Here is a 121,896-nt window from a genome sequence, read left to right as displayed (position 1 = left end):
TTCGCATAGAGATCCACCAGGGCATTCTGGGGATGGATCTCCCACCTCTGATTCGTGGGCTCCCTCTGGCGGGTAACATCCGGCGCGCCTGGGGTTGTTTCCCAGAGCGTGCTGTTACGGGGCGAATCGAGAATTCGGATGGCCCGGTTCGAGATAAAAAAAAAACGCTGGCTGGGCTCTCCTACGCCGTGGCATGCCCAGAGAGGCAGCTCGCCCCTATTTTTCGTGGTTCTCTATATCCCCATTCTATTCCTGTCTCTCTCCTACTTCGTTACCCATGCTCGCCCTCAATCAGTTGCCGCATCCCAGAGAAAGGGTAACAGATCGTGCGCTGTGTGACACAGCATCGGGAGCCCGTTCCAGGCCCTCTGCCGGGATTTATTGTTGTCCACTTTCAAGGCTGCTCCCTGTAATCTAATCCGGTCCCATCGACTGCCACTTTTGCGCCTATTTGCAACCTTAGGTACCTCTAGGCAGTAGAGGCAGGAGCTCAGATCTAGAATACCTCGGCGTGCTCACATCTAGGCTATATCAAATAGGTTGAGCCGATGTGCTGGCATTCGGTGTAGGTGTGAGGCCGCATTTCGGGGTAACGCAATGTTGTGTCTGTCCAGATCCGATGTAGGTACGTACCTCAAGCAACCGGCCGGATCTCCTTTTGCCTGCTGTAACGGCCGTTGGAGGTACATCGATACATAGCGGCCGTTGACTTCGACCCCATGGCCATGTGGGGATGAGCCTTCCGCCCCCACACGGTCACGAAGGTGAATGCCGTTGTGTTGTCTACTAGAATCGCCTCAGGGCGTTATACTGGCGCGATGTGGCTTTTTAGTTGGGTAGGTACATCGGCCGCGGGATATTGATAGGTACCTACCTAGTGTGACTTGGGTGTTCTCAGCCTGCGGCGATATTGTCGTCAATTTGTGGGCACCACGCTTTCTTCTATGGCCATTCCCAACATCGTGCTCGGCTCTGTATACCCATATATGGGCACCTGCCTGGGTAGGTATAGAGAGCGAGGGCGCTTCCCTCCCAATCATTCAGCCCTACCCCTACTCATATGTAGTATTACGTACTCGACACCGAGCTAAGCTCGTTCCTCCTCTTTGGACCCTCTCGAGTTCGCTCGACGAGATGCGGGCAACAGAATCACCGATCATCTTGACGGATTTCGGAGAACAGCGCAGCGAGTCTTACCGTTCCGTGCGCCCTTCCGATCAACCCGGTCGGCGTCAAGCCTCCGATGTCTCCAATCTCACCCCCCATCCTCCCTGCGGTTGAGAGAATCCCGACCCAGCCCCATTACCAAAGAAGGCTAGAATACAGGGAGTAGGTATGTACTACGGAGTGTGTATGCCTGGTGTGTGTCTATATAGGTAACCTCTCGTCAATTGAAACTATGCGGTCATTCCCCATTTTCTCTAAGACTCAGTAAATACATGTACCTCTTAATAAGGCCTACCACCTATAAAAATAGATCCTAACAAACGGAGTAGGTACAATGTATGTACCTACCTCATATCCACCCACGTCGTAGGAGGTACCTAGGTACCTAGGCAGGAGGCCAGACCCCATCCATCCCTGACCCCGCCCATCTCATCCCCGCTCCTATCACGTAATCTCGTCAGGTACCTAACATCTTTCTTCCCCCACTTCACCTTGACGCCACGGGACAAAAATCCATCATCGCCATCATCACCTTAAAGTACCTACCTAGAGGTGCCTACCTACCTAGGTAGGTAGGCATGTTTAAATGTTAGCAACAATTGTGTACCTCCTGGTAATAGCACATGTATCGAGTAGATGGAGGTGCCGATATAAAAGTAGGGGGTACCTAAGGTATTAGGCGCTCTGCGTGGGGAGCAAGACGCTTCGCCGGTAAGAGTAGGTACCTAGGTACCTTGGATATCTGCCTTAGGTATCTGCCTTTAGGTATCTCCGACATTTCGTGGATGCCACTTATCCTCTCTCTCCCCGCATTGCGCGTCGGAGGCGTCGGCTAGATGATCTCCCACCCGGCGCTCCCAAGCCATTCATTCATTGCTTACCATCGTAGATGCAACCCCATTCTGCCCTCTCCAATCCCGTCCTCGTGGACCGAGACCGCTCCCGTCCAAGGTACCGCGTGCAATCGACACGGAGGGGCTGCCTTCGGCAAGAGACTGGCTTGCCATGACCCAGCCAATGGAAGCCGCCTGGTTCGTGAACCCGCCCTCTACGCGCTGATCGACTCGGAGTAGTGCGCAAGTCGGCTAGCACTATGGATCGGCGTCGTATAATAGACCCGTTCCCGTGATCGCGAGACCAAGTTTTGCGAAGCCCCCTACCCAATCTTTGCACCAGCTAGAGCATACAGTAATTCGGATAGAGGTCGAGGGTCGATTCCCATCCTCGTCGAGAGAGACCGAGAAAGAAGCAAGAATAGAGAGTCGCCGTCTCGCAAAGACCGACCGGCCACCGCCTATCCCCGATTCTCCAACCCTACAGGATCGCCAAAATGTACACGGCGTCGTTCGGCTTCTTCGAGGCCTTGTGGGAGGCTGGCGTCTCTCACTGCTTCGTCAATCTGGGTTCGGATCATCCCAGCATCATCGAGGCCATGGTGAAGGGCCAGAGGGAGAGCAAGGGGAATTTCCCGCGTGTCATCACTTGTCCTAACGAGGTATGGGAGGGGTCAGCTGTGCAGATGGAACGCGCTGCTCGTCTTTTTTTATTATTTTTTTTATTTAATTAAGGGCAGAATTGGCTGACATCGGGCGGATAAACCGCAGATGGTTGCTATGTCGATGGCCGACGGCTACGCGCGTCTGACCGGAAAGCCGCAGTGCGTCATCGTGCACGTCGATGTCGGTACGCAAGGCCTCGGCGCCGCCGTCCACAATGCGAGCACTGGCCGCGCCCCTGTTCTCGTGTTTGCTGGCCTGAGCCCCTACACGATCGAGGGAGAGATGCGCGGCTCGCGGACCGAGTACATCCACTGGATCCAGGATGTGCCCGACCAGAAGCAGATCATCGGCCAGTACTGCCGGTATGCCGCCGAGCTTAAGACGGGCAAAAATGTAAAGCAGATGGTCAACCGAGCCCTGCAGTTCGCCACGAGCGCCCCCCAGGGCCCCGTGTACCTGGTTGGCGCGAGAGAGGTCATGGAGGAGGAGATCGAGCCCTACTCGCTCGAGCAGGGGGTTTGGGATCCGGTTGTGCTGGGCGGACTGACGCCCAAGGCTTCCAAGGAGATCGCCGAGGCTTTACTCGGAGCAGAGCGTCCCCTGCTCATCACCGGCTTCTCCGGCCGAAACCAGAAGATTCCAAGCGCCCTCGTCGAGTTGGCCGATACCGTTAAGGGGTTACGCGTGCTCGATACCGGCGGCAGCGACATGTGCTTCCCCGCGTCGCATCCCGGTTGGCTCGGTCTCCGATTCGGCCTTGATCCTGCCATCGAGGAATCAGACGTCATCGTACTACTAGATTGCGATGTGCCCTGGATTACCTCGCGCAACAGGCCCAAGGAGGGTATCAAGATCTTCCATATCGACGTCGACCCGCTCAAACAGATGATGCCCGTCTTCTACGTACCGGCCCAGCGCCGATATCGCGCCGATGCCCTCATCAGCATCGAGCAGATTACCTCGGACGCCAAGGGCCTGGCCCCAAGCCTCGATGCTGCTGTCGTTGCCAAAAAGTGGGATGCGCTCAAGGCGTCCTATGAGGAGCGTCTCGCCGACATCCTGACCCTCACAAAACCAGCGGAGGACGGCTCATTCGGCTCGGGTCACCTGTCCAGAACCCTCCGCTCGCTGTGCCCGCAAGACACGATATGGGCTATCGAGGCGGTTACGAACACACAATTCGTTCACGATAACATACGGCCCGAGCTTCCCGGCTCGTGGATCAACTGCGGCGGAGGCGGTCTCGGGTGGTCGGGGGGCGGCGCGCTCGGTATCAAACTCGCGTCCGACGCCCTGAACGGCGGCAAGGGCAAGTTTGTCGTGCAGATCGTTGGCGATGGGACGTTCCTGTTCTCGGTTCCCGGGAGCGTATACTGGATTTCTCGGCGCTACAACATCCCCGTCCTGACCGTCGTGCTCAATAACAAGGGTGAGTTGGCCCACATGCTTCTTTCACTAATCATCACCGGGGGTTACAATAGATTTATATATCGCTCCATCGCGTGGTTGTTGCTACAACCCCTTCTCAATGAGTGAAAAGGGATACCTACTGACAAGCGTCAACTATAGGCTGGAACGCGCCCCGGAAGTCGATGCTCCTGGTGCACCCGGACGGACTGGGCTCCAAGGCAACCAACGAGGAGATCAACATCTCGTTCGACCCCGTGCCGGACTACGGCGGTATCGCCAAAGCGGCGGCTGGTGGAGAGATATTCACCGCACGCGTCGACAAGGCGCAAGACCTGGAGCGCACCATCCGCGAGGCGATCAAGGTCGTCCAGGGCGGGCGGACGGCCGTGCTGGACTGCAAGGTCACGCTCGGCTGCTAATCGGTTCAAGGCGGGACGGTAGCGCGAGGGCAGGGCAGACTTGTCCGATGAGACGCCGACAGGGACGGCGACGGCGGCTGAGAGAGTGGGGGGAGGTGAATCTCTGAAGTTCCTGGCCCCAGCTGTTTGAAGGTATGATAGCGGGGCTTGCTGTGAGCAGGTTGGCTGGTAGGTATGTAGAGGCTTGTGGAGGTATCCCTGTATACGAGATTATCCTCTTTGCGTAACCCAAGGATAGGAAGTCGAATCAGACAGCATAGATAACTACCTGTTAGGCTTCATCATATATAGGTATCTACGGACTGCCAAAAGGCCTGGACAACCCCCACCTCGCCACTCTTTTCTACGACAAATATTTTATTATTTTCGTCGTTGCTCTGCCTGGGTGGTATTATGGGCGTCACATTCAATGCCGGCTCGTTGCGTCGCGAGGTGCTGGCGAGTTCGAGACCTATCCTATTCGATTTACAAGGCCTGCGACGAAGATTGGGTTCACGTCTGCCTACCTCCTACTTACTGCCTCCTACTACCTAGGTACCTACATAGTACATTTCTGGGTAGCTGGGCGGTAGTATCAACCTATTTGTCTCGTCTCCCCTCCATCTTTCCACCGTTTTTTCTTCCTATTTCTTTCCCCTGTTCGGCCAACTCGCTTCTTATTCGCATCGGCCCTGATAGGGCATCTTATCTAGGTGCGCTGTCGTAGCGTCTCTTCAGAGCAACGGTCCGTCGTCACCAATGCACCCGAGGTCTTCCCCGCTTCTCTCCGTGGCGGATCGCCGATACTTGTCGGTTTTTTCTTTTTTTACTTTTTATAAAAAATGAAACAACTAAATTCGGAGAATCAGGCCGCCAATAACACAACATCGTCCACTACTACACTGCGCCATCTACGACGCTAGATCGATCATGTTGGCAACGCTTGGCCGATCTCTCTTTACCCCGTTTAGACACGCAGGACTGATCGCGGGATACCCAAACCCGGGCTCTCTGCCCTTTTCCTTCTCGAGGGCATTGTTCGATAGCCTAAGGTCGGTATTCTTGGGGGCGCCTGACGGGCACGCGAGCGAGCCGAGGCCAACCGGTGCTTAACTCACCCCCCCCCGCCTTTCCCCCGCCTTTCCCCTTGTCTGAGCGATAAAAGGCGCGCGCTCTAGTGCTAAGCTCGCTTCCTCATCTTCCCCCACCTCCTCCCCCTCAGGTCGGCGGCGAGGGGCCTGCGGTCTAGCGCTTCCCGCTGCGCGCGCGACGAGAGCGAGCTAAGGAGCTTCGGTCGAGAGGTTGCGGCTGCGACCGCGGCGCTCGTGATCGTCTTCTGCTAACGGGGCCTATGAGCGCGCGGCCATAGCTCGCTGCGGGCGATGCATGGAGTAGTAGCGCCGACGGTGCGCCTCCGGTCCGGGTATAGGCTCGCTGGGCAATGGGCAGGTTCTGCAGGATGCGTCGCACTACCACTGCGCACTTACTCACTGAGAGCTGCCCTCCGCGGGGGTTATCCATCAATTCCCTATACCTACTTACATAAGAGCAACGAACCTGATGGAGGTGGGTATGTGCGTAGTAGGACTGCGCCGATCACTACGAGTGCTGGCGTATCGCGGGGACGAGAAGTGCCGCTGCCGCGTGCTGACTGCGATCGTCTCTGCCGGCCGGTCGCACTCGTCAAGCGGACGTTATTTGCCTAGGGTGGTGAAGCGACTTGTCTGTAGAGAATGGGGAAAGAGGCGAGGAGGATCCCTCTGGTTTCGCTACCTGCTTTTGCGAGTCTTCGTCAGTTAATATTGGGTGGGTTGGGTTGGTTGGTCGGGATGACATGGGCGAGTGGATATGCTGCTTCTTCTGGCCGACGTCGAGCAAGTAGTCTCTCGCTGATAGACAACTCCTCGACGATGCCGTACCAAAAGCGACTTGAGCTTCCCCTTCTCGTTGGCGCAGCGTCTGCCGATCCAACTCTTTCGAACGGAACAGGCTCGGCGACGATATGATAGGTATACCTGCCCACATATGCGAGTACTGTGCGTACATACAGGTAGGTACACGGATGAGTGTGCATGTGTGTGGCGTGGAGTGTACATACTGCGTCGCATGATAGCGGAGCACTTGCGGGCTTTCGATCGGGTCTGGGCTGGTTTTGGCTGTTCTGAAGACCTGCAAACGCGTTGTTCCCCTGAGGGTCAGATGTACATGACCAACCGTAGACAGGCTTGAATAAGGCATTGCTGGAGAGACCCCTTCGGACGCAACCTACGGGACGCCGAAGCATTGGAGGGGGCAACCCGGTCCACCGGGGCGGCACCGCTTGGAGTTCGAGTTCACGATGTTGATCGTTCGCATTGGCGGCTCTTTGTCTGAGTCTTTGCCCAACCTACAGGCATGCGTAGTACCTATACACCTCCCTGGCTACGTTTTCTTTCCCTTTTGGATCCCAAATCTACGGCACCATGTGGACGCCCCAACAACGTTACAGGCCAAGGTGCCTAGCCCAGGGTCCGAGTCGCCCGAGTTTGGGCATCGGGCCAGAACCTCTTTCGCGGCGGCCGGGACTCAACAAGCTCGCGGAGGCAACGTACGTGCCTACGTGAGCGGTGCCTGACCCCGAACACTCCCCCGACGGTAAACTGGGTAGCACACGGCCACGCGTTGGGACGGCATGGATGGAACCTTGCAGATACTACTACTCACAAGTCCGCCACCTTAACTGTGCGCATTTGCCAATTGTAATCGTATAGCGCGAGGATCATGACAATGCATGCATGCGCGTGTCGACGGGCGCGAGCATGAGAGGTAGGGTAGATGCATAAAGCCGCCTAGGGTAGGGCAGGGAGGCAGCTTAGCCTCCTGGGCGGCGTGCACCCATACGTGGGCAATGTAGGGACCGAGCACGTCCCTGGATCAGGCACCCAACCCTTTCTACCTGCGATAATTGGCGCCTTCGACTCGGCGGCGGTGGCATGTGTCGAGCTGCCTCTGCTCCCCTGCGCGCGGGGTCAGCGCATCCATCACCTGCCGCCGGCTCCCCTTGGGCAACCCAGGCCGCGACAGGCCAATGGAAACAACAAAGACGGGAGGAGAGCACTGAAACCCTCTTCAAGTCGGGCTGCCACTCGTCCGACGTTTCTCCCTTGGTGTCTTGGCTGCCTAGGCTCTCCCGGCTTTCTTCTATGTAGGTACGTAGGTACTGTCTAGGTACCTACCTCGCAATGCTACCTACATAACCGAGCTGGTATTCCCTGCCCACCTGCCCACCTACCTACCACATAGGGTACCTACCTGCCTTACCACCTTGTCTGCCTGTCAACTCCTCGTCTGCCCGCGCCCGCCTCCACCTCTTGCTCCCTCTTCTCTCTCCTCCTCTGCCATCTCGACTTCGCCCGCCTCTCCCTCTCCGCCCTTCGCGCCCCCGATCCAGGTCGTCGTCTTCCTCTTCCGTGTCGACGGTCTTTGGTAGCAATATACGTTGCGACGATACCACCACTACCCCCCCTTCAAAACACGTGCTCATCATCAATATGGTTCCACTGCCCTTATCCACATCAGGTGGATTAGACAGATCTGTTGATTGATGTCGAGCAGCAGCAGCGAGAGCAGAACTACATAGCTGCAGAGCTATCCTATCGACCATCAAATCGCCGCGCCGCCACTACCCGCCCCTTCGACGTGTTGGTCGCCCGCACGAGACGACCCCGGCACTTGCGCTCGTGTGATACCGAAGCCTGATCCCCCGAATGTTCCTCGTCGACTGAGGTAAGAACATCCAGTGGCGCAGGAAATTCGTGACGCGTCTGCGAGGCCAGATTTTGTTGGCCACCGGCGGCAAGGCGATCGAAACCGGGGCAGACGCTGTGTTTTGCGAGACGAGCGCTCCGTTGCACCTCTCTAGGTGTCATTTCTATCGATCCGCTCTTCTCTTAGACTCGGAAAATTTTTGGGGGGAGGGAACCACAGGCGATCAGGTCTATGGCGGACAACCCCGATGGATCGGGCGCTCAGGCGTCGCAAGCGACCGAGAAGGAGGGAGACGGCACAAGTCCAACCTCGCCCCCTCCGCCCCCCAATCCTTCGGCGGACCCGCGACTGGCTTCGCAAGCCCGAACGCCGCCTCCGCTCCACTCCGCTCCCAGTCCGTCCTCCCACGACCTCTTCAAGTTGACGCCGATCGCTGCCCTCAAATTACTAGGCGCCGGTATCGAAGCTCTCGTGCGAGCGACGGGAGACATCCCCCCGACACCTCCCCCAACGAGCCCCACCATTCCCAACATACGCGATATACAGAGGGAGAAGGCGGAGATCGTCCGGTCCCATTCCGAAAAGAATCTGGCCCGCCTGCGAGAGCAGGCTCAGGCTCAAGCGCAGGCTCAAGCGCAGGCTCAAGCGCAGGCGCAGGCGCAGGCGCAGGCCGAGACTCGGGCTGCATCCAACCAGCCCATCGACGGAGTTCGCCTCCGACAAACCCCACTATCGCGCGGGACCCCAGAGCCTTACATAGTCATCGGCGCCAACTCGCAACCGCTCAACCTGCAGCATAGTGCCATCACGCGCAAGTTCTTCAGCAAAGCGCCTCCGCGGATTAGCATCGAAGACTACCTCCTCCGCATACACCGGTTTTGCCCCATGTCGACCGCGGTATACCTCGCTACGTCGTACTATATATTCAAGCTCGCCGTCGTAGAACGAGCGATACCAGTGACGCGGCGGAACTGCCACCGTCTGTTGCTGGCCGGCTTGAGGGTGGCGATGAAGGCGCTCGAGGATCTAAGTTATCCCCACGCCAAGATTGCGCGGGTCGGCGGCGTGAGCGAGGTCGAACTGGCGAGACTGGAGATCAGCTTCTGCTTCCTAACCGGATTCGAATTGGTCATTGGGGAGGACGCTCTGCGCAGCCATTGGGAGGACTTGAGGCAAGGCAATAGCCTCGCCGGCTTTAGCGGCATATCAGGGGACGAGGAGATACCGACGTTGGATCTAGGTGCTTCGGCGAGGGAACCAACACAGGTCGGATCGGCATGACGGCTTTCTACGGCGGTCTAACGAGAGAAATATTGATGCAAGAGGCGAGGTTGCGAGGTTGTTGGGTATAAATCGAACTGCCGGGGAGGCTTGGAAGAGTACAGACCGCGAGCATGGCGGGGGCGGGGCGGACACAAAAGTATGACAAGCGCTGATGAAAGATACTGACGGGTGAGCGAGAAGGGGGGGCAGATATTGGGATTATCTACGCATATGGACGGACGGGCGGGCTGGCACAGCACGTAGGGCCTTGTATTATACTAGTTACGGGTTCTTGGTTGAAGCGATCGTTCATGGGAGAAGGGACGCATACATCTACGGCCTCATTAATATATGATACCCGGATACCCCCATCTGCCTTGTTCTCAGGTGCCAGATGTCGCATGCGAAGCTGGAAGAGGCTGGAAAGCAGCATCATCGTAGAAAGGAATCGAACCTATCCGTCGTTAAGTAACCCACTGATCTGGTGCTTCCTCCCGGTACCTACGTTATCGGCCCCGCACTGGCACCGATAAGAGGTCCCGGCCAAAGCCGACGCCCATCCCCACTGCGCAGGCGAGGAAGGAAGCAACGAGGGGAAGGGACGAGGCACGTCGCACCGCCAAAAGACCCGATCCGTCGACCTTTTAAAAGCGTGGGAGCCGTCGCAGGGGATCTCCATGCTATCGGCCTTCTTCGCCATCCGGCCTCGCATCGTCGCAGCATTCAAGCCATTATTGCCCAAACCATCGTCGCCTTCGCCACCTCGCGCCTGCGTCCATCTCGTCTCGTGCACCCGCCCCAGCACGCCCGCGCGACCTACCCCGCATCCGCATCGCGTAGTCGCCCCCCGCCATCGTGCGATTAGACTCACGGCCAGCGGCCTAGCGACAGACCGACGGGCGCGCGCAATGTCGACGGCTAATATCGACGTCGAGACGATCCTGAGGGGCAAGTACCCGGCCAAGGCGCATGCGAAGCGCGTCGTCGAGTACATCCGCTCCAAGATCCCCGATGCCACCGGCGTGCTCTATCTCGAGGGCCGCTCCGACCGGTTGCTGGAGGACAGCGACGAGCCCATCCCCTTCCGGCAGCGCAGGGCCTTCATGTACTTGACCGGCGTCGACGTCGCCGACTGCTTCCTCGTCTACGACATCGCGAGTGCGCGCTCCACCCTCTTCATCCCTCCCGTCGACCCGGACTCTGTCATCTGGTCCGGACTGCCGCTCTCGCCCGAGGAGGCCCTGGCCAAGTACGACGTCGATGCCGTCCTCCCTTCCACCGAGCTCAACCCGACGCTAGTCCGGCTCGGAGCCGCCCCCAACTCCACCGTCTTCGCCATCGCCGACCGCGTGTCGGACGCGGTAACGTTTCTAGAGTTCAATAACAAAGACTTCACCGTCCTCGGCGAGGCTATAGACGAGTGCCGGGTCATCAAGGACGAGTACGAGATCTCCCTCATCAGGAAGGCCAGTCAGATCAGCGGCGCCGCCCACAAAGCCGTCCTCGAGGGCGTGAGGGAGGCCAAGAACGAATACGAACTCGAGGGCATATTCTTGGGTTCTTGCGCCCGCCAGGGCGCCAAGAAGCAAGCCTACCCCAGCATTGTCGCCAGCGGACGAGCAGCCGCCACGCTCCATTATGTGCATAACGACAAGGAGTTGGCCGGCAAGGATCTGCTGTTGCTGGATGCGGGTGCCGAGTGGAATTGCTACGCCGCCGACATCGTGAGTTGGTTCATCGCCCTTACACGCTGAAGTCGGCGATCGCCCGGAGGGTCCAGACGAGCTAACGGGGCGCAGACGAGGACCTTCCCCATCTCCGGCAGGTTCACCGAGGAATCCCGCGCCGTCTACGAGATCGTCCTCCAGATGCAGACAGACTGCATAGCCATGCTGAAGGAGGGCGTGTCCTGGGATGAGGTGCACGTACAAGCCCACAGAGTCGCCATCGACGGGCTGCTGTCTCTAGGCGTGCTGAAGGGCAACCGGAACGAGATCCTGGCTGCCCGTACCAGTGCCGCCTTCTTGCCGCACGGTCTTGGCCATTACCTCGGGCTCGATACCCACGATACCGGCGGCCACCCCAACTACTCGGATCCCGACCCGATATTTCGGTACTTAAGAGTCAGGTTGAACCTGCCTGCCGGCAGCGTTATCACCGTCGAGCCCGGCGTAAGCTACCCGTTTCTATGCCGTTACGTGGGGACTAATATGAGAAACGGATATAGCTGTACTTCTGCGAGTTCATTATCAGGCCCTACCTCAACGACCCGAAGCACTCTAAGTATATCGACGAGAAGGTGCTGGACAAATATTGGGACGTCGGCGGCGTACGGTGAGCGCAATCTGATCCTGGCCCTGGCTGTATACGTACGGCGCCGGTGAGTTGCTAACGTATGCGTAGGATTGAGGATAACCTCCTCATCACGAAGGACGGTTCTATTAACCTGACAGACGCGATCAAGGACCCTGACGAGTTGGAAAGGATCATACTAGGTAGCTAACTAATGGTAGGATAGGCAAGGCGGCCGTACGTACGACGCTGGCTCAAGGAGAAGGTGAATTGTAGTCGGTGCAGCCAGTGCGCCCTTCCTCTTTGATACCCTCCAGGAGCCGGGCTACGGTTTCAAGTAAAACGCATAGAGAATGCCGCGCAAACATAAACCTATGCTGCTCGCGCCCCCAGGGCCGTGATATTCCTCGCCAGCCGGCTCGCCTCTAGCTTCCCAATCAAGCTCCTATAGGCATTCCTATCTTAAGGAACGTTGTGAGACAACTCTCTATTGCCGTACCCATTCCGTCCACCCTCCTCTCTATAGACTACATTCCCTAAGTACATACCTGATCAGGGGTAAATGAGCTTTGTGTACCTACATAAACCGAATTCTTCACATTAATCGCGGCGTTCAGCCCACATACCCTGCTGTGGTAGGAGACGTAAATCCATTCTTCAGTGGCGGCCACCCGGTGGCACTGTTACAGTGGCGCCGGCACAGCGTCGCCGTGTGGCCGCCACAAGAGCGTCATCTATCCTCTTCACCCGCGGGGTATTATCCAGAGGACTCGTTCGCGTCATCGAAAACGCCATCGACGCCCCCGCGTGTGACTACACGTATATACCTACCCCGCGGCCCTCGCCCCCTTCCCGTGCTACGGCTTACGGTGTATGTGCAAGTAGGTAGATATCGGCAATCCGCTTATAACGAGAAGCAGGCGATCTATCCAGACAATGAGGAGAGAACCCGGGCCGCAGGGGGGCGGCGAGCTTTGCTTGTATTTCTCTCCCCTATCCATGTTCTCCTTTTCGCCATCCATCGCGACTGGCACGCCATGTGCCGATCCCCTGGTCCTGAGTGGTCGCCCGCGCCGATTGACTTGCCGGCGCCTGCAGTCCCTACAGCGTGGCTCTGTCGGCGCCCCATATTCCAGCGCCATCCTGCGCCTCGACGGCGTGATAGTCGCTGCGGAGAGCTGACACGCAGCACTCTTTGAGGGGGTGGACCCTGCGGGGGAGGGGGGAGGAGCGGGACGCGCCCCGGGGCGCCTCCGGATGCGAAGCGGGGAGCGAGATAGGCGGCATACTTGCTGTCTCCATATCCTAAGAACGAGACCGCAGCGCGCTTGATACTAGATAATAGGGCCTCGAACAGCCAGTGCTTGAGCTCGTAAGAGGAATTGCCCCTTGATATACGTCACGCACCTAATTACACCTTTTTGGTAAAGAAAGTAGACAAGAAAAAAAAAAAGATCGTCGGTACGACTACTTCTGACGCCACCGAGCATGTCGCAGCTCTCCCTCGGCGTCGCGGGGGTGAATCTGGTGCCGCAGGCGACGGGCTACGGCCTGCTCGTCGGGCTCGGCGTCGCGTTCTGCGGCGTGATCCTGGTCGCGCTCAAGGTGCAGAAGGCGTACCTGGCCGAGGACGCGGGCACGTCCGAGATGTTCATGGTGGCGAACCGGTCCGTCGGCGTCGGGCTCACCGCCTCCGCCGTCTTCTCCTCCTGGATGTGGATCAACGAGACCGTCTTCGCCTCCGTCATGTGCTACCGCTTCGGGCTCGCCGTGCCCTTCGTAAGTTGCCGCAGCCCCCACCCCTCCCCCTCTCCTCCTTTTCTTTCCCGGGTCCTCGAACGGATCCCCTTCTTCACCACCCGCGGCGCCCCACCGAAAGGGGGACGGGATTCGGGAGAAGAAAAAGAATCTCGAAAATTAGGTCGTACCTAGGTAGGTATGCAAAGACGAGGAGTCGCTGGCTGACCCGACCGGCTGCGCAGTGGTGGGCGTCGGGCCTCTGCTTCCAGATCTCGCTGATGGCGGCGCTCGGCGTGCTGGCCAAGATCCGGGTCCCGCATGCCCACACGTCGCTCGAGATCGTCAGGATGCGCTACGGCCGCGCCGGCCACGCCGTCTTCATCGCGCTGAACCTGTCCAACAACGTGTTCGGCTGCGCCTCCATGATCCTGACCGGCTCCCAGCTCGTCTATGGCATCTCCGGCATGCACTTCGCCGCCGCGACCGTGCTGATCCCCCTCGGCGGTGAGTTTGGTTTACCTACCTACCGTCGTCGTCCGCGTCGCTTTGCTTGGCTTTTTTTTTTTTCGCGGCGGATTCTCTTTCGCACGGGCAGCTAACGAGGCGCCGCCGGCTTCGAGCGCAGTTGTCCTCTACACGGCCGTCGGGGGGCTCAAGGCCACCTTCCTCACTGACTACCTGCACACGGCCGTCGCCTTGGTGCTCATCATATACTTCACCTTCAGCGTTCTGACCCACGACGCCATCGGCGGGCTCTACGGCCTCTACGACAAGATCGCGGCCGCCGCGGCTGACAACTACGTCCCCGGGAACTACCAGGGCTCCCTCCTCACCATGAAGTCCCAGGAGGCTATCATCTGGGGCCTGATCCTCAAGTTCGGCAATCTCGCCCTCGTCGTCATGGTAAGTTTCTCACCTCCCGGTTGCCCTGCTTTGCCTGCTTTCCATCCCCCCCCCCCCCCCCCCCCCCCAATCACGGGTAGCTAGTCGGAACGGCGGATCCGATATCCCCTCTCCTTTTTTTTTCTCACCTCACCCCCCGTGGCAAATAGGACACCGCATTCTGGCAGAAATCGTTCGCCAGCGAGGTCAGCGCCACGGTGCCGGGGTACAACCTTGCCGCCTTCGCCATCTTCGGGATCCCGTGGGGGCTCGGCACCGTCGTCGGGCTGGCCGCGCGCGCGATCCGCGACACGCCCGTGTTCCCGTCGTACCCGGGCCCGTTCGCCAGCGCCGAGGTCAACGCCGGGCTCGTCATGCCGTACACGGTCAAGGCCCTCGTCGGCGACCGCGGCATCGTCGCCTTCTTCGTCCTGCTCTTCATGGCCCTCACCAGCACCGTCTCCTCGTCCATGATCGCCGTCAGCAGCATCCTCGCCTTCGACGTGTACAGGACCTACGTCGACCCCCGCGCCTCCGACCGCCGGCTCATGCGCGTCAGCCACCTCGCCGTCGTCGCCCACGCCGTCTTCATCACCGGCGTCTCCCTCGCCCTCAACTACGGCGGCGCCGACATGACCTGGATCGGCTACTTCCGCCCCATCCTCTCCTGCCCCGGCATCATCCCTCTCGCCTTGACCCTGTGCTGGTCCGGGCAGACGCGCCTCGCCGCCGTCCTCTCCCCCGTCCTCGGCTTCCTCACCGGCCTCGCCGTCTGGCTCGGCACCGCCCGGGCTCTCTACGGCACCGTTGACCTCGTCACCACCGAGGCCGGCCTGCCCGCCCTCTACGGCGCCTGCGGCTCGCTCTTCTCGCCCGCCCTCTACTCCGTCCTCATCTCCCGCTGCTATCGCCCCTACACCTTCGACTGGCGCGAGTTCCTGCGCATCGAGCTCGCCGACGAGCACCGTCCCAGCCCTGCCGCCGAGACCCCGCCGCCGTCCGAGTTTGCGCCCGTCGCCGCCGCCACCGACGAGAAAAACAGCGCCTCGAACAGCGAAGTAATACGCCCCGCAACCCCCGAGCCCGCGCACCTATCGTCTCGCCCCTCCTTCTCCCCGTCATCTATCCGTGCCGAAGGCACTGCCATCGAGAAAATGCCTCCTCCACCCCCACCGCGACCCCGCCGCGCCAACTCCTCCTCCTCCGACCAGCAGCCCGTCCCGCTCGACCAACTGCGCCACCCCCTCGGCGCCGCGACGCTCGCCCGTCTCCGACGCTGGCACCGCGTCGCGTGGTGGATCTTCGGCGGGGTCGTGCTGGTGACCTTCGTGGCGTGGCCGCTGCCGCTGTACCGCGACTACGTCTTCGGGCGGTCCTTCTTCGCGTCCTGGACCGCCGTCGCCGTCGCCTGGCAGTTCCTCGCCTTCGCTGCCGTCGTCGTCTACCCCCTCTACGACGGCCGCCGCGACATCGCCGTCGCCGCCCGCGGCGTCTTCCGGGCGGCGCGCGCGCGCGTGCTGCCGCCGTCGACGCCGCCGCCGCCGACCGCGCCGATCTGAGCCTGCGAACAGACGACGACCAGTGCGGCGTGCAAAGGACTACCTGCCTACCCGCCTCGGCGTGGTGCGAGATCGGCGATCCCCGTGACTTCGGCCGGGTGGAATGGAGAGTAGTAGTACCGGGGATAACTATAGATCCATAGATCTCTCGACAGCTGCAGTTGCTCCCTACCTGGACTGCGTCCTCCCAAGTGGCCGGTGGTCCTAAACACCGAAGGCTAAGGTAATGGAGCACCATCGAATTTTAATTAGAGGTACCTTAATTAGAGGTACCATCTTATGACAACCGTTGATACTGGAAGCGTGATATGGTGTTGTCTTGCGAAATCGCCGTATATCAATCACGTATTAGTTCTAGGCCTAGTCAGCACATATTAAGTATCCACACGCTTGGGTATGTGTGTATGTTGATGTGAGTTCCTTGCGGAACGGTATTCCCCACGATCCCATAATGATATACCGGCAAAACATATTCGGCTTAGGGACTAGTACGCATCGCCGCCTTCTCTCCGACCATGCACAGCTCACGGTCCGGGCCTGTTTGGTAGCGGTCTGGGTCCGACGATCTGCCTTCGCCCAGCGCCGATGCCCGCCGATCCCTTGTTCTGACTATCTCCTCCGGTATATCCGCTCCATTGGCTCACGTCCCATCGACCGCCGACCCCGCCTCCGATGCCGTCAACGCCATCGCTCGTCCTAGCAGCTTTCGCCGTCTCCTTCTGCGCTTCTTCCCATTCGCGCTGTCTCTGCCTTTCCATTTCCATCTCGCGTTCAAGCAAGGACTTGCTGGCCCAGCCACCAGCTTTAGTCTTTGCTTGAGACTCGGCCCGGCGTCTGTCCTCTGCATCACGCTCCGCGGTGGCTCCAAGTTCAGGAGCGTAGGTCTGCTGCGGAGGTGTCGGTGCTGGTGCCGGATTGGCAGCGAGGAAGCGGTCCGTGCGGGTGCCATTCTGAATTGGAGAAGGGACGGGGAGAGGCCGCGACGAGCTCGGGGCGGGGCCGCCGCTTGCCTGGTTTCGAAGCCGATCCGGAATGGGAAGGGGCCTACGCTCGCCAGTTCTCTGTGGTTTCACCGGCGCTGTCCCCCCAGTCCGCTGCGCCGCTATAGGTATCGTTCCCGGCGCCGTTGCTCCGGGTATGGGGAGCGGGCGCGGCGGGGGCGGGGGCGCGGTCTCCAGGTCCGGCTCCGGCGTCAGCTCCTGTTCCGGACGCCGATTGCGTTGTGTATGGAGGAACTCGCGCTCGTTTCGCGACCACGAATCTTGTCGACTAGGCGGCCGCTCTGGCCTTTTGGGTCGGCTACGGGACCGCGCCCGGTTATGTGATCGTCTCCGCCGGTCTTCCTCGTATTCTTGCTCTCGCTTCCTAGCTAGCTCTAGTTCGCGTTCTAGTTGCTTGACGCGGTCACTGTATCCGCCGCCGTCGCCGCTCTTCTGTGGCGCTATCCCGTGTTCGGCCTGGTACTGGCTGAGAAGTTGTCCCTGAAGCCGGGTGTCGTTTTTCACTTTGCTGCGACGGCGCTCCTCGGCCAGTCTCGCCTCGGCTTCTTCTTCTTCTCTGCGTCGCCTTTCCTCCGTCATCTTCCACTGGCGTTCCTCCTCCTCCCACCGCCGTCTCTCCTCCTCCGCCCTACGTTTTTCCTCATCTCGCTGCCGCGTTGTCTCTTCCTCCCACCTACGTTCCTCTTCCAGTCGCGCTCGGTTCTCCTCAGCCTCAAGCTCCTCCTTACGAGCGCGTTCCGCTTCCTCAGCTTGCTTTCTCTGGCGCTCGGCCTCGGCCTCCTGCTCTTTTCGCTTGCGCTCCTTCTCGGCCAAACTAGGGATGTGAGGCCCAGCAGTGGTGATCTGGCGCCGGCCTCCGAACGAGATTCCGAGGTTTCCCTGGCTCGCACCACCCATGTAACCGTACTGTGCGATGTTCCACGCCGGGCTGGTGACCCCTTCGTGGTCCCTCTTGCTCCAGCTCGACACGCTCGGGGACCCTACCCGGTCGCTCGCTGAGGTTGGGCTCTTGGTGGGACTCCAACGTCCGGAACTTGAATCTCCGGTCATCACAGGCGTCACATTAGGCCGCGCGCCGTATCCCGATGACGTGTTACTAACATTAGACATGGCGCGGTTCCTCGGCGTCGTCGGGCCGGTGCTCTGTGGGCTCACAACAGAGCCCTTGGCCCTAGGCCCGATGGGCGCGGGGAATGCAGAGGGGTTGACGGAGTTGGCAGCGCGCGAGAAGGCACCGAGGCATTGGAGCACTTGGGCGGGGTCTTTTCGCTCGTAGAGATCGACGGTGAGGAATACGTCGTGCTCCTGGAGGTTGAGAGGCGGTGAGCGGCAGGCGCGGAGGAAGTGGGATACGTTCTCCATCTGGACGAAAGGCATCGCGGATTGCTTGAACTTGACTCCCGGCGAGCCGATGGCCAGGTTGACCAGTCTAGAGGGGATTGCAAATTAGCACGGCCGCAAGATCTAATATGCGCAGGCGCACAGACACGAGACACAAGCACCGACCGGGAACCTACTTGCAGAGCGCTACGCCATCCTTGAGGCTGTCGAGGAGATCGCTGAACGGGAGCCTATCTCCCAAGACGCCTTCAATCCACGACCGAGCTTCGTTGGCTGCGACTGGCGTGTACTTTTCCAAGCGCAACCTGCGCAAGTCCTTGTCTAAGGACGTGACGGAAGCCATGCCGGCGCAATGCTTATTCGCAGGCGGCGGGCGCTTTCCGAGAGGACACGTGGGACAATGAATAAACGCGGGATGGATCCAAGCTGCGTCGCGACTTGACACCGTTTGTCAGGGTGGCTCGGCCGGTAAAGTATTCAAACCGCTGACCAGGCGATGCTTCGCGAAGCAACTGGAATGAAGGGATGGGAGTACGCGCGTGCGTGGGAGATGTGAGACGACGTCACCGACCGCCGACGGTGGTGTGTTTGAGTTAGTGCAGTGTGGGTGGTACCGCAAGAAGATATGGCCGAGAAATGGCGACGATCCGATGCTTCGGTTCTGTGCCGCGTAGGCGGATACGAAGACGGATATTATTCAGTCGAGGGCCGACTGGAGGAAGTGAGCAAGCCGTAAGATAGGCGAGAAGCACGGAAGGGGGGACAGCAGACGAGAAAAGAGAGGAGCGGCGCCGGCACGGTCGAGGGATAGGGTTAAGAAGTGATTTGGACGTGGAATTGGGAGAGAACCTGGCTCAGGTCGCCTTACCTTGCCTTGCCTAGGAAGAGGACGGGGAATAGGATAGAACAAGGACCAGACACACAGGGGTCGTCGACCGGGAGGTGACCAGCGAGCCCACCACTACCATCGCACAATTGAAGGGAGGGGTGGGGAGGAGACGGAGATGGAGTGGACCTGGATGGGAGAGCGGGCTTTGGCTTGGGGACGGTGACGTTTCCCGATCCGCCGGCGTCGATTGGCTGCCCTCGCGGAAAACGGGTCTGGTGAGGCTTGACGCAGTTGTTCGGGGGCTTAGCGGTGGTTAAGCAGGTTGAGAGATTCGGGTTGTTGGCGGGCCAAAGCTAGGAAGAAGAGGAGGGAAGATGGAGGAAGAAGAAGAAGAAGAAGAAGAAGAAGAAGAAGAAGAGCAAGGGTGGGCGGTGCGGGTGATACAGGTACATACTTGGGAGGATACCTACCTCCTAAGGTACCTAAGATAGGCAGGTACCTAGAGCGTGGCAAATATACCTATGAAAAGGTACCTCCTAGGGCGTTGTGCAATGTAGCGAGGTAGTACCTCTATGCATGTACTCCCCAACCCTGGTTCAAATCGTACCTACAGTATACCGTAGCGTACCGCATCTGTCCTCCCGTAGGTACCGGCCTACCTACCCATGCCTCCAGCCGTGCCTCCAGGTATTAAACCCGGCCTAGGTAGGGTGACAGCTTTTTTTTTTAGGGGGAGGGGGGCACACCATAGCATCCTTCTGTCTCCTTCCCCTTATCCCCAACTCACGTAAGGCAATACAACCCACGCCCCCCCCTCCTACACCGCACATGTCGATGAAAATAGGGCCTATACGAAGGGCCTGGTACCAGTGGAAGACCTTACGCCTCCCCTGGAGGAAACGCTTCCTCGTAGGTAAGTTTTGTCGAGCTTTCCCCTACTCGGTCACGTCCACTCGATCATCTACTTACACGTGTCTCCCAACCTTGCCCCCTCTCCCACCCTTGGCAGGCCTCGATCTTCAAGGAAACACGTATTGGGAATTCAGGCTTGGGGGCGGTGGCGCCGATGCCGCCACTGCCTCGGGGCACAGATATAGGCGTATCGTCGAGTATCCCCAGTCAACCCACTATAGCGACGTCGTCGTTTCGCCCCCGTGGCATCAGTGGCTTCGGTACCAGCGCGAGAAGCCGCCGACCCATAGCGAGCAAGCTGCCGAAGTGGCTCGCCAGGAGCGCATCAAGGTGCTGGCTGCCGAGGCCGACGCCCGTTGGGCCGCCAAGCCGAGCTATCTCTCCCCCCCGCATCTTTCCGGAAAACCGAATATCGGCCACGCCGCGTCGCCGCTAGACACCGGCGAGACCCACCCCTGGGGACGGAAGCAAGAGCCGATGGCGCCGGGGTCTCCGGCCCAGCACGATCTGGAAGCGGAGACCCAAGCGACACCGACGAGCGACGCGCCACCGAAGAGTGCCCACGACCCTTGGAAGCACGCACAAGGTGCTCCTGGGGAGACATGGCAGCCCGAAGCGTGGAGCCCGGCGTCGGCGAAGAAGCGGTGAAAGCGGTGTCGGGTTGCGGCGAGATGGGATACCCGATAGTACGGTTGTGCCTAGCAACTGTGAAGTCACCACGCCTCATTCTGGGGTGTAGCGTGTGTAATAGCGAATAGATGTGGCGATAACCACCATATCGGCCTATTTCTCCTTCCGTATTCGGGTGATGCGGCGGGATTACCAGGCGCGCATCTCGGCCCAACCTGTGAGGGCTTACTTGCGTTTCTTTCGCGATGAACGTGAACAATCCGGACATAACCATATGCCTCGTGGCTTTGACTTGAGACCGACGCAATTCCAATGAAACCATTGATAAGGACAGAAACGGCCATCGCAAAGAACCATACTCCCGAATGCCTTGCTCTGGCATGAGCAACATGTATTGGCGTCTCCGCCTTCCCCGTTCATGTCCCGATTTGCATCGTCAATTGTCGTGTCCATATCATCACCATCCCCTGCGCACTCTAGTCAGCAGGGATTATACTGACGCCGGCGCACCCGCACCCAAGGTAAGCCCCCTACGCCTGCCACTAACCTTGTTTCGGCCCCTCTTCATTGCCATCCTCGTCCATGGCATCTACTGCGACCAACCCGACATCCTCATCTGTCGTTTCGATGAGATCGACCAGCGTACGCAACCGCTGTTCCGACATCCCTAGCACGATACGAGCTTCCGCGTCAGGGTCTTCACCATTCGGCCGGCCTCTGACTGAGGTTTTCTTCTTCTTCACCTTGGTCTTCCTCGCGGCGATTCCTTTCTCGACGGCCGTCCTTAGGCTATTGCCGAATTGCCCGCCACCCTCGCACCACATGATCTGCAGCAAGTTTTCTAGTAGAAGAGACACCTTTGCATTGTCCTCCGCCGCGATAGTGTTGGCGGGATAAGGCAGGTAACAGCGTTCGAGGATTGCGACCGTGATCCCATCTGCTTCCTGCCACGAGCGGTCGACCTTAGCTGGCGATAGCGCAGATGAGGGCATCAAGAGCAGTAAGATGCCCTGGAGTGTCGATATCTGCGACTCCAGCTTCAAGGCGGATGTGTGGTTGTTTATGAATGCAGTAAATATCGGCAGCGGGAGTGACTTGACCGTCGTCTCGAACCTTTGGTACAGGTCCGAGAGATCTAACGGGGGATCAGGCAAATAATGGCAGAGGTAGGACAGCTGGTCCGGTGAGCTTACGGAATCAATGTGGTGTATTCGGGGAGGGAACCAACTCACCAGGGAAAAGAGGCGTTGCCGCAAGGGGATGGACTCTACATAAGCGGGTTCTAATGCTTGGAAATCCGGGTCTCCTAGCTCGCCCGAGCTTGTTCCTCGTTTCTGCGGGGTGGGGGGCTCGGAGGCCTGAGACGAATAGACCGACTCGTCGTCAAGCCATCCCCCGAAGTTGCCCTTCTCGATGTTGATGGCTTCGCGCTTCCTCTTTTTGGCGGCGCTCGCATGGTTCTCCTTGTGCTCCTTCACCCATATTTCCGGGAAGTGGGAGCTTGCGGCTACGCTGCCGTCAGCGAACATGGCATCCATGATCCATTTCAACCCTCCGGCCGAGCGACCGGAACGCTGGCCGATGTAGCTGGCGAGAATCGACTCCCGGAGCATAGGGTGCTCCTGCTGGCCGCTCTCGACGTCCAGATTGCGGCGCTCGGTCAAATCCTGCTCCAACACGTCTAACATGAACTTGAGCCAATTTTTCCAATGCCGCCAGCGGTTCGGGTATAGGACACTGCAATTGAAGGCCCAGCCGGCGACGTGAAAGAAGTCTTGTCCTCGCCGCCAGAGTCCATCTTGGTGATGTCTGTGTCTGATATGCGTGTAGGTCGCGTCGTCATCATCCTCGTTCCCGTAATCTAACTCGTCGTTGGAAAGTGAGTCGGGCGTCCCGTGGTGCGGGTTGCTCCAAAAGCGGAAGGCCTCTTTGAACCGTGTGTTTATAGGTCCCAGGCGTGAAAGAAGACTGCGCAAGTAGACGAGAGATTCGGCGGAGACCTCGGCCCAGCCATCTTCCCTGGGCCTAGTTGTGAATTTGGGATGGACGATGGCGGTGTTGAGCAGGGATAACTGGCTCGGAGGTGGGCAGTAGTTCGGGTCATTTGGCCCGTCGTGACTTGACGACAACAGGCTGTTGAGCAGGTTCAGAGTGATGAGATCTTGATGTAAACAAGCACAAAAATTAGCGGGCTGTCGCCGTTTCATGATATCAATGGTGCGGTGGGAGGAGACTCACATAGGTTCTCTTCTAGATAAATCTGGCAGTGCTGCCTAAGCTCAGGGGGGAGTTGGCTAGCCTTGCGATACGGCTCACCTACACCCAGGGTTGGATCGCTGCTGGCCGTGATGTCTGGCAGGCTCGGAGGGGACTCGGCGGCAGTTGCATATGAACCAGAGGACGATAGAGAAGTCGATTCAGGCACGGGGCGAGGTCGAGGCATCGTGGTTTGAAATCTTGGTCTAGAGCTTGACGCGTGACGAAGTTCAAGAACGCGACCAGAAAACCGAGGCGACCATTTCGGGGTTAAGGTCGATGGGGATGGATCGCCCCTGTATACCTAGGTACCTATGCAGCGGCGGGGTCAGCGTCAGTTGTGGTGGGGGCACTATATGGGTACTTACAGGTACATATCATGTACCTACGCCGTCAAAGATACCTAGGGTTTTATACCCATATGCATCCAGAGGATAGGTACCTGCCTTAGGTAAATTATGATACGTGGGGCCCTATCGAATTGTGGGGTCGTTCTTATCTATAAGTGTTCTTATTGGCTCTGAAAAAGCTATTTGTGCGACTTGATTGGCTGTCTTAATTCGCGTGTCGATTGGGTCTCTTTTGTGGCTTCTTCGACTTTATTCATGTGCCTATTGACTGACCTATGCGCACATCCCTCCGCGCTGTAAACGAGCTGCCGAGATCAGGAGGGAGGAAACCCCCCCGCAGAATAAGAACAGAGAAACGAGCTGGGAGCTTCTCTCGCAGGGAGGAGGCAGGATGCGGAATGAGCCGCATAATACGAAACGAAGAATAAAGATGCTAGATAGGGAACCAAAAGTTGTAAATAGCCTAGCCTAGCACGCCCCCAGTACTCACGGGAGGTCATGGGGTAGCCTCAGTAGGAGGTTGCGGCACGTCCTACCTCATTATCAACTTTAAGTAGGTACATGTGAGTATTTAAAATGCGAAGAATCAGGCACAGGTAGGTAGGTAGGCAGGTACTAGAAACCCGAACACATACTTAACAGGTACCTAAGGTAGGTACAGCAATAGTGCCGCAATCTCCGCCAAGGCCCTTTTCCGGTAGGTATTCCTTAGCTAATGCCATAGCCTTAAACGCCAAATTCAATCCCCTCCGCAACTATTACGCAGCAACGGCGACATCCTATAGCTCAAAATAGGAGCGTAGAGGAGTTAGAAGCCCGCCTTCAAGCAGTGCTGCAACGCGCCGAGAGTGAACGCCAGCGCGCCGAAGAATCAGAGGAACGAGTGCGACCCGCGACACTTGACGAATACCTCAGCGCTTGTCACGACTCAATCTTCTCAAAACTTGTTATTTATGGGCGCGCAAGCGCGGTCACGTGTAGCCATAGGGACGAGCCCCCACTGCCACAACCTAGATAAACGGCTCGAGCCACAATGCGCGAAAAACCTGAATAGCTGCAACTCAACAACAATTGAGCCACGTTTCCTGAAACCGCTTTTCCACATTATCGAAACAAATCCAGAACTAACCTCGAAAGACTCTATCCCCCCACCTCGTGGTAAGTGGTGTCCACGAAAATCTGATGCCCTGGCTTGACTTCCTTGATCAGCAGAACACTACCTTTGGCACGTTCTATGACGCGTTCCCAATCGAGAGCCGCGTTTTCGAGAGCCGAAGATTCCTTGTCGGCCTAGGAGCGAGGATTTGTGAGCGGCCGATAGCAGCCGATCCAAGGCGTCCACATCCCTGTGTTTCTAGGCGCCATCGACATCCGATCCATAGATAAGATTTACTATTATGTCACGTAGCAGTTGAACCAGCCCAGCCCTTATGAGCCTACGTACCGCACAGCGTAATGTAGGCGTCTAGGTTTTACGCGACATATTTTATCACCACCGGGTTGATGTGGCGTATGGCCATTCGGTCTCTGCGAGCCATGCGCAGATGGGGAGTCGTTCATAACGATGTGCGGTCTCAGGATATGTTGTTTAATCGTGAGACTAAGGGGATCATGATGATTGACTTTGAAGGGTCTTTGCTCCTGAAACTACCTTCGCTTCCGTTGGCCGAGTCGGTGGGAAACAAGCGTGGGTGGGAGCCAGAGACGATAGACCGCAAGGATAGGGCCAACGAGCCAAGCGGTCAAGGTAAGGCAAGTAGAGAGGTGTCGGAGGATATCTCCAGGGCGGAGATGGTATTTCACGAGCTAGCGACTCGACGAGATATTCGGTAGCCAACAGCAACAGGTCGTTCAGAAAAGGTCCTGGAGGGGAACAAGGTGGGCACGCCGTTGGAGACCGTATTCGGAACCCAGCTACCAACAAGTGACCCAAGTGCCAATCAACAGGATGGGACAGTTGAAAAGGCAGTACGAAAGCTAGATCTAGTGGTCAGCCAGCTGCGAATGCCAGCTAGGAGAAATCTGAAATAAAAAGATTTAAGATGGAGAGGGCGAAGGCATAGATGGCGATTAAAAGAGCGTATATCTATCTGGCTGTGTGGCTGTGATTTTGAATGATGAAGGATGGAATGTGAAAATATGTGTGCGAGACCTGTACAAAACTCCGCAATGACGTAGATACCTACCTAACCTACCAATCCTACGGCACCACTAGGTATACCTAGGTACCTAGGTAAGTGCCTAAACCTAGGTACATTCAAGCCAAGTTGACCTCATTGCCGTAATTGCGATGCCGCGCATGGCAGACAGCTAATTTTGATCGGTGCGTTCGATGGAAGCTCGAACGAACAAAATCCCCCGCGACGGACGGATGGCGCGGAATTTTGCGGTTTTCTCGGAGCCTCTTTTTGGATGCGTTCTGCGTCTTGCGCGCGCTTTATTCAGGTCATACCCATGGGTGCGTCGTGCAGCCCAACCCATTACCACCTGACCTGCGATGCAGCGTTGGATGGGACTACAATACCTACGAGGCACTTTTTTTCACAAGACGGCTGTGACCAAACCGGCAACCCGTAACCGACAGTCTAGAACCCGACAGGTCCCGGCAACTCGCAGACGGATCATTCGTAGGTAGGTAGGTAGGTCAATGCGACGACATGGCGCGCGGGGGAGAGGGGGGGAGGGTTACGGCGAGGTGGAAGGCGGAGCGGAGGGATGCCCATTGGCAGACGAGATGAGACAGGTGATGTACAAGATCGGTAGGGCGTTGCAGTTCTCCTCCTCCTCTTCCTCCTCCACGTTCCTCGCACGACATCACGCCGCCCCTCATCGCGTTGATTATTCATCAGGCACCCACCTGCACCGTTCCCGCCGTATCCCGGGCGCACCCGTCTCCTAATGACATCACTCCCTGTGGGAGGGGCTCGGCTTTCGCGTCTCCGCACTCACGGCGGATCTTCCCTTGCACCTTGGCTGCCGTTCGCCATAGCCTCTGTTAACGGCACCCGTAGCCATCCCGTCATCGGCTACGTGCAGGCACGTTGTCGTCGATGTGCGGCGAGGGTATATGTATCGACATCACGTAGGTACGTAGAGCTTACGTATTCCAGTAGTGAGCGTAAAGTGTGTCAGCTGTGTCTATCCTCGTTCCGCATCTGCGTGTATATGTATCTGTGCATACCCGGGCTCGTGCGCGTCGTCGGCGTCTGTGTCTGTGTATCTGCGAACCCCCTCTCCCCCCCTCCGAAGTGTATTGGCCGCTTTCGTTTCCCGTCTCTCCAACTGGCTCCCACAGCGGAACACCACAACGCAACAGAACAGCCAAACTGAGAGCGAGGGATTAAGACATTCCACTATTTCCCTCACTCCCCAAGTCGAAGAGTAAAATTCGAGAGCTCGCGTGCCGCCGGCCGTTGCATTTCCGTGGGGTCGCCTGACGACCGTCCTGCATCTGGTCAACCCCCCTAGGCGGAGCCCCCCCGCCCCCGGATCTGCCATGTCTCCGGCCGAGCAGCCCAATCGATGGAAAATGTCATCTCGTCCGGATTGAACCTGATTTTATCATGCCACGAGCGAGTCGAGATAGCCACTGACGGGCTCAGAAAAACCCGGCCCAACATGCAAGCCTACTGTTGTCATACCTACCTGTAAGCACGGGTCGAGATCCTGCCGGAACTGCCTTTTTCTTCCTAGAAGCTTCTTCGAACTCCAATGCCGGTTCGTCATCTCCGTTTTCCCTTGCAATCTCAAGTTGCCTGCCGTCGACCCGCGTGTTAGGCCTACTCAGCTCGCCCGATTCACTCTCCTAGAAGCGTGGTTGTCCCAATTTTGTCCCGTTTGGGTAGTCCCGGTAGAATGCATGCCTTACCTACGTGCCGAACTCAGACGGCGGGCGCGCATTGCATAGAAGAAGGCAGGATATGGAGAAGAGAAGGAGAGACGTCCGTAGAGTCCACACCGCATACGCCTATCGCCCGCTGCCTTTTCGTCGATAGCTGATACGACGGGCGGAGGCGGAGTGAACGCCGACTTCTAATACTGTTACCCTATATCCTGCCTTCTTCTACGCGCCGCGTGTCCGTCTATCTGTATTTCGTATGCATCGGCGTCTATCAAGAAGTAAACGGGTGGGTGGCCGGCTGATGGCCTGCTTGCCCTCCACCCAGAATGGCGATTCCGAATAATGTCTTGCCTTTGTTGCACCTCCCTTAGGCCCTCGAAAATTTCTTTTTCGTCCTCGATCGGTTGCCTTCTCTACGTTCCTCCGCGTCGAATCGCAGTCCCGACCTGGGTCCATCCCTACCTCGACGTTATTCTCTCCTTTCCACGATTTCCCCTGCGCTGATGGTAGTTTTGGCCAGATAGGGAAGTCTCGTCTATATATACGTGGACAGAATTCCCTGGTCAGCACCGAACCTTCTGACCGGGCTTTGTACTACTTTTTTGAATCATCGTCACTCTCTGTCTTACTAACATCATTGATCTAATCTCCGACGTCAGTATCCTATCCGTCCTAAAAACGCCCCTCACGTAATTCTGGTTTATACAAAGGGCCAACCCTCCCGTGTTTCCTGTTTCACTTTGCCTCCCCTCGTCGTTGTCCCTCGCCAACTCGGCTAGTCAGTAGAAAAATAGGGTGCTACACTCTACGCATCGAGCAGCAATACTCCTACGGTTAAAACTGTTTTCAAGAGCTTGTGTCCAGAACAGAGAGCGAGAGGGTTTCTCTCGTACGCTCACCGTCTACACCGCTCCGTGTGTAGCCTCCAGTCATGGAGAAGGCCGGCTCAAAACAATGGCCTGCCACGTTCGGCCCCGACGATGAACGCCCGACCCATAGCTCCGAGGAGACAGTTGGACATATCGATGACACCCGCACGGCCGTCGGCCCAACCGCCGGAAAGGTGGGGGGCGATGGGAACGTCGAGGGTCAAGTAGGCAAGCGTGAGCTTACGGAGAAGGACTGTGAGGGAGAGCTCGGATTTGCCTTTCCGACGTGGAAGAAGTGGTGGATTCTCACCGTCATCTTCCTCGTCCAGACCTCGATGAATTTCAATACCTCTTTATATTCGAACGGGCTCGAGGGAATCTCGGGGCATTTCAACGTCGGTGAGCAGGCCGCCCGCGTCGGAGCCGCCGTTTTCCTCATCACCTACGCCTTCGGCTGCGAGCTTTGGGCGCCTTGGTCGGAGGAAATCGGTCGTAAGCCGGTCTTGCAGGCATCTCTGTTCCTCGTCAACATCTTTACTCTGCCCGTCGCTTTAGCCCCCAACTTTGGCTGTCTCGTTGCCGGCCGAGCCCTCGGGGGGCTCGCTACAGCAGGGGGCAGCGTTACATTGGGGATGATAGCCGACATGTTCGAGAGCGACCGGCAGCAGTATGCCGTCGCTTATATGTGAGCCTCTTCTCTTCTCGGGCCTGCTTCAATACATCTCTGCCGGTCCTCCCCCTTCTTGCCCAAGGCATGGAGGATGCGAGAGAAAGTTTCCTGCTGACCCTGGGCCGTTGGCAGCGTCTTCTCGTCCGTCGGCGGATCGATTCTTGGCCCGATTGTTGGCGGGTTTGTTCAGATGCTCCCTCCGGCGCAAGCCTGGAGGTGGTGCATCTGGATTCAGCTAATATTTGGTGGTGCTGTGATGCTACTGCACCTATTCACGGTCCCGGAGACGCGTACGACGATAATGCTTGACCGGATCGCCAAGAAACGTCGACAGACGGGCCAGGACCCCGACGTCTACGGGCCGAACGAGCTCGTGTCATTCTGGGCCAGGTTTACCTTTAAGGAGCTGATGTATACCTGGCTACGGCCGTTCCGCATGTTCCTTACGGAACCCATTGTACTGACGCTGTCACTCCTCTCCGGATTTTCCGATGCTCTCATCTTCATGCAGATTCAATCTTTTGCGCTCGTATACAAGCAGTGGGACTTTGCCCCTTACCAAATTGGTCTGTCGTTCATCCCCATTGGCCTCGGCTACGTGATCGGTTGGCTTCTATTCCTACCAGCGTTCGAGCGGAACCAGAAGCTCCGTGAAAGGCATCCCGAAAATGAGCACGCGCAATACGAATCACGTCTATCCTTACTTCTCTGGCTTGCCCCTTGCCTCCCGATTGGCCTCATAATATTTGCATGGACAAGTAGTGGCCCGCCCCTCCATTGGATCGGCTCGATGTTCGGAACCTGCATCATCGGTATTGCGAACTACGCCATCTACATGGCCACAATCGATTACATGATCTGTGCCTACGGACCGTACTCTGCATCAGCTACGGGTGGCAACGGTTGGGCTCGTGATTTCCTGGCCGGTGTACTCACCATCCCGGCAACGCCCTTTTACACTAACATTGGATCCGAGAAGGGTATGAACTTGCCCTATGCGTCGACCATTCTCTTCTGCATCTCCTTCGCCCTAGTGGTCGCCGTGTATGTAATCTACTGGAAAGGCCCGACACTTCGGAAGCGGTCGCCCTTCGCCCAGAGCTTGGCCCAGGGCACTGCTTCGTTCGGGGGCCATCATCTTAGTGCCGTTCGTTCTCACCGGCCGTCGACAGCAGAAGGGGGATATCGGCCGCCGACAGCTCTGGGTCGTGGGCCGTCAACCGAACCAAGTGCTGAACTTATGCAGCAGCGTCCTGGTGACCGTATGTCGGCGTCGCGGCACAACTCGTACTACTCGAGCCAACAAGCGGCAAGTCGACGCCACAGCCGGCAAGCTAGTCGTAACGCAAGCAGAGGGAACAGTCTCGAACGCGAGCGACGATCTGACGAAGAGAATGGTGCAGTCTCTCATCACAGTCTGTCTCACACCCTCCAGAACCTGAACAGCGTCGTCTTGGCGCCGGCAGAACAGAAGCGCCCCTAGGAGAACTGAGGCGGTGCCGGTCGACATGTTACGCTCATGAGACTGATGAGGCCAACTTCGAGAGGGGGACGTAGCGGCCACCACTACTAGTAAAGTGTAAGAGAGAGGTAGCGAGTATATTTGACGCCAGGTACTGTACGGGAAAGTACAGGTGGAAGTCGTAGCGAGAATGAATACGTGGCCTTTAATATTCCCGCACAGGAGGGGGCGGGAGGTAGGGGGCAGTAGCATTAACGGGCACTTTCATTCATCCTATTCCCGCCAAGTTAGCAGCTTCTCATCGACGAAAATCTCGGGGCATTCTGCTCCCTAGGCTTTGGTATTGCTTTCCATCGGGGAAACGGGGAGTTACGTGCTGAGACTTGTAATTAGTCGAAATCGTGTAGAATTACCGAGTTTCACTTGGTCAAGCGGAGAGTTGTGTTGTACTCGTACCTGTACAACCACAGGCACACACATAGGAGGGTGCCCGATATGAATAGCCCTCCGCTGCTGTGCTGACGAACCTGAATCTCCGGCACTGGAAGGCCCTTCCCCCGAACATCTTTTTCCCAGGACTGATCTAGCTAATTACGTCTCGCCGTTCCTGTCTCCCGCTAACGGCCTGGTCCTGTTCGTCTTTCGCCTATCATTATCGACGCGCGCGGGAAGGTTCTTGTTTGAGAAGCGTAACGAACGTCTCGACTCGGTTCGGTCGCTGCTCGGTTCTACGGTTAAAAGTCCACGGCGCCTTGAAAAGTCCATCTTGGCGGCGATGGTAACCATGACGAGGGATATCTTCGAGAATCCGGCGTTCTCGTCCCCCTACCCCGCTTTCCACGGGGTAGTAAGTAAGGCTCTACTGGGTATTGGGTGCTAGGAAAGGGAAGAAGTAAGAACGGAGGTCTTACTGTTACCCGTCGTAGCGAAGCTTTCCTTCGGGTGCCTTAACTAACATGGTCCCTATCGCTGTAGGGAAAATATCGTTAGGGAGCGGAGGATACGGGTACGATATCGTGGACATCTAGCCGTGGGGGGTTCTCCCGACTGAACGGGCGATTATACGGCTATCTTTATCCTTCGTGCCGCCGTCATCGCGGGCCCGTCTTATTACCTGTACATAGGTAGAAAAGAGACGTAAAATACACTCCTCCTCCTCCTCCCCCTCCGGTACTGGAAGGTATCTTATGCCCCTCGGCAGTGTCACGTGAAAACGTAGATGTTCCTATCTCCCCCGTGGGCTGTGTAGGCTTAATATATGTGTGGGTGGCTAAGATTTCCTACCTACATGACAGGTGGTATAAGGAAGAAATCCCGAACGGAGAAAGATGCTATTCGCAGCAAGTAAACATCTACAACTTGCTCGCAACCTCGTGGTCAGCTGTTTTGTCCGCGCAGTTTAGAATGGTTCTTTTTCTCCAACCAGCGATCAGCAGTTAGGCTCGGCTTAAGTAGGCTCCATGGCAAGTGGCTAGATATGCACTTCGGGTTTCGTATCCCTACCAAACTCATCTGTTGAGTCGATCTTTGTTTTCTTAGGTACGAAAATCGGCGTCTTGGGCATTCAATGGCCACCTTAGGTACTCTATACAGGTACCTACGTTTCATGCATGCCGCCCTGATATGTACACATAGAATGAGTGGGAATATTGTGGTTCGTTGCGCAGTAGTTATTGTTAAAAGATTGCCTGAGGGATTGCTGGGCGGCCCGAGAGGTATGTTTGTATTCTTGGTGTTAAGATGCAGGCACCGGGGTTTGATTCAGCAAGAGGAGTAATGCTCGCGAGAGCCATGTGTTGGATAACTTAGATACCCAAGGTCATCCAGAGTATGTTTTCCTTATGAGACCCGGCATCGCGTGAATTCGGAATCCTGAGGATGCAGCTCGGGGTGCGTATTCCCCCATACCATGCTCTCACGGAGCCGTCGGTGAACACATGTCTACAGACCGCGGAATCAGATTAGCCATCAGTATATTTCGGTACCACGCTATTTATTATTCTTGTCTACCCAAACTCGGATGCACGGTTCTGATCATCGTGACATGGTATTGCGCATCCCTAAAGCCTGGTGCCACCCCTCCAACCAGAAGCTTTAGCGGCTGTTCCGCCGAAATTGTGAAGCCGTTCCCCCATTAGATACGCCTCGTCCCTGATGCGGACCTGCCAGCCTTCGAAAACACGTATTATGCTCCGTGCCATGAGAAGCCCAGCCCAAAAGAGGGCTGTGAGCGGGTATGCGAGACGGTAGACTAGTACTCGCATTTCGTGATTCACCTCGGCACCGGCGTCTAGGCCCCGACGGAGGACTGTCCAAGCCATAAGTGGAGGCGTAAATATCATGACGAGGGACGCAAAGACTCCCGGGATGACGAAAGCACGGGTCAAGATGCCGACATCTGGCTCTAGCCATCCGCGACGAAGTACAGCTCGCACTGCATGGGCGGGCCGACCACCGTATAGCACTAACGCTCGAGAGCCGAGCTTTAGGTAGAGAATGCCGAGGGTCCAAGCCTGTATCACACGGATGGTGTGCCCTCCCCGCAACACGTCCAGTCGTCTCGTGGCGTCTGTTCCGGCAGAGTACATGTACGTGTGCACCGGCACGAGCAGGTAGAGTTCCACTAGCAGCGTGATGAGGAGCGGGAAGACGACGAGAAGAGCGATGTAAGTATATAGAAGTCGACACACGTGAGCCACAAACTGGATGGTGCGCTGGATGGTGCGACGGTCCAGCGTCGATTCCACTGTGCCCATCGTCCAACTCCTCAGTCGTCCAAGCATTGCTCGCGAGTGAAAGGCGAGGTAGCCCAGAGAGCCAAGGATGTAGATGCCGATGCTAAACGCGTAGATGTCGTTGGTTCGTATGTGGGAAGGGATAAGTACCTTGAACATGCGACGGCCGAACACAAGGGGCACGATGGTGAAGCCAACCCCAGTGACGGCTGCAAATATCCATATGAAAAGGATAAATAAGAACACTCGGGCTCGGAACCAGGGGGGGACATAGACGAGCTGGTAGTGAGCACCGGCGTACAAGTCAGTGTCAGCTCGATCCGGCTTCCCATCACTTCTGTCGTTCTGCTCCGACACATCGAGAAACACGGACTGGCCCTTAGGAATCTTGACCTGGTCGGACGCCGGCGATCGCACGAAACGGCCATTGGGGATGAGCTGTCGAGATTCAACGAGCCTCTTCTTCTTGTCATTGTGGCTGTTCATATCCTCGGTGGATATTCTCGCATTGGGCCTAGCATTGCCGCCGTTGAATGTGTCTTGCCACATCTTCGGCACGACTTGATTTTCGCCATTCACTTCAAGAAACACCCGGCACCACCAGGGCATGTTTCGATGAGGTGAGTCTTTGGAAAGTTCCAAGATCCCCTCCTCATCCACCCGCCTTTCTCCAAACAGGAACCATGTTAGTCGCAGAGCTCTAGCGCACCTCCGGAACCACCAGGTATACATAGAGTGTAGGCCATCGCTCGGTTTGAAGAACCTGACGGCGAGGGGCATCAGGAAGTTGTAGAAAAGCAGGTCGATGGGGAACTCAAGAACCGGCTCGTTTGATGAGTAATGTATTGGGAGTACGTTGGGAAGCGCGAGGGACAAGCCCCACACAACACCTCCGAGACAGACTACGACGAGGGCCCCGTACACAAAAGCTGAGAATAGTATCTTTCGAAGCTGGGTCATGACGTTACGCTCGAGTACGTCACGTACAGGATGGAATTCCGGGTCGTCAGGATCGCGGATAAAGTCTGCGTTACTAGGTTAGCGAACCTATCCCAGACAGTTTTGTATCATTGCCTCTTTCGGCAGGTCTCTTACATAGGACACCCTTCCGCATGATCTTACGGCACATAGAGACGAACAACGCGAAGTGAAACATGTAGCCCGTGCCCACAAACCAATGCACGAAGATAGAGGTGAGAGGGTAGTTGTACGTGAAGAGTAGGCGAGACCTCACACTAGTACCCTCAAACAAGGGTAGTAGTGCCAAATCCAGGAGTAGGCCACAGTATAACGGGAAAATGAGCATTTCTATGCTGATAATCAAGATGACCTTCATGACACCGCTGGCTTGGTTCAACGCATCAATGATGGAAGCCTCCCATTCCTGTGCCGTTTGGCCGGTAGAGAACGGCGTCCCTCGGGCAAGGTACAATCCAGCAATGACCGAAAGGGAAACATATCCGAGGAGGATAGCCCACGTCCTATCGTTCGCATCCCAATAAGCGAGTACGGGATTCGCCGAAGAAGATGATTCGAGGGAGCTCAGGTTTAGTATCCAAGATCCGGGGTGCGTGGCAATGCTTGGCATTGATTTGAGGAAACCCAGTGCAGCCGGGCCCGCGACAGCAAAGAATGCTTTAGTCGCGGCTAATTTGGCTGAATAACTACCACCGAAGAGATAGGAGATGGCGTAACTGAGAACTGAGAGGGCGTACTGGATGTCGTTCTTCACAAAAAGGAGAGCCTCGTGGCTGACGGCAGAGAAATTCCGCATCTCGCTCATCGAAATGAGCGGCATCTCGGTCACGAAACTAGCCACGATCCGATCGAAGGCGCTGGCTGCAACGTGTTTGGCGTCGGTTCTCAAAGAGTGCATCAAGTTTTGCCCGCGTTCGACTCCAAGGATCAATCTGAACACTTCGAGTATGTTGAAGGCGATCGTGGAAGTGTAGCCGACGATCAGCAAAACACCATCCTGCACAAATTTGGAGAAGCTGAAAACAATACGGAGAAGACGAGCTGGGTTGGCAATAATCCAGACGGACACGCGGCCGACATTATACGGCACGAAGACACCCAGGAAGATGGAAATAGATACGAGAAACGCGCAGAAAATAGCGTTCTGAAATAAACCGGCGACGGGACCGCGCATTCCGATAAGCTCCATGATCCCTTCGAAGTCTTCGGCATCTTCAACAGCCTCTGGGTCCAAACCGGCAGCCACGGCGGCTTCGACGACATCAGGCGCCACCTCTGCCTCTCCTTCGTCATCTCCTTCATCCTCTCGATCGTCATCGCCGAAAAACGGCGCGTTATGGTTCTCGCCGAATATATCGACAGGTCCGTCGGGGTCGAGATCATCTAAGGGGCCGACCTCGACGTTGCCCCACATAAAATCAGCAACACGACCAACAATGCCCCCTGCATGACGCGCAGCGGGGGCGGCATGTTGGTTATGAGTCTGTTCGACGCCAGCAGCTGTGTCCACAGCATATCGGCCTTCCTCATCGCGGCGCTCGTTGCCGTTATTATCCGGCCTTTCTTCGGCACCGGGTCGGTCGCGCCTCTGGATAGCGCTTGAATCGGGAGTGTTGCTGTCCGGGGCGGGTAACCATGTTTCCCTAGCATCGAATTCTCCGTGTAGAGTAGGGCGAGTATAGGGAATGTCTTCACCTTCGCCTAGTGCTTCAGATGCCTCCTCCTGTGGCGTGTTCGCGGCGTCCGGAGGTCGGTCGGGAAAAGACCAATTGTTGTTAGCAAGTATGTTGATAGGCTTGGGAGCTTGGGGCCCGTCGGAAACCGCTCGGGATCGTGTTAATGCGGGTGAGAATGGCGACGGGTCCTCGTTGTGGTTCTCAGCGCTGATGCTATCTAGCTGTCGGGGGGGTTCGCCAAATTCGCCGTCCCAATGCGTCCATACGTTCCCTTTTGCGGACGCTTCGGGGGCCTTGCCTTTGCCACGGGAGCCCTGGCTCTCTGCGTCCGCGACGTCATCGGCGTCCGCCCATGTCCAACTCGAAGCATCGCTGCTTGTCCTGTCTACAGCGAGAGAGCCCGATCTCATCGGGGAACGGCTTAAGCGACTTATATGAGGTGTCGTGGTTAAATTAGCGAGGGCGTCACCTCTTAGATCGGCATTGTCACTGCTTCCGAGATTTCCACTGACGCTAGCCATTGTTTTAGTGACCTGGATCCAGTAGCCCATGCGATCTTCCAGTCCTTCGTTTCGAATAATGCGAAGGATTCTCTCGTGGTCTCCATCTGCTTCTCGATAAATGCGTAGATATTCCTTTACAGCACTCTGCGATGTGGCTTCGTTATCGTCTATGCTCGAGCCTGAACGCCCGGCCTCTTCGGCACCGGGACTGTTCACAGAGGGTTCGTTGGCAAACGATTGCCGCGAGGGGGCCGACTCCGTACCTTCGGTTTGCCCTTCGCCTTCGGGATCGTGTACGATGGAGCTAGGACGGCTGCGATCCATTCGTCGCCGAGGCTCAGCGATAGGTCTTGAACGAAGATTTTGTGGGCTATGTACATCTTGGGTACTGTCCGTTTGGATTGTCGTGTCCTGCTCGTCGTTTTCAGCATCTGCTGAGCCGCCGCGGGCAACTATGGATTCATCATCGGAAGCATCGTCGGAATCGTCCTCCAAACCTAGGTTGTGAGGGGCGCCATCGTTTACGGCTTCGGCCGGGAGTCCTTCGTTTTCCGCGGCGGCAAAGGCTGCACGCATGTTTATTTCCGGCTGTTGCTGTACGACGTAGTCTCTGACTAAGATTATGAGGATAAAGCATACGATGACGAGCAAGGTAATTATCTGCCCCTCGAACACAGCGATGATGGTCCTGTTGATGGCAGGGTGTCGCGTTAAATTTTTCAAGACAGTGACGTCACTTAATAGAGACCGGGGATGTAGGTTTAGCGAACTGGCAATCTGGTCGACGCGGGTCACGTTTAAGAATTCCTTAGGCTCTGGAATCGATTTCTCGGTGGCGGTGGAAAGGCCAAATAATGCAGCGAGCCAAGACGGAGGTGCACCGACAAGGGGCTTGGATATGACCTTCAACAAGTTGGAGACGGGGACCTGTTCGATGACGCGTCCAACGCTCGCAGCGGTTGTCGTGGCGGCCAACAGGGGGGACGAGGCACACGTAGTCGAAAACGTGACGGTGAGAGAGGAGAGGCCATCTCGACCTACTGAGGTATTCCGACCGTCGAAATTTGGCAAACTAGAACCAAACCCCTCATCGCTGACCCAGAATAGGCCGGACCAAACCCAGCGCATGAGATACGGTAGCCAACCTAGCCAAACGCTGATGACTAGAGCGGCTCTCAGCCAGACAAGCAGGTTGCGGAAGACATACTTGGCCATGTGGGTGATGAAGATGTAGAATGGCAACCGCTTCGGCATGTCCGGAGAGTATAGTTTGGTAAAGCGAAATGGTGTCTTGCACAACTCACAGTGCTTCTTCTGAGAGTGCGAAAGCCATTCCATCAAGCAGTCCTGGTGGACATACTTTATGCTCCCGCTGCATTTGCAAGGGTAGAAGAGCGGCTCCTCAGCGGTGCCCTCTCCTCGGCATATCCGACAAGTATCCGGGTCGACGAAGGCATCATTTCCAGAGGGCTTAGAACCTCCCGGCGCGGAATGTTCGGTCATGATGTCGGATTTAATTGTTGACTGTCGACGCCGCTCGTTGAAGTTGGGGGATTCGGAAGAAGGATTAGGCCGCCAGCCTTCCATGGCGATGACGAGGAGGCGATGTAGGGGCAAGATCAAAATCGCTGTCGAGTCCGGGTGACGACAGGCAGGTGGTCGAGGCTTGGGGATCTCGCCCTGCGGGCTTTCTGCTGGGGTTTAGACCATGGGTTGATAAACATAGGTTGATTCGTGGAGGGGAGTAGTTCTGGCTCCGATGCGCGCGTGGGATGAGCGATACGATGACGGAGGAGGTTATAGCTTGACGCCATGCAGCGGCTATGGCAGAAAGAGGACAGACAGGTCGTATGCCTATCCTAAGGCGGGGAGGATAGGGTAGTCTGCGTGGCCCGCGCGAGGTTAGCAGGGTCTCGGGGGCTGAGATGCGTACTGCAGGAGGTATTCAAGGAGGTGATCTTACCCGGGCTCGAGTCGGGTATGGCGATGGGTGGATACAAGAAGCAAGTATCCTCAAGATCTATGTAAAGTTAAGAATAGTAATGCCGTGAGGAAGTTTGTGGATGAGGTGTGTCCGCGGCGTCCACACTGGACAACGTCAATCGCAAATGGCATGCCGACTACAGGTAGCGGTGGCGATTACTCAGCGACCGGGACCGGCGGCGCGTACAGAGTACCTCATATTGACATTATTCCGTACCTACCTACCTACCTGTATCTCTACAGGCGGGTACCTTAGGTACCTACAGATCAGTAGGTTACTTAACGAAGGATAAGTTCGATTCCTAACAGCGCTACTTGGTAGTCTTCGTCATTTAGCTCCTCTGTACCTAAGACAGCTGATCTCTAGGGGCTATGAACTTGGAAATTGTCGGCATTGCCACCTTCCTCCGTATTGCCTTTACGCGTACGATGCAACTTAGGAAAGTCCTTCATCGATATGCTAACGAAAGATTCCAAGTGCGAAGATACCACACATCTACCTATTTTAAAACGACGTGCTCCGAATTTCCACTTACGGCGTCTTTACGTGTAGATAGGTGCCTACATGCCTTACGTTCGTAACCATAGCCACGTGCATGTTGTTGCGCACGCGTCGTGGCCCTCACTCTCTCCCCGAGGTACACCTCGTAGACGCTAGGTAAGGCAGGCATAACGACATCCACCGCATTCATACCTAGGTACCTAGGTACCTAGGTAGGTAGAGGTGGGTAGGTGGTGTAGTACACTAACGTATAGTGTTCCAGACTAACGCCGCCTTCGCAAATACACTGCAAATACCTCCCGCGACAAGGTACCTCCATGTAGCCAACCTCTCGTGTGAAGCGGCAAGGTAGCCGTCCCCACTCTCGGCCTCTTCACTTGACCCCGCGCAGACCTGTGTACATATATGCATGTATGCGCCTATGCGGCTTCTCTCCGTCTGCAAACTCGCCTATCAAGCTACCTAGTATTTGGGCACGACAGTACTCGATGCTTAACTACAAGAAGGAAGGCTGTTACATACGCCAAAACCGGGCGAGGGAAACACTAAGCAACACCTAGACCCCCCCTGCTCTGTCCCTGATCATCCCCTGGCAACAGGGAGCCGAAACGCCAGCTTTACTCTGGTGGTTGTCCCCGTCACAAACGATCTCCAAGGCTTCCAGAAAGGCGTACCCGCTTTCTGCAACTCCTACGACAACCTACATCATATCGCCCATCGAGTCAACTACACGAATTTGGCGCCTACAAGACACGTATGCATCTTTGTCTTAATTTTGCCGACTCGATGCTGATCGAGACGCGTAGCAGCTGACGGTTAAATTTCCGCATCTGTGCCCAGGCTCAACAGATTCGATCCCAGTCATCTCTTTACCACATCCTCTCCATTCTTCTCTCTCTTCTGCCGTGGGCCTTACCTCGGTTCTGTTTGTCCCAGACGGCCGCAGCCAGCATCTCATCCCTACGGGATCCGCCGTCCTCCCGCGTGAGGTATCGGAACTCTCCCATCCCCATGCGACCAGTATCGCCGTCTATTGTCAAGTCTACGGCATTTAGTGATAATGGCCCTTACCACAGACGGGAAATCGAAATCACCGAATGGGTCCCTCAAGCCGCCCAAGGGAATTAATGGGATTGGTGGCGTAAACGGCCTTGTCGTGCCCGCACGGAGGACTCGGGTACGGAAGAGGAGGAGTTTCTTCGCATGGAGCTTCGGCATCATTGCGAGGTAAGGAGGAATCACTGGCACCTCGCACGGCGTGCTCCCGAGACTCGAACACTGCGCTAATTCTCATTCTATCAATTTCTAGGTTATTTACCTGGTACTCCATTTTTTCCGTCGTCTTCCGTTGTCCCCCCACACTCGAAGCATGCACCGACGAGACACCGAAGATTTGCAGGCCATACTTCGAGGTGAAAGCAGCTGTGCTGCCGCGTATCCTACCGTATTACGATGCCTATGCTGCGCCCTACGTCGATTTTTCCAGACCTTACTACGACGCTATCGACCGCATTGTCATCGTCCCTGCCTACACCTATGCAGTCAAATACGGCGGCCCGAAGCTAATCCAGGCCCAGACGATGGGTCGCGCCAAATGGGAGAAAAACGTGCAACCTCAATTGGGCAAATATCAAGACCTAGCCAGGGCCCAGTACGAGCGGACAGTAGCACCGCACGTTGAGAGGGTTTTGACCGCTGTCTCTCCCTACTACGACATCGCTCGAACCAACGCGTTGCAGGGCTATCATGAATTCATTCTGCCAACTTATCTAGTTATTCAACCGTACGCCTCACAGGGCTACGACGCTGCTTACACGTTCACTGTCAACACTGCCATCCCCTCAGCTATACGGGCTTGGCATAAGACCTACGTCTTCCTCGATTCAACGGTCTGGCCTCATGTGCGGGATGTTTATGTCATGAAAGTTGAGCCCCAGCTCCTGCGTATCGGCGAACGCCTTGGTAGATACAAAGAGAGGAAGATCAAATCGCTTACCGAGGATGCGTACTCGTAAGTTCGTCATCAATTTGGTGTCCTGAAACCCATAGCCCCATACTCTATTCTCCGCTATCAGTCTATGCTACTCGCTGACTCTCTAGTAGCCTTACTCCTAAGTCTGCCTTTTCGAAGCCGACTGCTTCTGTCTCCTCACCTACGAACGTTGATGCTGAGAGTACTGCCAATCCCAGATCATCCTCAGAAAACGTGGATCACCCGGAGGACTACAAACCTGCCGCAGAAATCGATATTGAACAGACCGCGAGATCACTCACCTCGGAAGAAGCGCGTGAACAAGCCGCGAAGACTGTGACCGAGGACCTAGAGCTGTGGGAAGGAAAGTTCACGAAAGCAGCTGAAGACGGCGCTGCTGAGATCGAGGAGCGCATCGATGAGATTTCGGATCGCATGGTTCAGAGGCATGCGTACGGAATGGGCAAGTCGCTTGTGAAGCAGCTGGATGACACCGCTAGCATTGAGCTGGAGAATCTGCGGAAGTCTATCATCTCGATTCTAGAGACACGAGGTGATAGGACTGAGAAGATAGATGAGGCCCTCACAGCTGTCGTCCGTAATGCTGGCCTGAAGATCAGGGACAGAGCCCAGGATATTCGTACCTGGCGACAGGCGTACGACCAAGAGACGGAGATTGCGGTTACGAAGGCCGCCGAGGAACACTATAGCATCCTGCAGCAAACTCGTGACCTCGCCCTCCAGAAGATCGGTATGAAGTGGGCCTGGATGGATGGGGTTACCTACAAGGACTGGCAAAAGTACCACCAGCTTAGGGACCGATTTAATGAGTGGACGGAAGACTTCAAGCGGTTAATCACTACGCATCCAGGCCTTGAAGCCGCTCGGGCAGCCGGCGCCAGCATTGAGGAGGAGGGCATGGGCATCGCTCAGGCTGCCGCACAAGAGCTAGGGAGGTTGAAGCAGGTTGCCACGTGGAAGTCTATAGCTGGTGACTCAAGCGATGATTTCGACAGCGAGAAAGCGGAACTAGCAGCTATAGCCGTCGCTCGGAAAATGTCCCACGGTGTCGAGGATGCCACGTCGGTCGGGAACAACCCTACCAAGGACACAGAGAGCGACACCGAGTGGGCTGCCTCCGAACCAAATAACGATCCATTGTCCTCGCCGCCTCCGGGAAGCGCTGAGCCGGCCGAAACAGTCAAGATATCGCTCTCCCGTTATAGTTCAGAAGAGCCCGGCACCTCGATCCTTCCACCGACGGAAGGGCTCGAAGGCGAACCTAACGACGCCGCCGGTAACCTGGCGCCAAGCATACATACCGATATTAGCTCTTCTGAGGCCACACCAGCCACTACTCGAGACGTTCCCGGCGACTCGGGAGTCATTGACTTTCAGTCGCCTTTCACCGATGTGGAAGACGACGCAATTACTGAGATACCCGATGGGTCAATCATACCCGGGGAAGAAACCGTTTCTACCACCGTTCGGTCCGCCCTTTTCGGTGCCGCAGCGCAATCTGTACCCTCGCGACAGCCAATCCTCGATGAGGACATTGTTCTACCAGCGACCGATATTTCTGCTAGCATCACCTCAGCTGCTCAATCCGCTTACACCACTGCCATCGCAGGGGCAGCTGATCATTACTCTCGTGCCATGTCAGTTGTTTCGGCGCAAATCCAAGAGGGGCGGAAACCGATCCATGAAGAAATGTTGAGTTCGGTTTCGAGCGCGTATTTAGGCGCTGTGGCTGCCGCAAACTCGCGACTCAGCTCGGCGATGGAAGCAGCAGCGGAGCTTATGAGCGAAACCCTTATCGGCGGCGGGGTCCCGCCAACGTCAACTATTCCGCCTGTGGACTGCGAGTCCCAGTACACTGCTGTCAGTTCGCTAGTATCCGAGCTCCTCGTCGGAAAAGAGGCTCATGTCTCCGAATCCGTCTACTCCCGCCTCGCCGAGGCATACCCTACTGCCGCCCTACCAGCGTCTAGTTTAATCAGCGCCGCATACCCAACAGCTAGCTCTGCTAGGGAGACCGTTTCCGACAAGGCTCAAGAAGGCACGCGACGTGTCGTGGATGAGCTTTAAGAGATTAGCCCTAATTTATGAGTACTTCTTCAACGTTAGAAACGGGATGCCTCTGCGAGAGAAGTCCTGGCATCATGGGGATTGTGCGTTATATATGTACACAGGATCATTGGGGGCAGTGCGGGGCCAATTTCAAACTCATTTCCTTCTCTCCCAGTCTTTCGGATGACGGCATATACCCAAACGGCTTGGAATGATCGGCATTTTCTATTACTTCTCAATATATGTAAAATTTCCTGTTCGTCCCCTGTCCCGTGTGTGAGGCGCGTCACTCCAGATGCGTTGCATAGGCCTCTTAGTCCTCGTTGCTTCCGCGAGCGGATCTGCTTCACGATAAATTTGCTCGATTGTCTCGGAATATGCCCATATACCACCTGAGATGGCACGCTGGACGCTGTGCTGATGTATGCTGTATTGATATTTCTTGGGGATCCTCTGAGTATCCTTGAGCAACCACATTCTCCTAAAAGCTACAGGAGGCAATTAGTATACATCAGTAGGCGTACGGCGCGCAGCTCCGGTGAAGGATAATATATGGAAAGGGTCTTTAACAGTCCTCGTCCTAGCATCCCTGATCCGAATTGTTGCACCGCAGTAATGTTCCCAGGCACTAGGGGATCTCCGCTACCGTGATTCACCTCAAATTTACAACGACATGTCGCTGCGGCAATTATTCCCGACGCAATAATCCAATATCTGATAATACGGACCTTTTTCTGTTTCGTTACGAGAAACTTATATTAGCTTGCGGTGGAGAAACATGGGCAGGATTTTCTGGCTGTAGTCGGAACATCGCTCGACAAGACAAAGAGTGTATATTGTTGGACCATAACAGGTACATACTCACGAACTATACCAAGTATATGCCTACAGCTTTCAACGAGATTTTAGTATAGCCGTCCCCAGAACTCTAGATGAATCCTAAGCAGATTTGACATTACAGGTAGAGATACCTACGTATGGTGGTGTCTCGGCGGACCTTCTCACTGGTATTAAGACATTGGCGGACAAGGGATGGGGATCGAATAATGGCCAATGAGCGATTCAAAGATAATCACACCTTAGAAATCACCTGCAGCAACAATCCGCCTACCTATTACCTGTGACTTGATACCTTCAGTTCCATACATGAGCTTAACCTCCATCTCTAATTTCCAGGGTGTATAAAGGTGTTGTGTGAAATAAATTCGCGCGTCCATGCCGACGTCAGTGTTGTGGTTGCTATGAAGATACACATATGGCAAGTAATATACCTACTTTAGAAGCAATGGAGGGGCTAGGGAAAGGCACATCGTAGTATCGTGGGAAGACATCACTTGTGCGCTACTGCTGCTTGATGTCTCACCAATATCAGTCTCCAGAAATTCAACAAGCAGCCACTACCTAGAGGATAATATCACAGGCCATCACAAATAGTTTTTACTATATTTAAGTGCTTGAATACTGTCATGTCCGGGATGAGCCTTATTAAGCCTAGGCAGGTACGTGTTAAAATGTCAATCTTGACAGTTTAGGTAGGTATCTCGCATCACTCGCTGCCTTTGCTTAGGAGAATCCATGCTTGCTTCAGGAGTAGCTCACCTTTGCTAACGTTCCTTACCAATTTCTGAACGTGGTATCGGAATACGATGCCATAGGGTGCAGGTCTATCCGAGAGGCCATAAGAAGTTCTCCAGGATTCGACACTATGATCTTATCAGAATTGCAAAGCTTGGAGATGGGTGACAGTGTATCTTGCTCCTTCTATGTCTGCAAGGTCCACAAATGACCCCTAAGAACCAAATATGGATTTTTACAAATACCTTTAACCCATGAGGCCCTTTCTGACCAGAGGCGCAGTTCATTGAACATTCGAATGGTCTCTTATGCATCTGGTTGCTATCGTTTGAGATTTCGCTCTTTCGCTCTTTCGCTCTCCTATTCGAAGATCTTATCCCACATAGCTTTCTAACAGAAGATTCATGGCCAGCCGAAGGCAGATATTAATAAAGCAATAGAACCTGCTATTCAAAACGGTCTTTCAGAACGATCTATGATCGGCCCTCATGTTATGCGCAAAAAGCTTCAACCAAAAAGAACCTCTCATGTGATCGAGCCCCTCTGAACCTAGTAGCGATCGCCTGGTGTGCTGGAACACAAATCTCCTTAGTAGCCTGAATACCTCCACGAGGTTGATAAGGCCGTTACATGTAGGCAATCTGACCCTGCCTGCTCCGGGTTGATTCCACCATCAAATGTAACGATTTTTCGGACAAGACAAGAGCACATCTCATCTGAAAACTCTACATCCCCGCGGCTTACTCATTGCCAGACGCAATACCATTTTGTCCCAGAGTAGGCTTGGGCTGCTTCGGTTCTTCCATCCCCCAATCTGTCTCGACTCTCCACTCCTTCGCCAGCTCGCGACGTCCCACTCGTGTGTGCGTCCGTACATCCGCGCGGTGCACATCCGTCTCGTACAGATGCAGCCAGAAGTTGGACTTGCAAGACCAGGAGCTCCAGTACTTAGGGCACGCGGGGTCCTTGCAATACCATGCCCACCGACGGGCGCTGCGCAGTTCAGCGTTGTCCGCGTCGGTATCGCTGTTCGTCAGGTAGTCGAAGGGGGTGGCTAAGTCGACAGGGACGCCGACGATGTCAGCGATGTCAAGTGGCTCCGTCGTGAGCATCGCTTGGTATTTTTAGTCAGACATATTAAGCACGGTGCTTGATGGGGCCGGCATTGAAGGTTCTGAAGTTCTACAAACGGCCACAAATAAATATTAGGAAGAGCTACGTGAATGGGATGTAGCCTTGGGTAGATGTTGGCGCTGACCTGGTGCTCGCTCGCTGACAGTCAAGACCCCGCACGGCGCAATTTAGCCTGGTGTCACCCATCGGTTCTGAATACCTACCTCTTACTCATAGGTTAGCCAGCAAGGTTGCCAAATGGTGACATAAGCGAGCTTGCATCATGACCTACACGTAGGTAGATTAACGAATGATGACTTCTCAGCATCGTAGCGAGGCTCCAAGGCTCGAATAAGACTCTTTTCTGGGCATCGGGAGTGACGAGAGCTCGGTGGCGGGGCTGTAGTGGAGGAATGCTTGCTGCCACGCCATGAAATAAGGGCGGGTTAGGTACCTAATTAATCGACGAGGCGTTGACTGAGCTGTATGAGTAGTTGTGCTCGGCGAATATGAGCTTGCTTCTCGGGTTCTGGCTGGCATAACTGCAGGCTTTGGTGTATAAATATCGCTCGGATCGGCGAGCTTCTTCAGCGACACAAGGATAAGGTATTGTACCGCAGTGTCAAGGTACAGTAGGCACGTTATCGTCATATTAGCGTGCAAATAACTCCTTGCTTGCCTATATTGTAGCATATGCGTCTCAGCCCAATATTAACACTAGTCTCGGCTCTCATAGTACGAAAATAAGGAGCGAGCAGAATTGCCATTTTGTCACTTCAATGTCAACTATTTTTCAGTGTATGGGTCTATCTCAACTCTCTCCTTAATTATATTATATCTACCCACACGTGGAACCTGATCTCAATTAAGGTTTAACAGCCCAGATTCCTCACCAGCAAGATATGATAGTTGGGACGTAACCCAGTACATAACATGCCCAATGCATCGAAGATTATTGTAAAGCTAAGTTGGTTCATAACTCATACACCGTGATACAGCCATCCAGCCACCGTGTGTTCACACCGGAATTTCCAGTTCTCTTCTGTGGCGGGCGTGTCTCAGCAGTTCGCCTTCTGATGGGTCGGGCCTGCTCGGGCAGATCTCCCTGAAACGGCAGACATGTATATGAGTAGTTATAGGTAGTTTACGCTCTCATATTCTATTAATCTGCGTGTGTGGCTGGCAAAGCCTGTCCAATGCAGAAAAAGTAATCCCACCCTAGGCTTCTCAGAATATGCACCTGGATCATATATTTAAAGTAAAGAGGGGTGGTTGGGTATTACTGTGGTCGATATATGAGAGTTATTGTGCCCAGGGATAGTGGAATGTCTCTTGATATTTAAGCCATGGCGTCCGCCCTAGGGCGGTTCCGACAGGGATTTGAAGCTCTCTACTAGCTGACCCTCTTTCCCCTCTCCCAGATCTCCGAGGCACTCAGCTAATCCAAGAGCTGCTTCGACCTGCCTACATAATCGATCTAACTGTACTGATGTTGTGTACGCACCCTACCTCATCATACGTCGTTAAGTTGCTAACGTAACCCACCCGTCTGTCGACGTGTCGACGGAAACACATAGATGTGCCTAAGACTTCTTAGTTGTCTCCGGTATCACCGCCGTAAACTCACATCGCCGTCGATTTATTTTCTCGTCCCCCTAAAACTCCATCGTTCCCTTCATACGCTCCGAGGGACTCGGCGCTACGCATGAGCCTACTCCGTCAGATTCACTCTAATAAGCAACCTATTGCTACATCTACTGTATCTCACTGCCATGGCAACCCATCTGGCGGCGGATTGGCGTACGGACAGCACGGCGTTGACAGAGACTAATGCCATGCTAATCTACATCCCCGTGGGCGTCTTCCTGGTCATCTGTCCCTTGGTCGTCGGAACTCGAATCTGGTCGCGGGTAGTTAACGGGGGAAGGCTTGGTATAGATGACTATACTATCCTTGTGTCACTTGTGAGTGATTGAAGATGGCTGGGTAGGGATAAGAGATAACGAACCGTACGTGATTTTGAAGACGGATACTAATATTACGGATACTAGGCCTTTGCACTGGCATCGGACGGGATAATGCTCGCCGCATGTCGTTACGGTTATGGCAGACACGTTATAAGTCTGTCCACATCGGACAGATTTGAGGCGTTCAAAGTACGTTCACGGACATGTGGATGCCCCCCCCCCCCCGGCTCCTCAGTGTCCTCTCGTGTATAGACTCAAGTTGCCAACAAGGTCTCACAAGTCATAGTATTTCTACCTATGCCAGGTCACCTACAAAGCGTGCATCAACTTAACGAAAGCATCCATCCTACTACTGTACCTCAGGATATTTAGCGGCGTATTGTGGTTTAGGTGGATGTGCCGTTTCGTACTTACGTGCGTTATTATGTACTGCATCGCATCGGTAACGGCAACAATATTCCAGTGTACGCCGATCACCAAGGCGTTCGACAAGTCGATCGAGGGGTCCTGCATAGATAACGGCCATTTCTGGTACGCCAATGCTGGCTTCTCTATCACGACCGACGTTCTTATCCTCATCCTCCCGATACCTCTAGTCTACGTGTTGCGAATCCCCAACGTTCAAAAAGTAGCTTTGATAATGGTATTCGCTCTGGGCGTCTTGTACGGCTCCGGTTCCTCTCCCAGGTCACCAACGTCTGTTGCTTTCGTAATCTCACTGACGTTATTCCTTAGTGTTGTCATCACCTCGTGCCTTAGGGTCACGACGATTGATATCCAAGCTACCACACCAGACCAGACCTACGACGTAGCCTCGACCATGTGGACGGTCATCGAAATGAACGTAGCAATCGTATGCGCCTGCCTTCCGCAGATCCGACCTCTGATTGTTAAGATGTTCCCGAAATTGATGCCCACCTATCGTTCCGGCTCACATGAGCAGTCATACGAGGGGGCCAGAAAGCAGGTAACCCATGGCTGCACTGCTTTGGCGCAGTCAACGCACATGGAAGACGATGAGAGAGCCTTTCCAAGGTTCGATGGAGGGAGAAGGGGGCATGCCGACTGTGTCGACAATAAAGAGGTTAGGGCTATACGGAATAGCATAAGTTGGCCGAATATTCGCAAGGGTGGTACTAGTTCCGAGGAACATATGCTGCAAGACGACTTGGCACTCCGAATCCACAAGACAGTGCAATATAGTGTTGAGTATTCGGCGGAGAAGGAGGTAACATCAAGATGAATGGAAAATTTAACCCAGCACAGACCTTGGGAGAGCAGGAAAGACGGCATCTTCCACCGTAGCTGCTATAACTTCTCCGGGGACACAGACACGAAACAACCGCAGTATTAGTACTCCGGACGTGACAACTGGGACGAATGGGACGAATGGGTTGCGCGAGAGAGATCCCACCAGAAGAAATGAAAATAACCTTTGAGGGTGGCGGTCCTATACAGGGTTATTTTAAAAACACCACAACGAGGTGTGGACAGCGAGGCGATTCCATCTGGTCCGGGTATATCTAGAGGTTGACCTAGTTGGTGTGGGGGAGGAACGGAACTATCCAATCTAGATCATCACTCCGTCGGTGCGTCTGGAAAGCGATTTGCGGTCCAGGGGGACTCGTGATGCCCAGTCCGCTATGGACGGCTGTGACGAATGTCGTAATATTAGTAGCGTATTACCAAATCCGCGAGAGGATAGGCGCTAGAATTGCTACACGCGTAACATAGCCAGCGACGACGACTGACCGTTGTCCTCCCCTTCCCCTGCTTCCCGAGCCTTTCGAGCACGCTAGCAGGATTCACGGGAGGGGAGAAACATGAGTCGGCGGGTGGGTCATAGGCGTTCCCGGACGAAGAAACTGATTGATTCCCGATTTGAATTCGACCGACGGTATCATTCAACTGAGAAGCGGCCGGACTATGATAACGGAAATTGTTGCAGCTTTGTGCATTCGCGTCCAGCAAAATGGACTGTCTCAGAATATTACCCATCTGGAGCACCCGCGGCCAGTTCCCACTCGTATGTATCGCAAAGTGACAGAGCATGTAAGAAGAAGAAAAAAAGGAGAAAAATTATATGGCTGCCACACGTAACGCTCGAACGTCTTGTCAGGGGCTTCAAGCACTCGCACGATGTCGAAGGGCGTCGTTACCTGCAGGTTGAATGAGTACGGAAGTGCGACGGCAATCTGGTAAAGTGAGCGTACGACGTCCACAGGTCTATATATACTTATATATACATTAAAAAGTGTGGCATATCGATCCCCTTTACCAGCAGTGCACTCTCGCTTTTCCATCGACTTTCGCTGTGCCATGCGACGTAGGACCACACATGCACAAATGATTTAAGCGTCGAGTCGATATTGATGGCATGGGGCCAAGGAGACGAAGGCCCAGAAGGAGTAAACGGACACATAAAGACGACGTCTCATACCACACCGGCAGGACTAATTACGCAGCCTAGTATGAGTATGGTGTCGCCTACCAAGGGGAGAGGTGCGTCTATGGTAGATTTACGTGGGGATTTAGAGAGGGGGGAGTGGCATGGAGTAGTAGGCATGGATGTACAGACGCAGGAGAAGCTCGCCGCAGCTAAAAGCCGACCAAAGGAGCCAATAGCAAACGAATGCAGATCGATCTCGAGGATCGTCCAACGGCGGGGGGGGCAGACGAGGACCCTCTAACCACTTGGCGGGACCATACTGAATCCGACAGACGATGATCTGAGGTTGAGGCTGAGACGGGGGACAGGGGCCGAGGCTAGCGAATGAATACGAAGAACGGATTGGAGCCCTACGAACGATTTGGCATCGACTGGCCGACAAGCGTTCCGAATTAAAATGATGACAAAGACGCGTGAGGCCTCACCCCTCCACTCCCACCCCCTTTTTTTTTTTCTTCACGCCTCTATCCACAGAGAAGTGGGTTGTCAGCTGGACATGCCCGGCTTGAGGATGGCGTTTAACGTGGCTTTGACGCTGGTGCCGGTGGAGGCCCAAGAAAGGGTTCATTACCCGTCTGCGCAAATGGCGTTGTCCCGTTGAGGCGTACCGGGGTCCAGACTCCCATGTAAGCTTTACGGGAAATAGGCCTGCTCCCCCGGTTCCTCTAGTGCTAATCTGGGAACACGATCCGGAACGGACCCGTGGCCGTCGGTGGACGTTTACGAACGGACCCCGTCGTCTCCTTCACCTGGGCTCTAGATCGGTTACTCACCACCGGATAACGCCTACGAAGTAGGTAAGTAGGTAATGGCAGGTCCGGGGGGGGGGGGGGGGCTGGATAAACAATTCATCGAGGGTGATCGGTCCAATTATAGACACGAGATGTTCAACCACCCCCCCCCCCCCCTCCCCCCATTTGGCGCTTACGTGCCCGAGTGTTTGACCAGAGAAAGCCAAGATTTTAGATAGCATCGCGTTTGGACGGGAACTTCGTGGCCAATGGGTAGGATTTCGGACCGGTGGTAATGCCATGTTGCCCATGCAATAGCGGGCGACTAGAGCGTTAGAAAGTGGCCTCCCAAGTCAGGCCGCGCCGTGGCGGGTTTCGTATATACCTACACACTGATGCTACCGCGTATCCACCTCTAGTCGCCCCCACCCGTGTCGTGTTCGGGGCCGCTCTCACGCCTTTCTCTTCCTCGCGCTTCCTACGATCAAGGGCTACGCAGAGGCAGTATCCAAGCCGGCTAACATGCGATGGCACCGAGTCGATTCCCGGAGCGGCAAAGCGACCCCGGAGGAAACGCGTGGGGGGGCGAAGAGCATCTCGGGCCCCTCCTATCCCACGACGCCTACGCGGCAGACCTGTCGCGCTGCAGCCGCCAGAAACGACAGCCAACAACCCAGATCCTTTTCATCGTGCACGCTACTAACAGATGAGAGGGTCCGGAATAATAGAAGGAAAAAAACCGCCCCCAAACGTTTGCGGTTCCAGACTGTCGGGTCAGCCCTACATCTGACTTTGCAGCAGCACAACACAGCCAGCATGGCGTGGCAGTTCGTTCCTCGCCAAGACTTGCCCAGTAGGCGCGTCACAGGTTGGAGCCGAGCCACGCATACACGCGCGCGCACACGCACACGGACTACGCGATGTTCTGTGTGGGAGTGCGCGTCACCCTGAACAAGCTTACACGCGAAGAGGGCTGGCCGCCACGGGTAACCTGGGAAGTCGACTAAAAAAAAAAGAAGGTCGGCTATGCGAGTAATTCGTAACGCTGCCGCGGCGCGTCTAAGACCCCGTATAGTCTTAGACGCCCATCCTGGGGAGGCTTTGGATTCCCGACCCAGACTCCCCGGGTACCTATAGCCTATTTCCGCTTGTCGCCTAGTCTTTTCTGGACCTCTCTGCTCGCGACGTCCTCGACGTCGTTGCCGTGCACCGCACCGGGCCGATCCCATCAGTTCCACACGAGGTCTTATGCATGTCACCTGGTCAGCGAACGAACCTACCCCCGGTGTACGTTGGCCGGGCTTGCCTCAGAGGAAAGTTTTCTATGGAACTAACGCTCCAAACAGGGCAATTGATCTCGGTATGATGCAGCAAGTTGCCTATCTCGTGGGGATATATGTCCGCCGTGGACTTGTCGATATGCCCACGAGTGTCTGGAGCTAGGAACCACCCCGTGCTCGAGACAGACAGCGAAACTCCGTGCCCGCCATTCTAGGAGAGGGTTCCATGAGACGAGCCTCCGTATTCGATAGACATCTTTTATAAGTATCGAGAGCATCGGTTTCCTCTCATCGAGCTGCCCGCCCCGAAACCTCTCTCATCCCCTCCTGACCAGAGACTGTTGTTATACACCCCAACCCCCATCATCCGGGAGCTGCCGACGGTCTAACGCGATGCCTCAGTTCATCTACGTCGAGCTCCCCAGCTTCCGGGCCAAGGGCGACAACGGGCAGGCTCTGCGCCTTACCTACGCGCAGCTGGGGCTCGTGGGCGCCCTGTACCAATTCGCGCGCCGCGGCCTGCGCGCGAACGACCGGGTCGACTTGTCGGCCTCGCTTCTCTTTGCGGACGGCGAGGCCGACATCTGGACCGCGGCGGCCGGCGCTGTCGAGGGCGTCCAGCACCCGCACGCCGAGGAGAACATGCTGCTCTCGTACTTCCAGACCTTTGACTCGCCGGGCGCGTACCCCATCGTCGACGCGATCCTGCTCCGCCGCGGCGAGCCGTGCAGCGACTGCGCCGGATTCTTCACGCTGGGGGGGAAGCAGCTGCAGCCGCACGACGGCACCCCGGCGTTCCGCGCCAAGTTCACCGCCCGGTCTGATCGTTCTTACACCCCCGTCTTCTACCTGTCGCGGGGGCTCGACGCCGCGCAGCGGACCGCCCTGTGGACCCAACTGGCGCGTATGAGAGCCGACGAGCCCGGAATCATCGTGGCGTCCCGTCCCGATGCCCCAGTCGGCCAAGCGTACTATCTCATCCCGGACTCGCCTTGGTACGCGATCAACGGCCAGGAGCGGATGACGGACGCGCAGATCGCGGAGGCCATCGCGGGCCAGGGCCTGCTTCCGACTTACTGGATCGGGAGGTGATCAAAGTCTCGACGGACGCATTCGGCAAACGGGATGGAGCGGGGAAATGCGCGGCATAGGCCCACTCGCAAAAGCCTTGCCCGTATAATCACCACCACACCGATCAGTTGCGACCTCAAAAGATATTAAGAGCTCTGTTTTTTTCACCAGCGGAATGTAGCTAGGCGTCGGATCGTTATAGCGGTTCAAATGCCGCAGGCAATTTTCGAGATGGGCAGGTTCCCATCCGAGCACAACGGGGGAAAACAGGAGACAAAAGTGATCTTTCTAAAAATTGGCGACGATAAAATTTCTAGCGGGGGGTTTTGGGGGGGTTTTATTTCGGTATTCTCCTTTCGATATCCGTTGTAATAATATTTCTTTCGTCTGTATCACCACAATCGGCTCCCTAGGCCACCGATAGCACGAGAGTGAAGCAGGACGTTACCGGCTACTTTCGGGGTTTCCCCTTTCGTTATCATACTTGTACGCGTATGAAATATGTATACAACGAGCCACACAGGTACTCACTATTAAAATAACTCGATTTTCTGATGGACTCTGGGGAATAGGGCCTCGTGACGGATCCCCAGAAAGCCGAACGTCGTCGTGCAGCGTTTGATAACTATCAACGCCCTCTATCTTGATCTTGCGACACATCTTATCTCCCAAGAATGAAAAGGGGGTTGAGGAAAAAGTGGGGTTATGTAAACGAATGTTAACTGATATACAGATCGCCGATGACGGAAAAGGCTCTCGCCTCCATGCTATATCGTTCTCAGGTAGCGTGATCCCCTATCTCGGAGATCTCAACAGCCCATTTAGCGAGGGAAGATTCAGTCCGCCACCATATATACTAAGTGTGTATGCGTACCCCCACCCTACGCCGTCTGTGCGCCCTGCCTTGCCAGGCTCCGCTGTCTCTTTCTAGTTCCTAGTCTACGTAAATGCGCCGTCTCTCAATCCCAATTTCGCCGTCCGATACCGTGCCAGCCGAAGCGGTTGACTCCGCTAGAGATCCCGGGGCGGCGCTAGTGTCGCTGCCGCGGTCGCTGGCGACGTCTTCCTCACGGGACGCCACAATGTCGTCCTTGTTGGCCTGCTCTAGCACTTGGTTTTGTTCTTCTTCCTCGTCGTCGTCTCCCTTTCCCGTCTCCCACATCCGTTGTAAAGCTGTCGCCTTCTCGTCGTCACGCACCACAACATCGAATTCGAATGGTGCCGGTTTAGCGATGAGCAATGGTGTGTAGTCGTTCCAATGCACTGGCACCTCGCTGCCGTCCGGGCGGCGTTTCTTTCGGAGGTTGAAGGCCCATACTATGCCGCCCATGGAGAGGAACAAGTCCTGTTCCACGATTGGTACACCTTGGCACGTGCGACGGCCGAAGCCGAATTGGCTAAAGCCGTTAAGATTTGGATATATACTTAGGGGCTCTTTGTACGTGGGATATTTCGGATTCACCCAGCGGTCTGGATTGAATGTCTCGGCATCCGGGTAGGTGGTCTCATTTCGAGTAATAGCCCTGCGGTCTGGTTAGCTCCTCTGTGATATATAACAATTTTGAGGCTGACATTCGGAGTTTCCCGACTTACCACTCTAGCGCGTGGATGGTCGCACCCCCCGGGATGAAGTAACCGTTATACACATCGTCTTTCTCTGTGGCGTGTGGGATCCCTTGTCAATATGGTCAGCATCCGTACGTTCTAGGAGCGCTGGGCACACAAGGCCCCCTGATTTACGGCTCCATTCCGTTTCACTCGACAAACTCTTACCTGTCGGAACTGGTGGACGCCACCGGACGACCTCCTTGACAGCAGCACGGAGTAGCGGCAGCTTCTCGCGGTCCTTCCATTCGGGGCATCTCCCCTCGCAGACAGTGTCTACTTCGTGCTGCAGCTTCTTCTGCCAGTCAGGGTAGTGTAGCATGGCGAGAATAAAGCTCTGAATCGGGCTCCCGATGGTTAACGCCCCCGCAATGGCCATCTGGCCGACGACATTGGTAGCGTCTTCCACGGTGCCCCATTTGCCTCCGTTTTCCGGCCTGCTTAGTGTGCTGATAAACGAGCGCACAAAGCTAGGCTCTGCATCTCCCTCGTCGATACGATCGTGTACGGACCTCACACTACTCCTAAAAAGGCCAGCTTCGAGCCTGTGCCGTGCATTTTCCTTCTGCTTCCACGGGCTTAGGAAAGTAGGGATGTGCATGAGCCAGGATATAACGTTAGGGAGAGCGCCGGACGGAGAGATGGTCTCGAGTAGGCCGAGAGTGGTAACTCTTAGAAGCTGGGCAGGATGGGGGGTACCCCATGAAAGGCGAGACACCGTGCGCGATGTGAATTGCTCGACGTATTCTCGATACTGAGACGCGTCCCGAGAGAGTAGATAGAGGAAACGATCCCTCTCCTTCGATGGATAACCATGTAACAGGGCGTTTGCCGAGAGGCTCATGAGCTGCTGGCACAGCTTCCTTTGGTGTTTCCATATCTCTAGACGATGCATCAGCGAGCGTGGACATGTGTTTTACCATACCGTGCTCACCCACCGTTACGGCCCATGAGTGCGAGATAGTGACCGCTTGTCCGATTGTCCGGGAGGTTAGGAATCTGGGGCCGGTCCGAGTAGTTGGCTGCTCGTCGCGAAAGCAAATCTTGCGCGATGCGTTCTGACGATATCCAGACATGGACCGTGCCAAACATCTCCGTCTGGTAAATTGGGCCATACTCCTTGCTCCATTCGTAAAACTTCAGCCACGTCGCCTCCGCCGGGACATCGTGCACACGACCAACCAGAGGGTAAGCTGGAGTCAGTCAGGGACACCGCCTCTATACTCTCTTGGAAACGAAATGTCCACAGCGTAGGGAGGGGAAGGGAGGAGGGAAAGGGGGAGGGACAGAGAACTAACACTTCGGACCCGGCAGTGGTCGAGAGCCGGGTGGTAGCTTGTATCTGTGATGCACCCTGATAATTATATATATCAACGGGAGAAAAGCTACTAGCCATAATCTGGAAGCCATTGCCTCCGTGTTCAGCGTTAACCAGAGTAAAGGAGGATAATTGAACAGAGAGGAAGAATAGCAGGCCTCGAGGCTAAGGGGAGTAGGCTTTACCTGCTCCTCACCCAGGTAATGGCCTTATAAAGAAGGGGGTTCACCGATCAACTTTAGAGGGTCAGCCACCACTCGATGCTACTCAAGCCCATCTTTACCAGGGTGGGACCATAACTCCAATTCACACATGGGCTGACCGGCACCGCCATTCTCAATGAGATTGCCGGAGGCATGGCCTATAATAACTTGATCTGGGCAGGTTTGGTGGCATAAGGTCCGATGGACACCTCCCCCCCCTCCCCCCTTTCCCCCCCGGGGGCGCTAGATGCAGTCAATAGATGGGACTCATCTCTTGGCCTGGCCGCCGAGGGATGAGAGGACAGTAGTTAGAAAGGACATCTACCCCCCCTTCGTAGCTGGCATGATTCTTAGACTTCTACGCGAGCTCAGCTCGACCTACAGGTGCAAGCAAGCTGAAGACCGCGCCCGTCAATGGTAAGCCGAGAAAAATTGGGCTCTGCTCATTCGGGGAGGATTTTCTTCTAAAGCACCTTAAGTCGAGAGGTATAGAGTTTAGAGGTGCATTCGTGGGAGGGAGGGAAAGGCGGCCGAGAATGTTGAGATCTGACTCGTCGTTAGCTTCCGGCCTGAGTTGTGCCAAAGCTGTGCCAATGCAACCACGAAGAAGCGAGAGGTGGATAGGAGCATACCAAGCACGGTGGAAAGTTTGACTCCCACTTGTCGGTGTACACACGCACTCGAGAGCTTCACGCCCCCCGATGTCACCCTACATCGGTATGGTACATGATCTCATTTGCAGACTACCACTACGTGTGGACTTTCGGGGCAACTGGCAACTGGCAACTACTTTGGTGGCGCCCCGTCCTGAGAAGAAGTAAGTCCGGAGATGCGCTAAGCTCCGGACGGCAGCGGACGAACAGTGCCTAGACCAACGACGCCGACGTCGCCTGAAGCCACGGCAAGGATCGCCAGTGTTGACCTCGCCGGGGTGGAAAGGCTGACAAGTTAGTGGCAAGATATAGGTAAGTCCGTCTGTGCATGAAATCAGCAGGGATGGGTCCGTACGCGGATACGTAGATACACACATGTGCATTGGAGGTAGGTAGACGCAGGGAGCGGCTAAGCGTGCTGTGGGCAGGTATGTGGTTGCGGGACGGACGGGTGTAAGACGGTGCTTATTTGTCGGCGAGGGTGCGCGACTCCTCTGACCACATGGGGGCCCGGCGCTGTGTTGGGGGTTTGTCGTAACCGCGGCATCAACGAACGAACGACGGCACCCATGCTGTGCGAACGGAGGCATGTGGCGGCACGACTAAATGCTGCCGTGGCCGACATCACCATGCGGGAACCCTTGAGTTCGACGGAGTCGCATGGCCATCATCTATCGCGCTTATCGCTGCTGCAGGAATCGGCGGATGAGGTCTATGATTCGTCGTTGCCGCAAAGCCTGGTAAGGATCGGAACCTCCCCCCGCCCGGCTCCCTAGGACTAAGGTAGCACTGTCGACAAGTGGGTAGGCAGATCTACAGCTTATCCGGTGTCGAGTCCGGCCGGTGGAGAAGGCGAACGAGGCGGCTGCGGCGGCGGCCGGATACTGGGCAGGTATCTGTGCAGAGGTCGTCGCGCCGTCGGGGCCTACGTAGAAATAAGGTGCCGCCGTGCCGTGATGCAATTTCGAAGTACGCTCGATATGGATATGGATATCTCTTACCAGACTCTCGGGTCGGGACGAGAGAGCGAGACCAGCGCGGAACGGGGCGTGGGTTACATAACTCAGAAGGGGAACTAGACGAGGGGCGAACTCGGAGAAGCTTGCTGTGTAACACCTTCCTACCTAGGTAGGTACCTAGGTACCTCTAAGGCAGTGGTAGGTGGTACGGTACATATCGCGGAGCGTAAGGCTTGGTGGTGGTGACTTGAGGTGGGTACCTGAGCTTAACCAGGAACCCCCCCCACCGGCCGGCTCACATAGCATGAGGTAAGCTGGTGTGCACATACCTATATTCCCGCCCTCCTTAACTTCCTTGGTATCTAGATATTGCAGTAATAAGTCGCTAAGCGAAAAAGGCCGTCAAGATGCCAGATGCTGTCGATTACACGGGGCGGACACCCGGGCAGGTAAGGTGTCTATGAGTACCTAGGTAGGTAGGTGCCTAGGTACCAGGCGTCTGTCTTTGCCGTAACTGGCCTGGAGGTACCCACCCACCCACCTACCTCTTCCTGGCCTCAGTACTTTCTATCCGTCATAGAAACCGTCAGACAGACGCCTACGCGCATACCTTAGGTACTTCTACACATAGGTCTAGGTAGGTATGACGCATTCTCTCCGTTCTTCACTTCGCTTACACGAGGTATACCTACACACATGCCTGCCGGACCTAAGCTCGGATTGGGCGGAGGGACGTCGCCACACGCTTCCAGCGCACGAAGCCAGGCAGCCAGCCAGATACATACCAAGGTAGGTACCGCTTTACAGAGGATCTATTTTTGCGTTGCATACACCTACCTAACCTAACTACCTCCTCATATATCTACCAGCATAATACCTGCCTAGGTACCTACCTACGCCCAGGGCGTCCTAAGCGATGAAGGATTGCAGCAGATCCTTGCTCGCGCTCGACCGCCCGACTTGCACTTCATCTGCAGTTGGAAACCTTCTACTACGTAAGTACACGAGCCTCGCATGGCCCGGGGTCTCGTGTCGAGCGGCGCGGTATGATACATCTCAGTCGGCCGTCTCGTCATTGGCCGAACTCTCTGGTTCGAGAAAGGGCGGCCGCTGCACTGGTGCGAATCCAGTCCGTCAGTATGAGTAGGCTGTCGGACATGCCCGCATGTACCACGTATGTGCATACCTACCCTAGTAGGTACATAGGATTCCCGCGCCTCGAACCCCGGAGAAAATACGCCACCAGGAGAAATCCCCACGGCATTCCAGACTCCCCCCCCTTCCCCCCCGCCGCCTCCTACCTACGTATTTATCGGATTCTCATCGGCCAAGGATGACCTCGATCCGTATCTGGTCGTCGATGACCGTGCTGCGAATTGTCCTTGTCAGCATAAGCAGCGGAAGGCCCATGCGGCTGCTTTCTGCCTCCCTCCTCTCTAGTCGTGCTCGTCGAGGTCTCCTCCTCTCCCAACATCTAGACGCGCCACGCCGTCTTTTCGGGCCCGAGAACCACCCAAGGAGCTGCAGATGACGGCACCCTAACCTGACCGAATCTCTTAGCCTCCTCACCCGAAAGTGTAAGGTAGAGACGGTGGGTTCCTTTACCCGAAGTCTATGTTGTGGCCCTCTGCTACGCATGGTTACATACATGGATTTCGTATCGGAGACAGGTCGGCTCTGCATGACAAGGAGGGAGGGCGTGTTCTTTGGCATAGCGTGACACGGATTGCTCGGCGGGTGATGCGTTGGTGATGCGCTCCCATCGCAACGGTCTGTATCACTGGAGTCCCCCACGATCCAAGCTCCGAGGAATAAATTTATCTTCGACCGTGCTTTGCAACCCGTGCAGTGGTTGTCGTGCCGCCAGCTCCCATCATGTCCGTGGCCATTGACGTGGGCCCGGTTGCGAGTTTGCCCCGACGTGTCGCCCCTCGTGTTAGTGTTCTCCTTGACTATATGCCCCTCGAAGACGCCGTCCGGATCTCGCCCTGGCTTGGCATTCTTGGCTCGATTCTGTCGAGGAGATTAGACCAGGCACAAGCGACGCCGGGCGCAAACCACGCCTATAGTCAATGTTACCTGGTTAATTCATCATTTGATAAAACCTAGCCAACCTTCCTTGTTGGGGCCGTTCGTTCGCCTTACTCGCTCGCTGCTTGCTGCGTCGATGCGAACCGCATCGCTAATCAGGACCCGACGAGCCGTACATGCATACGGCAGCAGACGCATCTTTTTCTGCTTTCCATACGATTTCTTTTACGGCCGCAACCTCGGGAACCGAGGTGTCGTTGACCTCTTTTCCGTCATCCGTCAAGACGGCGTGCCGAATCGCGCATAGATATAGGTAGTGCAGAACGGCCCAGCCCCCCCCCTCCCCCCCAGTTTAGTCGAGGCGATAGCGATTTGCGGTCTTCCCCAGCGGTAACGAAGATGGGTTCGTTGGCCATAAGCTGTTTCCATTGGTGACCGGGCGACCAACAGCTGTGGTTCGGGGATTCGCATGGACGGGATCCCCGAGGATTCGAGCGAAGTTGCTTTTTATCAAGCAACAACACTCCAGCGAGGCTGCCGAAAGAGTCAGGGAATTTTCGTCGGCATCTTGGCGAGCGGCGGATCAGCTCATCCCCTGGCCGATGCCTGTCAGAAAACCACCGCGGGCACGAGTGCGGACATGCTGTTGAACATACCTACACGCTCAACTCCCCTCCTTCTCGCCCTACTCTGATGCTAACCCACTCGTCCTCGGTCTCGACTGCTTCGAGAAACAGTAGGAGGATAGCTGTATGTCCCTCTCGGCACGAAGCATCGCCGGATGCCACGAGACTTTGTTGAGATACCCCTCAGGCAGCCCGTAGGTAAGTTAGGTATAGGTACATACCTATGTCAGCGGATCCATGCGCCCACCGTAGCTCGAGCAGATGGATCGAATAAGCCGCGTAAGGCTCGATGCGTTAAGGATTCAATTCAACGGCAACCCAACTACTACCTAAGCTGCGTATATATATATATATATATATATATCGAACCGCCCACAAGTAGGTAGGTCCTTCAGATATTTATATGGGCTCCACCACCGCAACGCCGCACACTTGTCAGGCGCCTTTGTGTCAGGTTTGCCGTCCATGGTGTTATGCGTGGTGTTGTGTGATATTTATTCAACACGGACTTAATATGATATGACAAGACGCTGCAGTTAATATGGTATGCACAAGGTAGATAGTCTGATCGACAAGTAGCACAAATAGGTAGTTTCGTGATAACACGGACGATGGTCTGGCCGGCGATGTGGCGGTCCTGCACACTTAGTTGCTCTGCGACCCCCTCCCCTCCCGCTGGAACCTCTCTAGGCCTGCGCGAAGTCCGTCCGATGGCAGCGAGAATCTGTGACGTATCGACGCGAGTGTAAAATATACTAGGTGGGTAACCCGCAGACGCCGTGCCAGGAATCTAGAATCCCGGCACGCTGTGACTAAACCTACCTTACGTACCTACAACCCGACGAAACCACACGCGATGACCAGAGTCGGGTTTAGAACTTCAACATAAGCTTGCTTGGGCTTCGATGCTATCGTATATGGTGGAAGGTTCAGAGAATGTAGCTAGCGAAATATCGCATTCCTAGCAACCCGCTCTCCAGCGTTCGTTAACTCATCACAATATCCGCAATCCATGCGTCGAGATGGACACCACAACTTGCCACTAAACCGGTTCCTTCGCACCAGCGGTCCATGTCCTCTCGACGGCGACCCTCCGCGATGCCTGCTTTCTTTTCTCCTTACCTCCCCAAATCAAAAAGAATATTCCTCCACATGCAAATAAATCCCTTGTGCGCCAGTGCCTTTGTGTACGGCTCTTTCGTCGCTGAGCTTCGCGACGCAGGTTCTAACTTCAGCAACTAGCGACTGCCCACCGCATACCGCCACTCCCGTTTCGCCCCCGGTAGCCTCAACGGCAATTCTGATAAAGCGCGCAATGTCGGGTCGCGCCGCCGAGTGGTGGATGTGGGAGTCGGAACCGATGGGGGAGAGGGGTTGGCGTGACGCGCTCATCAAGGGTTGAACGGCCCCGCCGATCCCGCCAACGCTTTCCGAGGACTTGATCTCTTCCTCGATCCCTGCCTTCTCACGACTTATTCCAGACCCCCGGGAAGAGGTGCCCGATATATCGGTCATCGTATCGAGCTGTCCATTGCCGGTAACGGCGATGCGGACGATCAATTCAATGCCTGCCGACTTGGCTCTCCCAATAGCCTCGTGCAAACGCTCGTGATAGAACGCAATTTCTTCCCCCTGTCGAGCTGCCAGCAGAAAATCGACTCGTTTAATGCAGGATGCCGAGTGGGGGTCTAGAACACTCTCTAGTATAGGAACGGTAAAAGAAGCGCCGGTCGATGCTGCGATGAGTACTAGCGTCTCGAAAGCCGTCCACTGGGGCGGGTTGCCGTAGGGCCCCAGCACAAATGCCCTCAGTGTCTGCCTCCTTCCCAACTCCTCCTGCTTGCGCACGAACGTGTTGAGCCGTTTTGAAAACCCCGAATGGGAACGCACCACTAGTTGGATGCTATTGCAGATACAGGTGTCCGGCATCTGGTGTGAGGAAGCGATCGTGTACGGGTGCACTTCGAATGGCCCCACTCGCGGCAGCCACAGGTATAGGTGCTGGCCTGTCTTCCATTTGAAGTGGACATCCTTAATCGTCAACACTGTCATAGAATCGCCCATCGCGGACAGCTGCGTCTGGTGGCCGATTCGCTGCACACCCTTGCATCCCGAGTCGCCCAAACGCAACTTGACGTTCTGCCAGAACAGGAGAGCTAGACGACAAGCACGGTCGAAACAGAGCGCGGCGATGGCAAACCAAACATTATATTTAGCGTTCCTGGGAACGTGGGTGTAGATAACGCAGAGGAAGGCGACGGCGGCCAGAATGTGCTGGATGACAAAAAGTTCGTATGCCATGGACCGGAAGGGCTTGAAGGAGGTGACGGTCATCCATAATAGAATCCCCCAAGCCCCGAATCCGTATTTAACCATGGGCATCATCTCCATTTCGATCTCGACCCCATCCCATAGAAGCCAGGAGGCGTAGAAGTGAAAGCCGTGGACGGTAGCGGTAACGAACAAGGTGCGAGCTACCCATCGGTGTAGCCAGTTCAGCCTCTCGTAGCTTGTGCCAGTGATGAATGCGATGACGTTAGTTCTCGAGGCCAGCAAATAGAGTAGCGGGACCTGTGTGACGGAGACCCAGGCATTGCGATATCCGATGCGTTCGTAGTGGTCTGCGCCGGACACTATGGCATCTTTGACCATCATGTAAACAATGACGGCCCAGTACACGAGGAGAACCAGAATACGTCCCATGGGCGGGGGTGTCATCCAGGACAAGCCTCGGATCGGGATGTAAAGCTGGGGGTAGCTCACCTCCCGACACACGGCAGTCGATGTCGCCCAAAGCTGCGCGAACCATCTTGTGGGCTTGGTGGGAAACTGGACCGAGCTGGTCCGAATCCTTCGTAGCCTAGGCACAGGGGGAAAGTCAGCAGGGAGTGATCAGTACGTGGGTGTACAGACTAGATTTACCGAGACCAAGTCTGGACGAGATTCACCAGGCGGACGATAAGAAGCAGGGCGACAGCAGCGACAACGAAATACCAGAAACCTCGGGCGAGGCTCATATTTGTTGCCGAGACTCCTTTGGGGCTCATGGACATCTCCCCCATACCGCCCATACCGCCCATGCCGTCCATATCCATCTTTGCCGACTTCCTCCTCGAATCTAGCGCTTAGAAAGACGAGCCCGCATGAATTCGAGGGCCGCGATAGCAGTGGCCCGCGAGGCCTTAGCGAGTGGGAGATGGGACAGGAGCTTCGGTAAGGCGGTTCGAGGGAAATATGGACATCGCAAACTTGGCGGGCACTGGTGAGAGAACTTATGCTGAAGGGGCTGTACAGGAAACCTTGGCCGTCGAGTTCACCGACACGGGCAATGTCGACGAGCGATGCTCTAGATAAGAAGAGGTAGGCACTTGAGGCAGGGGGCCCTTCAATGTAGTAGAATCTGAGATCAGAGGAAGCAGGGTTGGGCGGGATGGGGATGTAAGTCGGGCGGGTAGAAGGTAGGTAGGTGGCAGGCCATTTTCATTGTCTCGAAGCAGCGGGGATGAAGGGATAAAGACTTCTTTCACCGATCGAGGCAAAGCAGGGCAGACCTAGGGGAAGTCTAGATTTGGTGGCGGTCCTTTATGGTATATATGGGAATGGGAAGTGCTTAGGCGCACCCTTTCACGACCTCTTCCTCTGCGGACGTCACGACCTTACATATAGCTACCAGGTACCTACACCTACCTCCTAGGCGAGTAGAGGTACCTAACCTAACCTAGGTACCCCACTCTCTCTACCTTAGGTACTTGCTGCTCTCAATAAATCACGAGTTCTTTAGGAGTACCTAAGGTATCTAACCGATGTACCTGCATGGCGCATCTACCCACCTAGGTACATACCTACCTTAGGTACCTAGGTACCCAAAATAGGTACGGGTAGAGGCAGGTTACGGGCAGCTCTGTCCCTCGCCATCAGGTAGGTACTCTCCTCCGCTCCATATAGGAGGTAGGTGGGTAGGTACCTAGGTAGGGTCTAGCCGGCCGGGCACTGCTTTGAGTACCTAAGGTGGGTGTTTACCTCTGGTGATCCCTAGCGAAGAGGTACTTGCCCGGGCTAGGCCGGTACCTCGGAGACAAAGTCACGTTCGTCAGGACGGTGTACACGTAGGTAGGGCGGGCAAGACGCTACCTGTCTTAGGTCTGCATCCAAATCCCGCTTCAATTTGCTCAAATAGCCTCAATGGAAAACGCCCGCCACTCAACCAACAGAAAGCCGAAGCTACCAGGGCGGGGCAGTGTGGCCCGGCCCTGCGTTTTGCAGGGAGGATTCCCTAGTTCCATCCCGTCTGGGGCCTGTCCCTGTACGAGCACGTTTAAGCAGGCCCCCATATCACGGCCAGCGAGGGGACATCGCCGAGCAGTGTCGATACGGGTGTGTAGGTGGGTATGTGTATAGAGCTGAGGGCTCTCCCACAATGCGTGCCTACACTATACAGGCAGGCCGTGCCCCGATGCAGGCCGTACCGCCCCTGAGAGCCCGTTGTACTCGTCGGCCAGCCATCTAAGGGACGCTGCCAGAGGCAACCCAAGCTCTCCCCATTCCTGTGTGCGCCTTTGAATGCTCCCCGGCCTCTACCAGACGCGCCTGCTTGCGTCTCCAGGCATGTGGGATGTCACCTCCTTTATCTTAGACAGGTGCTCCGGCGAGGAGGGTCAGGCGGGGCCTGCAAGGCACATAAGTTGGGGAACGGAGAGCAGGGAAGACCTTGGAGACTGGGATAGAGTCGTATAAACCAGTCGCAAACCCCTCCCCCTCTCTTCAGCCCGCCGTAGCTCCACGTCCCCGAGCAATTATAATCTAGAGACCGACTTTATAACGTCTCTCTTCCCCAAATCTCCCTGTGATGAATCCCGCTCCTTTGGTTCAGCATCCCGTCCTCCCGTGGATCATCCGTCTCTAACGTCCAGAGGTGCGTTTCCCGATCACCGTCCTCCCTCCCCCTAATTCCTAGGCAATGCTGCACCTGGCATTACACCGCCCCTTCGCTCTCTTCCAGGCTTTCTCCTGTCTCGCTCCCAAGTCTCGCTCCCAAGTCGTCCTCCTCCCGTCGAGCACTCGTTCGTCATTCTCTCCTGACAGACACCGTAGCGTTTCTCCTCAAGACCAGTCTAGTCGTAACTGATCTGATAGTGGCCAAATCGAGAACCAGGCAGAACCAATACGGCAACATGCCCTCCCTACTCTCTTTGGCCGCGTCCGCCCTGCTCCTGGCAAGAAGCCTTCACGCCCACTTTACCGTACAGCACCCGCCTATAATCGGGCCGTTCAACGCTGAGGAGGAGGACTCGGCCCCCTGCGGCGGACACTCTCCCGATCTTAACACTCTCCCGGCCAATGACTTCCATGTTGATGGTGATGCCATCGCCACCACCCTCACCCATTCCCAATCCACATGGCTTTACCGCGTCACGACTGATGCCACTGCGAGCGGCAATTGGACCCAGATATGGGGTATTGTCGACCAGCAGGGTGCCGGGGCCTTCTGTATCCCTCAAATCAGCGTCCCCCACTCGTTTATCGGCCAGAAGGTCATCCTCAGCATTGTTTCACACGCTACAGACGGTTTCCTATATCAAGTATGTTGCATTTTCTTTTCTCTATGGAAAAGGCGTCTGTAGGAGGATGGGTCTAGTTCGGTTGCTAATTGTACGTCCGATCGCCCCAGTGCTCCGCTCTCAATTTCGTCGAGGGAATTGCCACAGCGCCGAGCGATTGCAGAAATGGCAGCAACACTCAAGGCTCTTTCTCCAGCGACGCAGAGTTGACTGCTATGCTCGGCGATGGCCCTGTGGGATCTTCTGCCTCTCCGAGCGGATCTTCGCCGACCGATGTACCTAGCGGTGGTACCACAACAAAGCCTGGTGGTTCTGAGGGCCGCGGAGTCGTATTCACGGTTGGCCTGATGGCTGTTCTAGGCTCTGTGTTGGCCGTTTGAGACATTCAGACGACAATGTCTCGACTAGCGCTTAGTCTCGTTTTGTTTGTCGTCCCAACGCATTGTTATATGTCGTTGCGACTGGGGAAATTTGTCCGAGACATTCTACTAGTCTGTAGAGCCCCGGGGACGGTTTATTTGCGTGGTCCTAGGCTATATAGGTAGATACCCCTCGAGTGAATTGTGATCGTCTCGGCTTGTAGGTCGCGTTGGCTATTGTGTCAGATGTCAATCTAATGATCCGATGCGTCCGTAGCCAAGGCTGGCCCCCCGACCTAAGGGGAAGATAGAAGGAGGCGGGAGGGTTAGTGTCACGACACGCGGAATTTCTGCCGTGCGGATATACCCAGCATCCATTTCTAAGACCAACACCAAGTATATGAAAACTCCTCGATGAGCGAGACAAGAGAGTCTTCCGAGGACGAGAACGAGATCGAGCAGCGTTAACCAGGGAATAATTGACCGCAAAAGCAGCCATAAACAAGTGCACTCGTATTCCAATCAATGTTGTTAAAGGGGTATCTCATCCAAACTCCTATCTTATGCAATGACGCTACAGGTGCATTTTGTCCATGTCGGTGGATAGGGTCTTCCCGTCATGGTCTAGCCGTGGGTTCTGTTTCAGGGATGAACGCCTCTTGCATCCCCCCAAACTTGCCGTGCTTGATTGGGCACCAGTGCCGTCATCTTGATTGGATTGCAATTGAGGGGTCTCCTCCTCCACCTCCTCGATGACATTGCCTTGTTCGCTCCAATCATCGAGGTCGGATATTTCTACCACCTCGTCTTCCTCCTGTCTAGCGGCACCAACTATAGTGTTGCCACCTGGTAGTCGTACATCTCTGGCGTCTAGAGTCTCTGCGATGTCGAGGAGTAGCACCTCCATGGGGCAAATATACGCGACCTGCTTACGTTCACTCCAGGCTAGAACGTGTCCGCAAAGACGGCCATAGGGCCGATCGATGACCCACGCCCCAGAGTCTCCGGGCACCCCCAGGGAACTTCGAGAGCGAGCATACACCTTAGGTGGCTCACCACTGCCTGAAAAAGGCACCCACTGGGAAAGGGTTGGGCATTTGGCGCTGACCTGATACGTGTGGCTCGGCGATGTTCGACCATATATCTTGACTGATGTCAGGACAGGTAGAATCCGACCAGTCTAGTTAGTAGAAAATCAGCATCACGAACCAATGCCGTGCGTAGTAGGATCGGAGGCCGGTGTTTCAAACTGGTATTGGAGCACAAACCTGTAATCCGCTAGTTCGTGCCATGCACTGAACCTCCAGGCCTGGCAGGTATCTCGCCGGAACGACCTCTGTAGGTTGGATATCCCCCAGCGAGACTATGGAGTGAACACCCCCGGTTGTAGCACGGGGAATGGCGTTATCCGCGGGAAGTCTCCTATCTTGAAACTGGAACAAGGCCCAGTCAATCTCGTGTACAAGACCGTCTTCGCAGCGCCTGCGTATCCCAGACGAGGCGTAAACTTCCCCTAACCTGTAGGTGTCGAGGTGGTCCTAACTGAAAGTTAACTTCCTCTAGTCTCGCGAAAGGAATATGTGGCCTTGGGAGGGATGGGTTGTGGGTACAGTTAAGGATGGACGGGTTGGACTGGACATCGACTTACTTCATCCATCGTTTCTTCCGAGGGGTAAAAGCCGTCGGGCACATCATCAAGCGCGGGCTGAGTAACTACGTATCCTACATAAAATCTGTTTAGCTCCGGGTCTATGAAGCGGAAGAGACGTTATTCGTGACTGAGGTAACAACAGCTACGGCCAGTCACAACACGTCGGGACCCTAATTCAAACTGCTCGGGGTAGGGTGCGTACTTGGGAGGGAAACCCTACATACCGTCTCCGCAGCCCGGTTCTATACCGGGGATATCCCCTGGCTCTGTAAATTCTTCTTCCTCGTCACTTCCTTCTTCATCGCTGGTAATATCCGTTAGGGAGGGTTCCGACTCAGTGTCCGAAAATTCGCAAGCGAATTCTTCGCCACTGTCTTCAGTAAAAGATTCCGCTTCGTGTAGGTGGGAAATGTGCCCCGCCGCGGCACTACTTCGATGTGGCACGTTGATCCCCCTAGTCTCCTCGGCCGGGTTTGGATGGGAGGCTTGGTAGACCTTTTCCGGGTTGTCCAGCATGTGATGAACGGTCATTCCGTATGGTTTGTCATCGACAATTATTAAACCCCCGAAACTCACGGGCGGGAGGTGTTGGTCACCTATCCAAGCGCCAATGCTAGCCCCATTCTGCGGTCGCTCCTGGAAGCCGGGATTGGCGGCTGCGTGATCGCTCTCGCTCTCGTCATCGTGATCTTCGGTGGGGTCGGAATGCTGGCCCTTGGCCATACTCCTTACTGACTCCTTCCGGGAACGCAAGACGGACCCACGACAAACCTTGAGGGAAAACCCCGTCGTACCATCAAAGAAAACGCCAAGCTTCTTCTTTAATATGGCCCGAACAGTGCTAACAGAGGTGCAAACAACCAGTACAGTGGGTGTAGTCTTCTGAGGTGACTCGCCGATCGACTCAAGCGAGATCTCGACAGATTCCGGGTTCTTTCGATAGAAGTGCCGCAAGGCCATATTGATCTGCGGCATCAGGGTGTTGTTCCACTGCTCAACCACTTCGGTAGACAGCGATACTTGGGGATAGAGTCGCATTTTCGGCCGAGAACCCCCCCCACGCGTAGACGATGCTTCCGCCACCACCCCGGACACTGCTTCATCAGTACCAAAACATTTGAGGTATAGAAAGGAGCCACTTTACCTTGTACGATTGACTCGTGGCTAGATCTAACCGGTACTAACTCGTTTGTCGCGGCCGACGGCGTGCTGGGTCGATGTGTAGTCGACATGCTTATCGATGAGCCAGCCAAAGGTTCCACCAAAGTCCCGAATCTTCCCTCACCCCCCGGGGAAAATCTATCTTGGTCATCGCCCAGTCGTTCGTCTAGGCCGCTTATACCGTCTAAAATACAGCATGCCTCCAAGTAACGACTGGTCCTGATCTGAACCTGGCTTAAGATCTCTTCGGTGGAACCAGGGTGTGCCAGCTCTTGGTCTACAGCATTCCAGCATGCTTGGACTGCTCTCATATACGGCGTGCCACATCGAATCGCCAATTGCTGGAGGACGGATTCTGATATGCTTGGGGAAGCCTGGCTCGGAACGAGGTTCTCGAGCTGTGTCCATAAGCCTATACAGACGAGCATCATTGCTAACGAATAGAGATCGAGTGTCCTAGTATCGTCGCTCGAGGTAATGGGTGATTGGCTGGTGGTGCGGGGGTCGAGCGGGTGCCGATGTAGCAGAAAAGTCGGCGAGTCCCCGCCAGAAGTAGGAGAGCTTTCCGGGAAAATGTCGAAGAACGACACAAGCGGCCTTCTGACATCTACCTCGCCGACAGGCATACCGGGGTCGTTGCCGATAGTGTTGCAAAAGGAGATTGCGGAAGCGCAAAGATTACCGTGGGTTATGCCTCGTGCGTGCATATCAAAGACGGTGTTCACTAGGTTGTGAGCGAGTCGAAACTTAGCTTCTAGAGTCGGTTCGAAGTCGGGCCGGACGAGGAGCTCCTTCAAGGTGCAGAGGCTTTCGAGGGGGTTCTGGGTGAGGTTCTCGAAGATCACGGGGTTGAATCCAGAAGGGAACTGGTAGATCAGGGCCAGCCTTGATTGCCTCATGTCCTCGTGGTAGCCCAGAAGAAGGGGGAGCCCAATCCAAGAGCCGGGGGATCTCTGTGAGGCCGTCTGAAGGCCAGCACTCAGCTTCTCGAAGCGAGACATGTCTGGCATGATTCCTGTCGCCGAGTATATCGGGTCGAAAGGTGCGAACTCGACCAGCAATGGCGACCAGGGCTGCGGCCCCTGTCGATGGGTTAACTCGACGTATGCTTGCTTTCCCATGAAGAAGATCTCTTGGGGTCTGTCCTGGGCCACCTCGGTTTCCGATATAGGCATTGTCTTCATAGACCTCAGGCTTGTCAAGGTCCCAAGGTCAATCTGCTGAGGTGTTTGTATTCTTGTCGAGCTGTAACGCCGCAGATCCTCGGCCGAGGCAGTCGACTTAGAAGATCTCGTCAATGCGGCTCTCGAGGTCATCGCTGCAGATGACCGTGTCCGGGAGAGGTCGCAGAGCGTGTCAATTGACGCGGTAAGATCCCTGACCAGATCCTCAAACCTCCCTTTGTCCCAGACAATCAAGGGCGCCTTTCTGTCAACAGATGACTTTTCCGAAGCCTTCCCACTCCCGACAGCCTGTCGAGAAGCGAGCCACAGCGGCTCGGCCTCGGCGAGAATGTCTTTGATAGTAGCCATTATACTACCCACGAGATCGCTCAAGCCCGCTCTCGATAGAGCCTCGTCAATCTCCGCAACCTGGTTTGGGTCGGACCACTCCAAACCCCAGCCGACTAATCGATCCTTTTGGATTCGCAACTTGCGATGCAACGCCTTGATCTCCGGGTCGTCGGGGCTCGGGGCAGACTCCTTGACAAAGTCGGAAGACTTCTTGGTATCATTGTAGAGCCTGCTGAGCCGGCGTTGGAAAGGCAGCTGAAAGCCGCCGCGGGAGATAAAGGACTCCATCGTGAGCGGCTATCGAAGCGAGCGTCTGCCTATTTTCCCAGGCACTTCCAGGTCAGATTTGAAATGCACCAGGGATCAACGCAAGGGGACGACAAGCCAAAGACCAAGAAGAAGGGAGCTCGAATATCTGGGTCTCACGAGCCTGTTTCTGCGGTGTGGATAGCGAGTACAGCGTTAGGCTAGATGCTCGGAGCGACTGGCATCTACCCTCCGCATGATATTAATAATAGTTGAACAAAAAGTAGGAGCGGCAGCCGTCTTCCCGCATTCACTAGTAGGTGAGAAGCGTGGACAACTTAAGAGGGCCACCGTCTATGTATTTGACAAGCTAGCCCCGCGGAAAGCGAGAGAGATGCTAAGGTGGCGTAGCAGGTACTAGGGAAAAGGCATCCACGAAGATGAAAACGGTAGGATGCACGCATGAGCGCATGTGGACCGCAGAGGCAGCTAGGCATGCGGGCTCGGGAGCGAGACGGCTGCGCTCGTGAAAATTTAACATGACCTATCGCGCGATAGACGAGGAGGGAATACCGCTGCCTTGAGCCCAGCGCGAAGAGAGGATGGACGTAATTTCGGTGCCTAGGAGCAGGTAGGGGCGGATCCACGAACGGGTATGGTATCGTGTAGCCCGCCTTGGACACCGACGAATACGGCGGTAGACTGCTGTCTCAGCAACTGACGGGCAATTGGAACTGTCGGCGCGAGACCCTGTTGCCTCCCCCCATCGACTTCCACGTGTGGGAGATATGTGAGATGCGCGTCGCCGAGGTGAGTATGAGGTCGGAAATGCTGCTGCCTGATGAGCGCAATAAGGGCATGTCATGGTTCAGGAAGAGACGACATCCTGATTGGGCGGAAGGATAATGGGCCAAGGACCTGGGGATGAGCATGACGCCAGGGTGCGGCTGATATGAAACCCAGGTCCGGGTTGCGCCCCGCGGCCGGAACTCGTAATATCGTTTCTCCGTGGCATACTGCGAGGAGTACCTAGTGCCAGAGGTATATTAGGTACCTACCTAGGTACACTGATGTATAAGCTGGCGGACGTCAATACGTCATATCTGCCACCCTTCTTACAAGTCATGTACCCAGCAACCCAGCGTCGATACATGAGCCTCGCCAACTCGGCATAAAATTGGATAGCGGATGTTGGCATTTGCACATTACAGGCAAGGCATGCCCTGAAGTACCTCTCCTACGTCCGCTACCCTAGGTACCTAGGTACCTACCTACCTCCCAAGCAGGCAGTAGACAACCTGCTAGCTCAATACATTCTAGTAGTAGTAGTAGTAGTAGTAGTAGTAGTAGTAGCAGTAGTAGTAGTAGTAGGTAGTCATACTCGACCCTCAAGTATTAACGCCCGTAGGGACCCCCCCTGAGGCTATCCTGTGACCTACTAGGCTACCTATCTAATACAGCAGCTCCCGGGCTCGGGTTCTCCGGAGCTATCTAGCATCTCTGCTCTCGTTTTGTTCATAGCGCGTTTTCATTCTGTATCCTCCCTCCTCCTTTTGGGGGCAGTTCCTAGTGTGTTTCCTCGTTTTGAGGTGTCTTGTGAAGTCTCCTCTCTCCTTCTCTTTGCCCGTTATAGGGCTCATTGTTTTCCCTTAATTAGTGCCTCGTAGGTACGTAAAGCACATAAGCGCAATAAAGAAAAGGTTCTTCGCACCTGTATCCACTGTCTAGGGAAATTAGGTATTGGTGTGAAGGCGCAGCACTGACGATATGCCAATTAGTCGGCCGGTGAGATGCGCCTAAGGTGAGAGACAGTCAATAGTTCCAGGGTGGCGAAGACAATAACAAGATACAGATAAGCCCGCCACTTGTAGATGCGTCGAAGCTCCCAGCTATCGGGATAGGCTTGCGGCCAGAACCAGGTCTACCCTATAATATACTCCGGAGTGAGAACCATCCGTCCTCGACTACGACGGCTGCGGCCGGAGTTGCGAGGGAATCTAAATAACCTTTGCACTTTACTAGCGGCGGTACCCAGTAGATGTCAGATCCGGTCCCGGCCGCTAGGCCTGTCTCATTGCGCTACGCTGACCGTTGTAGGTAGGCAGTCATGGTCATTACGGCTAATATAGCTGACGGATACCCCATGTGCCTAGTGGACCTAGAACTCCCAATAGACTGCTAGCTTAAAGCCGGCGGCTCAAGGATCCTAAGGCATACCAGTTGTTATAAAGAAATGCTGTTGTCATCGGGCCCTGTTGGCCCCGCTTGTGAAGCACGACAGCCACGATATCGCTTGCTAGACAAGAAAGACCCTGTCATGTAGCTCCACCAGTACACCTTCGCCACGGAAAGGTTGAGACTTGCGATTTCTACGACCCGAGTTTTCGAGGCTAGGAGGATATGCAGCCGTGAGCTGCCCAACACGTGGGACCCGTTTGGCTTATCGGGATAAATAAAATTGGCGCCAGAAGCCACAGGAACAACTGTTCATGTCACACTCGCTGCAGTTCAAGACAATCGTCCCTTTTCGCGCCTGGGGGAGGAGAGGGGGGTGGAAGGAGGAGGGGTTGGGGTTCGGGTTTGGGGTTATTAGTTGGCCTGCCATGCATTAGCGGTTTTTTCTTAGGTCTCGTGAAAAGATAGAGGAGAAATATTAATGGGGTCATACTGCTTATGCCGCAGATTTCACCTGCGCGAAATACTTTCTTAAGCGCCACGATTTTGCTTCTTACAATATCTGTTATTTGTGAGAAGTTAGCTATATCCAGGCGTGTCCGCAGATAATAGAACTTCGGTTGGCACCTACTTTTTACAACACCTTTTCGTATGTTGCATTTGGGTTTCAATAACCTCCCACGGCCGTACTAGACGCAGTAGACTATAAGTTCACCGAATATACATATTTACAACACTACTAACTCATCCGATACTAGACCGAGGTCGATGTCCCATCCCAACAGGAACTCGTCACATGGGTTTGCATGGGTAACATCTTGAAAAATAGGACCATCCTATTTATCGGGCAACGGCTCGAGCCGGATCAGGATCAATGGCTCTTCAGTATTATACTGCTGCCTGCTCCTGGATATGCAGGTGACACTTCTGGCAGTTGCCCCAATGGGATAGCCTCCCCCTGTAGGTCATCCCACTCGCTGTTTCATCTTTTCTCATAATGGTTAAGTCTGGCTAGAAAGACGTAGGGTCGGTGGTTATGCGAAGGCCACGGTCTGAAATATGGCGTTTTCCACGTTGTTAACGATAGGAAACCATTCCCTAAAATAAAGCACTTCACCTCTGTAGAAATGAGGAATTCGCGCTAGGGAGGTATAGAGAACGTTATCATTAGTAGATACCTAGTAAATAACGCCTTTTCGGTATGTATCTAACTCATCAGGTATAGTCTATTTGTGCTATAGGTATTACCATCATAGTTAGAGGGAGACCGTAGCAAGCCGAGGATCTATTAGTAACAATTTCGCGACATCATCATAATAACACCTAACTACTTGGAAAGTACGCGAGGGACTTAGGCTAATTAACAACATTTAATAACCGGTAACACATGTTAGCTCTACTGTGTTGACTCGGAATATTGGTCGTATACTGTAATATGGGAATCTTGTTACCTGGAAAACTGAATACTAATGATAGATGTACGTATAAAATCAAGTAACACCCCCTCCGGCCTAGTTCCCATATAACATCCAGACCGTGGTTTCCTACTGCATAGAACCCTTAGGACCATACCCACTCTAGGCAAACCACAGAGCTACCGAAGCTCTTCAATAGCTTATAACACGCCTAAGCAGCGCCCGAGTATAAATTCTATAGTGTAAGAAGCTACGTAGGCTTAAATTGGGAAGCAGCGAAATATACTAAACATCTACATTTCTCTATAGTTGATGCGAACAAGAGGCTGAAGCTACTACCCCTCGGTGCTACAGATAGAAGTGTTATATGCTGCCTGCTGTGTTTCTGCTGGCTGATATTACCGACCCTATCAGTTCTAAGAGTTCGAGACAATCAAACTTGCTTTACCACGTAGGTAACGTCGGCGTAGTGCATGTCAGCCCACGGCTCCTTACGCGACGCTGCAGAAAGCCAAAGTGATATTATCAGGTCACTAAAATCGGATTCATTATCTTTATTTAGCTAGACTAGGCTCGTTCAGTATTGCCCAACAGAGGTGCTTCGAAGCCTACGGCAGGTGTACTCAGGGGTCTGCCGCCGTATCCCATCCAGAACAGATGTAGGCACTTCACCACAACTCAGACTCTCGACCGAAAGGTTCATGTTCCCCATTTTCACACTCTACAGACTTTGGCCTACATCAGCGAATAAATTTCATGTACGAGTAGGCGTCGATAGTCTAGCTAGGCATTTACTGTATCTTAACGAGTCACTTGGGGCTGCCAATAAGCCTTTTGGTGAAAGCACACATAGTCGAAGACAGACTCGACATGAGAGACGCCTTAATTCGTATGCAAATAGTATGGCAAATTGTTACAACGTCAATCACGGCCTCGACTCTTGGAAGCGAAGGCAACTCAACCTCCTCGCTGTCTATAGATGTCCCGGGGCGATGTCTAGATACAGACTTAGATCGGCGCTAGGTATCGAGCCATTTTACCAAAACAAGCCCCAGCGATTCAAACACCGTACAGCAAGCAGCCCAGCTCATCATGGTGGAAGCGCGGGATCTGCAACGGACGTGAACGTCAAGACAGAACCCGCCAAAAGAGATTGACCGGAGGGCCATCCCGGATATACGTCCAGTTATTGCGCAAGGATGGTTAACCAAATTACCCGATCCGGGGGCGGATATACTGTCGCCGGATCCGGTCTGCGTCATCTTCCCCGGCCGGGGCGAACTTCTTCCTCTGATGGGCCCAGGGAATATCCACCTGTGGGTGTGAGGGTGCCTCCACCAATTACGGGCCGTGGCAAACCCCATCTGGGGCTACGCAATGTTATTAACTCGTTGATGCATTTCTCCCCATGAATATGCCGAAGCAGTACGAACAAACGGCCGCGTGTCTTCCTCTGATACGACAGAGCGACGCGGCAGTGGAAGTAGATGGAAGAAATCTACATTAGTATGACCTGACGCTCTCGCCAAGCAGAAATTCTGCACGGAAGGAATGATGATTAATTCAGCAGATGATATCGGGGCGCTGCCGGACGCCAGAAGGCAGCAGGACGTAATGCCATGGCCTACGACAGGACGCTCTCGAGGAGCGTGACGTAAAGTGCGGATATGATTGCAGCGATGCCTTCCACGATGACGGTCCACATCCTCCCAGCAAGCCTTGCTGAATACTTCTCCATCTGGTGACTCCGCTTCGCTCGGATCCACGTTCCTAATTGCCATCCGTAGACGCAGGTTGCAGAAGGCGGTCCTCGACGAATCTGAAGGCGGATAGTATCAATATGCAGAAGACGAAGCTCCGATGCAGGCCATAGTGCTGCCTAGCCACGGAGGGGTGCGCGGACAACGAGGGCAGGCCACCGATCATGCGCCCGACAGATATCGACAGGCCAGCAACCGCCGCTCCGAACGCCCTAGGCTCGCCCGCCGACCAGTCGGAGAACACGCTCACGCAAGATAGAAAGCCCTACCACACCTTCTCCCGGTTATTGAAGTGAGCCATAACCCCTCGGAGAACGTCCGAAGAGAGATCTGGCAAGGCGAGATAGCTCTAGGAGCGATCTTGCCCAACTAGTGGCCTCTGCCCGTAGTCGTCAATCTCCGCCCTGGCTGCTGTTCCCCCCTTAGCCGCAAGGCATCCACTGATGTCCAGGCTGATGCGTCCCGCGCAGTTCTCCGCCAATCCGGCGTAGATGGCGGGTTGGATCCGCTCCAATAAGGGCAAGCCAGCGGGTAACGTGAAGGGCGCCGTGAAACCTTCGGCAAATCCCGATGTGAAATGAAGGAGACATTGGGAGATAATTGCTCTGAGCTGTCCCATGCTGGCGGTTCTCAGCCCGATAATCGGACGGAGTAGAACTCATACCACCATCCTACTCGTCAGCCAGCATATTAGGCATATCAGGGGAATCCGCGACTAAGGCCGAACAGGCTGGCAAACCCTCTCTGTCCCGCTGGCCTTGCCGGGTCAGCGGGGCGACGAACGCCCGCATACCCACAAGGTGCATTATGGTAGACATTTTGATGGGTTATATCGTAAACAGTACAAGGCTGACGACGGGAGCATCGACTCGTTGGCGCCAGGGGCCGTGGCCGTGCGAAGTTGCGAACATTATGCGAGTTCGATATGGGCAATATGTGTGCACTCGATCATATGGTCTTGCCCATCGTAATCCTCGCGGATCAATACGTCACTTCCAAGTCTTAGCTAGAGTGGACTATTCTTGCGTCTACTCGTCCTACCTTTGCAAATGGCATGTGAAAATTGTTTCAATATGACAACCTCGTAACAGCATGTGAAGCAGGTGTCCCTTTACCAACGGTAGCAAATGCTAGTGAGACGGTTCGGTATGCGAAAGCCACTGCGGCTGACAGAGACGAATCATAAGTCGTAGGTAGTAGCTTGAAGCCGAAGTGGCAGTGATAAGGAAAAGGGGGGTGTCGTCGGGGGTTGCTGAGTTGGCTCTGACTTCAGTGCGTATGCCGCCCATGTCCAATGGAACTTGGGGCGTTCTCAGCTAATATGTCCTGTGTAAGGGGGGCCGGAGCGTTCTGGGTTTCTAGCACAGAGTATCGTCCACGGCCAGATTTCTGCCCCCTCTCCTTTGGCCATGTCAACAAACCGATGCTTGGCCATTCAAATTCACACGTGCTCCCCGCATCGTCGTCTCCTGAATTGGCGAGGTTAGATAGGTTCGTAGTGTAAGCGAGATGCCTATCATATCCCACCGATTAGAACACCCAATGTCGGTATTCTTGCATCGGAGCGCACATCCCATAGGCACGTCTACGTTGCAGCGTAGTACTTCCACCGCATCAATCATCTTCTAGAACTCCTCAGATGCTAATCGGCATCAACCAAGCGGTAGCTAAGCCCGTGACACATAACAGCTGTATCTAATGATGATCATCCAATGTCCACATCCGCGACGGAGACAGATCGCTAGAACGTTACACAATACGAGTTGTGTGTATGCACATTTTGGTTGTCTTGTCTCATATTTATGTATCGAGGTGGGCGGGGGAGTGAACGGAGGAAAGTCGGCAGCATTCGCATACCTACCACTGTGCGTATTGTAATACATAAATTTCCATATTGATATACATTGGTTGGTATATAATACCGAGCCATTTTAGAGGCGATCTAAATCTTCAATCTCTTTCCGAACAAGAGAAAAACATTCGCCAGAACGGATATACCCCCCCCCCCCCCCCCTACGTATCGTTCAAATATATACCAACGTGTTTAAGTTGATACATGAGCCGTACTTATACCGCATATCCGTTGTCCCTATTCTCGATTGTTGATTCAGAGTGTATTGCGCTATCACTTATTCAAGTAGGTAGGAGGGATACAACCCAACTCATATTAGTGTAGCAAAAGTCGAGTTGATCACCGAGCTTTCCCGGGTATGTGCCCACCATTTATAAAGGAAGTCTACGACCATTAATATAGACTTTTGTGGAATTACCTGCATCGGATGTCGCTTTACTATGAAGACCTCGGTGAGCCGAGTCGTAGAGGGTAGCGGCGTTGCTGTGTATAGACGCAGAGGTGCTAGTGAAATCCAGCTGTCCTGTATTTGGCCAAAGTCCCTGTCAATCAAGCTAACCGACATTCTCTGGACGTTGTTCCTTGTAATCATCCTCGCCAACTACGTGGGAAATACCTATACGGCGACCACAACCAGCGATGTCTAACGGGCCCAGGTGACGGCAAAAACGCCGAGCCCGACAGGAGATGTCCAGGGAAATCTCTTCGACCGTCTCGCTAACATACGGATCGGGAACACGGATTATGGGATGGCACTGAGCGATCTTAAGTCACACGTTTTGTTACGGCTTTTTCGGGATTCCACAAGAGCAAGCGAGAGGGCGGAATGGCCGAATGTCATCCTAGCGATCCTCGCCTGGTTAACGGAGAGAGGCATCACGGTCTTTACTACTGTGTTATCACGCATCTCTCACAGTCAAACTACCTCGTGGAGATTTGCGGCGGTCATTACGGCGTATTGCAGCACGACGACTTCACTCAAGAGGACAGGAACGCCTCGATCGTTATCGACCTGCTCGAGGGCAGGGGTATTTCTTAGGTGGGGGATTAAGAAGACATACCGTACAGCGCCTCTGAGAGAGTCGCCTGCGTCAACTAGAAGAAAGAACAGTATAACAGTATAAATGACTACGTGAGAAAGCACAACCAAGTAGTGAGCTACAACGTGAATTCCAGGGCGGTAGATCGACTAGCCGTCATGAAGAATTGAACGAGTAGGTGTCTCTCCCTAGCAGGATATTATTATTCCTTTTCCTAAACCCGCGCCCGGTACCTTAGGGGGGACCTACTAAACCATGCCGGGACTAGGCCAGGCGGAACGGCTATTATTAACTAAATGATGCAGAATTTCATAAAGGTCATGAGAGCGAGGCTCTCCCGCAGTGGGTGATCATATCACGCCAAACGTGGCCAGGGACGGCCACGACACAGACATCAGCGTCGCGGGGAAGTGGACAAGGTATTCTTGGAACCGCCCCTCAACGACGCGCGTTTTATGGAAAAGCCGCTAGTGTCGGTTACGTTCGACGAGAACAAGACGTACAAGATCCCAAACCACACGCTGAACGTCCTACTCGGTAGCGCCGTGCCGGCTGACCTTATCGGCACCGTCGGCGACAGCTACTACAACCACTGCAGCGAGTTCGCCACCGCCGAGGCCAACCGGGATCTGCATACGGTCGGTCGCTTCGACATCGGGGCCAATGTGATCGGGCACGTAGACAATAAAACGGGAGACGTTGTGCGGCACTGACACGGCGCCGTTAATCTGACCGACATGTACTTCCACAGCTTGTTTGCTGGGCCCCTCAGTAAGAAGGGGGCCAACAAGCAGTTTCTCGGTCCTACCCTTGTCGATCCTGGCGAATGGCAGAGCCGCAGCGTGCTCCCCAACGTATTTCATGCCTGAGAAGGGAATCCTGCCCCGGTATACTACACGGCGAGTCTGGGGATTCCTGACGGACAGCACCGGCCGGTGGGTGGTAGGGGGAGGGGGGAGGAGAAGGGTACGCTCCAAGCGGATAATCATCACGTAGATAGGTAGCGTAGTGTCAATCCACCTAGGCATTATACGCTTGCTTGCACCACCTTGGGCGACGCTTCGTGGCTATTCGTACCTGAACCAACTCTAGCTGACCCTGTGGGAGAGGAAAGACGCCGAGTTCCTGCTAACCCGCCTAACGGCGTCGCAGGAAGATACAGAGGTGGATAGTGGCCTAGGCTGAGTAGAGGCCTAGGCTGGGAAGATAAGACTTAGGTATGGGATAGCAATAGCGGCAGCGGCAGCAGCAGCAATAATAGTAACTATCAATAAAAGGTCGTACGAACCCGAACAAGTCAGCAGCTAATGAGAAAGGGATGAAGCCCCGGAACGCCCCATGTCCGTGTGATGTGTGCCTATGAGAAGAGGCATCGGGCCCGACTCCATGTAGCCCAGCCAGAACCCAACTGTGGGTCGGTCGACGATCCATCCCGTTCCCCACTCGAGCTGAATGACGGTCCAAGCAGAGTCCGCTGGTCCAAGTAACTTGCATGCAGTTACCTAAGTTCATTTCGCGGGGTTTCGATACGTGCCCCATGGCTCGCCTATAGAGAATCGAGCACCGTTACATCAGACTCGCCATCTGCTGGTCTGGGTATCTCAGGCTCCGAAAGCTGCAAGATGAAGGAATGCGCACTTCTAGAACTCAAGCCTCTTCCTCCCCCTCTGTCTCCATAGACGTATTAACAATTGCATTCTACCACCCGTCGATGCGTGCCTCTCTACGGGAAGTGTTGGGCACGCTTTGGGTTACATTGCACGTACGTGGCAAGACGATGGACCGAAACCAACACCCTGGACGACGACACCAAGGACACCGGAAATCCGGGCAATGAATTTCAACCTTCTCGAGCCCACCTGCTAGCTGCATTTCACATTCTCGAAAGGGGGCCGCCGAATAACATAGCCTAGCTAAGCCGACCACACGCCAATCATAACCAGTTCATATATTTCTACTCTACTTTTTGTTACCCGCCCGCCTGCATCCATTCCCTCTCCATCCCTCTTCTCGGCTGCATCATACAAGCCAACGTAATTCTAGCGGTTGGAATGCGGAGTGCTCTGCAGCACGGGGAACCAGACACCCCGGCGCACAAGCTCCACCGGACGTCCAAGGCGCTAGAGCTACGGAGTGCTTGATCATGAGCTTCGAGCGGAAACGAGGGGTTGCGAGGCAGGCCGTCATCCAATTGCCGTCCTATAATAATATATTCTTTTTTAGCCCGCGTCGAGACCGTAACCCTTCCTATCCAATCAAAAACATGACTTCAATTGACTTCATGACCTGACATCGTGACATGACGCTTCGAAAGAAATGCTTTGTTCCCAATCGGAGTCCGTTGCCGCCTCCCAACATCCCGGGGGTGTCTCGATTGTCAGCTGAGATATTGTTGCCGAGGTGAGAGTAGTGTCAGTGGAAGCGAATGTCCATATACAAGGGAATTATGCATTAAACACCGAAAAACCGCTCCCGATCTGGCCCACATATGCTGTGAGCGTCGCCGGCCGGGTAGCGACAACGCAAGGTCACCGTCCCCCATCCGACCATGTCGTATACTCGATGGTATCATCATATAGTTCAAAGAGAAAATTCGATCGCAAAGCACCTGGATGCAGATTCCGGAACGCCATTACCGGAAAATGCACGGAAACAGACTGAGGGAAATGGTTGAGTTGCAACCGAGGCCGGCAAGCAACAGTGATGGCGCAAGTAAGGTGTCCAAGAAATACCGGACGTTGTCCACGTAGATCCTAGCGTTGCGGAGGCCATATACAGACTTCGAGTCTCCACGGACGCGTCGGACTAGATCGTAAAAATCCAAGTCGAATAGAGGGGACTACAAATGTGTAGGTACCGCCTGCATTCTGAAATAAGGCTCATCGCTGTCGAGGCGATGTTACGTCGTAAAGAGGAGTTGGTCATTCAACCTCTTATTGCTGTCGCAGTATAAGTGTCTGCCACGAACGGGAAACGGTCTTGCATGTCTTGGGCGTGGAATGGAGTTGGGTCGACGGGGGACCTGATCAGGGACATACCGGTAAGAGGCATGAAACTAGACATTGGGCCGGGAGACGGTGTCCTCACTGTGGGGGCCGTGGCGGTAGAACTCGGCTGGTTCAAGGGCCCGATGGACTGCTGTGACATTGGTGCTTCTGCCGGAGATCCACCAGTGGTTGGCACATACGAGGTGTGCAAATACGGGTTGAGATTCTGCCGGAGTGAGTGATGAATGGCACCGTAATGGTGAGGCCGCTCAGCCAGGTTCGGACTACCGTTCGGACCCGGATTGGCTTCGTTGGCTACGTGAAACAGTTCCTCCATGTTGTCAAGCCGGCCATTCTGCAGGGTCCCGTCCTTGGCTTGAGGGCTAGATTGCTTGGAGCCGTTGAACTGGAAACAAATATGTCGGTTAGTCTCATAGCCAAATAGCTATTCATCTCTTCGGAGATGTATCGGTTCAATGGCCGATTATAAGGATGTGAGGGACTGTACATACAAAGCAGTATTTGTTGAGGATCTCTTCGTACGAAGCCGACGCTATACCACCAGCCGACGGAGAGCTTGGCCGGGGGAACATCGGGCGAATGACCCGTGGGGTTGGCGTAGAAGCCGACGACGATCCGGACGGAGTTGTACTAGTCGGCGACACCTCCGAACTTGGGGGCGTGCTCGTCTTCTTGTGAGCCTTCATGTATAGAGCGCTGCCTCGCTGGCTTGATTCTCGGTCTCGGTGGGCCTGCTTGGCGGCACTGAGGGATGCTCCGAAGTCATACCGATTGGCGAACGCCTGTCCACTTGGAGTTGACACCCGATTTGGGAGATTGTCACTGGGCAGGCTGGTCGACGACTTGGAGGTCTTTAGGCGCAAACCACTCTGGCCTGACTCCCCGAGCACTTCGTGGAGAGGCCGATCAAAGCCATCCAGCTTCGACTCGTGCCCGAACTCATCCATAGCGCCGGGAGGCATGGACTTCGGACGCGCGACGGTAGAAGCGTTAGCGTTCGTTCGTCGTGTACTACGTGGCAGTCCATTCGCAGGTCGAGCAGAAGCCGCGTTCTGGGGGGTTGGAGAGTTCTTATTCCCAGGCTGAGGTAGCACCTTCTTACGAAAGTCTACTTGGAAATTGGTATTGTCGTTGTTATCCCAATATTCGACTCCGTTTACATTATAGCGAATACAGAAGAACAGGGTCTTGGCCTCGAGGTTGGCGAAGTCGGACAACTTGAGGCTGAATTGGAACCTGTCCTGGCTGGTCTCGGTCTCGCGCAGTCGGATCTCCTGGTGGAACTCGGCAGCAACCTCGGAGGTAGTCTTCCAATAGTCAAAGGTAAACCTGCATACGACGGATTTGTGGAAAGCTAGGTTCGCCACGGCTACCGACCCCAGCAAAGATTTCTGGTCAGGTGACATCCACACCCTCTCTAACCTAACAGGGAGAGCTCTCCGAAATGGAGTCTCTGGGGGGATGCTACCGATAGCAAGTTCCCATTCGAACGGGGGAGACCGTATGCTAGATTTCTCCTCGACAGGAAAAGGGTACTCATTATCGCTCTCGTAGTGGTCCGCCGGAGAGGAACCGGCACTGACGGCGAGAGGACGGTCCAGTTGCAAAAAGTGCCGAACGTGTTCGAGGTGAGAGTCGAAATGGACAGCCTTTGAAAATGTCGGCGTCCCCGGCATACTTGACGGCCTCCTCCGTGATGGCGGTCGTAGTGCCGGTCGTACCAGCTCTCCCGACTTTTTTCGCACCATTTGCGGCTTCCTCGAGGGCTCATCTTGCTCGGACCCATCCTCGGAGTTGGATAAAGATGCTTCGGCCGACATCGAGTAAATATGAGATTCGGTCTGTGACCTCGAATGGGACACCTTGCGGGTGTTGGTGTTGAGAGCTGGTAACCCGGAAGCAATGCGTGTTTGCCGCGACTCCCCAACAGGGTTGTTACTCTTCGAGGATGGTGGGATGTCGCTGAGTGATGACCGCACCGGCGACGACTCACGAGGCTGCGACATGGCACTGATAGCTTCCTTCAACACCTTGAGCTCAACTGTTTCCATCTTTCTACCTCGGGCCTCGGACTCGACAGCCCCTTCATCTTCGCTCGACGAGTCGGGTGGCGAGATGATAGCCCCAGGAGGCATGGCCTTCGCGTCAGCAACAGGCGGCGGGGACTGTCTCACAGGGGCCGCAAAGGCAACAGCCATCCCCTTCAAATTATCCGACGTCCCCGGAGGGGTGATGTCGGGTGTCGGGCCATTTGCGGCAACGGGCGCTGCAAGTGTGGGTATGCTCCCGGCCGAGGCAGATCGTCGGTGCCTGGATAGGTAGGAAGAGGACCGTGGTAGGGCAGGTCTCGGGGAAGGTATGCTCGGAGAAATGAAGGAGGATCTTCTGCTAACGTCCGGCGAAGGGATAGCTGAGGAGGCGGGGGAGCGGGATGGGGGCGTGTAAGGCATTCCCAACGATTTGGGCTGCCGCGTGTGTTGAAGGAGACGACGGCGGTGCGGCTGAGCTCGAAATCCCGTGAGCGAAGCAATGCTTAAACGTCTACCAAACCTCAGGACGCAGATCAGATGAGGTAATGGTACTGTGGCGGAGGCGGTATTCGAGGGATAAGTCAAATACTGTGGGAAACCTGCGAAAGACGGTCAGATCAGCATTGGTTGATTCAACGCAATATATCCAGGTGAGAATCCCCAATCCTGGACCCTGCTGACTTCTGCAGTGCCGTGTAAACCAGACAATGATCCCGTGGCGAACAGAACTGATATCATGAATTTCGACTGATATGTTCAACCAGCTGGAAGCGAATCCAGGGTCAGAAAAGCCACAGAACGTGACGCAATCTGCGGCAAACGAGGGGTGTTCCGAAAATCGTGTGGCGCCACCAGGGGTTGTGGCACTGAATAATATAGTCGCACGTCTCATCCCACGTCTCTCATGCCCCTCCTTTTTGGGGTTTTCCTTGTCGGCGCCTAGCACGTTTCCCACCGTGCGGCTCGCGGTGACGGGTGGCACTACGGCCTGCGGCCGATTGAGAAGTTGGAGCGGGACAAGGGAGCAGGTATCTGGGCGGGCACAACACAGAAGAGGGGGGTCAACTCACAGGAACGGAGGAGTGCGGGACGGCGGTCTCTCAGAAGGTGCTCATAGATCCGTCGTCGGACCGAGAGGAGAAGGGAGGGTAAGAGATGCAACGGCAATATTCCAGCAGCGATGCAACTCTTGACTTCTCCCTGTTCTTCTCCTACGGACCTAACAAGGATCAACTGAAGATGAGCTGATGATCCACACTCGGGAGACACCGAGTCGTTAAGAATCCCTTCCGAGGAGACCACAGCGGACGGGGATGTCGATTAATGGTCGTGGGAGGCTACCGAAAACGCATCGGGGGGGGAGGAGGCAAGACGGGAAGGCCAGACAACAAACACAAAGGGTACGTTGTTTATTGGTAAGCTGGATGGGGATGGGATCTTCGGAAGCCTAGAAGATATCAAGAGGCGAGGAGGGAAATATTGGTGGTCCGTCCTTTGTTACGCCCACTCGGCTTTGTTGTACCGGATGTCCCAGGCCCTGTCAGTACGTACCGTGATCCTCTTTTTCAGTTTTCCCTCTCTTCTCACTCCTGTCTCACGGGCACTCTACCACCCGGGTATGGATGGCAGTCGGGAGACGGCGGTATACGCGAAGGTAACGGGGAGGAGTTATCACCGATCGTGGCTACGGCGATGCTGACGGAATCGACAGGACACAAGACAGTTCCAGAGGAACGGATTAGGTGGTAGAGGTGATCAGGTGTCAAGGTATTCCCAACCCACAACCGCGGCTCCTCTTTTTTTTTTTTTAATTTAGGTATTTCTTTCCGGGTTCCTTTCCTTGTCTTATTCAACAGAGGGTGAAAAGCAAGAAAGAATGCGAAGGGAGGAGGGGGGGGAGGGAGGAAGAAGGGAGAAGGGTGAGAGAAACGATGGGAATTGCGGACAGATGAAGCTATCTACAATCCCGGGCCTGCCTTCGAACTGTAGGTAGGTTGGGGAGGGAGGCAGGATGCTGGATGGAAGGAGAAGGAGGAGGAGGAGGATGGAAGAGGTCAGGACCCGAAAAAGGGAAGTAAAAGAATAGGTAATAAAATGAATGCCATAAACCGGAACGGAACTGTGTGGGCAGGTCAGCTAAAAATTATTGATTCGATCACAGCTAGCCCGGCCAGTCTCGCCAGACGGGGCACTGCCAGCCAGCATGGGCTACGAGACGTTTAGTGGACGCAGTTGGGGAGTGGTGAGTGGTCAAGTGGTTCCCCCCCCTTCCTCCTTCCAGCATTATGTACTAACAGGTATGTACTAATAGGTAGGTAGGTATGTACTAACATACGTAGTATGGTATCCACCAAGAGGGAGACCCTGACTGAGTCTGGCAACACCCTCAGGCGAAAATTTGTCGCCCACCACCTGCCATGCCCACAATATACGCGCTAGCACCACTGGCAATGGGGAGGGAGGGAGAGGGAAGGCGAGGGGGGGGACTATAGAGATCGTATCCCCAATCAAATCTATTAGGAGAGGTGGGGATAGGCGGGTCCCGATGGATGGATGGGATGGATTGATAACACCATACCTAACCTAACACCATTCTTAATCCTGTACTATTCCAGGGTGGATGTCATTCCGTAATGGTACGGTGTGCACTTACACACACACATGCGTTATGTACTTAGATGTACGGCCACGTCCACGTCCTTCCTGCTCTTCTTTTCTTTCCCCTTCTCTTGCTCTCCCTCGTCGCCTTACAATTGCGCCCGCTACAGAGAGAAATTCCCATGCGGATTGCCATACCGATGTGACCTGTATGCTGCGTGCTTGGATCCTGCGCAGGTGTGCCGAATGGGAGACCGACAACCGTATTCCCACCCTCGCCTGTCTGCGCACTACATATACGTATGGCAAATAAATCCCCATAGTAATAATATGTGCATATACATATATGGAAGCCGTCTCTAGCGCCTCAGCAGACATTCGACAAGTCTGCTAGCGCCGTGATACGACCTGTCCCTCCCTCCGTCCTACATACGGCATGGATGTCTCTGGGGCTGTGGTGATATGCGGTACTTACTGTGTAGGAGGTACCTACCTATGTAGGAGGGTATGTAGGTAGGCGGCAGCTACGGATTTCGCTCGGATCGTGGTCCGGTATGTACCATGCCTACATCCGCATTTTGTTCGTTTGTGGGTGAGAATGGCATCAATTTCAGCACGGGTTCCGTATATCCCGTATCTTCTTCGTATGTGCATATCCCACCTCCTTTGCTGCTGACGTCCTTCTCCAGCAATGGAAAATGCCTCGACGGTTTCAGAAACACTTCGGTACCCTTCAAAAACGCGAGGTCCTTGCGGCTTAGTATGCCTATCCACCTGGTTGTTTCTGTTACCCACCTAGCGGCCTAGAGAACACAGCTAGCCACCTGTGCAGCAATTGTTTACATGCCCATCGTACCAGATTGCGCGATGCCGGTGTCCTTTCCCAACCTGTCTACGCCACAGCGCCTCGTTCCCTACTCATGATCATAATGCATTTTCCGCCCTAGCCCAATCTAGAGCCCTGCTTCTGTGCTTGCCAGGTAAGAGGCGGTCCTCAGTTGAGCAAAGACAGCGAGCATATCTGTTGCAGACAGGCTATATACCTAGAACGGGAGGGGAGTGGACGGGACTGGGATCATCCAAGTGCTTCTTATCTGCCGCACACCCCTCGGGCACCAAATGCATAAATGCTTACAAACGAGAAAGAATAAGCAACGCGTGGGAAGACACCACGGCGTGCAGCGAATGTAGCTGGCTATCTCGTAAACAATGCTATCTACCTACCTACCTCCTCTACCCATACGATCACAAATTTGTATACACGTAGTATTACGCAGGCAGGGTACGAGAAGCACATGCAGAAACCCTCACGCATACACCCTGTCGTGGACGTAAGCCGCAGCGCACTACGTAGTACTACATAATGTTGCGTAGTACCACACTACCTACATTCGCCAGGGCCGCCGAGGACTGGACGGGATCAATGGCAACGAATTCCAGGGCCGTTTTGTGTGCCTACACGGTGTTACTTAACCTAGCATACTCACAGCTCGCTGCGTGGTAGCAGTTTTGAAGGGGGGGATGGGGTGGACGGGGGGGCGTACTTAGGTAGGTCGGGAATATAATAAAGGTATTGTACTCTGCATGCTGAAAACAGGATAGGCGATTCTTACCTATTCATCCAGAGGGTAAATGCAAATGGATTAATGCTATGATAAGCGTTATCGACATACCATCCGCCATTTGATTTTCATTATAGTATATTCCCGACATCTACCTCGTAGTTGTCATTCTATGCGCTGGGTACGTGTAAGACACGGGGTAGAAGTGTAGGTACGTACTCGTACGTACATATGCGATCATTCGCCTATGATCCCTTTTTCTGTAGTTTTGTTTCTTTTCCTCTTTTTTTTGTGTCCGAGCGCGAAGCTTGGGCCAAGGGAGGCGAGGAGGGCTCGAATTTTTATTCTGTTTTTAGCATGAACATTGCACAAAGTGCTAGCGTTATGACGTACATAGATCTGACCGAATTTTTTTATTTGTACAAAAAAGGACAAGAAAAGAAAAACGCCATCGTCTTCAACCCCCTCCCCAACATGGACAAATATCCTTAGCTATTATCAATTTCACTCATGAATTGGATACAACGTGTAGACCGGCTAGACCAGCCATTTTGCAACAATACAATGCGCCTGCAAGAACCTGCAAGCCTCAACCCTCCATCAACTCCCCAGTGTGCCATCGCAGGAGGGATATGTAGACGAGACCGTAACAGGATTATGCACTCGTTGATTAAACAGCGGCCGGCGAAGACCAATCCCCTCATACCGCCGTCATATATTTCGCCGGTCCAATTGATCGACGGCGAAGACGCTATCCTTGGTACAAGGGAGATAGATAGCTGACAAACCGACTCCGCCTAGGCTTGGCCGTAAATATATCTCGGGGACCTCAATCGCTTGCATGCCTACCTCTACACGCACATGTGGTGATACGCTAGCGAGAGTGGCGAGTGGCGAAAGTGTTGGCGGTGCCCGTTACGAGGCGGTTGAGAATAGAGGAAGACGTAAAATAGATGTAAATTACTGCGCTCTTCCCACCGTCGCAAACTACCTACCCTTTCCTTGCGAAAAAATACCCGCGTACCTACCTACCTACATACCTGTTTCATTGATCACGGAGGTTTGGCGTCTGTGCAGAGAAAGGTACGTGCTACCTACATACCTCTTCCTACCCCCTAGAGGCAGGAGATAGGTATATATATAGGTACCTAGGTATACATTAGGTAGGTCGGTATACGGTTACAACAACAGCTAGGACAAGGGCTGTTAGTCTCGGCAAGGTAGCTTCACAACCATGTCAGTCCAAGCTCCATCTACCATACACAGACAACGTAGGGTAGGCACACGCATACCTTAAGTACCTACCCATGTATGTGTCCATGTAGAGGTGGGCAGTCAACCTACATACATGCCTCATCCGGGTGTTATCAGGGTAGCGTCGATCCCCTGTTATCTCGTCACTTGCGTCGAAGCACAAACGATATGTGCGAGACCCTTAGTTCAGGTTGTTCAGGGTTCTGGTTAACAGTCGAAGAGGATGGAGGGTAGCGAGAGTGCTACGTAGCACACGCCTATACCATACCAGGTAAAATATCCCGTCAGCGAAGCCATCGTTGTGAGTCAGAAACGCTTACAACTTACCTAAGCTGCGAAGATGCTTTACTACAATTTCGCCGCCTTTGACCCCCTAGAGTCCGGGTATCGCGACTGTTCTTCACATCAGAACCTTCGCTTGATAACCCCATATTGTACCTATTTGCATATGCACGCGGTCACGATGGGGGCGAGCGCTAGCCTCAGTTGCGTGACTACCTACCTAGCCCGGATCTTCACAACCAGCGTTGTTCTCAGACATCCCGAACAGGTGCCTACTTGTCCTCTCCTGACCCGTTTCGTATACCGTTGCGGTGCGGAGGCCCGGATAAGGAACGCCAGGATAAACCGTGTCGTATTTACATAGCAACGAAAGGGGTACTCCACGCATCTATGCAGCCGTGGGCGGGTAGATGGGATAGCGTTTCTCGACTTCGCCTGCACGCGCACGCGCGGTTTTATACAGCTGCGATACAGCCTTACATGTGGTGATGATGGCGTGACAGACTCTGCTATGTAGATATCAGCCCGCTCCACCTCGGCCTACCTCACTGTCTAATTAGTCACGAACTGCTAACTTGCTAGGGGGATCCCACGGATGAGTATGTGCAGACTAGTGCCTAAGTGGTGGTTTGAATATGCCGTCCCGTCTACCCAACAGGGAGGGTCAGCCACCCCGTCGGGCGTTAGCCATGGTAACATACACCAGAACCGCGTTTGCACAAGAGGATACGCATCATACTACCCGGCGCCGACGCCCATGAACGACAGGACCCAGCAGCAACATGGTCGTCAACAAATGTAGACCCTCGGCATCACGCTAGTAGCCTTCCCGTCGATGCCTGTAGCCGATGTTCGTGACGCGTACCTACTGGTCCCGGACGTCAGCCTATGTCGAACCCCCTTTCTGCATTGAAGAGGAGTAAGCAGGAGAGCAGCCGCTGCCTTGCGGATCTGTCGAGATGCCGCAGGAGAAGGAATGCTAGGTATAGGCAATCAAGAGAGGTAGGTAATATACGGAACGGGGGGCTATCAGGGTTCCCTGCGAGGCTCGCACCATGACGAAGCAGGTAGGCGTAGATGTAGGTAGGTATGTAGTACGGACATACCTATGTACACGGCTTCGCCTCAACCAGCAGCCGGATGTCTGCCCATACCCACCGCCCGCCTATGTCGCGGCAGGTCGTTGTAGATATCACCCGCTCGAGCCCTGCTACCCTTGCATACCAAGCCACGGTGATCTACGACCTGGGCTTCTGGCATGGGTGCAAGCTCGCCTCCCATTTTCTACGGCCTACATAAGATGTACTACACCGCGGCATTATCGCTCGCTTCAACAGCGGGGGTGTCAGCCAGCGGCTGGTAACGTCGCCCCCCTTGTAGGCAACTAGGACCCTCAATGTGATTTGTGTCCCACCAGATCCGGGGATGCCGTCCTGGATCAGTCGGAGATAGGTAGGTACTTAACACGCTCGCGATTCAACGCACCCGGCGGTTCGTAAGGTCGAGAGATAGCTATATAAGGGGGCAGGCGAACGAAAGTCACGCGCACAAGCACCTACATATACCTATACACGGGGACGTGTGCACCTACGTACCTGTATATATCCATACTACTGTACCTACATAAATACCTAGGTAGACAGGCAAAGGGAGGCATGTAGGACAATAATAAACGCATCGTTCTCGATGTAGGTAGGTTTGCATGTGCGTACTAACCTGAGGTCGTTATCTCTCTCTGCAAGGGTCTACGGCGAGCCCCACCACAGACATGGGAACGGAGCGCGCGCGGACCTTTGTGATTCGCCGTTAGGAGCGAGCCATCTTGGTTCAACCGAAGCCGCAGATGTAGCTGCGAATATCAATGCTACCTCCTGCGCATCCCTGCTCATCCGGCGGACCGCTTTGTCCCAACTTTAACTAAACCCTGTTTACCGACTAAACCTCTGGTGGTTTTTCTTTATAGTCATTCCCGCCCGAATGTCGGGGGTCTCGAATCAGCCGCCTGAGAACGGGGAAGAAAGAATTAGTCGGCCTCCGTCCGTTTAAACGAGAAGTCAAGTAAGCCTCCCGCACTACTTATACGGAGACTGTGGGGGTAACTGGCGCGACAATAAAAAAAAAAATGTCCGAGTTTTTTTGCGTGTGTCTCTCTTCCCCTCCCAATCGGCCTACCTACCCGCCTCTAACTTCCACTACTGCTAGGTACACCTAAGATTAGGTACCTACCTACCCAACTGGGTTGGCCTCAATTACAGCGCGTAGGTACCTACTCTAGGTAAGCATGTTAGGGAGGTTGCGCGACCACTATTCTAGGTAGATCCTACAATGCGCACGCCCGCCCAGCCACGGTCCAGTCCAACCTTGCCGATTTGAGAACATCCTTCACCCGCAGGCAGGGAAGGCAAGTGTCTTCACGACGTCCTCCAGCCTCTGTGAGTAGACTCTTCCGTGCCCACTACTTACTAGCCGTATAGCCGTCCGCTGCCGTAAACAAGTGCTGATAATCTCGTATTAGGTACGACATCATATGGACCACATGGGTAAGGCCAAAGCGCCTAGGAATTCTAGACAGCCATCAATGGCACCCGCTCGTCGAGAGACGGAAGACTGACACGCGCATCTTAGGAGCTAAACCTCCGACAACGGCCCCCCCTCTCCCCTTTTACGAGTTCCCGCCGATGCAGCATGGCTTCATTCATGAGGCAATCCTTGCCGCCTCGCGTGTATGTAGCAGGTTAGGTACCTTGGTAGGGATTGTAACGGTTTCTTGAATCGCGAGTCTGTATGTGGGTAAGGTGCCCCCCACGTACACATCCGTCCATCGCCATCACGGTCGGAGAGGCAGGTAGTCTATCCATCTAGCACGCAACGCTACCTCTCGTGGCATACACTACCCACCGGAGACATCGCGCATCTACCGTCTTTGAAATCTTATCATTTCTTCATGCAAAATCCCCATTTATCACCGTCAGGAAAAGCAGGCAAGTCGTCTTCGATTCCACTACCATGTATTTGCAATAACCGACGGTCTCCACAGCTGAAATCCTTCCTCCGTTATCCCCCTCCTCTTTCTTCTCCTTTGCCCGCAATGATTCATCTTGACGTGTCGAGGTTTTATTTCCTTATAGATTCTTTACCGGCAGGAAAATGATGTATACATTTTGCTCGTCCCCCGGAAGCCCCTAAGCAGCTGCCTGGTAAAGGGCCCTTCGCCCACGAGTCATTCTTTGACGTGTGCTCGGTGCCACCTAGTGTCTCGCGACTTTTTGCGGGAATATACAGGCATGCAAACTACTCTATCTTGCGTCAGCCTGCCCTTCATCACGTTCTGGCTGGCTACCTCCCAGGCTATGCAGCCTAGGGAGGCATTACGATCGCCTGCTAGTTCTCAGGGTATGCAGCCTAGCCTAGCTACCCGCCCCATATTCATCCCTCGCCTGACATGGAACAAGGTTTGTTCTTCGATATTGGTTCTTTTCTCTGTTCCGCTCCGGATCATTGTCTCCAGGCTGTGTGCTAACGTCTCTGTGACTAGCCTCAGCAGGCAGTCCCGACGGGCGTTAATTACTACTACCACCACCACCACCACCACTACTACTACTACTGCTGCTGCTGCTGCTGCTGCTGCTGCTGCTGCTGCTGCTGCTGCGTCTCTGTTCCCCCGGATGGTCCCCTCCGCGGGGATTAACGCTTAGGGTTTCCTGGGCTCGAAAGATTCTTTGAAAAACGTGTCATGTAATCGTGAAGGGATAAGGACAATGCCTGCAATGCAGCTCCTGAAGCCGTGTATGGGAATCTACATATATTGGGTAGCTCGTAAAAAGCCCCAAATCTGCACGAATTACCTCAGGTCCATAGGAAGTAATATACTCATTCGTTTCAATCGATAGGAGCAGACCTACCTACCAGTAGCTTCGTTGCTTTATTGTCATCAGGGGACCAGCGAACGTCTCGCAGATAGGTATGTCACGTATAGAGGGTGTATAAAGCACAGATTTATCATACACTTAGGTCTCTATTTAGTACTTAAATAGTACCTAGGAGTATATACCTACCCGTATATACTCGCATATGTTTTAAGATGATACGCAGATCAGCCATGTGCCGTGTTAGCGACGGGGCAAGACCAGCAGAGACTTGACCAGGGGGGGAGTGAGTGAGTGAGTATATTTAACGTCACGTATTCTATCTAAGCAAGATAATGAGACGGGGCTGCGTCGACGGTAAGCCCACTGTTGTGACTAGGGGGGGAGTTCCCCAGGGACCCAACCTACTCACTCCTCCTTCAATACAACATACCTAGGTATATTATAGGTAACTTGCCAGGGTGACACTGTCCAAGCCAAGATGGAGGGGCTCGCCAGATAACATCAAGCTCCCCATACAGTAGCTCACATCAGCTCACTTCCTGCGCTTTCTTCACCATCTTGGCTGTCAAAGCTCCTTGTAACCACTCGCTTACCGAGTGGATCTGTCGTCATCAACGGAAACCTCTAGCTGCCGACGTCCATCGTGCATCTACTTACGTGGGGACAAGCTATCGTGCGCTTAGACAATCTATTATATGAGATTGGACCTCGAATTGATCAGAATAAGGGGTAGGATACAGATAGAGGAGGTAAACCGTGGCGTTTTCTCCTTTCTTCATCCTTAACCATGTCCATACCGTCGGATCCAACACCAAGTCATAATGGAAGATGTCTCTAATTCCAACGTGCTCGAAAGCACGCCGGGCCGCCGCCCACCGATTTCCGGAAGACGTATTGCATGTCCCATAACCTACCTGGGTGGTGAGATCAGACATTGTTGTTGACACCTCAACGCTAGCCGCCGTACGTATGCATGTATACAATAGGCTCGAAGCTCCCGAGCATAGATAGGTAGCGTATATCGGGTCTCGTCTGACGGGGGTGGCTGTTTTTTTTCTAGTACGAATAATCCTTGTGACGATCGCTCAACATCTTGACCGCTAGCCAATGAGCTTTCTTGACCGCCATTACTCTGCTCTGCAGTCCGTCCAACCTTTTTCTCTGGTATCGATTCAGTCTGGGTCCTCGTGAAATGATCTACCATGTAGTGTCTCGAAAATATTACCATATTTAGCGCGAGGATAAAGACCGCCTAAGCACTGCCACCTTTAGTAACGCCCGGGGTTGCCAAGACTCAATTCCCGCAGAGTGACATCAAGGTAGGTGGACGAACGGGGTTGACGAGAGAGGACGCTACTTCCAATCCAGTATCAATACTCATAGGTATTTAACATGGATCATTGGGCGCTGTAGCGCCGAGTCAAACACGGCTTCAGCTTCACCAAACTACCCTCTGACTGAGTAGATCGTTTGGGCCGGTTCAGATACCTGTTACATGTAGCCGCCGCTAGGATACGGTATATAGAGACCTTGCTATGCCGAGAAGAGGAAATGTATGGGAGAAAAGAGCTAGCAACGACTAGCAAGAACCCCAAATCCTAGGCGCAGGCCTTCTGGAGAGGAGCGGGGGAGGGTAATGTTAAATATGGTGATGTGCAGGCATATGTATACGACGTGTGTCGTATGCGCGGATATGTCGATACAATGCAATTAAGAAAAGCCTGACACGGGAAGCTAGCATCGAAGAGGTACCTACATAGCGGGAATGTTCTAGCCTACAAAGTCGGCATCGGCTAGAAGCCAGCCCCTATATATAATTTAAGGAGGAGGAAGAGGCGGAAGGGGAGTCGGATTGGTGATATCTGCTAGCACAGACCGGACGCGGCCCGACACAAAGCTAATATAAAGGAGAAAAGGCCGGTATGGCTTTTACCCTACATAGCAAGCTAACATACTATACATACATACGTGGTACAGGTCATAAAGAATGTCTTCTCCGGGGTTCCTCTCTTCGGCTTATGTGAATGGCCACCTTCGCCTGTCTTCTCCGCGGGCGATCTCAGTTGCTTAACCCCATTACCCGGATAGTACCTATGGCTGACGAGCACGATGCTAGGTGAGTGCCTCGCGTGTCAATAGACGGGGGGATGGGAAGGGGGATTATGTATGTCATCGAGATGTACGCAAGGAGTGTAGCAGGCAGTTGGGAATTTTGGGGTGTTAATCATCGCGTGGATCGTCGGCAGCCTTGCCACCTACGGACTGGCCTTAGGTGGGACGGCTCACACCAAGACATGCGCCGCTACGCTAGGTCGCCAATTCGCGTTCTAGACCAACTTCTAGTCGGAGGCGTTGCCTCGTCTCGCGTACGAAACCCGGGTCTATGCTACGCTGACTTGGGGCGAGAAAGAAAAGGGGGGAGGGGGTGCAGCCGATCTGGTCCCGTCACAGACGCTGACAACCTTGAGGATGAGCGAAGTCATAAGTGAAGGCGTAGCAACGGGGTTCCTTTGGTCTTTTCATAGGCCATCGGGAAAGGCTAGTTGACATGCATGAGTGCGTCCAATGCTCTGCTGTACCGCCGCGGAGGCAACGAGTGGATTTCGGAGAATACAGGGATACAATCGAGTCCCGGCATCGATAAGAACAAGGGAGTTGTCTGCCCTGGCCGCCCGTAGGTGGGAAGGAGGCCGGGGATGCCAAGAGGGTTGGACGGAGGAGGGGCAGGGCAATCTCGGGCTCGGACTGCGATATACATATGTTACATATTATGTCCACGAACAATAGAGCGGGTAAGACGTGACCGTATATAACCCTCTCCGCTCCACGCTCTGCTCCACGCCGTGTTGGACGCGTAGGCGTTTTTACCGGATCCTGATTTGTGGTAAGTGGTGTAATGGTCCCTGCAGACAAAATTTCATCTCGACAATGCGGTTGGTTGCGGCGGTCTCATAATACGGGAGCACCAGACGCATCATCGTGCAAGTCGGCTTACACGCCACATCGTAAAGACCCCGAGCACACAAAGCCACGTGCCTCAGGTGGTATCAACAACCTCGCATCCGTCCATCCAACATTCTCTTCATCTTACTCCCTGGTCTTAGCCCCTTATCTAGCTGTGGTCCTATCGGGGCCACTCTGCCGATGCCATCAGCGACAAGAGGGACGGACCTACGGCGGGTTTGGTTAGGGTACCGGGTAGGGAGGTAGGGAGTTTACGGTGCGGTATGTACCTGCTACATAACCGACTTGACCTACCTTATAGGTACCTTAGGAGGTACTTTACTTAAGATAGGTACCTACCTCCTGTTGGCACAGGTGCCTAGATGGGTACTACAGTCGGAACCCTATACCTTAGGTAGGTACCTCACATTGCATGCAGCATCAGGAGGGGCACCTGACATCGGTAAGTTACCTAGTAGCCCTGGTAGGTACATAGCATATTGCAACAGAGCCAACCTTGGGTCGCCCCTGTCTTCGCCGGGCTTTCCAAGCTAGGCAATCGCAGGGTGTTGTACTCCAATGAGACGGAAGGAGTATACGTGTACCTATGTGCGTGCCCACTTGAACTCAGCAGCACTGCGTCGTGTGGCCAAGTCGTGGCCAAGTCTCCCCTCCCTCCCCTCCCACACCCTCGACGGGAGCACCGGAAGGTCGCGTCGAGATGGCTCGGAATAACGTCGCATATCGTTCGCCTTGTCTGGCCCCCCGAGTCTCGTACGCGTGTGACGAAGGTTACAGCAGAAATTCACCTGCATCCCTCTTCGGACGCAAGGTGGCACCGCCAGCTTCCTGGAATCGGGAGGTCCGTCTGTGCGAGAATAAGCTGGCGGCGATTCCCAAAGGTTCACGTCGGTGTTTCGCAATCGCGCGGCGTGGAGACGTATTCACCGATGTAGGTTAACGCACCCAGGCACGACGTAGCTGCGCAGTATTATGGGCATGCCTACCCCACGTTCCCCGAGACCCTCTATGCGCCGCGGCGACCAAGAGCACCAGCCCCAACAAGACTCGCCGTATCGGTTTCCTGACAATTTCGCCAGCCGACAGACCGGCTGACGGCGACCTCGTACGCACGTAGGAGACGCTACGCAGGCCCAAGGAAGGGATCTCCTAGGAGGCTGGCGGTGAGGTACGCACTCCATAGCAATGCCCACCTACGGGTTGGGAGCAGTGAGGGTGCCCTACTGAGTCTGTCTTCGATGTCTTCCTTCGCCCAGAGGAACACATCCCTCCTACAGTCGGCACACCTGATAGGACAATGGCTATCTCTCGTGCCACATGGCGTTTGGGCGCCGCTGGCCAATTGACCCGCCCTAGGTTAGCATGTGTGGTCGAGTCGTACGAGTATTTGGAGCACTTCTGCTAGGCGATCAACGAGTCGACCGGATCCACGGTATTACCTACATAGATCACAGAGAGCGCCGCCTATCAGCTGACCATAGGAGGGCCAGGCGGGACATGTTTAAATACGCGCTAGAGGGGATCGGGGCCAACCGGGGAAGAAGGTTGGTCGGACCCGGCGTCTGTTCAGTCTTACTACACACGCAATCGATCGTAGAAAGGGGGCTCGAGGTTTTCCGAAAAAGGGGGAGAGAAAGGGGGGATCCCTACAATTTGTCTGCCCTTTTCTAGGCGGCTTGATCACGCCTCGGTCGGTGTTCTCCTGGCCGTTCTCAACCCACACGCTCCTTGCCTAGCAGTATTAGGCGTTGCCGGAAGTTGTCGCTGGTGAGGACACGGGCGACGTGGAGACGCGCCGGCTACGAGTTATTCCCCGAAAACGTCAATGTGGACCCGACAAGTCGCCTCACCAGTGCAAGTTAAGCAGTGTGAATACCCCCCCTCTATACCACCATTAAGGCCTACCTAGATAGGAGGCTCCGTAGCGACAACGTCGGGGGGTTGTAACGAGACGATGAGACGGAATAGATACGCAGACGAGACCGTTTATGCACCTAGACGTTCTCGCGTATCCCCGTCGCTTCAGGGTCGTGCCGGCGTCTTCTCTACTGATTGGCGAATGCAACCCGAAATTCGCCACGATCCTAAATTCTAAAGCGTCCCCACGAGGTAAGGGCTGATCATCTCACCCACATAGGAAACAAGGTGGACTGACAAAGAAAGCCTAGGCACGCATGACCCTCGAGAACAATCGTCGGTATTGTTGTGAAGTCCTCGGCGCTGAATAATGCTACTGCTCTCCGGGCTCGCGGTCCCAGCCATGTTGGGCGCCCGATGAAGCGTGCGGATTGCGTGCTACAGATCCTAACCAAGCGCTCGGCCTGCGACGACGGCATGCAGCCGCCCGGACAGATTGCTCCGGAATTTTCGAGGCCGCAGAATCGAGTGCACTCCGGTGATTCGTTAGCGCATCAACACTCTCCAGTGTTGCCGGGACTAGCTAGTGCCGTCGCGGCAGGATGCATCGCAGAAGAACCCCGGCCAGGTGACCAGAAGGGGAATACGGCGACGGATATGAGACTGCCTACAGGCTTCACCACTCCACCGCGGGGGATCGAGGGAATTCGATATTGTAACCGCGTCCGAGGAGGGGTTTCGAATCCCCCTTTCGCACCATATCTAGCCAACGGGCTTAGGTAGGTAGGTCTACGGTCCGGCACCGGGGATTGCCATGCTCGTAGTTCGAGAATCAAAATAGCGGTGAACCCAAGGAATCGGGACAAGCACGAGTCCTAAAGGCAGGCAGCCTGGTCCCTGTCTCTTTTGCCCGGCAGGCTCGGGTTGACCTCATGAATTAATTGCCTACGCCTACCTGCATGGGTAGGTATGTAAACATATAGCACTATATGTGGGCAGTTCTCGCTCGTCTCTCCCCCTCCCACCACCCCTGCTCCTTTATCTTGAGGAAGGAGATTGCATGCTTATCTATGGGTTGCATGTAGGTAGGCATGAAAACGCTGGGCTTCGTTGCAGGATGGGTCCGGGGTAATAAAAAGAGGTAAGACGTCACGGACAAGACCACGTTCCAAGTCCGTCCCTCATGCGAAACATCAGACGTACATGCCTGTGCGTAGATATATATGTACATATGTACGCGAAGCTATGCAAATACCCTCGTCTAGTGTGCCCGTTTATCTTGCGTCGATGGGACGAGAGTTGATGCGTACGGCTCTATGTACACACCACACGGGAACTCTCTACCGCTTCCAATCACCACTCAATACCAACCCATGATAACGTGGCGTCTCCATTTGGGACACGACGCAGCCCTTGTGCGCTGGTTGGTCCGTTGTAAAGAACCGCCTTGTCGGCTCCGAGGCTGGACACAAGAAATGTAGGTAGGACAGCGGAAGCGCAACGCAGCATCTACCAAGCCCATAACAAACTCCAATTCCAGGACGTTTTGCACATAAGACCTGTCTGGAGATGAAAGTGTGCTTAGATGATCGGGAGATTGGGGGGATAAACCCAACTCACCATCGTATAAGGTTAGCTTCGTTACTCCCTTCAACGGTTCTAGTCTCGGCCGCCCATGCTATATCTAAGGGTCGGCGCGGCCGCCGGGGAGTAGCAAGGGACGGGAGCTCGAGCCTCCACATCGCCAAAATACCAGAAAGCTCTGGGGAAGCTCATCGGATCTTCCCAGGCGTAGGCGCCGAGGGTGTGAAAAGAATGAGCTTTGGAAAGGTGCGCCTGCTCGTTCTCAGACATCATAATGTCCGCGAGGCTGGTGACCACCGAGGATAACGAGCTTAGAAGTTTTATATGGCGTCATGCGTGCTATTTTATACTAGGACCCTTGGGAGAAAGTCGAACCTCGGGTTTAGGCAAATGCCCCATCAAGCAAGAAAGGTGGTCTCGCCTCTTAGAGGGGGGAATACGCCACCCGGTCCTACCAAAGTCCTCGCAAGCTGTCAACATTATGCAGGATGTCTCGGTGACAGCGGCTAGGTACCTAGGTTGAGTGCCGCCCTTCATATCCGATGCCTATCGGGGTTGTCGCAATTCCTGAAGTCACGTCCTCATCTCCTACCGGCTTCCAGGCTAGCCCCCGCGTGGCGCCTCTCTGTTCGTTCTGCCTTGGTCTTCAGATGAGAATGGCGGCAGGCACCTGCGCAACCGCACATATCGGCAACGGCCAAGAAGCGGGGAGAGGGGGTGTAGACATGGCGGGCTACCACCTCGTCGTAGGCGCGTGAATTCATATTGCTTGCAGGAGTTCGGCGCCACAATCGTATGAAGGGTCCGGCTGTACAGACAGTCTCCGCCCGTTGCATGGCTTCCAGCTGCAGCGGACTAGGCACAATATGCAGCCAATCGGTCAGACCAAGCAGCGGCAACACAGGTAGGTGGCCTATCGGATACCGTCAAGTACATGGCGCGTGGGTTGGTGAACCCAAGCTTTCTTTTTTCTTCCCTGAATCTTCACCGACTCTCATTATGAAATTCGTAGTATTTGGCACGAAGGGCTCTTCAGACAATGGAGGATATCAAAGTCTACCGTCATCATTGCTGTTACCCATTCGAGACAATAGAGATTGAACCGAGATGGCCTAGAAGAAGGTCGTATGGAGTGGGCGGTGGAAGGCAGTCGTGAGACTCGTTGCAGGGAGGCGGGGGAGGTTGAACGAAGGGCCGTCGTGCTTACTCTAATACATCATCATCTGCGCCGTGGAATAATGCATTATCTGCAGCGCGCCGGTGGTCTCCTGGTGTAGCGTTACTCCGAACGAGATACCAACATAGCAGGGCTGTGAATAGGATGTGTTTAATAGTGCCTATAGGGATGGGTTATCTTGCGTATCGAAGGAGTAAATAAACTTTTACTATATATGCCCTTCTCATATTATATTTCTGGGCTGGATACCCTAAGAGCTTCATATTATTACGTTCATCCTTTCCGGTTCCCTTTCAAAACACTAAGCAACAGTTCCGTTCTCCCGTTTAAGCAGAACACAAGTGTCACCTTAATACCCCTCTCCGAAGTATTATAGCATGGGACATATTCTCGCCGCACGCAAGTTACCCAGAATTCGGCCCCGTTTTCCCTCCCTAGGCAACTGTAGAGGTATTCGAAAATGGGTCGTCTGTCTGATGTGGCAAGAGAATACGAAGAGCTTAGCATCTCCAACCAACGCCGATCAACATATTACTTGCGGCCATATATGAAGATTACAATAAGCTTTGACAGTCCTCTTTTTGTAATTGATGTGTATACATCTAGCTAATTATTCGAGGAGAGATAATAGAATGGAAACTCACTCTAGTTATTGGCGTCCTGATGAAGCTCGAAGTAAACGATCTCATACTACCAAGGGAAAACTCGCGCTTTACACCTCTTGAGAAGAACAAGGTGTCACCACGCAAGGCCTTTAGCGCTGGTGACAGATTGAACCTACACGAGTGAGATAGGGAAATCGTGATAACAATACTTGATAAGCGACTGGACCTTGTAGCGTCTTATGTTTGTAACTGCTTAACTAGGTATATGTGCGTACCTATATTTCCACGAGGATACTATCTAGTTACTATTGGATTACTATTAGGTGGTATGTAACGCGTTGAGAGGTTAACCGGAGATAGCGGACGGTGGTCTTATCACTGAGGGTGTAAAGGGGGTTCACTTGTAAATTTGTGAATACTGAAAAAACGTGAATTGGTTGATTTTGATTTCTAAGTTAACCAAATTGCCTCTAGTAAAGGTGCTACAGGCTGTAACTTCCTTCCACCGTCTTGAGGTCTAGTTTCCGCTTATAGCTAGGATTATCCAGCTCGCACCGCCCGTCATAGGCATCAAGTGGAATATGAAGTGTAAGTATCTAAGCACTCAGACATCCTATATGAGGTTTTACACACCTATTAATATCACTCTAAACACGGGCCGTGAACGGCTGTTTTCTAATGCTACTGAGAGAAATGAGAGCTTTCCGATTCGAATAATCATGAAGATACAAGTTTATCGAACTATCGACGCCTAAAACCGCGGAGCTATCCAATTCCGCCAACCACTATTTGTAGATACCAAGACATTACCTGTAGATAACCCCTCTAATAGGGTATTTGCCTTGAGAAGCAGTCGAAATTTGGAGCGTTTATTTATTTCAGATATTTCAGCCAGGTGCACACATAGGACTCTTTACAGACTTCTCTTAGGCCGACCTGACATATCCATGCAATATAGCGCTGAAACGTCGCACCGGGACAACTTATCACTCAGTAAGGTGCCTAGGTCTCTTCTAAGAAAGGAGCTGGGGGCGACGCCTCACGGCGGTAAGTATTTAACCCCAATCTTGAAACCCAATAGAGATTTGCACAAATAAGCTCGGGTTGCCTCTAAGAGGGGGCTTCAAGAGAAAGGTTTAGTACGTCGTTGCGGCGAGTTGGAAGTACTATAGGCATGCCGCGTTATGGCTATTTACTTAGTTCTGGACCCGCCTAGGAACCCGCAGCTGCAGCTCGGCAGAATATTCGATTATACATATTTCAATAACTGCCGCGTACAATGTCATATCTGTGGTCAGCGATGGGGTTTCCCTTTTTGTAGACCAGCCAAATGTCATATGAAAACGTAGACGCCTATATCTCCTCCATGGGCTATGCGGAGTCTATATAAGGCAGGACTCCCTACGTGATGTCAAGCAATATGTGATAGAAGCGATTTCATAGCTTAAATAACTATTACTCTATTCATTTCCTTGATAGCGATAGGGCCGCCACTTCGTATTGTTGTTATGAGCGAGATGTATAACACGGCCCGGAGAGTTATTTAGTCACAACAGGATGACTTTAAGGCATAGCCTAATGCCGTTACTAATAAACTATCACCCCCGCTGGGCCTCCTAAGCTGCAATGATTTCAAAGCTGGGACGGCTGCGGTTTTCTGACATGCCAGTCTTGGGGGGTTTTCGTTGTGGAGCCAGGGTATCGGATGACTCTGTTGTACCTGATAATGCGGTCCCGATCCCCTTACACTCACCGTAGTAGGATATCGCCAGCTTCGTTATGCAAACGCGGAAGTAGAGCCATGTAAACTAAGTATGGCCATCTAAGGAACGGGTGAATAGTTGATTGAATTGCAGTTATCTACGTGGCCTTTTGGAGCCGTTTTACGTGCCTTTTATATCCCGATTAGCCCTCGCTAGGGCAGGGCTTACCCTATAGCTATACGTAACCGATTACGTACTTACGTACCTATACGCCTTCTTAGCTTAGGTAAGGCTATCGTTAGGCTTTTAAATAGCGTAAGGCCTTAATTCCGTGGTATTTTCCTCCCTTATCGTTCTATTTATATACTTATTTCGTTTAAGGAGTAAGGCTATTACGGGTCCTTTAGATATAGTAACTTAATAAACCTCTAGTATTCCTTCGCTTTTAAAGGCTTCGTAAGCTTATTAGCCGCGTTCTTAGCTAATGGTACGTATCTTAGCTTAACGTATTCCTCTTTTACCTCTTGCTTTACGTAATAGTAGTCCTTTCGGATGTACCGCTTTTGCTTATTTATCGTAGTTTCCTTTACCTACGTATTCGCCGTCGTATTATCGTATCGCAAGGTAATAAGGCCTACGGATATTACGCTTAATTCCGTAAGGAAATTACGTATCTACGCGGTATCTACTATCGCCGTCGATAAGGCTATATACTTAGCCTTTCCCGAGCTTCGCGCGATTACCGACTAAAGCTTCGATATTTATACGATCGAGGCTCTTACTATAAAGAATACGTAATTATTCGTTAACTTAGCTATAAATATATCTCCCGCGTAGTTCGAGTTTATATAACCGTAGAAACCTATCTCGTTATATTCTTTATAAGGGTAATTTTCGTTTAGTTACCGATACCGGATCCCTCGGCTTGCCGTTCCTTTAAGATATTATATTACGCGTTTAATTCCCGTTTAATACTCTTATAAGGGGTTATTTATAAAACGCGCCTCAGTCGAGGCTACGTAATTAATATTAGGCTTCGTAATATATACCGGAAAGTTCGCTTTTCTTATTAACGAGGTATACTCTTAAACCTTTCGTAGGTCGGCCTTATCGTTAGCCTTTCTCGGTACGACCGCGTCCCGATTCTTCGGGTTATACGGTAACGAATATAGCTTCGTATCGCCGTAATTAAGTTCCTTTAAAGCCTTTTCCGTATATTATTATTAATCGAACCGGACGTCTCCCGTAGGAAACGATCGTTTTATCCGGACCCCGAGAAATTAATTAGCGTCTCTTAGGTTAATTACCTTAACCTTTTCTTTAATTATATTCGCGAGTTTATAGAGTCGTTCCTTTTTAGGTCCGAATAATAGGAAATCGTTTATATACGAAGCGATTACGTTTCCTATTCCGGGTCTTATGTAAATAGCGTCGTTTAAGGTTAATAGGACGTAGCCGTATTTCTTTAAGATACTTCTTATACGTTATTACTACGCGGCTTTAGCTTATTTTAGGCTATATAACGGATTAATTAGCTCGATAATCTTCGATTCGTCGTAATTATAGGTTTATTTCTCTTTTTTATAGGCCTCGAAATACTTCTTTAATATAGGGAACTACTTTATAAAGATTCTTTCGTTTAATTTCCCGTTAAGGTAGGCGGTAATAAAGTCGATCTAAAGGATATATTATTAATAAATAGCGGCTAACGTTATTAGCATTCTTTACGATATTATCCTCGTCGTTATCGCCTTAGTTTCGTTATAATCGATGCCTTTTTTCTATATAAATCTTCGGGCGTAGATCCGTACCTTTAGCTTATCGAGATTTCCGTTAAATAGGAACTTTTTCTTTAAGATTTATTTAGCGTCGATAAGATAGCCGTTAACTACTTCGCTCGGCTATATAAACTTAAACGTATTACGTTCTAAGTTCTCTCGGATTTCCTTAAAAACGGCCTAGGTTTAAAGATTACGCTTTAGTTCCTCTATTGCCTCCTTAAAGAGCGGTTCGTTCTCGTTTATCCTAAATAGGCCCGCCGTTATTAATACTATTTACCTATGGCTTTATTTCTACGGTACGGTAGTAAGCGTATTAATATAACATAACTTTTCTCGGGGCGCGATTTTAAGCGTATCTTATTCGCCTTTAAATATTTCCTCTAACTCGCCTTCTTACGAGCCGCTTAGCGCTAAGGCGGAGCGTACCTTATTTAACTTAGGTAGTACCTCTAGTATATAAATCTAGGGTAGTTTCTTTTTCGGGCGCCCTTTCCGGGGGCGTATCTTATCCTTATTTTCGTTTATAACGTCTTCGTCGACGATATTATTATCCTTATTACGAACGTTAATCGCCGCGATCTTCTTCCGATGCCGTAGCCGTTTTTAAACGTACTTAAGTAAGGACCTAACGACGTTCCTTAGGTCTAGGGCCCCTTTAGAGTCTCTTAGTTCTTCGTAAAAGATAACGTAAGGCGTTTTTAAGAAACGACCTCCTTTTACGAGCTAGATTAGGTAATTATATTCCCTTTCGTAACCTATAAGAACGGCGCGGGCTTTACGTAGTTTTATTTTCTCGGAAATTACTCGATAACTTTTATCGATATAGGTTACGTAACGGCTACCGACGATACTAAGGAGGAGTAGAGCGTACGCGATACTAGAGACCCGGATAGGTTTACTCGAAAGTATACTCTATCGAAGACTATAATACGTACGATAGTCCAAGATAGATAAAACTAGTATCGCTATACTAATCGGGAGGCAAGGGATTTAATGTAGTTATCGTATCTTAACTATGTCCTTTAGTCGTAAAGATATAATAGTCGCTAGCCCGAAGGCATAAGAGGTAAGGGGAGAAAAGGGGTAAAACGTAAAAGTTACTTATTCGGCTATAGCGGTACGACGAAATAACTTAAGCGCTTATAACTAAAATAGATATACTAATCGGAGAACGACGAATCTAATAGTAAAAACGAATCTTTAATTAAGGTAAAAATAATAAAGATAGTAATCTAGTTAAGTAATAAATTAAATAATAAGTATAGTATGTTCCGTATTTACGGAAGCTATGGTTACTTTATATAGGCATAAGGCCTATCGTAACGTATTACGTAATATATTAAGAAGGTATGTCTTACCGTATTATTATAGCCTCCTTAGTTTAATTATACCGTAAGGAATAATTAAACTAAAAAGGATAGTACGGTATATCCCGATTAATATCTCCTTTTAAAAACTACCGCGAAACTTTATTCCTTCGGCTATTATTTAATTACTACGGCCGCGTCTTTAACTTCTCGTTTAATATTATAAGGAAGCCTTTTTATTACTTTATAGCTAACTTAACCCGGTTTACCTTTACCGATTTAATTCGATCGGCGTTTTCTTTCTTTATTTCGGCTATCTTCTTCTTAGTTTCGTTTTAGTCCTCTTAGTTAGGAGGATAGTAAAAGAACGGGCGCGTTTTAAGGATTAATTAGGTATTTTTCCTTTACCTATACGGTATAAAGGTCTCCTCGGATTAAAAAGCTTTAATTCTTACTAGGCCGGAGGAAGGAAAGGGACGCGTCGTAACCTTAACGAGGGTATCGTAATAAAGGTTTACGTCTATTAATATTAGGAAATAAAGGGGGTTAGGTATTAAGGCTATAAAGGAACGGCGGACTTCGGCTTACGCGATAAACCGAACGGAGGATTTACGGCTAAGGGGCTCGCCGATCGGCGTATTTTACGCCGAGGCTATAGCGTTAATAAGGTCGATTCGCTTTTAATAATCCACGGCTTACCGGAAACGCTTAACGATATTAACCCCTCCCTTTAAAACCCGAACGCTATAAAATTACTCTACTACTTCGGCGTATTTTCTTATAGTATTAAGGGAATCGAGGCCCTTATTTTCTTAGGCCTAACGCGCGACTTCGATCGGTCGTTTAAAGATAAGATACGGTAAAATACCGCTTTAAAAACCGTAACTAAAGCTATTTTATTAATCTATTAACGCGACGTAGTAAGTAGATTAAAAAGTTATATTAAGCTTAAGATTATCGTCTTCTTATACTTACCGTAATTAACCGAACGCGTACGCCGCCTGATCGAAAGCGCCGTTCCTAACTATATTAAAGCTAAATAATTTCCGGGGCTTAGGGAAGTATAGTATTACGGCGAAGTAGGCTTAAAAGAACTTTAAGGGGTCGGTAATAACTCGTTCGGGGTTTATTAGATCCGTATAAATCGTAAAAACTAAAGTAAAGGTAGGGTTATCGAGAAAGTATTAGCGGGTTAGGAAGTTAAACGATCCTACCGATCGGTAATTTATCGTCTAATACGGGTCTACTTCGAAGGCCGCTTTCTTACCTTCGAAATCGTAGTTTATTATAGTATAAAAGGTACGGATATCCTCGTTAGTAAGGTAATCGTAGCGGGCGATATAAACGAAAGAGTTAACTAAGGCTACCTTCGTTTACTCTTATTATTATTAATTTATGGTTCGGGATCGATTAGTAGATAGCCGGAGGACCTAGGCTATATCGGATCTTAATTCGATCGGATCCTTTCCCGAATCGTAGTTATCTAGAATATTAAGCTAGTATTCCTTTATATTACTTTAGTTATCTTTATTACTATAAATCTCCCGTAGGAGTTCTATTAAGTCGGTTAGATCGATACGACGTACGTTTTTATAAACGGAGGAAAGGAAGAAAAAGGGAGGGATTCCGGCGGAACGGGGGGAAGATATCGTAAAAATAAATAAAAGAATTAAAGGAAAGGAAAGAAAAGATAATAAGTTAAAGGTAAAAATAAGAATTTAAATTAATAATAAGAAAGATAGGCTAGAGATTAATAGGAATATAATAATTATAGGGAGGGGGGTTTTCGGAATAAGATACCTAAAGAGGAAAAAGAGAGGGAGGAAGGAAGACGTATTAACGATATAATTAGATATACCTTTACGGCTAACGCTTTAAGAAAGCGCGTTCCCCCGCGTACGTATAAAGCTATAATAAAAGACGCGTTAGCTTATAGCTTCCTATTATATATTCTTAATAAAGTAATAAATACGTACGTTCGTAGATTCGTAATTAAACGTAGGCTAAGGTAAGTACTATCGAGACTCTCCTAAGTACGGTACTTACGACTTAGGTAACGTATTCGACTCTTTCGTTCTCGTCCGACCTCTTCTCTTATTTCTCGCTATTCTACGGTTCCGATCTACTTCCTTTCTTCCATTCCCTAGGTCCTTTATCTTCGTTTTAATTCGTTTTTCGATTTTTCTTAATTCTAGATTTATAATTTCGTCGTCCTTATCTTTCTTTCTTTTATATATATATATATAATAAACCTTATTATCTAAAAGTAACTCCTTAAATTAAACCGGGCGACCGTCCTTAAGCTACTCGAGTAATTAAAGGTTACGGGGATTACCGACGAAGAGATTACCGGGGCGTTTAAGAAGGCTAAGGAAAATAAGAAAAAAGCCGTAACGTATTAATAGGCTAAGTCGATACCGCCGCCGGTAAACCTAATAAATAAATAGCCCGACGAATCCTTCCGCCGCTTATCTTCTACCGAGGAATTCCGAGACGTTAATCGGCTAATTCCTAAGCCTTAGTAAGTACCGTATACCCCGTACTTCCGTCCGTTAAACTAAAGCCCGAAAGTAATTATCGGCCGGTAACTCCGAAGCATCGAAGGAATTCGGATAATAAACTAATAACGCTAAATATATAGCTCTTAATATTAATAAGATTTATTAATCGAAGGTTATATTAATTAATAGTAAGATAATTCGTAACGTTTGGTTTTATTTTCTAAGTAAGTCGGCGGCCGGCCGGTATATCGTATAAGAAATTATAAGTAAGGACTTTTAAGAGATTACCTACCTTTAGAGCTATATTATATCCCTCGTCCGTTACGTTTAATTCTTTCGCCGTCGGACGTTATTTATAAAGATTAATAATAAGGGCTCGGTTAATAAGTATTTCCGTCGGTTAGCGACGGACTTTCGTTACGTCGTTAGTTTATTCGTTTAATAGTATAAGGTATTTAACGAGGTATCCTACTAGTACTACGAGCGCCGGTTCGCCTCTTCCGATACCGTTAAATATACGGGCATATAGCCCTTCTTTTTCTACCGATCGCTAGCTCCCGATCGTATCTTTAAGCATTCTAACGGTATTTATCTCTTTTTTATTAACGGGGTACGTTATAAATTCCGGAACGAGCGGTTTATCTACCTATGGGCGAGGATAAATCGTAATCCCCCTTTAGTAAAGGATCTAAGCTAGGCCGTATACCCGCTTATAATACGGGTAATAAAGAAAGAGTTACTATTTATAATAAATTTAAAGATCGCTACTTTCCGGAGGTCGGAAAGTAAGTAAGTTTTTAGTTTTCTTAATAATTAGTAAGTAAAGGATAGGGTAAGAGGGTAAAAAGGAAAAAAGAGGTATTAATCGGCGGGTATACGTTACTTCTAGCTTATTTTTAAACGCGTATTCCTTTCCTTTCCTTTTTTTTTTCTTTTACTTTTATTAATATAAATTACTTTCCTTACATTCCTTTTAAACATTAAAATATACCTATATTAAAATATAATAGTTACGTAATATTAGGATATTAGTATCCCGGATTCCTAACGATAAACGTAAAAGATAACTTATCTAAATATAAAAACGCGTTAATCGGCGTTAATAATCTATAGAAATATACTTTCTTTTAAGGTAAGAGATAGGGGAGGGCGTATCTATTAGTATTATAATTTAAGGTATTAATTTCGTATATAGGCTATCGGTTTAATAACCATATAGGAATAACTTCTTTCCTCTCCTACTTAAGAAAGCGACTATATATTAAGCTCCTAGGCTTTATTACTCTTCGATCGGTATAGGTAGGTCATTTTAGGATATTATAGCCTTATCGTATTATAATAAGAGGGTTATTTATTAAGTCGGGTTAATCTTTTTAATCCGGGTTTATCGTTAGGTATAACTTCGTATCCTTTAAGCTTTTTATTTAATATTTTTACTATAATTTATACCTTATCGTTCGGGACTAATCATTCTTTTTCTTCGTCGTCGATTACCGAGAGTATAGGCTTTAGGCCTCCTTTAACTTAGGGATCGTTAGTAATCGTCGATTCCTAGTCCTTATATTTAATCGGTAGTAGGCGTATAGTTTATTCGTCCTCCTTCGGGTTCTTTAGTTCTTAAAACCCGTTAATATCTTAAACGAATTTCCGTAGTTTATAACCTAAAACCGGGTATGATAACGTAACTTTATCCGGTTCTTTAAGCTTATAACGACTATAGCCTAGATCTTCGGCGATTAAGTACGGTTCCTTCTAGTAGTACTTTAGTTTTACGGCTATCGACTTATCTATATATCGTAACGTATCGTATAATAGCACGAGGTCGTCGGCTTTTAGGGGCTCTTTTCGTATCCGGTAAGCGTTCTTTTCGTTTTAATACCGGGTAACTTCCTTATATTTAATCGCTAGAACCTTAACTACGGTTAATATATCTTCCTAGCGTCTTTCGATTAGTCGTACGCGTATAACTAAAAGCGATTCTCGGTCCGGGATATTTTTTTAGTTTATAATACGCTAGGTTAGGATAACGGTTTCTATCGGGATAATAGCCTTACGCTTATATATTAATTCGTATAGCGATATTCCGTATAAGCGCGTCGAGGTTTTATTTACCTATATAATTACCTTTAATAAATTCGTTTATCCCCGATCGCTACCGTTTATACCTTTTATAAGGCCTCCGCGAATTACTTTATACCTAACCTCGATTATATCCTAGGATTACGGGAAATAGGTAGTACCGACTTTAATTTTAATGCCGACTAGCTTTATTACTTTACGGACTTCCTTTTTATTCTCGGAACTACCATTATACTTAATTATTAGTAGTACGTCGTACTATAGGAATATCTACTCTTAGAGAAACTTAGCGATCGTTTTAAAATCTATCTTTTTAATGGCTCGGGCTTCGAGAAAACCGGATAGTTCGTTTCGTGCTTCGATTATTACGATAAATCCGTTATTTATTAGTATATACTATACTATAGTGGTACGGTAAGACATGCCCTCTTGATACATCACGTAACACGCTACGATAGGCCTTATACCTATATAGAGTAACTATAGCTCCCGTAAGTACGGGATATACCATGCTTATTACTTAGTTTATTACCTAGCTAGATTACTATCTTTATTATTTTTACCTTAATTAAAGATTCGTTTTTATTATTAGATTCGTCGTTCCCCGATTAGTATATTTATTTTAGTTATAGGCGCTTAAGTTACTTCGTCGTACCGCTATAGCCGAATAAGTAACTTTTACGTTTTACCCCTTTTCTCTTTTTACCTCTTATACCTTCGGGTTAGCGACTATTATATCTCTTCGACTAAGGGGCATAGCTAAGATACGATAACTACATTAGATTCCTTGCCTTTCGATTAATATAGCGATATTAATTTTATTTATCTTAGATTATCGTACGTACTATAGTCTTCGATAGAGTATACTTTCGAATAAATATATCCGGGTCTTTAGTATCGCGTACGCTTTATTCCTCCTTAGTAGCGACTACCTTATGACTTTTTCGACCCCTTAACCTTTAATTTACGGAGTTTCTATTACGCTACTAGGATTTAAAGGATACCGATCGCCGTCGGCGCCGTTATTTAACCTACGAAATAGCCCGCGTTTTACGTTAAATAAAGTATCCCGCCTTATAGTTATTTATTTACTATAGGAAGGTACGTATAAGCCTGGGAACTTTTATAACGATACCGTAGCTACTAGGATAACGCTTCGCCCTTAATACTTATAACGCTAATAAGCTATCGATACTACGATATAATACGACGATTAAACCGCGTTTATACCGATTAGGACATCCCTCGTATGGTTATTTATCTACTATACGGAGGAACCCGTAAAACCCGGGAAAACTTTCGTCGTAATACTACCGCTACTAGGAATAGTACTTAGCCTTCGATATTAACCGCTTCTTCGAACCGCTAATAGTATAGTATATCTTATACGAGTAAATAAAGCTTATAGCGATTAAAGTAGCTCCTTATAGTTATCCATTTACTATATAGAGGACGTACGAACGCCTTAATATAAATTACGATAACCTATACGACCCGTTACTCCCTTACTAATACTAAGGGCGGATAAAGGCTAATAATAATTATGCCTTAGCCGACCTTACGATAGCTTCTTTTTCCCTCTAAACCTATTAATCGATATAGATTAAATATATAAATACTAATAATTCATTATACTAGAGGTATTTTAGGATACCTAGGCGTAGCGATTCGACGATATAATATACGATATAATATGGATATTTATATTAATAATATAAATAGGAATTAATAGATTAATAGCTACTAGTAACCGATAGTTTTAAAGAAAATCAGGAATTAATATTAATAGGACTACGTAGATATAAAGGATTAGGAAAACGGAACTAAAGTCGAGCTAATAGGTATACCTATATATAAGCGAGCCTTATATTACTAATTAATAGCTAGCATGGTAAGAAATACTAATATAGGCGTAAAACGGCGCCTAGCGGTAATACCGTTAATACTATTAAATAATTCCCGTTAGATCGAGACCGGCTTATAGCTATAACCGGTATCGTATCTAACGCGATTCTTTACTCGGGATCTATCCCTTATACGTATTACTTTAACGAAGGTTATACGTTAGGAGTTCTAAACCTTAATAGGAGGGATTATCGTCGACTTATTTATAATAATTAAACTATTAATCTAGGGAATACGTATCGTACTTTACTTAGGCGTTAGCCGATTAAAGAAGCTCGTATAATACCCGGATCCTATCGATCGGGATAATATAATAAATAATAATATATTTATATTAAAGGAAAAGTATTAGGATATAAATAATAGTTATTATACCTTTACCTTTATATTAGATAATAAGACCCTTATTATTCCCCTTTTTACTTTATACCTCGTACCGATAAACTAGACGGAGTCCGTAACTAGGAAACGGAGTAGATCGCCGTTAAGACCCGAAGTAGTAAAGACTAAACCACTAGTAAAGACCTTAAGAGTCGATACTAACTTTCCGCCCCTATATCCGCCCGAAGAAGAAGAGGACGACGATAAAACTCCTACTTAGCTACCCCTTACCCGCGGCTCTATACTTATTCCGTTAATCCTTATAGCATTATCTTAGAATAATAATAACGGGGCCTTTAGTAGCTAGAATATGCCGGTAGCTACCCCGATTATCGTAATACTAGTTATTAAATTTCCTAACCCTACCGATTACCCTAGACTTAAGTTTAATAAATATAATATAACCTATTAACTAGAGAGGGTAAATCGATTATTTAACCGCTACCGTATAAGCGACGACGATAAGATTAAGGAGATCGGCGAATGGATTACGATTAAGACCATTAGGAAGCGTATTAACGACGTTACGAAGGATTAAACGATCTAGAGAGTTATCGTTATAGCCCTAAAGTATCGTTTTAGGATTACCGATAAACTAGGTTAAGCTAATGTTAAACGTAAATTCGTATAGCTAGAACGAGGTAACGTAATTAGCGATCCTAAAGCGATTTTTACGTATCTTATGAATTATAAACGTCTTTCTAAGCTCGTAAACGATAACGAAGAACTTCCTTAGAAAGTAGGATACCTAACCGATAAATTCCGGATATCTTTAATTATAAAGTTTTATAAGACGGGAAACTATAACCATAATAGGATCGGAGATATCGACTACCGGACTCTTTATACCTAGCTTTATAAGTAAGCGGAACGTCGTATAGTAATATAAATTACCGATAGAGCCTAAGCCGAAGAACGACGATAGTAGAAAACGGTAACTTTCGAAAAACCCGAAAAGCCTATAATATAAATAGTTTAACGATTAGCGACTCCTAACCTTTAAATACCTCTACTACCGCCTCCTTCGTAGCCTAGACCTTCTTACGGCTACCTAAGTATTAGTTAGGAAGCTAGTATATAGGCCTTCTACGACCGATTTAACGCTTTGGAAATAAAGATAACTTCGTAGAACTACCGTTAAAATAATAGCTCTTATAGCCTTAAGGGTACGTACGGCGCTAATTAATAATATTAATAAGAAAACCCGTTCCTAGTAAACGCGGTTCGGAACTTAAGTCTTTATAACCTATAAACTAACGGAAGGACCCTAGTAAGTTCTAGACGTAATATTATACTAAATTACCGAGGCATACGTAGTAGGATTTTATTAACCTAAACGAGTAACTATAAGGAATTCGAATGCTAGTTTTATAATACTTTCGATCGGCTTTATAACTATAGCCGCTACCCGTTATTAATAGATATAACCTAGAATCGGTTCTACTATAGGAGTAATAAGCGATTATATTACCTCGAGAACGGAAACCCGGATAAGCCGGAGTTAATATTAATTCTAGGATCGATTATTACCTAAGCTAAGCGTAAAGGAGAACCGATCGCTTACTATATCTTATTTTACGTATATTAAAGTAAGGAATCTCTAGAGTAGGTACGTAGGATAGCATATTACTATCTAACCGGAAAGCTAAAGCTTATATCCCTCGACTTACGATATTTTAAGAACGAGGATATAGTACCGAAGTAGGAAGAAATACCTAGAGCTATATCGGAGATTAACGTTATTTAAATAGTCGAACGTAAATATAGCTACGAATTATACGAGATAAGGATCTTAGGTTATAATTAGACTAAGGGTTTTATCGACGACGAAGGTATTTATTATTATAAGGGTATTATTAAAACGGACCTAGTCGAAGTTAACGTAGTTAAGCGAGCTAAAGGTCCTAACGGCGAGTATATCGAAAGAGAAGTACCTAATTAAGAGAATATAGAAGTTCTATCGTTATAACTTAAGCGTAAACCGACTAAAGCCGGTAAGAATACTACTTCGAATATAAACGACCTAGTTAAGAAGGCGAAGATTATTAACGAGTTATTAAAAGAATTTTAATTAGATAAGATTAATAAGAATAATAGGAAACGCTTCGAAGTTTTGTAGGACGATTTAATTAAGTTTATACCCGGGTTTTCGGAATAGGTAGTTAAGTACCTTACGATACGCGTTATAAAGATTAACGAAGGTTAGCTTAAGGTTATTAAGATTATAAAGGAATAGGTATAAAAAAATCGGGAAAAAAGCGTTAAAATACCTAGCGTACCGTAAACTACCGCCTCGTTTACTAATCCTTTAAGTAAAATAGCGGTAAATTCCGTTATCGTAAGAGATATTAAAAACTATATCCGGCCTTTCCTTAAGCTAGTAGTTAACGTAAGACCTAATAAGAACGAAGCTCTCGTATCTACGGTAATCGATATAAAGGCGTAGTCTAATATAATCGTAAAAAGCTATGTAAAGAAGTAGCGTCTTCCTATAACCGGTACTAAGGCGATATAGCGAGGTTTTAAATCCTTTATAGAAACCTTATATATAGGAATAATCGACGGTCCTATCTAGCTTACCGATTACTACCTTCGCTTACCGATTTACGTCGTTAAAAATAGGTTCGTTAGTTACCCTTTATTACTTAGTATAAACTTCATTTTCTAGTCCCGTATAAAACTCGAATTCGACGGAAGTACCTTCATAGGAACCGTTAACTTTAGCTCGGCCCGGATAATAGTCCCTTTCGTTATTAACTTAAGAAACGATACGTTACTAAGCCTTATATTCGGCGATTAAGAAAACTAGATACTATTAATACCCTAGGCCGCTTTAATAACGCATATAAGCCTAAAAACGCGTTCCTAGCCGAGTACCTAGAGACCGACGCTAGCCTTTAAGCTAAAATTAATTATACCTGCCTTTATAATAACGATATAAAGGTAATACTTATCTCCGAAGCTAAGGATTCGTCGGCCTTCGAACTTAGTCTAGATAAGGGAAATAAAACGATCGCTGGATTAAGCGACGAAGAATTCCTTTACGTCTTTAGTAAAGCCGTTACGAAGGTAATTCGATATACGACGTAAGAGTCGAAATAATATAAGCGAGATATAGCCCCTATTTCGGAATTAGCTTATTAAATTAAACGTACGTTTTTAATTAATACTATATATAAGCCTAAGTCGCGTAAAGTTTAGCCCGTAGATAATATACCGTTAGACGGCTAAATACCGTTAGGAATATTCGATTAAAAGGATTAGGTAATAGGGGAGGTTAAGTTAAGTACGAGCTACTAGATATATCATAGCGCGATAAACCCTATAAGAATATTATACTAAGATTCGCTAGTAACTCCCGAGGTATTAGGTTAATAACGGAAAGACTTAACGCTATTAAAGTAGGTTTATTAAATACGGAATTAACCGATTAAGAGAAAGACGTACTTATTAAGATCCTATACCGAAAAGAGATAGCCTTAGCCTAGGATTTCTTTAAAATCGGGAAAATCCGACCTAAGGTTTACCCCGATTATAAGATTAGGACGGTACTATATAACGCCTGGTAGGCTAAGGACATCCTTATCCTAGTACCCCTTAAGGAACGAATAATCGAAGTCTTACGTATACGATTAAAGAACGGAATCCTAGAAGAAGGTTACGGTTCTTATCGAAATACGTAATTCGTAATCGAAAAGAAAGATAATAGTTTACGACTTATTAACTCTACGATAAAACTTAACGCTTAAATTATTCGCGACGCCTTCCTATCCCGAGATAAAGACTCCTTTACTTAAGAATTCGTTATATATTTAATCCTTATAATCGTCGACTTTTTCTCTAGGTACGACTAAGTAACGCTAGCGGAAACGAACCGTAACCTAATTACGTTCGCTACTCCTATTAACCTTTTACGCATAACGACTCTACTATAAGGCGCGACGAACTTAGTTACCGCTTTTTTCCGAGCCGTTATACGAATTCTTTACGATTTAATTCCTATTAAGTACGAGTTCTTTTTCGACGACGTTAGTATTAAAGGGCTAATATCGAGATACGATAACTAGGAGGCTTTTCCGGGAATACGACGCTTTATCCTAAAGTACTTAGAGAATATCGACGCCGTCTTTCTAAACTTCGAATTAACCGATATTATTACTAGCGCCGTTAAGTTTACTTAGTATAAAAGTAATACGGTAATCGTCGGATATTTATACGGTATAAACGATAGGAAGCCTTCGGAAGCGAAGATAGTTAAGATCTTAGAGTAGAAGTTATATAAGAATATAAACGAAGTAAGGTCTTTTATCGGTATTACGGTTTTCTTTAGAATATGGATCGATTATTACGCTATAATCGCTAAACCTCTCCTAATATTAATACGTAAGGAAATATACTTTATTTAAGGTATCGATTAATAATATACTATAAATTCGCTTAAAACTACTTTTATTAACGTACCGGTATTAATTATTTTAAACTATATTATCGAATAATTAATCCGAATAAAAGTCGACGTATTAAAAGACGGTTAGGGCTACGTACTAAGTTAGAATAACGATAAAGGTAATTTTAGATCTTCGAAATACGAGTTAGGGATCTAGAAAGGAACGGAGTTAAATTACGACGCTACGAAACAAGAGTATCTAGGAGTCGTTAAGTCCTTACGACGGCTTCGAAATTACCTTTATAGTATCTATTTCGTATTTAAAACTAACGCTAAAGTATTAATCGCCTAGCTTAACGACGGATTCTCTAATCTCCTAGGCGCTATCCTTACTAAGTAAATAACTTATATTAAGATATTTAGCTTCGATATTTAATATATACCCGGTAAGAGATATTTCGTTACGGACGGTTTCTTACGTAAACCTAACGGCTTAAGCGACGACGACGACGATTAATAAGAAGGCGATATAAAGGACTTTATTAATATATAGCTTAATATAGTATACGCGAATATAGTCGTATTACTTAACGTCGTCGAATAATCTAACGATAAAGCCCTATCGTTATAACCGCTAGAAGAATAATCGATAAAGTCGTAAGAAATAGTAACGTTTCTTACGCGATTTTAATTATTTAGCCGATTAAAAGATAACCGATTAGTAGGGTATTAAAAGCGATAAATCCGGTTTAAGAAGGAAGCGCTTAAATACGTCGTTTCGGAAGATATCCTATGGAGGAAGCCCGAGAAGTATAAAGGCATGCGACGAATTATCGACTAGGAGAAATTACGTAAAGCTATAATTAAGGATTACTACGAGGATTTCGGTTATAGGGGACGTACTTCGACTTACGATCAGATAGTTAAACTATATTACTAACGCGGTATATTCGAATACGTCGCCCGAGAGGTTAAATCGTATCCTAAATACTAAAAAGGAAATAATACCCGGAAAATCGACCCCGCCTTATATAACGAGTTAGTTAACGTTCTTACTTATTAAGTAATAAACGTATAATATATATTAATAGATAACGGATTTATCGTAATAATCGAAGTACGAAACGAATTATTTGGTTTTCTCGAAGCCTAAGTCATTAGAAAGATAGATTCTAAGATAATCGCTAAGTTCCTTTAGGAGTAGATATTCCTATAGTACGGCGTATCCTTAGTAATTAAGTATAATAATAGTTCCGAGAATAAAAAGAAGGTCCGTAAAGTAATAAAGCTAATCGGTACTAAAGTTAAAGTCGGTATTACTTATTTCCTATAATCTTAAGATATAATCGAGGTTAGGTATAAAGTAATTCGCGGAAGCCTTATAAAAGGTATAAACGGTAGCGATCGGGGGTAATCGAACCTATTAGAGGTAATTATATAAGTAAATAAGACTTCGACGCGCTTATACGGAATGTCGTTATACGAATTAATATATAAGCGTAAGGCTATTATCCCGATAGAAATCGTTATCCCGACCTAGCGTATTATAAACTAAAAGAATATTCCGGACCGAGAATCGCTTTTAGTAATACGCGTACGATTAATCGAGAAACGCTAGGAAAATATATTAATCGTGGTTAAGGTTTTAACGATTAAATATAAGGAAGCTATCCGGTACTAGGACGAAAAGAACGCTTACCGAATGCGAAAAGAGCCCCTAAGAACCGACGATTTCGTACTATTATACGATACGTTACGATATATAGATAAGTCGATAGCCGTAAAACTAAAGTACTACTAAAAGGAACCGTACTTAATCGCCGAAGATCTAAGCTATAGTTATTATAAGCTTAAAGAACCGAATAAAGTTACGTTATTATACTTAGTTTTAGGCCATAAATTACGGAAATTTATCTAAGATATTAACGGGTTTTAGGAATTAGAGAACCCGGAGGAAGACGAATAGATTATACGCCTACCGCCGACTAAATATAAGGACTAGGAATCGACGATTACTAACGACCCTTAAATTAAAGGAGGCCTAGAGCTTATGCCCTCGGTAATCGACGACGAAAAAGAAAAATGGTTAGCCCCGAACGATAAGATACGAATTATAATAGAAATATTAAATAAGAAGCTTAAAGGATACGAAGTTATACCTAACGATAAACCCGGATTAAGAAGATCGATCCGACTTAATAAATAACCCTCTTACTATAACATAATAAGGCTATAGTACTTTAAAATAACCTACCTATACCGATCGAAGAGTAATAACGCCTAGGAGCTTAATATATAATCGCTTTCCTAAGTAAGGAAGGAAAGAAGTTATCCCTATATGGTTATTAAACCGGCAGCTTATATACGAAATTAATACCTTAAATTATAATATTAATAGATACGCCCTTCCTTATTTCTTACCTTAAAAGAAAGTATGTTTCTATAGATTATTAACGCCGATTAACGCGTTCCTATACTTAGATAAGTTATCCTTTACGTTTATCGTTAGGAATCCGGGATATTAATATCCTAGTATTACGTAATTATTATATTTTAATATAGGTATATTTTAGTATTTAAAGGGAAAGTAAGAAAAGTAATTTATATTAGTAAAAGTAAAAGAAAAAGAAAAGGAAAGGAAAGGAATACGCGTCTAAAAATAAGCCAGAAGTAACGTATACCCGCCGATTAGTACCTCTTTTTTCCTCTCTGCCCTTTTATTTTATCTTTTACTTATTAGTTACTAAGAAAACTAAAAACTTACTTGCTTTCCGACCCCTGGAAAGTAGCGATCTTCGAGTTTATTATAAATAATAACTCCTCCTTCGTTACCTATATTATAAGCGGGTATACGGCCTAGCTTAGATCCTCTATTAGAAGGAGGTTACGATTTATCCTTACCCGTAAGTAGGTAAACCGCTCGTCCCGGAATTTATAACGCGCTCCGTTAATAAAGAAGAGGTAAATACCGTAAGAATACTTAAAGATACGATCGGAAGCTAAGGATCGGTAGGAAAAGAAGGGCTATATACCCGCGTATTTAGCGGTATCGAAAGAGGCAAGCCGGCGTTCGTAATACTAATAGGGTACTTCGTTAGATATCCTATATTATTAAACGAATAGGCTAGCGACGTAACGAAGGTTTATCGTTAACCGACGGAAATACTTATTAACCGGGTCCTTATTATTAATCTTTATAAATAACGTCCGGCGGCGAAAGAACTAAACGTAACAGGCGAGGGATATGGCGTAGTTTTAAAGGTAGGTAACCTCTTAAAAGTCCTTACTAATAATTTCCTATGCGATATACCGGCCGGCTACCGGCCTACCTAGAAAATAGAACCGAACGTTACGAATTATCTTATTATTAGTTAATATAGCTTTCGATTAATAGATCTTATTAATATTAAGAGCTATATATTTAGCGCTATTAGTTTATTACCCGAATTCCTTCGATACTCCGGAGCTACCGGCCGATAATTACTTTCGGGCTTTAGTTTAACGGGCGGAAATACGGGGCGTACGGTATTTATTAAGGCTTAGGGATTAGCCGATTAACGTTCCGGAACTCTTCGGTAAAGAATAAGCGGCGGAAGGATTCGTCGGGTTATTTATTTATTAGGTTTACCGGCGGCGGTATCGACTTAACCCGTTAATACGTTACGGCCTTTTTCTTATTTTCCTTAGCCTTTTTAAACGCTCCGGTAATCTTTTCGTCGGTAATTTCCGTAGCTTTTAATTATTCGAATAGCTTAAGGACGGACGCCCGGTTTAGTTTAAGGAGTTATTTCTAGATAATAAGGTTTATTATATATATATATATAAAAAAAAGAGATAGGAACGACGAAATTATACATCTAAAATTAAGAAAAATCGAAAAACGAATTAAAACGAAGATAAAGGACCTAGGGAATAAAAGAAAGGAAGTAGATCGGAACCGTAGAATAGCGAGAAATAAAAGGGGAGGTCGGACGAAAACGAGAGAGTCGAATACGTTACTTAGGTCGTAAGTACCGTACTTAGGAGAGTTTCGATAGTACTTACCCTAGCCTACGTTTAATTACGAGTTTACGAACGTACGTATTTATTACTTTATTAAGAATATATAGTAGGAAGTTATCCTATCCGGAGGATAGTTATAATACGCATAACCCCCTGTTATGCTAATTAATTACGGAGTTAAATACCCCTATAAATACCCTTATAAAGGGGT

General features: G+C 51.6%; 21 protein-coding genes across 21 annotated transcripts; 11 read left to right on the top strand and 10 right to left on the bottom strand.

Moving 5' to 3' along the window:
- Nucleotides 1-2,369: 2,369 nt before the first annotated feature.
- On the top strand, nt 2,370-4,700 carry GGS23DRAFT_527578 (thiamine diphosphate-binding protein). The gene is made up of 3 exons (XM_051514697.1): nt 2,370-2,662; nt 2,772-4,095; nt 4,236-4,700. The coding sequence occupies exons 1-3, from the start codon at nt 2,498-2,500 to the stop codon at nt 4,493-4,495; spliced, it is 1,749 nt and encodes a 582-aa protein (XP_051372028.1). The 5' UTR covers nt 2,370-2,497; the 3' UTR covers nt 4,496-4,700.
- Nucleotides 4,701-8,285: 3,585 nt separating this feature from the next.
- Nucleotides 8,286-9,605, top strand: GGS23DRAFT_527455 (cyclin-domain-containing protein). The gene has a single exon (XM_051514696.1). The coding sequence runs from the start codon at nt 8,453-8,455 to the stop codon at nt 9,500-9,502; it is 1,050 nt and encodes a 349-aa protein (XP_051372027.1). The 5' UTR covers nt 8,286-8,452; the 3' UTR covers nt 9,503-9,605.
- A 787-nt stretch (nt 9,606-10,392) lies between these two features.
- On the top strand, nt 10,393-11,987 carry GGS23DRAFT_596503 (peptidase M24, structural domain-containing protein; the record flags this gene model as incomplete). Its single annotated transcript, XM_051518488.1, has 4 exons — nt 10,393-11,208; nt 11,284-11,655; nt 11,712-11,818; nt 11,888-11,987. The coding sequence occupies 4 exons, from the start codon at nt 10,393-10,395 to the stop codon at nt 11,985-11,987; spliced, it is 1,395 nt and encodes a 464-aa protein (XP_051372026.1).
- A 1,277-nt stretch (nt 11,988-13,264) lies between these two features.
- Nucleotides 13,265-16,396, top strand: GGS23DRAFT_620961 (uncharacterized protein; the record flags this gene model as incomplete). The annotated part of the gene is made up of 4 exons (XM_051521140.1): nt 13,265-13,555; nt 13,759-14,020; nt 14,112-14,419; nt 14,569-16,396. 4 exons carry the CDS (start codon nt 13,265-13,267, stop codon nt 15,955-15,957), a joined length of 2,250 nt encoding a protein of 749 aa, XP_051372025.1. The 3' UTR covers nt 15,958-16,396.
- On the bottom strand, nt 16,339-19,379 carry GGS23DRAFT_527354 (uncharacterized protein). Its single transcript, XM_051514694.1, has 2 exons — nt 18,476-19,379; nt 16,339-18,387 (listed from the first exon to the last, which is right to left on the bottom strand). The coding sequence occupies exons 1-2, from the start codon at nt 18,640-18,642 to the stop codon at nt 16,482-16,484; spliced, it is 2,073 nt and encodes a 690-aa protein (XP_051372024.1). The 5' UTR covers nt 18,643-19,379; the 3' UTR covers nt 16,339-16,481.
- A 577-nt stretch (nt 19,380-19,956) lies between these two features.
- Nucleotides 19,957-20,688, top strand: GGS23DRAFT_596500 (uncharacterized protein; the record flags this gene model as incomplete). The annotated part of the gene is made up of 2 exons (XM_051518487.1): nt 19,957-20,041; nt 20,138-20,688. The coding sequence occupies 2 exons, from the start codon at nt 19,957-19,959 to the stop codon at nt 20,686-20,688; spliced, it is 636 nt and encodes a 211-aa protein (XP_051372023.1).
- A 103-nt stretch (nt 20,689-20,791) lies between these two features.
- GGS23DRAFT_527337 (uncharacterized protein) lies at nt 20,792-23,400 on the bottom strand. Its single transcript, XM_051514693.1, has 5 exons — nt 23,295-23,400; nt 22,909-23,238; nt 21,903-22,831; nt 21,218-21,845; nt 20,792-21,137 (listed from the first exon to the last, which is right to left on the bottom strand). Exons 2-5 carry the CDS (start codon nt 23,111-23,113, stop codon nt 20,896-20,898), a joined length of 2,004 nt encoding a protein of 667 aa, XP_051372022.1. The 5' UTR covers nt 23,114-23,238; nt 23,295-23,400; the 3' UTR covers nt 20,792-20,895.
- Nucleotides 23,401-28,048: 4,648 nt separating this feature from the next.
- GGS23DRAFT_596498 (multidrug transporter) lies at nt 28,049-30,139 on the top strand (the record flags this gene model as incomplete). Its single annotated transcript, XM_051518486.1, has 2 exons — nt 28,049-28,671; nt 28,789-30,139. 2 exons carry the CDS (start codon nt 28,049-28,051, stop codon nt 30,137-30,139), a joined length of 1,974 nt encoding a protein of 657 aa, XP_051372021.1.
- A 1,575-nt stretch (nt 30,140-31,714) lies between these two features.
- Nucleotides 31,715-38,204, bottom strand: GGS23DRAFT_566357 (uncharacterized protein). The gene is made up of 2 exons (XM_051516267.1): nt 33,949-38,204; nt 31,715-33,878 (listed from the first exon to the last, which is right to left on the bottom strand). Exons 1-2 carry the CDS (start codon nt 37,595-37,597, stop codon nt 32,179-32,181), a joined length of 5,349 nt encoding a protein of 1,782 aa, XP_051372020.1. The 5' UTR covers nt 37,598-38,204; the 3' UTR covers nt 31,715-32,178.
- Nucleotides 38,205-39,555: 1,351 nt separating this feature from the next.
- GGS23DRAFT_604922 (uncharacterized protein) lies at nt 39,556-42,555 on the top strand (the record flags this gene model as incomplete). Its single annotated transcript, XM_051519683.1, has 4 exons — nt 39,556-39,722; nt 39,805-40,506; nt 40,599-41,764; nt 41,888-42,555. 4 exons carry the CDS (start codon nt 39,556-39,558, stop codon nt 42,553-42,555), a joined length of 2,703 nt encoding a protein of 900 aa, XP_051372019.1.
- A 1,617-nt stretch (nt 42,556-44,172) lies between these two features.
- GGS23DRAFT_566343 (uncharacterized protein) lies at nt 44,173-45,831 on the bottom strand. The gene is made up of 2 exons (XM_051516266.1): nt 44,358-45,831; nt 44,173-44,240 (listed from the first exon to the last, which is right to left on the bottom strand). Exon 1 carries the CDS (start codon nt 45,222-45,224, stop codon nt 44,853-44,855), a length of 372 nt encoding a protein of 123 aa, XP_051372018.1. The 5' UTR covers nt 45,225-45,831; the 3' UTR covers nt 44,173-44,240; nt 44,358-44,852.
- Nucleotides 45,832-46,997: 1,166 nt separating this feature from the next.
- GGS23DRAFT_604921 (uncharacterized protein) lies at nt 46,998-48,435 on the top strand (the record flags this gene model as incomplete). Its single annotated transcript, XM_051519682.1, has 5 exons — nt 46,998-47,189; nt 47,277-47,381; nt 47,479-47,855; nt 47,928-48,159; nt 48,190-48,435. The coding sequence occupies 5 exons, from the start codon at nt 46,998-47,000 to the stop codon at nt 48,433-48,435; spliced, it is 1,152 nt and encodes a 383-aa protein (XP_051372017.1).
- Nucleotides 48,436-50,831: 2,396 nt separating this feature from the next.
- Nucleotides 50,832-51,823, bottom strand: GGS23DRAFT_526746 (uncharacterized protein). Its single transcript, XM_051514691.1, has one exon. It carries the CDS (start codon nt 51,599-51,601, stop codon nt 50,981-50,983), a length of 621 nt encoding a protein of 206 aa, XP_051372016.1. The 5' UTR covers nt 51,602-51,823; the 3' UTR covers nt 50,832-50,980.
- Nucleotides 51,824-53,168, top strand: GGS23DRAFT_526942 (uncharacterized protein). Its single transcript, XM_051514692.1, has one exon. The coding sequence runs from the start codon at nt 52,046-52,048 to the stop codon at nt 52,742-52,744; it is 699 nt and encodes a 232-aa protein (XP_051372015.1). The 5' UTR covers nt 51,824-52,045; the 3' UTR covers nt 52,745-53,168.
- Nucleotides 53,169-53,657: 489 nt separating this feature from the next.
- Nucleotides 53,658-55,738, bottom strand: GGS23DRAFT_604919 (cytochrome P450; the record flags this gene model as incomplete). Its single annotated transcript, XM_051519681.1, has 5 exons — nt 53,658-54,246; nt 54,317-54,398; nt 54,497-55,210; nt 55,267-55,521; nt 55,627-55,738. 5 exons carry the CDS (start codon nt 55,736-55,738, stop codon nt 53,658-53,660), a joined length of 1,752 nt encoding a protein of 583 aa, XP_051372014.1.
- A 5,207-nt stretch (nt 55,739-60,945) lies between these two features.
- Nucleotides 60,946-63,441, bottom strand: GGS23DRAFT_526643 (ferric reductase like transmembrane component-domain-containing protein). Its single transcript, XM_051514690.1, has 2 exons — nt 63,041-63,441; nt 60,946-62,978 (listed from the first exon to the last, which is right to left on the bottom strand). The coding sequence occupies exons 1-2, from the start codon at nt 63,211-63,213 to the stop codon at nt 61,250-61,252; spliced, it is 1,902 nt and encodes a 633-aa protein (XP_051372013.1). The 5' UTR covers nt 63,214-63,441; the 3' UTR covers nt 60,946-61,249.
- Nucleotides 63,442-64,972: 1,531 nt separating this feature from the next.
- GGS23DRAFT_526547 (uncharacterized protein) lies at nt 64,973-66,333 on the top strand. The gene is made up of 3 exons (XM_051514688.1): nt 64,973-65,030; nt 65,229-65,697; nt 65,787-66,333. Exons 2-3 carry the CDS (start codon nt 65,290-65,292, stop codon nt 66,054-66,056), a joined length of 678 nt encoding a protein of 225 aa, XP_051372012.1. The 5' UTR covers nt 64,973-65,030; nt 65,229-65,289; the 3' UTR covers nt 66,057-66,333.
- GGS23DRAFT_526594 (uncharacterized protein) lies at nt 66,285-70,900 on the bottom strand. Its single transcript, XM_051514689.1, has 5 exons — nt 68,831-70,900; nt 67,911-68,780; nt 67,684-67,757; nt 67,304-67,573; nt 66,285-67,215 (listed from the first exon to the last, which is right to left on the bottom strand). Exons 1-5 carry the CDS (start codon nt 70,647-70,649, stop codon nt 66,610-66,612), a joined length of 3,639 nt encoding a protein of 1,212 aa, XP_051372011.1. The 5' UTR covers nt 70,650-70,900; the 3' UTR covers nt 66,285-66,609.
- Nucleotides 70,901-75,774: 4,874 nt separating this feature from the next.
- On the bottom strand, nt 75,775-77,294 carry GGS23DRAFT_566290 (uncharacterized protein). Its single transcript, XM_051516264.1, has 2 exons — nt 76,999-77,294; nt 75,775-76,949 (listed from the first exon to the last, which is right to left on the bottom strand). The coding sequence occupies exon 2, from the start codon at nt 76,574-76,576 to the stop codon at nt 76,307-76,309; it is 270 nt and encodes an 89-aa protein (XP_051372010.1). The 5' UTR covers nt 76,577-76,949; nt 76,999-77,294; the 3' UTR covers nt 75,775-76,306.
- Nucleotides 77,295-78,635: 1,341 nt separating this feature from the next.
- Nucleotides 78,636-79,562, top strand: GGS23DRAFT_596488 (uncharacterized protein; the record flags this gene model as incomplete). Its single annotated transcript, XM_051518485.1, has 3 exons — nt 78,636-78,837; nt 79,155-79,195; nt 79,248-79,562. 3 exons carry the CDS (start codon nt 78,636-78,638, stop codon nt 79,560-79,562), a joined length of 558 nt encoding a protein of 185 aa, XP_051372009.1.
- A 2,212-nt stretch (nt 79,563-81,774) lies between these two features.
- Nucleotides 81,775-84,307, bottom strand: GGS23DRAFT_604916 (carbohydrate-binding module family 21 protein; the record flags this gene model as incomplete). The annotated part of the gene is made up of 2 exons (XM_051519680.1): nt 81,775-82,266; nt 82,349-84,307. The coding sequence occupies 2 exons, from the start codon at nt 84,305-84,307 to the stop codon at nt 81,775-81,777; spliced, it is 2,451 nt and encodes an 816-aa protein (XP_051372008.1).
- Nucleotides 84,308-121,896: the final 37,589 nt, after the last annotated feature.

The sequence above is a fragment of the Durotheca rogersii genome (genome assembly GCF_024521655.1).
Source record: "Durotheca rogersii strain YMJ 92031201 chromosome Unknown GGS23scaffold_9, whole genome shotgun sequence".
Lineage (NCBI taxonomy): Eukaryota > Fungi > Ascomycota > Sordariomycetes > Xylariales > Xylariaceae > Durotheca > Durotheca rogersii.
Note: the sequence above shows the minus strand (reverse complement) of the source record. Positions and strands in the feature narration are given on the sequence as shown.

Bases quoted from the DNA above. Each gene is read 5' to 3' on its own strand.
- GGS23DRAFT_527578 (XM_051514697.1), top strand. From the start codon at position 2,498: ATGTACACGGCGTCGTTCGGCTTCTTCGAGGCCTTGTGGGAGGCTGGC. The intron at 2,663-2,771 runs GTATGGGAGGGG...GATAAACCGCAG, and splicing joins TCATCACTTGTCCTAACGAG to ATGGTTGCTATGTCGATGGC. The intron at 4,096-4,235 runs GTGAGTTGGCCC...CGTCAACTATAG, and splicing joins CGTCGTGCTCAATAACAAGG to GCTGGAACGCGCCCCGGAAG.
- GGS23DRAFT_527455 (XM_051514696.1), top strand. From the start codon at position 8,453: ATGGCGGACAACCCCGATGGATCGGGCGCTCAGGCGTCGCAAGCGACC.
- GGS23DRAFT_527354 (XM_051514694.1), bottom strand. From the start codon at position 18,642: ATGGCTTCCGTCACGTCCTTAGACAAGGACTTGCGCAGGTTGCGCTTG. The intron at 18,388-18,475 runs GTAGGTTCCCGG...AATCCCCTCTAG, and splicing joins GATGGCGTAGCGCTCTGCAA to ACTGGTCAACCTGGCCATCG.
- GGS23DRAFT_527337 (XM_051514693.1), bottom strand. From the start codon at position 23,113: ATGCCTCGACCTCGCCCCGTGCCTGAATCGACTTCTCTATCGTCCTCT. The intron at 22,832-22,908 runs GTGAGTCTCCTC...GTTTACATCAAG, and splicing joins TTATCTAGAAGAGAACCTAT to ATCTCATCACTCTGAACCTG. The intron at 21,846-21,902 runs GTGAGTTGGTTC...TCACCGGACCAG, and splicing joins GGCAACGCCTCTTTTCCCTG to CTGTCCTACCTCTGCCATTA.
- GGS23DRAFT_566357 (XM_051516267.1), bottom strand. From the start codon at position 37,597: ATGGAAGGCTGGCGGCCTAATCCTTCTTCCGAATCCCCCAACTTCAAC. The intron at 33,879-33,948 runs GTAAGAGACCTG...CTAGTAACGCAG, and splicing joins CATGCGGAAGGGTGTCCTAT to ACTTTATCCGCGATCCTGAC.
- GGS23DRAFT_566343 (XM_051516266.1), bottom strand. From the start codon at position 45,224: ATGCTCACGACGGAGCCACTTGACATCGCTGACATCGTCGGCGTCCCT.
- GGS23DRAFT_526746 (XM_051514691.1), bottom strand. From the start codon at position 51,601: ATGGGATCGGCCCGGTGCGGTGCACGGCAACGACGTCGAGGACGTCGC.
- GGS23DRAFT_526942 (XM_051514692.1), top strand. From the start codon at position 52,046: ATGCCTCAGTTCATCTACGTCGAGCTCCCCAGCTTCCGGGCCAAGGGC.
- GGS23DRAFT_526643 (XM_051514690.1), bottom strand. From the start codon at position 63,213: ATGGATATGGACGGCATGGGCGGTATGGGCGGTATGGGGGAGATGTCC. The intron at 62,979-63,040 runs GTAAATCTAGTC...CCCTGTGCCTAG, and splicing joins CTCGTCCAGACTTGGTCTCG to GCTACGAAGGATTCGGACCA.
- GGS23DRAFT_526547 (XM_051514688.1), top strand. From the start codon at position 65,290: ATGCCCTCCCTACTCTCTTTGGCCGCGTCCGCCCTGCTCCTGGCAAGA. The intron at 65,698-65,786 runs GTATGTTGCATT...CGATCGCCCCAG, and splicing joins CAGACGGTTTCCTATATCAA to TGCTCCGCTCTCAATTTCGT.
- GGS23DRAFT_526594 (XM_051514689.1), bottom strand. From the start codon at position 70,649: ATGGAGTCCTTTATCTCCCGCGGCGGCTTTCAGCTGCCTTTCCAACGC. The intron at 68,781-68,830 runs GTAAAGTGGCTC...CTGATGAAGCAG, and splicing joins CCACGAGTCAATCGTACAAG to TGTCCGGGGTGGTGGCGGAA. The intron at 67,574-67,683 runs GTAAGTCGATGT...ACTTTCAGTTAG, and splicing joins CGGAAGAAACGATGGATGAA to GACCACCTCGACACCTACAG.
- GGS23DRAFT_566290 (XM_051516264.1), bottom strand. From the start codon at position 76,576: ATGGGACAGCTCAGAGCAATTATCTCCCAATGTCTCCTTCATTTCACA.